The sequence below is a fragment of the Cololabis saira genome, chromosome 18, assembly GCF_033807715.1.
Source record: "Cololabis saira isolate AMF1-May2022 chromosome 18, fColSai1.1, whole genome shotgun sequence".
Classification (NCBI taxonomy): domain Eukaryota; kingdom Metazoa; phylum Chordata; class Actinopteri; order Beloniformes; family Belonidae; genus Cololabis; species Cololabis saira.
In genome coordinates this window covers 21,086,949-21,208,844 of record NC_084604.1, presented here as the reverse complement: position 1 = coordinate 21,208,844, position 121,896 = coordinate 21,086,949, and the positions used below count along the sequence as shown (strand labels likewise).

Sequence of the window (121,896 nt, the reverse complement as noted above, 5' to 3'; positions counted from 1 at the left end):
ATGTGACCATGTGGCATGTTTAAAGGCTGCTATCATTTAAATCGTCATACATTTCCTTACACTTTTGTAATCTAAAATGAATTTCGCTCAATCCAGCGCTTCGCAACATATGTCAATAACACTCTCAGAGCAGCAGCCGATGACTCAGGTTTCGATTCAGCCTCGGTAGTCTTCAGATTCTGGCTGTCATGGGGCAAAGGTTGATTTAGCTTTCTGTAAAATGCTTGTGTTTTGTATTATTTGGTGTTGCTTCAATAACATAACAGTTGCTCTAGAAATATTCAGTGAACTGGAGAAGTACAGTTTGATTTTTTTTTGGTACTGGCTGAAAAACATTTTTAAACATTGAATCATAACTTTTAAACTGTTCAAGAAGCATCTGTTCACTTATTTGATTACAATAGGCTTTTAACATTTGAAATGGAAAAATAAAAATAAAAAGAAGAATTAGGCTACAGTAAAAAGAAAAAAAAAATCTGATAAATGTGTTTGTGTGCCCCAGTTTGCACAACAAGCAATAAAAGTTAGTGATTGACATTTATCTGATTATAAACTGCTGGGGTTTCTTAATTTATAATATAAAGGTACAAAAACATGTTATTTCTTTTGTTCTCAATTAAGATTACTGTGATGTAATTTTATATTCTTTGCTTTTGAGCACAAAACATTTCAAATCCCGCAAATAAAAAAGAAGGAGTCATTAGACACAATTGCTGACCACCCCCACCCAGAGCTGACAATCTTTAAACCTTTGGACTGCCACAAGGGCTGCTCTTTGGAACCAGGACAACATATCTACAAGTCTCAGAAATTACCTACAGTAAAACTGTTGGTCTATAAAAGCCTTGAGACACAAGCTTATAGATTAGTCTTCAGAGAAAGAGGGAGACTCTCCTAGACTTGCCAGAGCTCAGCCCATCATGTCGGGTGCCAAGCTCTGCCTGTTGCTGCTTCTGGGCACGTACACGCAAGCCCGTAAGTACCATGCTATTTATTTTGAAGATGAATTAATTTTAGAGAATCTTTTTGTATTTTCGAAGAAAATTTCTTAGAGGAAATGTGGATGTCTTAGCGTGGAAAAATATGTGCCATTTGTGTCAGGATTAATTGATGTGGAAGTTTCATTCCTAAATAATGTTAGGACAAAATAAACACCAATAATGCCTTAAAATTATAGCAAATGTTACATCATTGTATTATTTACATGATACTTCAATTTCATATTGAAAAGAAGATTATGTTTCTTTAACAAAAAAAAAAAAATGTCATCTTCACAGAGCAAGATGTGGGAAGTGTTGAGGAGCAATCTCCGGTTTGCTCTTGTGAGTCTTTATTTCTTTTTTAATCTTCATCTGTCATTGCTTTGGACATTTAACATGATGTGGTTCAACTGGTTTAACAGAATTAGGGAAACTGCAGTATTTCTTGATGCAATTTCAAATATCTGAAAGCATGGTATAGATGATTGTTTATCATGATGTTTTTCAGCAAAGTGCTATATTTCCCTGTATGAAGATCAGGTTTAACCTGATGTAAAATTGTATACCCAAACTTCAGAATATCTACCTTAATGCATGTTAATATAATACTTTTTTTTTATCTTGTCATATTTAGTTTGTATGGGCAATGATTTTTAACTTAGGGATTTTTCCTTTTGTTATTATAATATTAAAATTACTGCCTAAACCAGAACATCCTCAACAGTCAGGAAAAGGTCCCTTTTCACTGTGATATGAATAATTTCAGTTGTATAAACAATTCAGAGTACTTGACTGCAAATTTTGGCTCAGAATTTGAATGATTTAAAAAAAAAAAACATGGCTTCAAAACAGGTTGATTAAAAAATGTTGTGTATTTTTAATGTATACATTAATATCCAAATGAAAATTATAATTTTGTAAGTGATGATTTGAATTCTTTTAGTGGCCAAAAGATATAGAAACTTCCGACAGTACGTGTACAACTACGAAGCCGAGACCTTCAACAGTGTAAACGGAGCTACAAATGTTAAGAGTGGCCCCAAGATCTCCTGCACAGTAAGTCTCATCGCCATCGATAAAAGAGAGCAATCATGATTATAGATATAAAACAGACGTGCCAACAAATGTGTTTAATGTGCTGCACAGGTTGAGGTTGATGTACCCCACACATGTAGCTTCGTCATCCGCACAACAGAGTGCTCCCTGAATGAGCTCACCGATCTGAGTGATGACGGGAAACTTGTGTATCGTCCTGCTGCGGGAGCTGAAGCTTTCAAAGCTGCAATGGCCAAGTAAGCCATCACGTTATCATCCCAGGAAATATTTGTTACTGTCCCTGCTGCTCGGAGAACTGGGCTCAGTAACTGAGAGATCATAAAGAGGAGATGTCTACATGCGAGGTTGTAAGTTATTATTTGTACATCTCGACAGGAACCCTTTGAAGGTTTCAGTAGTGGATGAAGAGATGGGTGTCAAACTCTACCCTGAGGAAGATGAGCCCGCCAATATCCTGAACATCAAGAGGGGGATTGTCTCTGCTCTCATGGTACCTGAAATAGATGAGATGAAGATCAAACAAATGGTAACTACTTTTCTTATTTCACTTGTTTTTTTTGTTTTTTTTTTATACCAGTTTAAAGGTACCATCTAGTTTACAACATTTGGAGTTGGATTCTGTTTGTGACGCTGTCATGTACAAATAAACTGGTTACACAATGAGCAGATAAGCTGTCCTAATCACATGTGCCAAAATCCACTTCTGAAGCATCGTGTTCTCACCGTGACAATCTTCAGGTGCCGGTCAAAGTTCTAGATAACTTTATCTCGCTAGTGGCATCACCTGCTCCCATAATGAAATCCAATCCTTTCCTGCTCATTGATTATCTGATATGTGGTGATAACGAAGGACAGAAGACACGTTCACAGCTCCAACACTTCTAGCTTTGTTTTTGAGATGTTCCAAATATCTTGAGTATTGATGAAGCCTCTCTTCACTTTCAGGAAACCATGCTTGGATGGTGCCCCAGTGACATCACAGTCAATTCCATGGAGGACATTGCCACTGATGTGACCATCAACAGGGATCTGTCCAAATGTGACATGTTTGCCGCTCGCAGTGAATACACCAGTCCTCTGGCCCTCATCTCTGGGATGGTGAGAGCTCCATCATTACAAACTCTAAACATCATCCCTCATTTCTCATTTCAAGACAACAAAAGTTAATTAAAGTCAGAGAGTACACACACTTACTTTAGTCATGCCATATGCAATAACTAACATTTTCTTGACATAAGAACGAAAACAAGCTATCAATCTTGTCAAATATACCCAAACTCTTCTCACCACCTCACAAAAACACACATTGTGTCGTGGTCTTTCTACTTGCAGACCTACCCACTTTCCAAGATGATCAGCAGCACTCAGACCTGTAACTACCAGTTTGACAACCAAAAGCAGCACGTGACCAGCGGATCCTGCACAGAGAAACACATCTACCTGCCCTTCTCCTACAAGTAGGTTTTGAAAGAATTCAACAACTTTTCATTTCATTTTTATTTATTCCGATCATGGAAATATGCAAACAAAAGAAAGAAACAAGTAAAATGACAACACAATCAAAAGCATATTCCATAACCAGAAAGGAGCAGGAAGAAGAAAATCTTAATATACCTGCCCCTCCCTCAAAACAAATTGAACAATAATAACAGATGGTCTGCTAAATTACTTAGTTAATATCACAAGGAAAGAAAAACAAAAAAATCAAAGATAGATTGTCTGTTTCCATATGCATATAATATACATTTTGACTATTTCATCCATACATTTGCTATTTTTTTCTCTTTAAATTTCTTTTTAAACTGAAATATGTTTATACAGCCCTTTAAATCATAATATAATGAATTCCATAATAATAATAATAATCCTGAATTCCAACAATTGAAACGCTCATCTGCTTTAAAGTTGTTCGGGCAAATAAATGTTTAAAATTAAATTTTCTACGACTATCTTCATTATTTGAACTAAAAATAAACATGTATTGTAAGTTTTCTGGTAATGCTTTACATTTAGCTGTGTACATGATTGTGAGTGTCTGTAACTTGACTAAATCATCGAGTTTCAGTAATCTTGATTCAAAAAATAATCTTTTGGTGTTCTCTGTAATGCGTATTTTGTGGCACGTTTAAGGGTATCTTTCTCTTAAACACGCCTTTGAAACTATTTTTCCTTTCTGTATTTTTAGATACTTTCTGTGCAAATAATTTCTGTGACAGATATTAACACTTGTTATAACATCCTTTTGCAAACAGGGATGAGTATGGAATTTCTACAGTGGTGAAACAGACTGTGACTCTGAGAGAAACTACCAAGATCAATGACAGAATCTTTGACTTCGGTGAGTCCTTCAATGTTTAGAATACGAGATGAAAACTCTTCATGGTGTGTCAAACATCCAGAGCCTCCTATAACTATTGTTTGTGCTATAATTCCTTACAGATGAGGCAAACAGGAGGTACCTGGGCATGGATGTCGTTGAAGACAAGTCCATAGTGCAGAGCAAAGATGCTGTTATTACCGCAATGCAGAAGCTGAACACTCTGTCCCAGACGACCGAGCGTGAGGAGCGTGCCGGGATCTTCCACAAACTTGTCTCTGAGCTTCGGGGCCTGAAAGCTGACTTGCTGACCTCCATTACTGAAGAGATGACAGACATCTCCACCTCTCTGACATGGCAAGCTCTGGCTCAGTGTGGCACCCCAGAATGCACCAGTGCCATGCTAAGCATGCTCAGGACCTTCCAGGCTGATGCTCTTGAGGTTGATGCCGTTGTATATGCTCTGGGGCTGCTGCATAAACCCTCCCCCCTGATGGTGAAAGATTTGTTGTCAATGGCTCAGTACAAGCAGAGCAAACCCATCATGTATGCCTTGAGTCATGTAACCAGGAGGTAAGAGAAGACAATCTCAGGAAAAGTAATCCTCAACACTGCTTCTGCTGTAAACTGGTTGCTTATCACTAATGTTTACATTTGTCTGTAGACTGTACATCTCTGAAGGACTCAGCACCCCAGAGATCACTGCTGTCTCCGAGTTTATGGCTTCCATTCTGGGTGCAGACTGTTCCGGGGATAAAGAGCTGACCTTCCTGGCTTTACGTGTAGGTTATTGGTTCTCGGATGAAATATTTATTTAACTGCTTCCATTTCTATGAAATTCCTGATTTTTCTGTGCTACTCTATCCAGGTTGTTGGTAACATGGGAGATGCAATGGAGGATGCTAACCCTGCTATTAAGACCACCCTGCTGAAGTGCATGAGACAGCCACTAACCACTTTGTCCGTGCAGCTGGCTGCCATCCAGGCTTTTAGGCGCATGTCTGTGACTGATGAGGTAGAGCAAGTAAACACTTCCCTGGTTTTCCATTCGTGTAACGTTTCCAATCATATGGTAACAAATTGTGACTATGGAAATAAAATTGCTGTTGTTATTCTGTCCAGGTCCGCTCCAACCTCCAGAAGGTCAGCCAGTACCCCAAGGGTGCTGTGCAGAAGCGTCTGGCAGCTTATCTGATTCTCATGAAGGACCCCCAGGACAGTGACATGGACATGCTGAAGAAGCTGCTCACGCAGGAGCAAAACACACAGATTAAGGCTTTTGTGTCCTCCCATATCTACAACATCATCTCCTCAACTAATTCAGAGACTGCAAGGTGAGAATATCAATTATCTTACTAAAGTATTGTGCTGATTTCAGGAACCACCTATTTGCATAAGTGTAATTGTTCTACTTTTACCTCAGCCTCCGTGAGAGGATAATGGCTGCCCTGCAGGACACTGACGTTGCCACCCATAGTGACTACACAACAAAGTCTCGCAACTACAAGCTAGATGTGGAATATGGGAGAATGCAAGGCAATGTCATTTTTGATCCCAGCAACCAGTTGCCAAGGGAAGTCTTGCTGGAAACTACTCTGGAAGCTTTTGGCTACAGCATGGATATCTGGGAGGTTTGTGTGACACAATAAGTTTGTTTCGTTGAACTCAGTTTGGCCGTTCATATCCGCGTAACCCTGATAATAAGATACATTTGCACTTTTTTATTTATTTCTATTTGTTGTATCATTTTCCTGTAGGTTGGAATGGAGGGAAAGGGTCTTGAGCCAACCATCGAGGCTTTGTTTGGACAGAATGGTTTCTTCCCTGACACTGTGTCCAAGGCTCTGTACTGGGCTGAAGACAAAATGCCACCAAAGGTCAGAGAGGTTCTGAAGAAATGGATGGCTCCCCTTAAATCAGAAGGCCAGAAGGTATGTCAATATTTATGTTAAGCACAGCCTGTATTACTTCATGATTTCCACTGCGTGCACCATAATAACAAAATGTTAATTTGGTGTAAGGTCCCTGAAAATCTTGTCAGAGAGATTGCTCGCAACTTCAACAAGCTGGTCAGTGATCTGCAGAGTCAAGAGACCCCAGAGGCGATGGCTTACCTGAGAATCATGGGAGCTGAGCTTGGCTACATCAAGGGCAACGAATTGAAGTCCATTGCTGAAAATGCAATAATGTATGGAGAGATTTTGATGAAGATAATTCCTACCGAGGTATGGTTCCATTTTCCCTTTCTTCATGGCTGTCAATGTATTTACTTTTATTTATATAAATATATATATGCAACAACTATTATAATGTTGTTTCTCTCTATCAGACCATAAGTAATCTGATGTCGCGCACCGACAACGAGATGTTTGCCCACTACATCTTCATGGACAACAAATTCACCATGCCGACCTCATCTGGCTTGCCTCTGACGTTTGCTCTGTCTGGTACATTTGCTCCCGGGGCAAAAGGAGGCCTTAACAGGGCTCCAAGCATGGTAACTTTGCACATCTTTGTGCTCAAAAAATCTAACCTCTGTGATGGTTTTAAATATGTGGAAGTGGAAGTTTCTTTAATTTTTGCAATCTCTAAACTTTTGTGTGATCTGTTATTATTTACAGAAGGAGCTGGTGTTCAGTCCTTCTGTCGGTGTTGAGTTCATAACTCAGATGGGAATCCACATGCCAGACTTCACTGTCTCCAGCATTGAAATGCATACCAACTTGTATCATGAGAGCGCTCTCAATGCCAAGATCACCATGGAGCAGAACCAAATCAAGCTCTCCATCCCTGCTCCAACAGGAACCACTAGATTTTTCAGAATCAGGTAACAAAAATCAGGAATCATAAGCAGATTTTATGTTTCTTTATTTAACATAACTCAATCTCAGTGAAAAGTAAATTTTATTGTTTAATAGTGAGTGTTATTATGATGTCTAGAGCCTGATTGCATTGTATGAGTTCTTGTATGCAGGATGTTCTGATATCAGAGGATAAAATAAAACTGATTTTGTTGTTATTTTTCTTTTTCTTTTTATCAAAATAGCAATAAAGTCTTTATTATGGGTGGTGGTGGACTGGCCGCTATGATCCCAGCCCTTGAAGGCGAAACAAACTGCAATCCTCTGTTCTCTGGAGTCAAATACTGCCTTAAAAAACTTCAGGGTAGACCACGTGACCAGACTGCTGCTCCTTATTTCCCCCTGAATGGAGAAACAAAGTAGGTTGTACGTCGAAGAGTCCATGCTCTTCATCTGTAGTTATACAACTAGACTGTGGAGTACTATTTAAATTTAATATGAACACTCATGAAATACTTTGTCTCTGTAGGTTTGCTATTGACATCAAGCCTACTGAAGAAGTGTCCGAGTACACAGCCACACTTGCCTACGATCTCCTCAGTGAAGGAAGTGATCAGAAAGTTGATTCCTTGAAGATTTCCCTGAGAGCTGAGGGTATGAGTAACATATTTGGGGGAATAACATTCATTTTAACTTGGTAAAGTTATATCGATCATAAATATAAATAAATAAATCTTATTTTATTTTTAATTTCTGCTTTCAGGTGCTCAGGCCTCAGAAGCTACAGCCACCATGAAATACAATAGAAACATGAATGTCTTCACCACTCAAGTCCAGATACCCGACTTTGATGTTGAGATGGGTGCTAAAATTGGCATGGCGGAAAACACTGCAACAGGAAAATCCATCATCTTTGAGCTCTCCAACAAGAACGTGCCCCAGCTCTCTCTGATTGGCCGTGCCAAGTCAGTAAACCTATTCAAACACTAATAAAAATGTATCGTACTTAAAGCTAGACACTGTAATTCCACTATTGTCAGCAACAGTTTTTTGAACATGCAGGAAATTATTTGTTACAGGCTTCAGGCCATGACTGATGGCATGCTGGAAGTTCAGCTTTTGGTTCCCGCCCTCAAAACCGATGCCACTGTCAGCACTACTTTTAGCAAAGCAGAGGGAATCACCATGCAGATCAAAAGTGATGTCAGTCTTCCGGAGATCTCCTCTATTCAGGCAGTCACTTTCAAATATGGTATGTTTGTTAAAATGCCACACCAATTACCATCAAAGACTGACAATCTCACACTTTAGCATAATATTAATATGTAAAACCTTTTCCCAATCTTAGGCAAAGAGCAAGCTGAGGTTCATCTGATGTCCAACATGAACGCTGATACTAAGATTCCAGTGCAGTACACTGAAGATCTCCAGGGATGGCTCAGGCGGGTTGCAGAAGATGTCATGGACCAGCAGGTCATTAAAACAGATATGAAAGTACGACACATCCTTAACAAAGGAATTGAGGTAAATAATATAATTAGAGCAAATATGTTTACAGACACAGGCTCGGTTCTTCTTCAGTTCACATCATGAGATTATTTTTTCATTATTAGGCCAGCATCAACTGGATTGACAAGATCTCAACTGATGTTCCTCAAATTCAAAATCTGAGAGAGAGCATTGCAAGAATGGAAATGCCAACAGTACCTGAAAACCTGTTCATGAATCTGTGAGTACATCTAAATAAGCACATACAAAAATGATCAACTTTATGCTTAATACATCATAAACTGGATATTATGTGTGCATTTGTAAGTCTAACATATGTTCTGTTTTCATCATTTTTCCAGTGAAAGCACATTCACATACCAGTTCAACCAAAACCACCTTACAGTGAGTGTTCCTCTGCCTCTTGGAGGAAAATCATCTGAGGAGCTAAGGATACCTGCTGTTGTCACCTCCCCACAAATTTCCTTGCCTCAGTTGGGCTTTGAGCTTGCCCCACGCGAGATCCCAATCCCAGCTTTTACCATCCCCTCTGAATATGATGTCACTCTGCCCCTGATGGGAATGATGGAAGTGTCTGCCAAGGTCAACAGCAACTATTATCTCTGGGAGGGAAAGATTATTGCCGGCAACAACACTGCAGAGTCTCCTAACTACGTGGCAAAGATCCAAATCACAGCTGACAGTCCAATCAAACTTCTCTCCTTCTCAGCTGATGGTAATTCAGTTCAAGTTCAAGTCTGCAATATTTACACACTTGTTATTTAAGATTGCATTAACATAATAAAAGTTCAAGCTAACTTCCATTTCAATTTTTTTTCTGTTTGACAGGAGCCACCAAAATCACTGACACCGCAGAGAAAACTATTGAAGTAACACTGGATGGATCCCTGAAACACATGCTCATGAATACAGGTTTTACTGTGCTGGAAAGCTTTGCTGTCACAGATAATTTGCTGACAACAGGTCGGTACCACATGTATGCTAATGCACCTGTGGGTCTAGAAACATCCATGACCATTACCACCCAGGGCTCCCTGGACTCCAACAAGCTCATTGGAGACATTAACTCAGATGGAACTGTAACTATTGGTCCCATGGTCGCCACCACCACCTACCTCCACAAGTTCTCAGTTGAGCCGGCCAAGAAAGAAGCAAAAATGGAGAGTGCACTGAGTGTGATCTCTGACATGCTCCGACTTTCAAACAAGATTAAGACATCATATGAAAATCAGGAATATCTATTTGAGTTTGACACCAACATGGACAGTGAGCCCATCAAACACTCCACCAAAACAAATCTTGGCTACAAGGATGTGAAGCTCACCATCCAGTCTGTTTCTACGACCAAAGCTGATAAGAAGATGCTTCGTAGCCATATAGAGTTGTCTGCCTCTCAAGAACAAGCCAGCCTTAGGATAGAAAACCAAGCTGATGATACACAGAACCGTGCCTACTCTTTGCTTACTGGAGCCATGAACCCATCTGGCTTGGAAATCAATGCTGATGCCTCCATAAACATCTTCTCAAGCCTTGCTTCCCACAAAGCAACCTTGGCACTGAACACAAATGGCCTCACCACCAGTTGTACAACGACAGCCCAGCACAGCCCGGTGACATTCGAGAATATTTTCCACGGTGGAGTCGAGAGGTCTGGTGCCACCTTGTCTCTTACAACAAAGGGAGCGATTCAAGACAAAAAAGCGGAACTCAATGTTGAGGGAAAGCTGGCAAGCACAGAGGTCTATCTCAACAGCATGTTTAAGGGAAATGTCTTTGACCTCAACACCAGAAACAGAGTTAACCTCAGACTGAATGAAGATGGCTTGATCATCTCTAACAACTTGGTTGGATCTTTCAGTGAAATGAGGACCGAAAATACCAATTCACTGTCTCTTACTCTAAAATCATTTACCCTCCACACCAAGACAGACAACTTCCTTGACGCGAGCAACTCTTACATGCATGACATCACAGTCAACGCGGAACGTCTCACTGCCTCAGTTGTTGTGAAAAATGACCTGAAAGTGTTGGCAGTTAACTTTGTGAATGATGCTCTGTTCAAGATAGAACCCTACAACATGGAGCTGGCTGGAACCCTGATGGGAACCTTCTCAGAGGAAGAGCTCAAGCACACTTATGAAATCAAGTTTGTTGACATGATCTTGTCTGCAAAGTGCAACGCCAATGGAAAACTGCTGGGATCCCACTTGACACGTGCCTCTGACCTAGAGGTTGCTGGACTCTCTGTGAAGTTCAACGATGCGGTAACCTTTAACTCACCATCCCTTCGTCTGGACAACACTATCAAATTTTCTGCAGAACCCTTCAATCTGAACATTGATGCCATTTTCAATTCCAATGGTGGAGTGTATCTGTATGGCAGGCAGAGTGGTGAACTATACAGCAAATTCCTCCTGAAAGCTGAACCCACATTGTTTACACAGTCATTTGAGTACAGAGGTTCAACCAGCCATGAAATGGAAGGCAGACCAACCATCAAAACCAACATGGACAACAAGTTCAACAGCATGCTGAGCCTCCAAGAGCAAAGTGTCACACTAAAGATGATATCCACAGTAAATGACCACACTTTTGACCAAGATGTGAGTGCCTATAACAATGCACAGAAGATGGGTATTGAAATGAGAGGGGCAGTCTCAACTCCTCTCCTCGGTGAGACCAGCCAAGATTACGCCATCTCTGGATTTGTGAAATATGATAAAAACAGTGAGAGCCAATACATCCAGATCCCGTTCATTGAGCATCTCCCTGCAGTCATTGAAAATGTGAAGACCACAATGATCAACCTGATGGACCAGGGAATCGAGATGATGACAGACATCAACACCAGGTATCAGATCAGTACAACATTCCAAAGCAAAGTTGCAGAACTGAAAGAGGTCATTGACAATTTTGACTACAATCTTTTTGTCCAAGACCTGAGAAGATTCATCGGCTATGTGGAGAATTTCATTGCCGACCTGACAGCCAGGTTCCCATCTGACAAAGTCATTAATGTGCTGAAATCTATCAAAGAAAATGTCCAGGCCACAATTAAGACATATAACATTCCAAACAGGTTCAGGGCAGTTTATACCAAAGTAGAAGAGTTTCTCTCCAACTATGAAATTGAAAAAATGATTGGAGCCTTCATGGATGAGGTTGTTAAAATGATGAAGCAGTATCAGGTCAGAGAGAAGATTCAGCATGTGTTTGACACTCTTCAGTCAATCGACATCCAGCCTCTGCTGACAAAAATGATGGTCCCTATTCAAGACCTTGTGAATGAGCTGTATGCCTTCGACTTCAAACAGCTGATCGATGACATGAGCAACTATGTCATGAGAATGATCCAGAACATCAGATCTTTTGATTACGAGACCTTCGCTTTGGCGCTAAAAGAAAACGTGGCAGAGATGACTAAGATCCCATGCTTTGGAAAAGTTTACGGTGAGTTCAAAGTTACCTCACCTCATTACAGACTCACGACCACTGCTGACCTGGAGAACACCACAACTACATCAGTCACACCAGAGTTCAAAATTAACCTAAATTCACAGGCTGAGTCTACTTTGAAAATCCTTGACTTCACCCTGGATGCCACTGCACATTTTGCTATTCCTGAGATGAGCCATTTGTCCATCTTTGAGAGCATCAAGGCTGATCAGTCATCTTTTACACTTGACCACGAAGCGAGAATGAATCTTTATGGGCTAACAGCTCAAGCTTCTGCTGAAACTACTGCAAAAGCCAAAACAGAGCTTTACACTGCAGAGTTTGTCAATAGTGCCTCCTTTGGCTTGGAAAATGGGATTTCTGGCAAAATGAAGACTGACTACAAACATGACCTCAACATGCCAGCCCTGAAACTTATCAGTGAAGCAGTAATAAGTCAAAAGACTTTCTTCGGACTTGAAGATGCCACCATCCGTTTGACCTTTAACAACATGGCCAATGACAAATATACAATTCGGGACTTTAAAGATGAGGCAACCCACAAGAGTCACATGGAAGTGGTCATGGATCTCCACACAACCAAAATTACCTTCACTGGTGAAACAGGCAGCAACCACCTAAAGATGAATCAAAATGTCATCGCTGATATTTGCATTTTCCGCCATGTCATTATTGAGGCCAAGGCTGAGACTGAAACACCGTTCATGAAGAGTAGTGTTGCAGAGTTCAAGTTTCACGCTAAAGCTGAGGATATGAAAATTGATTTCACTGCCTCTCATAATGCAGAGCTGGCTGGTCCAATTGAAGGAACTCTCTCAAGCTCTGCTCTCACCCTGATCACACCTTCAGAGCTCACCTTTGATACAAAGAATAAGGGAAATGCCAAAGTTCGTCTTCCCTTCAGGCTGAGAGGAAAAATAGATCTCCAGAATGATGTCGCCTTTACCCTGAACTCTGACGTGCAACAAACAAGCTGGACAGGTCTGGCGAGATTCAATCAGTACAAATACTCCCATTACTTCTCCATGGACAATGGTGATCAAGAAATAATTATAGATTCCCAAATCAAGGGAGAAGCAGATCTAGATGTGCTGAAGGAACGTATCACCATTCCTGCAATAACTCTGCCATTTGTTGGTATGAAAACACCTAGAGTGGAAGACTACTCACTGTGGGAAGACACTGGCCTTAGCTACCTCCTGATCACAACTCAGCAGACATTTGACATGAACTCCAAGCTGAAGTACATTAAGAACGCTGATATCATCGCCATTGAAATTGATGTGGAGCCATTGATTGATGCCATTAATACCAACATGAAAGCACTGCACAACACAGCACTCATCGGCAAAGATAAGGCTGCTGTCATCCTTGCTTCGTCTTATGGCAGAGCAAAGGCACAGTATGAGAAATACAGCAGTGAGTTACCTAAGACTGTCACAGTCCCTGCCTATAGAGTTCCAGTGATGAATGTTGAAATGTCATCATTTACTATTCCCCTCCCTGATGCCACTCTTATCACAATGCCTGCCTTGGATGTTCCAGATGTGCTCAACCAGCTGACAATTCCAAAAATCACTCTCCCCAAATTCCAGAGCATCAAGATTCCAGCAATGGGTGATTTGATTTATGAGTTTCAAGTGAAAACTGCAGTAATCCTGCTAAAAACTGATGCTAGCATGCTCAACAAAGATGGCCTCAAGATCAAACTCGATGCCTCCTCAACCTCTGAGTTTAGAATTCTGAATGGAGAAATTAAGGGCCACACCAATGTGAATACAGTCGGTGGATTGGAAATGGTCTCTGCCCTATCTGTCATACATTCCGTGCTTGAGGGAAACCATGAGAGCACCATCACCTTAAGCTCTCAAAAGGTTGATGCCTTCGCAGCCAATTCAGCAAAGGTCAATCTACCTTCTCAGTCTATGGAAATCTACCAAGTGATTTCTAGAAATCCCACGGAAGGCTTTCTCATCTCCATGTCCACTCCATCTACGGGACTGATGGGTCTTCAAATTCAAACCAAGTCTCCAGCACAAGTGAGAGCAAGAGTCTATGGTCGTTACCCGGTAAGAGATTATTTTATTGCTAATTTGCTTTCCAACAACAGCTGATTTTGATTTTGATCTAAATTGTGTATTTACATTTCCTAATTCATATTTTTACTTGATGTTTTCAACAGACTGAACCAACAACAGACACTGATATCCTTGGTCTCCGGATGTCTGTGATTGACTCTGAAAAGCTGAACATTCAGACGACCTGGAATATGGAGATGCCATATGAGATGCTGCTGGGGCTGAAGAAACAAGTGCCTACAGCCACGAAGATTGTGTCTTATTCTGCCCGGCAGGCATCCAGAAACATCGGCAAGGTTCTTACAGTCCTTAGAGATGCATTTCTAAAGGCTAGTAAGCAGGGTGAAGTGGTATTTAACAGGGCTGTTGAAAACCTAGCTGCATTAAATCGTCCTGATGTTTTAGCAGCTGTCACAGACAAGACCAGTTTGATTCTGAATGAGTACAAAAGGAAAGTTCAACATGTTCTTGATGCTGTTGTTAAATTCCTGAGAGAGACCAAATTCCAGGTTCCTGGCTATGAAGAGAAACTATCTGGCCTGGAGATCTACCAGAAATGTAGTGCTTTTGTTGCTGATGTGTCTGAAGAGGCTGTTCAAAAGTTGCCAGAGTATTTTGCCTCCGTCTTTGCAAATGTCTTTGATCGCTTGCAAGACCTTAAGTTCAGACTTCCTGGATCTGACCGCATTGTGACTAGCAAAGAATTTCTTAATGATTTGTCGGTAGCTTTGAGGAAAATCCAGGAACAGGTGATCCTGACTGTGAGGAAACTCGGAGACATTCAGCTAGAAGATATCTTTATGAAATTCTCAGCACTCATGCAGTTTACAGTTGAACAATGTGAGAAGGTCCTTGAAATTGTAAAATCTCAGAACATAGAAAGGCTCTCCACCTTTGTGATTGATGCCTACAATGATGCCAAGAACTCTCGCGTCCTGGCCAGTGTTGTAGAGCAGTGTCTAGAGGTCCACAGAATTGTTATGGAATATCTCACAGTTGTGGCCAACAAAATCTACAGTATTGCAGATGAAATGTCAACTGAACAGCTTAAAGCTGACATCCAGTCCCGGATTGATTCATCTGTAAAAAGCATTAACACCTTCCAAAACAATGTCATTAGAACACTCCAGGAGAAAAGCAAGGATGTTGAACCATACGTGAGGGTTGGAGACAGGCAGATAGATGTTGAAATTCCATTACCAAGTGTTGACAGATTCATGTAAGTGACCATGACTGCCAAAGATACAGCATAAAAAGTGTTTAAAGTGAATATCTCTCTTTTTTCGACCAACAACACTATAATGCTACAGTAATGCATCTCATTCTTTTTGTCTCTGGGTTAGCATTAGTCCACCTAATTTCATCTACTCTTTCACAGTAGACCAACAATTGTTCTGATCTGGTTGTTTTTTCTTTGTGCCCTGACTGTTATTTAAAACATATGTGGATATCAATAAATACACTTTGTACCGCATACAGGATTTGTCTTCCTCTTTTCTGTCAGCAGAAATGCTACAGTATGATTGATGCACTTTTGTGGTTTCATTATAAAACTCAAAGCAATTCAAAAAACGTCCCTTTTAAAACGTACTCAGCACAATCCACAGTGTACACCCATCACATGCTCCACCAGTCATTTGTGTTCTCAAGTCTAAATTTAGATGAGACAAAAATAGTGTCTGTGACACTCATACTTTCTTATCATAAAGAAGGAAAAAGCATGGGCCGCTGGGGGTTGTGAACAATTGTAAAAGATAGTGATGTAATGTTACATGACAAAAATACCATTACAATTTAAAATCCTGTATACTAAATTTGGCATATGGAGACGTCAGAAAGTTGACTGTCAGAGTTTAAACACTAATCCCTCTATCACACTATACAGTGTTGAGATTTAATTTTTAATACACCCATGCATCCCCTGTTTATACCCACTTAAGCCTGTACAGGGTCAAGGGGATCTTTAATACAATGAAATATAAATGTTACCATTATGTTGTAAAGATTAAATTCATATTTTTGTAGTGAAATTAACAAATTGTAAAGGAAGATATTAGCCTTAAAACCAACCTAGCTCTATTACTGCATAGTAAGGCGTGTACATTTTGGTGTACAAAAAGATGTGAATGTAAGCAATTTTGAATGAGACTGGGATATGTGTTTAGAGCAAAATAACAAGCAGAGCTACGTCACAATAAATAACTACAGTATTTTGATACTCTGACGGGACTCAGAAATGCTGTTACACTAAAGTGATATGGTGAATCGGGTCCCTGCAGAGAAAATACATCATTTTGTCTTTGCTAGTGTGCATAAGGTCTATGAAAAAGGATTGTTGATAGGCACCTCCTCCCAGTCATGGCTACCTTGTTTTAAGTCTGAACTATTCAATAATTGTCTGCAGATGCAAAAGGAGAAGAGTCCTGCATGACCTCTGCTTCAACAACACTGCATCAGTATATAGATATTTAGGACAAAAAAAGAAAGAAAAGTGCTAAACCAGAGGCCATGAGATCTCCTTCTTTTGCATCTGTTGACAGTTGTACGTACTTATAGGTAGATGAGACCAGAATGAGATACCTGTACAAACAGTAATTTCATGTACACTTACAAAGGTAAAAATACTTTATTTTTTCTGTAGGAATCACCTACAATATATCAGCTCCTGATGAAGTATAAATCTCCACTAAATGTCTTTTGCATGTAAGGAAAATCAGTCAAAGAAATGGAAAAGTGGTGAAATGGTTTTTATTAACTTCTCCAGAACAGCACCACTTCTTCCCTTACAGTTTCCTTTGTTCCTTGCAACATTTCCACTGTTACAAAGTACCGTTCTACCACAAAAAGACTCTTACAAACAGAAACATTTGGCACAAATGTTTGTTTTTCCTCTCCGTGTTTTAGTTTAAAAAAAAAAAAAAAGAAGATGATGAAAACTGCACCAGCTGATCCATCCAACAACACTGTAAATCAGAGGCACATGAGGGGGGTACGGGTGGGAAAATTAACCAGTCCGGCACAATGCATTCCTGTCCCCAAAGTCAGTGAAAAGCCCGGCAACAGAAAGCAGAGGGGGAATGTGACTTTTACACCATCGTAACTCTGGGTGGATTTATAAAACATGCACTGTTTTAAATTTTCTTCACTGTGGTTCATTGCATAAGAGAAAAACAAAATGGTTTTTGTATCAAGGTACCATTAACAACAAACAAAAAGAACAGTAAATCCACTGGGCTTTTACCCTGGATCACCAGTGTAGCAACAACGTCTGTAATTGATGTTCATAGCTGTCATCTGAACAAGCACTCCCACCACCACGCAAGAGGACAGTTACACAACTGTGTGTAGCCGTGGACGAGCTGGGCTTATTTCACAACTATTAAACATTAATTCAAATACATTAATTTCTGTCCCAATAAGATACATTCACTGTCGTAATGGAAGACAAGATTTATATTAAGAGGATATTTTACTAATCCTAAATTAAGTTAACAACCTTCTAGAGCTTCAGAAATATTTATTTCTTCACAATTAGTTTGGAAACACCTTTTGGTTAAATTTGTTCAACTATTTTTTTTAGAAATAATCAAACCCAAAGTGAAGTGTTAAGTTGCCATCTGATGGCTCAAACCCCAAACCTGCGTTTCATTACACTTTCTTTTGAAAACTCACTTCACTGGTCAAAGCACTCCCAAGCCACACCATCTTCCTTTTAAAGACGTCACCAGCATTAACTGTAAAGGAAGTTGTAACCAAGTAGAAAATATCAAGTAGATCCTCCAAGTCACCGCAGTCTCAGAAGCAGCTGGACAAACGTACTGTATACCTCGAAAAGATTTGGCTCAAAACCACCATAGTGTTAGCCCTTTTTGTGACTGGGAAATAGGAAATCTGGGATGTCTCATGATGACTTGGAAAAAAAAAACGCAACTAGATATTTATTATCATGACTTTGTGGGATCAAATACTTTCAGGACATAGCTCAGAAAGCAGACTTGAGGGACTGTAAACTTAAGTTACTAATAGGCCTACTGTCGAGTCAAAGTGGTACAAAATGTCACCGGAAACTGTACAGAACACCAAAAATATTGACTTTTGTGAACTATGTAAGTGTCCATTATGTTGTGCATCATCACAAACTTAACACATGCGTGGTATAACACAAAATGGTGCAATTTTTTTTCCTGCTTTGCTCATTATTTCAAAGTAAAACCTTTAAATAAAAAAAAAGGTGGTGGCCTGTCAAAACACCTTTTAAGCAACAACAATGAGCAACTTAAATCTCGGCTTGAACGCAGGCCTTTGGTAAGCACATGTCCGTACAAGAAGTGGGATAAAGACAAGCTGTGGTTTGTTCTTTTTACCCCTCCAACAGTCAGACTGGGATCATGTGATCCACAAAGAGCATGCATTTTCACACAAAAGCACACTGATATCAGAGGGTATTTGGCTGTGCTCGAGTCGGGAGCGATCCGCTTGCAGCCATTGGTTTTGGTTCAGCCCAAGAATGTCTGATTTCAAAAAGAAAGAGCCCGAAAAACCAGCACGGTCACGGTCCCTGCACATGTCCAGACACAGACACCCCGGCGGAAGGAAACGTCTTTCCTGTGCGTCACAGTCACAGACACAGACATGCTGCGTTCCATTTACCTCGGAAGTCGGAAGTCGGAACTGGGAATGACGCCACAGCCGAGTTATCAGCGTTCCAGTTGCAAAGTAGGTAAACAAGTTTGTAGTTCGCATATACCACATGAAAAATGTAAATTACACTATAGCAGCATATATATGCCGAACAATACTTGTATACGACTGATTTAGTGTGACCAAAACTAGAATGAAGTGCTACGAATTTGTACAGAGCTCTCTTCTACTGTTTACAACCGGGGCAGCCATCTTGGAATGGTAACTCGGGGGTGGTGAAGACTCTCCCACTTCCCCAGTGGGAAATCCCACTTCGAGGGGCGTTCCAGTTGAAAATTCCGACTGGGAACTGGGAAATCCCCACTTCCGAGGACAAATGGAACGCGGCAACAGTCCTCCGGGACCAAAAAAGGTGGAAGAATCACATCAAAACACAGCACTTGAGGCAGCCCCCCGAAGATGTGGTTCGTTTCTGCAGAGCTGCCCGCGTTGCAGTCTCGAAAACCTCCCAGATCCCCTCCTTGGTTTTGGCTGAGCACTCCAGGTAGTCGTATGCGCCGATGCGCGCCGCCATGGCGCGGCCGTCCTCCGCCCGCACCGGCTCCAGCTTCAGCCGGGACAGCTCGCTCTTCACATGCTCGTCGTTGCGCAGGTCCTTCTTATTGGCCACTAATATGATGGGCACGTTGGGGCAGAAGTGCTTGACCTCGGGCACCCACTTTTCGGGGATGTTTTCCAGCGAGTCCGGGCTGTCCACGGAGAAGCACATGAGGATGACGTCCGTGTCCGGGTAGGAGAGCGGGCGCAGCCGGTCGTAGTCCTCCTGCCCGGCCGTGTCCCACAGAGCCAGCTGCACTTGCTTGTTTTCCACTTCTATGTCCGCCACGTACGTCTCGAACACAGTCGGGACGTACACCTCGGGAAACTCGTCTTTGCTGAATACGATGAGGAGGCAGGTTTTCCCACATGCGCCGTCGCCCACCACCACCAGCTTCTTCCTAATGTCAGCCATCCTCGGCTCCCGATGGCTCCCTATCAATCCCGGTCGATCCTCGCAGCCTCCAAAAAAAAACACAGACGTGGCTCGTTTGCTGCCCTCCCTTGCTGCTTTATAACTCTTTCTCACACAGGCACAGCCCTCTCCCGCAGGAAGCTCCCGGCCCTAAACTTCACAACCTTTACCAGTAACAACGGCGATCTCTTTATAAAGCGCAGGGTGGTTTCCTAAATATAGCAATCCAATCGGAAATAGGGAGGTGATCTCACTGTGTATGGAGGGAGAGTTGATTGGATCGCCTCGGTTTTTCCTCCAGAAGAGGTGGGTCCAGTGACTGAGCGGAACCTTCCGGCTTCAGGATCGCCCAAAAAAATAAAATCATGGTGCATGGTCGGTGTGTCACACTCAAGCTTGAATTATGGTTCTGTGTTAAATCCAGGGGCGAAAATCCCGGGGGGGGGACAGGGGGGACAAGTCCCCCCCCATTAGTAAAGCTGTCCCCCCCTAGAATAATTTGAGACAGAATTAATAATGTTGGAACAATGCAGTAGTATTTAGTAGTGATGCACCAAAATGAAAATTTGTGGCCGAAACCGAAATCGAAAATAATAATAAACAGTAAAATCTCATTACACTTAAAACAAGAGTCATCACCAGAAAAATAACTTGTTATTTGACAATTTTCACCTGTTTCAAGTAAATTTTCACTTGAAATAAGTAGAAAAATCTGCCAGTGCGACAAGATTTATCTTATAAGCAAAACAATCTTGTTCCACTGGCAGATTTTTCTACTTATTTTAAGTGAAAATCTACTTGAAACAGGTGAAAATTGTTGTTTTTTTTCCAGTGATGAGTCTTGTTTTAAGTGTAATGAGATTTTTTTAACTAAAAATGAGACATTTTAACTAGAAATAAGACAAATATTCTTGTTAAGATTTTGGGTTTTTGGTGTATTATGTCAGATGTGCAGTATTATTGCCACCTTCCACCTAATACCATTGTTTTGTATTACTCTAAGAAAGGTCTTCTGCCTGTTTGCGAGATAGAGTTGAAAATGTCAAAATGCTGTATTAAAGGAAGGCTAAAACTTTTATTCCTTGTCCCCCACTGGATTTATTCTCTAAAATTTTACTGTTTATTGTCCCCCCCAACTATGAAATGGGATTTTCGCCCCTGGTTAAATCGACGGCGTAGCCTACGGCGTAGGGCACGCGGCCTTACGCTGTAAGGTTGCGTTGGTGTAACGCGGAACCATAAATCAGCGTTCAGATTTGGTGTTATTCACAATTAAAATGGTTCCTGAATCCTGTCTGACTTCATCTTCTCCTATCCAGCACACAAAAAGGAATTTTAGTCTTTAGGGATACAATTTCATATGTTACTGAGCTGGCTGTAGACGTGAATAAGCCACAATTAACTAAACATAATATAACTACCGTAATTAATAGGAAATTGCAACCTCTATGACTTGCAATTAGGGTTGCCAACTCCTTTAAAAATAAATAAGGGACACCTCATCGGCAGGGCCGAACCCAGTTGCCTTCACCCTTCTTGGCGTGGTGAATTTTATTTTTTGCCCCTTTTTTGTGAGTGAAACGATTTTTTAACTATTTCACTCGAACCTGAATTCAATTAGATGCATATTTTTGAATGCCATGAACACATGGAAAACAAATTATTATCCAGCAATTCACTTTAATACAAAATAACAAAATGAAGTGAATAAAATAAGTATCTTTCTTAAACAGAAACCTGTCCTGCTTAACTTAAAATTGTATAAATTAATATAAAACAATAGAAAGCAAGCAGAACATCCATTCTGTAATAGTGCACATTTTTAGTGCAATAACAAAAGTGCAAACAGAAAGTTTGTAGAAAACTTGTAAACATATTTGTGCCTCAAAGGCCATGACTGTAAGCTACAGTTGTAGTAAAACAGAAAAAAATAACTTATGAACTCAACAGCTCAATGCCATTTTTCATTGGCATTTTATGACTATTTTTTGACTCTCACAGTAATACGGGACAAAGTGCGTCCCTTTTCAGCTCCATACGGGACGTGTTCTTTAGTTTATAAATACAGGACGATTCCGTTTTTCAAGGGACGGTTGGCAACCCTATTTGCAATATATAAATACATATTTAAATATCTGGTGTTAATGTCGTTCTACTTTGCTGTGAACATGAACCCTGCATAAAAAAAAAAACAAAAACAAACTACTCTTTGACTGTTACAGTCATGTTACAGTCAAAAGTTAGTCTTAAATGATAACCCCAGGTTATTAGCCCATTTAATTTTGCAGGTGAAAAGTCAGAGGATGAACCTTTTCAAAAGGTCAGTTACGCTGGTCCTGCTGCTAGTTTGTGTTAGCAACATTAGTTCAAAACAATGCTGTGCATGGTATTAAGCACATTCAGACAGCGTAGCAACCAGACACTGTAAATATTACTGGATAAATCATCCGTAAAGTCATCCATAGGTTTTCTGAAGAGCAGCTCTCAGGTCACTTTTTGCTTGTGGGGCCGTGATCTAAATGGGCCAAACAAGCAATTCCGGGAAGCCAACTGGAACATGCCCACCTTACGTAAATCGAACATAGTTGTGGCTACTAGCTCCTTCAGTCAATCCACGCTGGATCAGAGCTCCCAATGAACGTTTGTAGCAGAATATCACATTTCAGGTGTCATTTCAGTTGCAAAATCAGAAATGACTGCTCTGTTTAGCCAGCGCTACAAACTGCTGATTGCTTTGCTAAGCTTCGTAGCATGATGTTGACTGATGAGGAAGTGATGATGGCTAGCCATCTACATGCCATATTATAGATAAATAAGATAAGATAAGATAGTCCTTTATTACTCCCTCAATGGGGAAACTCACTAGTTAGCAGCAGTACACTTACCGGTAACACACACACGCACACACACACACGCATGCAGGGAAGGGGGTAAAACAGGTAAAAAGGTAAAAGATATATATAATAACAAAATATGGACAATATATACATTGCGGTGGAAATGTTATGCTTTTTACCTTTACCTTATGCTGTCTTTAAGCTCCCTTGCAAATTTCTAACCACACTAAATAATATTTTAAGCCTGATCTGTGAGGAAGATCAGGTTAGCAGGTTAACCAGAGCGGGATCTAGAGGTGACTGTATTGTCCCATTCAGAAAAAGTGCTTTTGGGCAGTCAGAGTTTTCATACCGAGCATCTCATACATGAAACACAGTACCAAATGTCATATGAGACACACCCACCCTTACCTCCTTTTATTAAACACTTAAGAACATGGCTTCTAGAGAATCAAGTCTGCACTCATATTACATCTTAGTGTATTTTATTGTATGTTTGATCTTATATCTTAGTGTATTTCATTGTGTTTTCTTCTATTGTGTATTTATTAGTGTATTTTACTGCTGTGTGTCATAATGTCTTGGACTGTATGTAATGTATGTGTGTCTGGAACCTTCTTTTACATCAACCTGCCCCAGGGACTAAAGATGCAAATTAGCCACTGGCTATAATCTAGCACAGTGGTTCTCAAATGGGGGTACGCGTACCCCTGCGGGTACGTGAAGGCACTACAGGGGGTACGTGAGATTTTAAAATATACATATATTTAAAAAGTAACATCCATGCAAAAATTCTTTAAAAATAAATATTTCATAAATAATTGAGGAAAATATAAGTCTAAATTCATAAAATGAATTCTATCTTCAGGAGTAGGCTATTCAACTTATTATCCTAAAACTTAGTATCCCCCACACCAGGATGGTTCCACCTAACCTGTCAAATGCCACCTGGCTTCACCTGTCAATCACTTGGACCAATGATGGAGTCGTGGTTGAAGCATAGCAGCAATATTTTTATGTTTAATAAATCAGTTACTGATGGCACAGTGCTCTGTTGTAGGTCTTTTTTTTACAACCAAAAGTGCTTTGCGCTGGTTAGGGGGTACTTGGCTGAAAAAATATTTCACAGGGGGTACATCATGGACAATGTCTCCCACCCCCCCTTCATGAGACTGTCAGAGCCCTGGAGAGATCCATCAGTGACCGGCTTCGTCACCCACGATGCACCACCGAGAGGCATCGCAGGTCCTTCCTCCCCGCTGCCATCAGACTGTATAACCAGGCCTGCTCTCAGTAGCCAGTGGACAATAAGATGTGTAATAATATAACATGTGCAATAATATAAGATGTGCAATATCTGTCAATCTGCCAGTCTACCTCACAACACTCCACCTGCTTTTCTGCACTGTTTCTTAACTGTATATACTGTTCATATCCTGTGGTTATACATATTTTTATATGTATCTTTTTGTATTTTTTTTTATATATTTTTTATTTCTGACTTTTCAGTCTTTTTACCCCTCCCCTACATGTGTGTGCTAAGTGTACTGCTGACAACAAAATAAGTTTCCCCACTGAGGGAGAAAATAAAGGATATCTTATCTTATCTTTGTTATCTTATCACTGAAAAAAAGTTGAGGACCACTGATCTAGCATATTTACATCCAAATGTTATTAATATGTACTGTCCCTGGTTCTTTTCCTTTAAAAATAAAATACAAATACAAAAAAAATCCAGATAAACCCCTACAGGAGCATTTACATCGGCGAGGCCACACGGATGTGTACGTAGTTCCCGCTGGCTGCAGGGAGGGGGCACCATCGCAGGAAAACTCCCAGCTCTGCCCAGCCAGCCTCGCTAAATCACCGTTTCTCCAAGGAAACAAAACATATAGAAGAGGATTGACGGCGTGCGGCGAGCACAGACCCTCTCTCGACACGACAAGGCGTGAGTATCCCCCTCTCTTTCTGCCCGCAGCAGAACTACCTGTGCGATGAAGCGGCTGCTCGTGTGTCGGTGTGAATATTTCCCCTTTTGTTCGGCTCAGGCCGCTGTGTGTGCAGCATGAGGGGGGCCATGTTGTTCAGTGCTGCTGCTGCTGCTCCACATCTAACCTCACCATTAGCTCACACCTTCGTTGTCATGGTTTCCTCCGCTTGTTGCTCACAATAAGTGTCGCAATCCACAGTTAAAAAGCAGCTGCGTCCAGTCTGATTCATAGGGCACGGAGCTCACCGTGAAACAACACTGGATTCGTTACTGTAACTTTGGTTTCCAGTGTGATGAAGCAATAACAAACACAGAGAGGGCCCGCCGTCGACGCAGAGGCTACGCCGTATGTTACGGCGTAGGGTACGCGGCGACGCGCAACGTACGCCGTAACCTCTGCGTTGGTGTAACGCGGAACCATAAATCAGCCTTTAGCCGGCTAGCCGCGCAGGCATGCTGAGCCTCGGTGAGTAATGTTAACTTCGGGTTTATGATGCTGCCCTTAACTTAATATGCGTGTTAAAAAGCAACATCAGTCCCCTGCGTCACTAACACCGGGATCCTTGACAATGTAGGACAAGTATTCTCGCTGAAAACCAGACAATGCTAGACTTAGCTCGCTGCTAGCTCGCTGCAGGTTTTTGCACTTTGATTTGTTACAACGGCCAGCGGGGGAAATGGTGTTTAACGTTATAATTGACTGCGTGTTTTTGTCATATTTTAACATTTTAGTATTGGTGATTGAAATGGACATGGTTTCAAGGGCGAAGTCGTGTGTTTTTTGCAGCCTTTGTTGAAGCGAAATGAACGGTAATTCTAGCTGATTAGCATGTTGCTAACGTTACATATAATCATGTACAGTCAACATCTGTAACTAATGCTTGTTTTGTTAGATAATATATTAAGACTTCTTCATGTAATTCCAGTATTATGTTGTAGAAAATGCAGTCTAAATAAATGGGGTGTGTAGTTGGCCGGACGGATTCATGTTTTGGCGATGGCAAATTGCTCTCCCTTAAGTTTTTATTTTATTTTTTTTATTTTAATATACGTGAGTCTTTTAAGTTGCTTGCTTCAAAAGTTGGCTTCTCGAAAGGCCCGCTCAGGCTCTTTTTTTCTTCCTCCTCTTTATTTTTTTTAAACGATGGTCACATGTTGTAAATTGCATTTTCATTAAGAAAGAGGCGACGACACAGTAACCGTCTTGTTTCTACACTGAATGCTATACAGCTCATGAAATGGCCAAAATCATATCAGATAAACGAAGATATAACTAATTTCTTTGAGTTCAGAACAAGACAAAAATGTTTTACTTTTTGATAAGATTACATACATATGTCAACATATTGCCACAGTATTTTAATCTCTAAACTTTGCAGGTCTGTTCACCTGCATAATTACAGGTAATATTTTAATTATTTATTTTCATACATTTTATGTCAATACTTAATACAAATTGTCAGTAGTGGCACCTTTTAACTGTCCCCAATTTTCCTATAGATTTTAAATATGCATTGTTCCTCCTGTTTGTCTAAGAATAAAGATATCCAGATAACAATGCAGCGATGTTTGGTTTTGCAATCAAATTCATGATGTTAATACCAGAAGATGCAAATCAAAATAGTCAGTCAAATTTTAGAGATAAAGCTCCTCAGGATGAAAATACCATGTCAGAAGAAGGTGGTGCAAACATTGCAGGAAGATGTAAATAGCCATGAGTGTGACTTTTCAATATGGTTTGTTTAGGCTTTCCCGTGGAATGAGCGTTCCATGCAGCATCCTAGGTATGAATGACGTGGCCTGGCAGGAGACAAGAGGCGGGATGCTGCATGCAAATGGTGCTCCAGAGTCTGGGGGTGTCCGAGTTCATGCTGGAGTGCCCCTAGCCACAGTTGTGGGGGGTGGGCCGGTTCCCGGAGGACCACATTTACAGGGCATGGACAGGAGTTCTAACCCCACACCGGGTACGCCACAGCCTCCACTTAGTGGAAGATCTCAGGATGATGCCACAGTTGGGTACTTCTTTCAGAGACAGCCTGGAGAGCAACTTGTAGGTTGCACACCCAGTAAGCATCGCTGGCCTACTGGAGATGCCAATCATGTTGATCAGGTAAGAGCACTTTACATGGGTACAAATTACTGCAATGACCTTCAGTTTAGTACAGCTTGCATGAGAGATTAGTGTTTTGGCTTTAAATTGCATGCTATTTCTTGCAATTACTCCTTTATGTTTAAACATGACTTAATGGTTTGAATTACCAGACTGAGGTCGGTCTTTGTTCTTTTTTTTCTTTTTTCTTTTTTTTTTTTTTTTTTTTTTACAATTTTAGAGTAGCTGTTGGTCAGCAGGTAGGTGTCTTTGGAAAAATACTGAATCCCCATATTACTCATCAGTGTTTTTTATCCTAAGGGGAAGAACATACTATACACATATATAATGAAACGGCTGTATGTTTATGTGTGTGAATGAAAAGACATTGTGAAATAAGTCCTTGATGACACAAATATCAGATTTCTGGCTTCATCTGCATATATTTATTCAAAGTATGTAAGTTCTTGGGTTAAAATTGGGCGTCCTATTCATTCCAAGGGCACAAATCGATGAGAGGAGGGGTTTGGTCATTGTGTCAGCACAGCAGGGGTCGGGGCCTCACCATGATAGCTGAACTCAGAGTTGTAATATCCTGTCTAATAGTATTTTACAAGCTGCTGTGCTTTTATTTTGGCCTTGCATAAGCCCTCCAACATATGGATTTCTTTTTAAGACGAGACTACTAGGATTAGATTTTATCTTATTTGCCGGTGGCCGTAAATTCCATATAACCCTCACAGCCTGTAAATTCTTGACAAAAACACTTCAAACTGTTTGGTATAGCTAAAATTTGGGTCAACAGTACCGCAGTTCTAAAACACTAAGCTAAATAATAATTTAATGATGTGCTCTGACTTGGTATGTTTGATTCGATTTAAAGTTGTTTTGATCATGTGGCTCACATGAACACGTGTGAATGCCATACCAGCAAACAAACTTCTGCTTTGGTCTTTACCAAAATTACTGAAATACAAGTGTGAGTGTATCTTAAGTCTTGTATGTTCAGATTTCCTTTCATATGACAAGCATACAGTCTTGAGTAGAGACAACATTTTTATAAGACTATAATTTCTTTGATAATTGTAAAGACTGGTTCATTAACCTTTTTCTCTTTAACATTTTGCTATATCGCATTTGTGTCCTAGGTAGGAGCTGTTGATGGAATGAATTATGACTTTCAAGCTCTTGCGCTGGAGTCAAGGGGAATGGGAGAGGTAAGGCATCTTAATCCTTACATATTTCATGTAGGTATGTGTCAAATATTTGTATTCCTGCTTATATTGTAAAGCATAGTATACCGTAATTCCTCTTCACCCACTAGCTAAAGAGGAATTTCACAATTTTTAGTTTATTGGATTTGTTGTTCACATTTGTCTTCACAAATAACTTAATTGGTTGTGAGTTATTTTTTAATGTCGTCCTCAAAGACAATCCATGTTATCTGCTGACACTGCATTTGACATCTTGAGCTTAGTTGTTGCAAAGCTACAGAGACAACTCAATCTTTTGTTGGCAGTCTTTGCAGATTCTCAGTCACATCTTTCTTCACCTCCGCTAAACATGTTCATTCATTTATAGTTCAACATTAGGATTTCCCTTTATGGATCAATAAAGTATTATAATGCTCAATAATTCATTTCAGACATCAGCTATGCCAAATATTCATAATCTATGTTCACTTGCTCAGTGAATTATTGAAATTTGTATAACCATTAAAGTCTTGTGAACAAACGGCAAACAACTTGAAACTAGCTATAAAATAAGCATTGGGATGATGCACAGGGAAGAGCTAAAACATCACATCTCTGGAAGACTGTTCTTCCCATCAACAAGTTATAAACAGCATGCTGTGATAAACGGCATGTTCTGATCTGTGTACTTTTATTAGAAGCTTATTTGCGTGTACAAAAGCAATCTATGTTGTTAACTTATGATAAAGACAAATGTTTTTCTCACGGTGAACGATGAGACCCTAGTGTAGTGCTAAAAACAAGTGTATGTACTCACATTTGAGCAGTACATGGTATTTTTGTGAATATGGTGATTTTTGGGATCTGAATTGATTTCTAAGTCCACTTATTGAAATTTTATCTTCACTGTATTAAAATAACTAATAAAAAAAAAAAGCAAGAATGTAGTGGCTCCCTGTCACTTAAAAACAAAACTGCAACGTTTAACTTTTAGTTTAAAGGTGGCATTTCACAAGCTGACATCATTTCTGAAGGTCTTATTGAACTTTTATGCAACATACTTTAGTTGCAGTAACAAAGATACCCTACGACAGGTCCCATGGTTTTTAGCCATGGTTGCTAGTGTTGCGCTTCTATGTAAACATAAATTTGGACACAAATTGCACCTAAATTGTTGAGGTCATCCAACACCAAACCTGAGAGCTCGTACTACTACACACACCAAACTAAGCTCACACAAACATACACCAATCTGTTAGATAAATACCTGAGTGGTGGTTTTATTCAATTGCTATCATTTTCCTCACCTGCAGTCTGCCACAAACGGTTGCTTTTTGTCCCTCTTTTAGGCCCCATCCTCTCGCAATTCAGGTGTTGAACTGACCCCAGGCTTTTCTTTTAATATGCTGAATTATTGTAATACAATAATTATACACAAGACAAAAAAAAAGCATCACGTTTTGACTTCCCACTTTTGAAGTGCAATGAATTCAGCATGAATCTAAATTATGGGTACTGATTTTATATAGATGAACATGGTAAGCCAGTCTACACCGAGCTGGTTCTGTGATGTAATGGTACTCATTGAAATGAATGACTCACTAAATTGTTACATATTTTCATATCTGGATGTGCCCAAACAGTGACACTATTGCGATATGCAAGTCTTTGAGTTGGTACACCAGACATACAAGTACATTTTGTGGTGTTTATTTTATTTATTTACTTACTTTAGTTTAAGTCTGTCTGAAGTAATTGTTTCTTTGCTACAAGTGTAAAATGTTGCTGTTATATGAGTTCTATGACTGTTCACTTAATTCTGTCTGAAATTGTGACTTGTGTTGTTGCGGAAACATTATTGGTGGAACTTGTGGCTCAGTTTTAGCCATTTATATACTCTTAGCTCCATTATGACTGGTTTATGTACAAATTCATGCAGTGGTGTTAAAGTTACTTACCGTAATGTATTTGTATGTATAGTCGTTTATAGTTGTTGTTGTTGTTCTTTTATAAAGCTATTGCCTGCTAAAAAGCTCTGGGATTCTGATGAGCTGGCGAAGGATGGAAGGAAAGGGATGCTTCTTGGAGAGGAGTGGAGGGGCAATGCATGGGGATCATCTCGTGAGTGGCTCCTTTTGTCTTTATATTCTTTTTCAAATTATTGGATTTAAAATGGTATTGCATATTTTGACCAAAGTTTACCAGAGTTGCCTTTTAGTGTTCCAGAGCTTTTGATGCACACAAATATTTAAACAATTTGATTGCATAGGGGAAAAAGAAGTTAATTGATGGGCATTTATATTCACGCTCTGGTTTGTATTTTAGTTATAAACAAACCCGCCTTTAACTAACTCAAATCACTGAAGCTTCTTTTCCAAATTCTCTTTTATTTAAAGTTCAACAAGGTATGCATTAAAGAAAATAAAGCAGCTGAATAGCTTCTCTGTTCATGAGTCTTCTAGGAGCAAATAATTGAGCATCCAGGAGATGGCATGCCAAAAAGCCAACTGACACAAGACAGTGAACTGAAATGTTGACTTCAGTGTCCCTATAGAATTACTTTAAACTAAGAGCACAAATTGCTTTGGTTTAGTCAAAGCCCAATCATTATGTGAAAAGAAACTATTTAGAACAGAGACTTTCACTTCAGATAAATAACATGGCTCTTCTGAAGTAGCTCTGCATACGACAAAATGTAGCACCTTTGCTGCCACAGGAGGTTTAGTTGTTTATAAAATCAATGGGTTTGCTTAGCTTATCCTACCAGCTCTGTCAATGTTGAATGGAGTTCTTCCATGAATGCACAGAAGATGACAGTTTTGTGGTTTGAGGTCAAAAGCCTTTATTTGATCTGAAAACTGGATTTTCCTATGGTTCAGTATTTGATCAAGACTTTTCATTCAGATCATTCAGTGTCTCAGCCAATCATGGTACAGCGGCGGCCAGGCCAGGGTTTCCATGGAAACGGTGATGCCAATTCTGTACTTTCCCCTCGCTCAGAAGGTGGAGGCTTGGGGGTCAGCATGGTGGAATATGTCCTAAGCTCCTCTCCTGGTGACAAGATGGAAAGTCGTTACAGGAACGGTGGCTTTGTAAGTCAGCAGTCTATATACTTTGTAACTGCGAGAGCAGATGTCACTTTTCCTTTTTAATTTCAGTTTTTTTTATTTTATTTCTCAACCTTAATAACTTTGACTCTTTTTATGACTACAGGGTGGAGGCGATGTTGACCAAGATGGGAGAGAGAAAGGTGACCCACAAGAGAAGGTGTCACCTTTTGAAGAAGACAAAAGCCCAGAGATGAAGGTTGGAGAAGACTGTGATCCTGCTAAGGCCAATGGAAGAGTTCTCTTGAATGGCATGGATAGAGACTGCAAAGACTTCAAGTAGGTTTTCAGTATCCTAATATAAACAAATGGAACCGGTAATGCAAATGATTGGATGGCTTGATTCATAATCCATATTCTGTTCCAGTACGAAATGGAAATGCACTACCGCTTGTTTTGCTAAACAAATGAGGAAGATGAAATCAGATATTTGGTTTTTGGCAAAGGGAATCCAGCCTCATATGTGCGAGTCAAATGCATACAAAACAATAAGTCCATATGCCCATGTAATGTGCGACCGATTGTAACACTTCACACTAAAAAAAAAAAGCCACAAATCGTTTTCCAACAATTATTCAGTTACAGGCTACATTAACACACATGCAGGTTCATTTTAAAACATTAAACTTTTCTTAATGGTTGTACTTGGTGTCCACACTAATCCTGTGAGTTTGACCTTTCTAAAGGAGGAGAGTTTCTTTGATCTGCCCTGTTTCATTCAGTCTCAGAAACAGTGACATAAGTTGAAATATTCACTGTCTGATTTGCTCCTCTGAGTAAGCTTTGATGCTTCCCTGATTCACCAGGCCTATTGCATACAATGATGATTGTTTATGGTGGTGTAATGTGGATGGAAATAATTTCTGACTGAGTTGAAATTGCTCTAGTGTGGAGGTAGCATCCCTATTTCAGTAATCTGATGGTGTTAAGTCTGTTAAAATCTGCCAGCTATTTTCTAAACGTATTAACATTTTCACTAAAGCCTTGCTAATAAGTTGATTTTACATGCGTGAACAAAAACAGTAGTGTGTAGGGACAAATATGTTGTAGCTTTTCATCTAACCAGGTCATCATTTCCATTTCTTAGACACTGAACAGAATGTGCAACATTTAGAAAAGTTATTCTGCTGAACCCATGTAGAGACTCGAAGGCTGATTGTGAGTGATATGGGTCCCTCTACTTACTACTTCATTTACAATAACAACTATGTCACACCCCGATACCCTGTAACGCCGCTTTCTTTAAGTAAACGCTTGGCCATTAACTGTACATCAAATATGAAGACTTTATGATTTTGTGTTTTATTGTGGATGGAGTTTAACAGAAAGAAGATAAAATTATTTTAATCATGCCATGTCACTACCTAATTTTGGTTTATAAAAAATAATTTAAGGGGACCTATTATGGCATCTAATACCTATTTTAAACAGGTCTTGAAAACAAGCTTTTGATTGTTTTTGCTAAATAAATTAGAAATTCAGCCTCTGAGCCATGTCTTTATCTTCCCAGTTTCTAACCTTCTCTATGTGGGATTCTGAGTGGGTGGGGAGGCTATGATAATGAGGCACTGTGCTGATTGGCTGCCTGAATGATGTGATACACCGCTACGAAAAAATGGTTGAAGCTCCGTGACGTCACGACAGGAGCAGAATCTGAACGGCTCATAGAAAGCCACATGACCCTGGTAGGCTCATCCGGGCGGCTGTACAGACACTGCAGAATTTGGTTGCTTTCCTCCTTCTCTGAGTTGGCAGGCTGAGGGAAGACCACTTTATATATGTTAAAGCAAGAAAAAACCTGTTTTTCATAATGGGTACCTTTTTTAAAGGAGTTAATATTTAAAAATGTTTCAAAAACAGGGGTTGATGATTAAAGTTTAGCACAAATCACAGCATAAAGACCGCTCCTAAACAACGTTTCTTTGCAGTCCAACCCCAGGAAGCCGTCAGGCCTCCCCCACTGAGGCTGTGGAGAGGATGGGTCCCAGTCAAACAGGTCTGGAGATGATGGGACAGCACCACGCCCATGTCCTTCAACAACAGAACATTGCCCACACAAACAAAATGCCAGGTGACGAATTCCAGAACCAAGAAGCCCAGAATATGGGTGGTATGGAGCAACAGGCCAGTGTGGAGTCGTTACAGTTTGACTATGCTGGAAACCAGATCCAGGTGGACCCCTCAGGAACTCCAGTAGGATTGTTTGATTACAGCTCTCAGCAGCAGGTCTGTTTAAGCATAAAACATATTCATACGATCCAACTGTGTGTGTGTGTGTGTGTGCGCGCGCTCAACAGATTGTGATCTTTTATTTTGTTTTCTCAGTTGTTCCAGAGATCAAATCTGACTGTTCAACAGCTCACTGCAGCTCAGCAACAGCAATATGCCCTGGCTGCAGCTCAACAGCAGCATCTTGGTAAGAGAGACTTCTGGCCCCACTCAGTGTCTAGTATAGTCTATCATTTAATATAATTTTAATAGTTTAATACATAAATAAGCATTAAGCACATCACTCTTCTTTATGACCAGCTGGCCTTGCTCCTGCATTTGTGCCAAATCCTTACATCATTAATGCTGCCCCACCTGGAACTGATCCCTACACTGCCGCTGGGCTGGCAGCAGCAGCCACACTCGCAGGTGAGCAGTGCATCCATCCTTTTTGTTACTATCAATTTAAGATTTCATTGAAACGTGGCCCTTTTTTTTTTCACTTGATACTCGTGTGCCAGGTTCCTGTTTCATAAAAATGTTCTTCGTCATCGTATAATTGTACCTTTTTGTCCTCAGGCCCCACTGTCGTTCCACCACAGTACTATGGCGTTCCGTGGGGTGTGTACCCAGCCAATCTTTTCCAACAACAGGCCCAATCTAATGCCAATCACTCAGCTAATCAGCAAGCATCCAATCAGGGCCCAGGGCCAGGCCAGCCTCAGGTAGGAGTTGTCTTTGTATGCTAACCCTTAGTTTATCTGTTCAGTTACACTTAACAATGGTGTGTTGGGACGCTTTGAAGGGAGAAAGGTCAAGAAGGGGGGATTCAGAATTTCTTAATGTATAAAGTCAGATTCTGACTTTGATGTATTGCACACAAATATTTAAACAATTTGATTGCATAGGGTAAAAAGAAGTTAATTGATGGGCATTTATATTCACGCTAGGGCTGTGCGATTAATCGATTTTAAATCTAAATCGGATTTATTAATCAAGACGATGTTAAAGAAAGGAAAATTGGAAAATCGATTTTCCTTTTTTGCAGCTGGCTGCATTACAGACAGAGCTCGTCTAGTCATCTTTGTTTGGTCAAGAAAACTGTAAATGTTGTCACTTTACTAAACTCAAGGAGGATTTACAGTATCTTTCAATTGCACTTAATTCTCAATAGGGAAATTTGTTTGCTATTTTTCTTTAAAAATATAAAATATCTGAAACAATTTATTCCATTGTCTTTTGTATCTTTACCAAAAAAATCGAAAATCGGGTTTTCAGAGAAAAAAAATCTGGATTATATTTTTGTCCAAAATCGCACAGCCCTAATTCACGCTCTGGTTTGTATTTTGGTTATAAACACACCCGCCTTTAACTAACTCAAATCACTGAAGCTTCTTTTCCAAATTCTCTTTTATTTAAAGTTCAACAAGGTATGCATTAAAGAAAATAAAGCAGCTGAATAGCTTCTCTGTTCATGAGTCTTCTAGGAGCAAATAATTGAGCATCCAGGAGATGGCATGCCAAAAAGCCAACTGACACAAGACGGTGAACTGAAATGTTGACTTCAGTGTCCCTATAGAATGACTTTAAACTAAGAGCACAAATTGCTTTGGTTTAGTCAAAGCCCAATCATTATGTGAAAAGAAATTATGTAGAACAGAGACTTTCACTTCAGATACCCCTTGAAAAAGGTCAAGAAGGGGGGGATTCAGAATTTCTTAATGTATAAACTCAGATTCTGACTTTGATGTATTCACTAAATGTCCGGCAATCAAGAAGAAAAGGTAATAAAATCAGTATAATTGTTGCAGAACATAGATGTGTTAATGTGAGGGTATCCTTACCATTTTTTTCAAATGTTATTTCCAGGTGATGCGCACAGGAAACAACCAACGGCCTCTTACACCTGGGCAAGGCCAACAGAGTCAGCAGGAATCTTTAGCTGCCGCAAACCCTGCCCTGGCTTATGCAGGAATGTCTGGTTGGTTGATGACTTCACATACCATACAACTACCATACAACATTTTAATTAAAGACACTAACAATTAAATGCATATTTTTTCTTCCTTGAATTTACGCGGGCAAGATACAGGGATTGTTAACACATTTTAAATGATCATTTTACATGCAGGAAGTTGTGAAGTAACAAGGGCTCCTTTTGTGGCATCTGTGCAGGTTACCAGGTGTTGGCCCCTGCTGCCTATTATGACCAGACGGGAGCCCTGGTGATGGGTCCTGGTGCCCGTACTGGTCTAGGTGGACCCGTTCGTCTTGTCCAGACCCCCCTCCTCATTAACCCTGCCGCAGCACAGGCTGGTAAGATGTAATCAATTGCTTTATCTGTAATATAGTGAATGCTACAATTTGGTGCTAAATTAAATTCCAATGCTGCAAACTTAATTTCTCCTTCAGCAGCAGCTGTGTCTGCATCTGGCTCTGGTAATAACATGTCTGGCCCACCAGCCAACGGGTTGTACCGCTCCATGCCGCAACCCCAGCCTCAGCAACAGCAGCAGCAGGCTCCCCCACAAAACAGTGGCTTGCCGTCAAGCTCATTCTACGGATCCGGATCAGTCCCCAACACCTCCCAGAGCAGCTCCCTTTTCTCACACAACTCTGCCGCTCCACCCAGTTCCTCCCTGGGCTTCAGCAGCACGGGTGGCTCTCTTGGTGTGGGCCTGGGCTCTGCTCTTGGGGGCTTTGGCTCTTCAGGTCAGTAGTTGGACTACAAGATGCTTAAAGAATTTGCATTTAGCTCCAATTTACCATCAGCTTCGTTTGATTTCCCCCTATCCTCTTTCATCAGCCATATAATTCAACTTTCCTGTTTTAAGACTGACAAGAAGTCTCTCATCTCAAACTGGTTATTCTTTTTGTCCTCTTTGCAGTATCCAGCTCTACTAGTAGCAGTGTATCTCGCAGAGACTCTCTACTGGCAAGTTCTGACCTGTACAAACGAGGTGGTAGCAGTTTAACCCCCATTGGCCAGCCATTTTATAATAGCCTGGGTTATTCGTCTTCACCCAGCCCCATTGGGCTGACACCGGGCCACTCCCCACTCACCCCTCCACCTTCTCTGCCCTCTTCTCATGGATCATCCTCCAGCCTTCACATAGGTATTTACATACCTCCTCTTTCAATGAAAAATGAATATGAATCCAGCCGCACCATCATTGTGCTAAAAAGTTCACCACTCTTGTTGAAATTGCATCTTTAACCACAGTTAGGTTTGCTTAAGTTATGATGTCACACTCTTGGTTATGCAAAACGTGAGACATAAGTGTGCACTTTAAATGTTCCTTCATCTTTTATATTGAAAGGAAAGAAGCTTCTTTATTTCAAATATGTTCATTTTTGTCCCTGATAGCATGGTTATATAATGTTGCAATTACTTAACTACTGAAACAACTATTGACTATTGAAACAAAAGCTCGACCATGTTATCAGCTGAGAGAAAGTCATTGTGTGAACTAGGGAAATATCCTAATTTATAGAACAAATGATGCCTATATAAACTTAACAATATCCACCCCATAGCTTACTTTTTTTTTTGTTTGGTGTAGACCAAAAAGGGTGTGTACACAGTGTTGGATTGGCACTTACTATACTGTCCCATAAGCAAGACGTCTTATTGCGTATTGTGCTATATTCCAAATGGGAACAATGCTATGTCATAATTATCATCATGCAATTTTAGGCGGCCTGACAAATGGCAGCGGGCGTTACATTTCTGCCGCTCCTGGAGCTGAAGCAAAATACCGCAATACCGGCGGCACATCGAGTCTGTTCAATTCAAGCAGCCAGCTGTTCCCTCCCGCACGGCCTCGCTATAGTCGCTCTGATGTCATGCCTTCTGGACGCAGCCGTTTACTGGAGGACTTTAGAAACAACCGCTTCCCAAACCTCCAGCTCCGTGACCTGCCAGGACACATGGTGGAGTTCTCCCAGGACCAGCATGGATCCAGGTGACTGAAATATGCTTTCCGGTTTAATATGTAACCCTAATTTAGGTTTGTTAAATATATATATATATTTTTTTTTAAAATAACTTAATAACTATGTCCTTCCTTAAGAAAAAGAATCAGGCACATTTTTTAATCTTTTTATTATGTTATTCTTTCTAGATTTATTCAGCAGAAACTAGAGAGGGCCACTCCTGCTGAGAGGCAGATGGTGTTTGGAGAGATTCTGCAAGCAGCATATCAACTGATGACTGATGTATTTGGGAATTACGTCATTCAGAAGTTCTTTGAGGTTTGTACTTTTTGTTTCTGTCCTTTCTGTAATACTCAATATTAACCACAATGGAAATGTGTTCCCCTGGGGCTGTGTTTAATGTAATTTATATCATGTAGTTTGGAAGCGCCGACCAGAAGCTGGCTTTAGCGACACGCATTCGCGGACATGTCCTCCCCCTGGCTTTGCAGATGTACGGTTGCAGGGTCATTCAAAAAGCCTTGGAATCCATCTCTTCGGACCAGCAGGTAATTGTAAGTGAGCTTTAATTTTTATTTTAGTAGTTGCTGTTGTGTTTTAGCACCTTTTCATCTATCCAAAATGTTGAATATTTCCTATTTCAGTTTAAACATTAAGTGACGTCTCTTCCGTAGTGTGACATTGTACGCGAGTTGGACGGTCATGTGTTGAAGTGTGTGAAGGACCAGAATGGGAACCATGTGGTGCAGAAATGCATTGAGTGTGTCCAGCCTCAAGCCCTGCAGTTCATTATTGATGCCTTCCAGGGACAGGTAAAAACTGTTGTTAGTACAAAAACATTGTACATGGAGGCAGATGAGTCCAATTTATAGAAGCACATGCTCTTATTTTTGCTTATGTAAATATTGTTAAGAGATGAAGCACAAAAAGACAGCTGAGACTAGTTTAGAAAAAACATAACATATTTATTACAGCTATTATCATGTACTCAGATATTTGAAATTCCAATCAAATTCCAAACCATAATTTTCTTCTAATAAATCCTAATGTTGATTGAATATCAACATATACTGGAAAAAGTAACCCTCCATTTCAAAAGCATGTTAAATATTAATACTATTTGACACAAATATACATTTTACATGTTGTTAATCACAGATTTATTCATCCAAGTCAGGATACAAGGAAAAGATACTAAAATTATGCTATTTACAAAGTAAATGCTGGATAAACACTGTTTTGGTTGACTTAATGTGGGACTTGCTGTTGGTTTATCTAAATTTTACATTGTTATATTTTGCCAATCATGGATCAGCTTAAGCAGATAGAGAAAAGCTACATTAAACTTGCCCTACTCTGTTTTTGATAGTTTGTTTTTTGTTTTTGTTACTGGCTGAAAAGAAAAGTGGGATATTTGTGAAGTGGCATTTTTGTATTGATCATGTCTTGCTTTTGCCCTATTTTGTAGGTGTTTGTGCTTTCCACACACCCCTATGGCTGCAGAGTCATCCAGAGGATTTTGGAGCACTGCACTCAGGAACAAACTCTGCCGATCCTGGAAGAGCTGCATCAGCACTCTGAACAGCTGGGCCAGGTGAGCACATCTGTTTCCAGTATAACCCACTTCAAAACCCACAGCAGATGTAACCTTTGTGTTTGCTAGAGGCGACTGATCACTTTTCAGATGTGTCTTGTGTATCTGCATGCCCCCTTCATGTTTGAGCATTTCATATATTTTAGCCTCTCATTGTTACTGTGTAGTTATGGTCTGCTAAGTGTAAAGTGTAAGGATGAATGTAATTGTATTGTTAGCTGTCATTACATCTGACTTGTGATTATTTAAACATCCACCCTGCCCCCTCACTTATTTCATCTAGAAATATCAAGGCGTATCATTGGAGATGACACCCAAAACATATTATACAGTGTCCCGTGATGCACTGTTCAAGGTCAGAGCAATTTGCCTCTCTCTCGCGGATGTCCCCTTTCTCCCCATCTCTTTCCTCCCCTTTCATCTCTTCTGTACAAACTAATTTAACATTTAGCTGCCCAACTCCCAACTTCTACAGACCTCACCTAACGCCCTGAACCACCTTTTTCTTTCCTTTTCCCCTTCTTGCTTTATGCCACCCAGGATCCACAAGGCACACATGCTTATCTGCTGCCCAATCCTTCTTTTTGCCTACAGCATTTTCCGATCAATCTGTTTTTCTCTTTTCATTTGGGAAATATTATTAGAGCTTATTACTCATTCAGCCAAAGTGTCCATAAGCTTAATTTACTTGCAACCTCATTTAAAAGTCCCAAAAGCAGCACTGTAAAAGTTTTTTGGTCAAACAGATTGAAAGGAAATTAGTTTGAAGGCAAATACTTTCAAATTAAAGGTGGAGATTATTTATCTATGCAGCAAATTGCTAATATAAAAATATTGCTATTTGAGAGTGCTGTTATTTTGTCAGTTGGTCAGGTGAGTTTTTGTCTCCATCTTGTCACACTAAAATCACACCCGTAACTGTCTATCACCCATTTCTGAAGGGGCAAAGATGCTGCTGGTTTTGTTGTCTGGTCAGCAACACTCTGGACCAGCAGCATCTGTTTTGTCTGACCTTCCGCAGTGATGACGTGAGGGTATTTGCACTACTACAAATGGGGGGGTGTCACTCATCCGTCAGCTTGTCATTGTAGAGATGCATGATTATCTCTCATCATTTGAGAATCAAGGGTGAAAATTACTGCATGAATGTCAATGAAATTAGTGTCTCACTGATTCTTTGTGATTAATAATGTATTTAAACTGTATAACGTTTGCACTTTAACCTCCACTGTCTCTTGCAGGATCAGTATGGTAACTACGTCATCCAGCATGTTTTGGAGCACGGCAGACCAGAGGATAAGAGCAAGATTGTGGCAGAGGTTCGCGGAAAGGTCCTTGTTCTGAGCCAGCATAAGTTTGCAAGGTAGGTGCTGTTTATGTGCTGGGATAGAAGCTGGGTGTAATGGTTTTCAGAGAGGAAAACATGGAGATCATAAATGAAATGTGAACGAGCATTACCAGATTAATAATGTCTTGAAAGGGTTATGAAAATTGAGTGAGTAAAATAAAGAAATAATCCAATAATTCCTTTTTATATCTTTTATTAACCGAGATGATGATTAGAGTTAGTGGAATAAACTGCTTTGGGGTCTTTTGGTTCAAAGCTAAAATTAAAATAACATTGGTGGTTTAGTCATGTAACTGCTATTGATCTCATATTCCTGCAGGGTATGCTGTGTTTTTAATTTTTCACCTGGAGAAATGTAAGCAGCGATTAAACACATCTGTTCTGGGGGTAAAATAAGGCCAACATCCTGATTAAAAATGAGTGTCTTCTGAACTCCATCGGTTCTGGCCATAGCTGAGTGCCAAGCATCATTGCTGCAAGCCTGTGGTCCTCTTTCATACTCGATCTCTTGACTTGCAGCAGTGAATTTGAATGGAAACTGGTTACCTCATAACATGACACATGGATGGTGTTAATGTAGAGGTGGGCATATTTCCCGTTCCCCTTGTATGGTCTTGTTGATTATAATTGAATTAGTCAAAGGCCCACACATCAGAAAATGAAACTTGAGCACAGTTTATCAACTGCTTCTACCAAACAGTGAAAAATTAACTGTCAAATGAATGCTTACTTTCCTTCTTAAATTTGGACAGCATTATTTTGCCAAATCAAACTTGGCGGCTTTGTAAAAATATTCCTCCTCGATTTTGACTTTCCACATCAAGTGTGTTTATTTTCACAGTTTTCATTAGGTCCTTGAACATAACAGTGCTTTAGTCACTATAATCAAGACAAATGACAAAACATGATTTAAAAATCGCAAATCACATTTTGTCTTTTGTAACATTCCAAGTCCAATTTTGGCATCAGTGCTGACCTCACTGACCTGTCACTGTCTTCTGATATTTTTAGTACAGTCTGAAGCAGACAGCGTTCTGTTGTGACACCACCCCAACATTTATGCCAATAAATGCTTGGCAAAAGTCTGTGAGAGAGAAGGAGGGGGGAAAAAGGCAAATCAGAATATCAAAGTTACAAGTCACTTAACTGCATATTCTCTTATAGTGACGAGATGATGAGCTTTGTCGTGTTCATCAGGATCAGGACATTCAAAATGAAGCCAGATATCTCATTTGTCTACATTTAACATAATTTACATGGGCTGTTGGGAGTGGATGTGTTACAATAGGAAAAGCTTTTACTAGCAAGACCTGCAGGGCATACATGGGTGTAGTACATTTGAGTCACTGGCCAAACAAGATGAGTAACACCTGCTAGTGGGTTTTTGTTTGATTGATTTTATTGAGTTTGCATGATGAAGGCAAGTTAGTATCTACATGCGATGGGTAGATTTTGTTAGAAATAAAAGTTGCCAAGGAACCACTGTCTGCTACTACTAAAATAAAATCTGATGTTTACCTTTTGGATGTGCACCATTTCAGCACCTAATGTTGCCAGTTTTAGTTATTGTGCAATCTTAGGCTTTTTAGGAGTCTCCATACATGACATGTTCAGTGTTGCCACATCTTTATATCCACAACTAAGTGTGTTTATCACTCTTGTGAAGTTAAAGTAAAAAAAGAAAAGAGCAAAAAAATCAAATCAGTCTGTGAACTGGACTGTTGCACACAAATTATACAAATTCTGACATTGGTATATTAAGACGTATGCATAACAGCAGGGCCTCCATAACTATGGAATGCATCCTTCATACATTACAAGTAGGTCATTTTAATGTCACAGGTTCAACAGGTTCAACACTATCATGACATTACCTAAGTTTACCACAAGCACAAATCAGATGAAGACATTGAGTTGTGCTATGAGTCAGTGCAGCTTGAGTTTCTGTGTGAAGGAAGAATATGTATCGCAGTCTAAACCGAGCAATAATTATTGCTGAATTTTTTTATTTTTTTTTGTTCTGTCACCAGAAGAACAGTAACACACTAAGACCTCTATTTTCCCCGTATACTTTGGTTAAGCAGTGTTTTATCAAGCAAGTGTATTATTTGTAGTGTCAAAACATTTACATTGAACATTTAAACTGTATTTTGGCACCACCCGGTCATTTGATTGATTTGGATATGTTGATACGGTTTTTGTTCTGTCATGAATTTTTACTTCAGCGCGATGGTCACAACTATACCTTTTGACACGTGTGTTTTGAAGTCTTATACATTACAATTAGCAGTTGTTTTTATCCAAAACGGCCTACAGCAGAGGAATAAAGTCAAGCTACAGTAGGTTTCTAAATTAAACGATGTATTCTGTAACAGTAATCCAGTTTGGATTATATTATGATCTTATTTATGCCTCATGTTGTGAAATATAAACCAAAGTCAGTGTATTACAAAAACAGGATAAGAGGGTTCAAATTTCTCAAGAGCTCATTAGCTCAGCTGTAGATTTGTTAGTAACAGTAGTTTTATTTCCTCAGTAATGTCGTGGAGAAGTGTGTGATCCACTCCTCGCGTGCAGAGAGAGCTCTGCTGATAGACGAAGTGTGCTGCCAGAAAGACGGGCCCCACAGCGCCTTGTACACCATGATGAAGGACCAGTACGCCAACTATGTTGTCCAAAGAATGATTGACATGGCAGAACCTGCCCAGCGTAAAATCATCATGCACAAGGTGAGTCAACAATGAATTGCTCAAGTTCATATATTGCGCACTGACTCATTTTACAGACTATGCATCCGATAAAAGAGTGGGAAATTTGGACGGGGTGTAACAATTGATCTTAAACTGTTAATGCTCTATTCACTCACAGCAGGCTGAGGTTGTAATTTGTCTTCAAAGTTTCAATAACTTTTTGATAAGGGTTTGCCTGTGATTATTTACCAGTTTTTTTTTTATGCTTTAGCCGTCATCAGGAAATATTCACTAAGTAGACCCACAAATGGCTTCTCTTATGGTGTTCAAACAGGGCAAGTGGTTGCGTTGGTTCTACTTCAAGAAGCCTGTACACATGAAATATGAAAAGAGCTTGTTGAATAGTCGGCTGTATCAGCTTCAGAAAACCAGAATGATTTTTAATCTGCGTTTAGCTTTTGACAAGATAAACAGCAGAAATGGAGCCATTTAAGTATTATAATGAAAATGTTTGTGGATGGAGTTTTCTGTCCTAAATCCTTTTAGGTCCAGAGACTGTTCATTTACAAAGTCACTCATTATTTTAATTTTATATTGGGACTGAGTGATGTGGACAAAAAAATTATATCCCTGTATATTTTGGCTCAATCGTGATATACACTATATTGCCAAAAGTATTCACTCACCTGCCTTGACTGGCATATGAACTTAAGTGACATCCCTTTCCTAATCCATACGGTTCAATATGACATTGATACACCCTTTGCTGCTATGAATGAACAGCCTGCTGACCATCCAATGGGGGCCATGAACAGCTTTGCATATTCTGGGAAGGCTCTCCACAAGGTTTAGGAGTGTGTTTATGGGGATTTTTGACCTTCCAGAAGCGCATTTGTGAGGTCACACACTGATGTTGGATGAGACATCAAGGCTCTCAGTCACCGATCTAATTCATCCCAAAGGTGTTTTATCGGGTTGAGGTGCAGGCCAGTCAAGTTAATCAAACTTTACACTTGGCACAATGCAGTCAGACAAGTACCGTTCCCCTGGCAACCGCCAAACAGGGACTCCTCCATCAGATTACCAGAGTGAGAAGATTCGTCATTCCAGAGAAAGTGTCTCCACTGCTCTAGAGTCCAGTGGCAGCGTGCTTTACACCACTGCATCAATGCTTTGCATTAGTAATGTATGGCTTGGATGCAGCTGCTCGGCCATGGAAACCCATTCCATTAAGCTCTGCGCACTGTTCTTGAGCTAATCTGAAGGACACATGAAGTTTGGAGGTCTGTAGCCATTGACTCTGCAGAAAGTTGGCGACCTCTTCGCACTATGCGGCTCAGCATCCGCTGACCTCCCTCCATCAGTTTACGTGGCCTACTGTACCACCGCATGGCTGAGTTGCTGTCGTTCTCAAACACTTCCATGTTCTTATAATACAGCTGACAGTTGGCTGTGGAATATTTAAGCACCAGGAAATTTCACGGCTGGATTTGTTGTACAGGTGGCATCCTATCACAGTTCTACGCTGGAATTCACTGAGCTCCTCAGAGCAATCCATTCTTTCACAAATAGTTGTAAAAACAGTCTGCATGCTAAAGTGCTTGATTATTTGGATGCGTGAGCGAGTACTTTTGACAAGATAGTGTATCCTTTTATATTTCGGTATTGTCCTGCATGTCAAAAGCATTTACGATCTATGTGAATGCTTATCAGCAAAGATTTAGAAGCAATACATTTAGAACTTAGAGAAAACGTTTTACTTGTTTTAAGTAAATATGTTACCATGATGTAAATAAAAGACAAAATACATTACCATTTAACAATAGCTTAACAACTAACAAGTCCACAGCTGTGTATATTAATGCAATGAAAAAGAAGGGAAAATTGGAATGAAAATATGAATACAATTTAAAAAGTGGACATGTCAAACTGACGTACTTGCATAAATTTGTACTAAAAAGAACCCTTTAAAAGAGATTAAATTAAAAAAAAAAAAAAACAGGAATTGGGATGTTTCTGAACCCCTTCTTTCATCAATAATAATAATACCCAGAGGAGATCTGATGTTTAGATGATTCAAGCCTGATTTAGACTTCTGCATAGCAGCTTCACATGTAGGGCACGCACAATGCCCACACTGTCTATGGCACTTATCCTGTTAGACAGCAGTGTAGGTTCTTTTTCCACAGCACTGTAACTCCTACTGCCGAGTTTCCTCTTGTTTACTTCCTGTATGAAGCTCAGAGATAGCAACGGAGCAAATTAAGTATATTGTTTTTAATGCGAGTTGGAGCTGATAAATGTTGACCATCAGTTGTTTTTACAGACATTGTGGTAGGGCTACACAATTCTGGGAAAAAGGAGAATCACTTTTTTTCCCCCCTTTTTCTTCGTGCTTGGAATTATCCTAAATGAATGTGGAGGAAACACTGTATAAGTATAAATGTGAAAAAAGTAGTCTTTTGACATTCGTGTCTCCAATAACACCAGAAAAAGTGGCTAAATTTGTCACCAGAGATGTCTGAAAACATGCCAAATACAGCCTAAAAGTTGGCAAGGCTGCTGCAGTGCCGGACGCCAATGAACATAAAAGCCCTTTGTCAGAGGTTGAGTGAGAAGGCGATGACAATGCAGCCCTTTGGTGCATTGAGCGCTCGAGAAACTCAGAGGAAAACTTGTGTTTGATGCAGCTCATAAAATAAAATGCAGAAGAATCGTTGTCAATTGGAAATGAGATTGCATGATTTTGTGTATTTTTTAATTTATTTATTGTACAGCCCCCTTAAAAATTGCAGCAAGCTAGAAGTCGTTCTACCCAACTTGAAAATGAAGTGGCAGGCAATTGAAAATTTAATACAAATCCATGAATAATATGTAATCCTACAGAGTTAAAAAATATCAGTAAAAATGAATAAACTAACATGCCACCCAGCCTTACTTTATATGTTTATGATATCTTGTCCTTACCCCTTTTTAAAAAAGTAACTCTTCTTTATCATTTAGTTTTATTTTATTTTTAGTGTAATATATAGTTTTACATTTTACTCTAATGGCACATGGCGTACAAGAACACAGTTCTTCTGTGGACTTTCGTCGACATTACTACTTGAAACACAAGACTCGAAAGTCTCGGAAGGTGTTTTTTTTTCTCTCCCTCCTTCTCACAAATATGTGTTGACTTTGCAGCGCCATTAGAATAATCTTCTGTAACACAGGTTTGTTATCACACCAGTCTCACTTGGTTCACGCCTGCAGCCTGAACCCTCATCAGTCAGTTCTGTCTGAGCCGCAACCCCTTCTGCTCTCTCAGCCTCTTCTGACCTTAGTTTGGTTTTAAAAATGATCAGCTTTACACCTCATATTTCCCACATAACTACATGGTACTTTATATGGTTCTTAATGTATTGATTGTTGAAGTATTTATCAATTTGAAAGCACAACAAAAGACAAAATTGTATTGGTGGTAACATTTTTTTTCTAGGTTATTAATATGCAATTACTACGTTTACATGCAGTCAAAATTCGGGTTGGCTAATATTTCGGTTACTGAAACATTTGGAATATTCTGTTTACATGCGTGGGCAAACAGGGTTACCCCTGTATACACGGTAATTAATCATTTGGGATATCTCCATCAAAACAGCGACCGGCGGAGAATATCATGACGCAATTTACGTCATTTCCGCTTCTTCTTCCTGTATCCAAATTCAAAACAAATGCTGCTTCGCGCAACTTTTCGCTCGCCTTCTTGTAAATCTCGCTATCCCGGTACTTTCTACCGTCTACAAATGCCAAAATGTTCATATCTTTCATTACATTTATAAAATGATTAGTCTCCTGCTCACTCAAAGTGTGGCGTGCTCTTGCGTTTCGCCGTGTTAAGAACTTCCTGGACTCAAAAGACCAAGATTCCTTGCAAAAAGAGCATGCCCACAAAACAAATTCATGTTCCGTTTGATCGGGATATCCCGTTTGGCGTTTACATGACCAAATATTTAGGTTTTAAAAGGAGTAACCCAGGGGTCATATTCGGGTTTTTAAAAACCGTAATATGAGCAAATTCGGATTATTCAAAGGGGTTATTGGTGTTTACATGGCCGTGCAAAACCGGGTTATTGCTAATATTCGGGTTTTAAAAGGGTTATTGACTGCATGTAAACGCAGTCAATGTGTTTTATATTTTGCCTAAAAGTGAAAGGAGTGTGACTGTCTTGTTAATATCTCAACCTTTTCTCTGCTCCTCTTTCACAGATCAGGCCTCACATTGCCACTCTGCGAAAATACACGTACGGGAAGCACATTTTGGCCAAGCTAGAAAAGTACTACATGAAGAGCGGCTCTGAACTGGGTCCCATTGGCGGCCCCACAAACGGCCTTATGTAGTCACGCTGACATCCTGGATCCCCTGAAGAAGTGGACAAGTAGGAACCCCAAACCCCTTGTTTTGTGAGAGATGCTCCTTTAGCCATAAGGGAAAGCCTCTGTCATCACTGTTTTGTCGGGGGGAGGGAGGGGGTCCTTTTACCAAAAAAAAAAAAAAAATGACAAGTCAACTTCACCTAAGAACGCTGTGACAACTGACCCCTGCCACTCTGCCACCCTTGGGGCAGATCCCCAAAATGGCCCCCAAGGGATGCAGTGAGCAGGCTGTTGGTTTTGTTTTTTCCCCTGGGTAAAGCACAAGCTCATTGTCAATGATGTAACTGATGTATTTGACTGGTTTTCATATTATCTTGTACATTTAGTTTTTTACCTTGTACATTCTCTGTAGAGAAAAAAAAAACACAATTATTACACATTTGCTGAAATCCACAATTCTTACAATTAACACCAGCAAGTGACTTTATAGAGCTGAACTGAGTGATCCTTTTAAAACGCAGTTCCATTTGTTTTTCTAACCAGACGCGTGTCAGCTCTTCTAATTAAAGCTAGGCAATTGAATCTTACAATTGTATATTATCCCATGCAAAGTAGAAGTGTTTTCCATGCCAAAGCAGCTGATGGATTAGTTTTCAAATAGAATTACATCGTACAGATGGGTATGAAAACCCTCCTGCCCGCAGGCAAGTACTACTTTGTGCCACTTTCAGCCAGCGTTTTTTCCGCAAGCTTGGTTTCGGGGGATTGGTGCTTTCATCTAGGTTGGCGCTCCAGTTGCGGCTTTTTCTTGCCTCCTTTTCCAGACTTGGTTGGGTACTTGTGTTTACTCCAGCAGCTCTGTCTGCCTCATGTTTCGGTACTATCACAGACTGGCAAACCCGAGCTGCTCTATTCACTGAGCCCCATTTCTAGCCATTCTACTTTTCCTCATCCAAGTTATCACTCGAGGGGGTTTTGCAAGAATGAGAAAAAGGCTACCATTAACTTAACAGAAGCAGAGCATGTGTTTTGGTTGTACAGCGGGTGCGTAACCTGATTTAATCTTAATATAAAATGACCATAGTAGGGGGGGCTTTTTGTGGGGATAGTGGGGTGGGAGTGGGGTATGCGTTGGCATGCTGTGACAGGTTTTAAACCGTGGAATGATTTTCTTTTTTTTTTCTTTTTTTTTTTTCCCCTTCTTCTTCTTTAACATGTTTTGTGTAACATCTTATGTCTTGTAGTTTGAAATGAACACTGCCCTAAAAACAATATCTTTATGTACTGAATAATCACCTCTTGCGTAGAAGTAGTTTAGTAATGTATAGCATTTTTATGTACGAGTAAAAAGGTTTGGAGGGCTTGCAGCAATGATGGAACCCCCACCACCTGAAGGTCGGAGTCGTCCAAGAGATAAAAATGGTGAGGCAGCGTGTATCCCAGGGTTGTGACTGAGGAGATGAACTATAAGTAGAAGAAAGAGATACAGAAAGAACCCTTAGTGGTTCTGTTTTTTGTTGTTTTTTTCTTTTCCACATTTGATTTGGGTATGCAAGTCGAGCGGTGGAGGTTGGTGGGGCCATCAAAAGCTATACAATTCACGTCTAATGCTCGTAGTGATGGCTTATTCGCTTCTTATGGATTGTAGATTACATGTAGTATATGTGCAGTTAATAAGTGTAAAATTATTAGTTAAATTGAAAATATGTCTAGTCGTGGTGTTTGACAGGCCTTGCTCTAAATTTGTAGTGATGCTTTTATTTCGTCTGTACAGTTGTACATTTGTAAACGTTCATGCTGTAAATGGGATGTCTTTTACACTTTTTTGGGGATAAAAAGGCAAAATTGTGCATTTAGATGTGTGTATATTCATCACTCCTTTCCCCTTGAACATAATGTATACAGTTTTATTTGCTCAAGTGTTATTTTAAAGGAAAAAAAATCTTTACGGCTTCATGATCTGGCATGTTTTTTTTGTTTTTAATCTCTTATGGAAAGGCCAGCCTTTATTTGTACTGAAGCTGTAACATCCAATGTTGATAGTCTCTCTGATTTGTGACAATTTAAAAAGAAAAGAAAAACACTCTGTACTAAATCTGAGGCTGCATTTTGGTCCTCTCTGCTACCATGAAACTTCACACAATATGATGAATTATTTTTGTACAGAAGAGTGCTGTATTTTGAAACAGCTACTACCTTGTAAGCAAAAGCAATGTAAAATATTGTCAATTATATAAATATGAACATATGAGTTTTGTCACACTGTCAAAGTCATGTACATTTTCAGGTGGCCTTATGTACATTTCCAGATGTTAGATGAAGAAAACAAACTCATTTTTGGAAGCAGAATTGTGACTATGTATGATTAAACTGTTCTTCTAACATTTTATCTGCATGATGTTGTTTTTCTTTTTGTGTACCTGTGTAAAAAAACAACTCATTACTAGTGTTTCATTCTACCCTAACTTAGAAGAATGTCAGTTTAAGTTTTTGAATGAAGGAGGTCTATCCCCAATGAAGTACAGAGGATACTTGCGATGGCGAGAGCCGTAGAAGCCTCCATTTATGTTTTTACTGGATATAAAAGAAAAGTAAATCTGCATATATTGCAGGGTAAGTACATTTGGACTGTTGGTGCGTTTCATTTTTTCCCTGTTATCTTACGGTTTCAGTCTAAAGAGCTTTTATCAAAGGTAATTGTTTCTCAGAAAGCTGAATATTGATCGGATCATTTATAGGCATCAACAGAACTATATCAGAATTCTGGTTGGATATTCAAAAGAGTGAAAGTTTAGTTACATCTGTTGATGTCCTCTGTCAGATACTACTTCAACCTCGGTCCACACAGCTTTTTTTGAATGCCTTTGGAACACCCTATGAGGAGTTTTCTGATAAATTCAGATATTGTGCCTCGTCTTCATCATTTAATCAATTTTATGCAACCAACTAGAAATGTCATGCAGATCATGATGCTGCCAGCTTTGTGGTTGGGATAGTTTGAGGTGAACAAAACCTCATACTTAGTCTATATCAACCATACCTCTGCGTATTAAGTCCAAACAACTCGATCTTTACTTGAACTTGCAAAAGGAAAAAACATCTTACAGAAGGCTTTTTCCTCAGAATCTGTGTGTTTGGTTGTCATATTAAGCGCCTAGTTACATATCCTTCAGTTTTACTTGCTGCACATCACCTGTACCTTTTCCAATAAGCATACCTGTATCCAGTCACATAACTACTTAACTTCCTTCCAGTCAATGCCCTCCATTTATGTATTTATTTATTTTTCTCCAGACATTGTTAAAGTCAGAGTTTGCAGAAAAATGTGTCCTTTGATTAGATTTGACTTTCCGACAAGCCTCGGATGTCTGAGAAAGGGGGGTGTTTACTTTGAAACATGTACTTTTGAGTAAAAATGTGAAAGGAAAGGGGGCAGTCATTTAGCACTTGTCATTTTCAGGGACAAAAAAATAAAAAGGAACTCTCCGCCAAAACAATCCGAGCAGTTTGATGCTGACATCTCCCCTCAATTGGGTACGGCAGCCGCTACACCTTGACTTCAGGGGAAAATGTATGTTTTTTTTTAATATATATATATATATATATATATATATATATATATATATATATATATATATATATATATATGCACATTTATGGAATTACTTTGTATTGATTATTCTATTTAATACATATAAAATAACTACAAATTTATATAAGAACAACATGATCGATTTCACTAGGTATTATCTTTCCCAACACTAACTTACAAAAATGAAAAGGAAGCAGGCAACCCTGCAATTTTTTATTTTATTTTATTTTTTCAAAAAAAGAAGGCAAGTGATGGGTCCAATGTTGCCCCAGCAGCGGAGGGAGTCAGGCTATTAACGAGGCTTTTAGCCACTGATGGATTAATTATGCAAGTTCATCTTAAGGTAAGATATCAAATCACCCTACCCTCATATAAATCTGTTTAAGGGAAATATTTGACTTTTTTTACTCTCTTTCTCTCTTCTGCTCCCTCCCCCTCCTTTTTGCATTTGGACTTTAACTGTTTTAAGTTAAACTGGGATGTCCGCGTGATATTGTTGCACTGACATAGTGAATGAAGTAAACAGAATGAGTTAAATTGCGCTTGTCAGACACGCTTTTTCTGCTCTCTAGCCGCTTGCTGTCCGTGGGGCAGAAAACGGATGCGTAAAGGCGCATTGACTGAATTGATCAACACGTTAATATAGTGTTCATAGTTAGCAGGATGTGAGTGAGACTGCAATTGGAAAAAGTTCAAATTTTCTTGACCACAAAGATAAGCTACAACGCAGACTTCTGTGACTCGTAACCTTGCCATCCCTGTGACTGAATTGACGCCACTCAGGTGTTTCTATCATACGGAGATTGTGCCGGTGGGCGGGGCGAGTGCGCGGTCTGGACACGAGACTCAACCTTCAATCACTGAGCACAAGAACAAGAAACAAGAACACAGAGACGGCAGTTCAGCGGAAACATGTGGCTCACCTTTACAGCTTCACTGGTTTTAACTCTGGGATGTATTTGTCCTGTCACTGTGTCGGTAAGTCATGTTCAGTCACTGAAAAAGCGTTTAAAAACGAGGAGACGTCCCTCCGTCGTCTCGCCCTCACCTTTCTCACTTCCTCATGTTAAATATCACTTCATGTAAATATGTGTGTGTGAACGATGGAAAGGAATTTTATTTGTATTTGTCCTTTTTCGTAAGTTGTCTTACCTTTTTTCAGCTTTAGCTAAGACAAAACCCATGTAATTGCCACAATCTTGTTAAACAAATTGTTTTATTATAATTGCTTGTGAGTGGCCACTACATGTGTATTATTATGTGGCAGCTCGGAACTATTTGTGAGGAAATACAGATCCTGAAATACAAGTACTTCGGTCTTTAAAGGGGAAAGTTGTGTGCTTGACTTTTTTCATAATAGAATGCATTTAAATTAAATGTATTGTCTTTAATTACCTTACATACCAAAGAATGGTTAAATCTACAAATTGACAAAATATTTATTTTCCCTTTCCCAACTTCATGGCAGGTGGATTGATCAGCCTTACATCTTGGTATCATTGTGGGTTAGATCAAGTAAACGAAAAAGAAAATTACATCAGAAATTGGGGTATAATGGGGTACACTAAGGAGTAAGTGTTGGGAGAGAAATCTTAAATCTATATGCCTTGAAACAACGAAATTGCATAATGAACGTTTGAGTTTGTGATGAAGTGTAAGTAACTTGCTTGGGTAAATGGGATTTAAGAACAAAAAGGCCTAATGCAAAACTTCATCACCTAATTGGAAGAAAGCAAGGTGACGGTCGCTTAAAGAAAAGCTTTGATGGACTGCAGATCATTAGATGAAACTGATATTCTGCAAAAACAAATCTGTTTTGGGACAGCAGTTGATTTCAGAACTCTTTGTTTGGATTAGATGGTAGTGTTTACCTTAAAAGACAAGGAGTACAACGTAAACTCACTATTTAAAAGATAATGCATGTTGTCATGGTGTTGAAACTTTTCTTCAGGGACAACGTATCAACTCTAAGATGTGACCAGCAAACAGTCTTTATCTAAATAAAATAATGGTGGGAATTTACCAAAATATATATGGTCCATAAGGCTCCGTCCGATAAGACCGATCATCGAGCATATGAGAGAGGTAGAACCTTCATATGTGTGAATAAATAATAATCATATGTTCCAAAAGAACATCCTCCAATGATCTTAATTCCTTTTTCTTTTTGGCCTGAGCTGCATGTTTTCACAGTCGCTCAACTTATCAAAGACCTATAAAATGGATGTTTACTTACCAGTTGGGTGGAGATGGTTGGCATTTTTATAGTCTTTTATTGAAGATAACGGGCTGTACCATTATTGGTTTGTTGCTCAGAGTGCTTGTGTGGCTCTTTGTCTGCAGTGGGACTTTGTATCTTTTAGCATGAGCCACTTGATTATTGCTTCATATTCGCCCTTCACCTCGTGTATGTTTTTATGACTGACAGGAAAGCACTGTGACCTGTATCTTTAAATAAACGTATTTCTTTCTTTTTTTTTTCTTTTTTTACCCCATGAAATTAGCACCCTGCCCTTCCAGAGGACTTGGAGGGGTCAGGCTTTGACATGGATGGTTCTGGTTCAGGAGATGCGTCAGAAATTGGTAACTCTCAATGCCATGTACACAAATTATATTTATCAGTTGCTGCATGCAGTATGGTTTTGTTGTCAGAATGTTTTGAATATTCTCTCAATATATTTCTTTCTCTGTGCCAAACCACAGTCTCACTTAGTAAAACCAAAAACATCAAAGTTTTTGTTGCCAAGGCAGGAAACACAAGCAAGAATACTCTCAAAGTATGTCTATTTTTTCTTCATTGTATTGTCTCACACGCTCATCACATAAACCATAGATGGCAGAACAGAGAATCATGGGTTTTTTTTCTTCTTCTTTTTCTTTGATTTAGGGTTCTCCAAGTCGGACCTTTGACAGCACACACTCATCTACCAGTGATGCCAAATCTGACTTCATAATTTTCTCAAATAGCAAGAGTTTCATGGAGAGCGAAGAAGTCCTCGCAGGTACTTTGCCATATTTCTACGTGTATTTTGACTAAACTATAAGCTATGAAAATGTACCATAAATCAGTTAATTGTATTTATGTCAACAGGGATTATTGCTGGGGGAGTAACAGGGGCGATACTCGGAGCTACACTATCAGCTATACTGATCTATAAATGGAAGAAGAAAGATGAGGAAGAGCGTTTAAAAAAGGGTTCAAAGTTTAAAACCCCATTAAGGTTGGTTTTAAAAACTGATACCACTGGGACAATTTATTATCCAGAAAAGCAGCTGTGAATGTGTTTTTCTCTTCATATTCCTGAGGGAAAGGTTTTTTTTTTCTTTATTGAAGTTAAATGACATGTAACCTGCGCTGCTGTATATGAACCTATTTAACTGAAGTGTTTTTGATTGAAGCTAAGAGAAAGGTTTACAAGGTATTATTTAACCATGAAGATGTCCCAGATTTTGTTGTTACCATGCAGACATTTGTGTAGCATATGATTAATTAAGTTTGTTGTGTTTTTGTTTAACAAATAAAGGAAAATCTTGCTCATCCACTGAACTTACAAGTTTAGTCATTTCTGGCTGCATTGACCTACTTTCAGGACTCAAAGGGCTTAACAGGAAGAGCTTGATATACTTGTTTTCCTGAAACATCTTGACATCTTTTCACAGCGATGTTGGAAACAATGTTTACAGTGACAATAAAAGGATTCTATTCTATTCTTAGTGTGTAAATTGTGTAATGTATCCCAAAATGTTGCACTTTAACCACCTTATCCGGTTTAATGCAGTTTTGAAACTACATTAAGGTGTGTGTGTGTGTGTGTGTGTGTGTGTGTGTGTGTGTGTTAAAGAAAAGGTAAATTATCTTCATTTAAAGATCATTGTTTTGGTTTTCCTTCTGTGTGCAGACATTGGGACTGTGTACAACTTTTTTCACATACAGTTGTTTTGAACTTAATACGGGGTGTGTGTATTGTCAGATATTTCCTTTATAATTTGCCTCTATGCAAGCACAAGACTGCTAAAAAGTGATGTATTATGGTAATGATCACTTTGTCTTTGTTCGATGATTGTAGTCACTACCAACTCAAAACCTCAAGGGAAAAAATGCTTTGTGTGCGGCCACTTAGCTTTGAAAACAGATCATCTTGTGAGCTGCTCATATTTGCAGGATAATATGTCACAGAACCGGCTCAGTGCCTCCATGACGGTACCCGCACCTGTGATGATTGCACCATCAAATCATGTTGCATTCACTACTGCTTGGTTGAGGGTTTTTTTCCAGTTAAAAGACTTTTTTTTTTTTTTCTCGATCTGTTACCTTAAAAATGAAAAATAATGCAGTGGATCGATTGGGAAGTCCAAGGTTTGTTGAGCTGGTATAAGAACATCGCTTAACTGGTGAATAACCCGCTAAATCTTCATCTTACGTCAGCGTTCCTATTTGCTGTGTCTTAACTTGGGCCAATTCACCTCAGCCTGAAAAATCGATACTATGTTTTTAGTTATGAGTGTTTTTTAAAAACTGGTAAGATTCATCCATCACTTTCAATGACTGTCACAGGTCACAGTTTTAACGTTGTCAATATTAACCTACAATCAGTCACATTAAAACATGGTTTAACCTGTCCTGATTCCTTTCTAAATGTAACTCTCAGTGTCTGCTGTTTAAATGATTGTCCTGTAAGGATTTTTATGTGCTTGTATCACATGACTGGACTATAGCATCACTGCAAGAGTTCTCAACACATTTGTTCTTTACATTCAAATGTTTTGTCTTATTTTCTGTATCCATCTTATTCTTTTGTAAAACACACTGAACTGCCTCTGTCTGTGAAATCAGTTAGGCTATATATAATAAAATTGTCTTTACCTTACCTTTGACACGTGGCCCCAAGATTGGTTTAGTGATGATGATGCTGCTCTCAGTTTCTTCCCCCAAACTGTTGCTCTGATGAACTCTCATCACTCATAGAGTCTCAGAGTAATCAACCACTGAGCAGCAATAATAACCATAATCATATGCTGTAACAATGCACCTTTCAATAACCATGACTACCTCATACTGCTGCACCTTTCACTTTGAAATTGTCTATATGTTAATAAGAGCCATTTGTCTATTACTGTTTAACTATTTATATCTGGGTTCAGTGAGCGAGAAAAAAAAAACAAAAACAAATTCCCTGTCTGGCATGATCATACTTGGCTAATACAGCTTATTCTATTATATTCTATTCTCTAATGTGCTTAGCTGTAATAGTGGGCATTTGCAAGTAATTTGTTCTTCAGAAAGGGTGCTTATGTTTTTTAAATTGTTTTTTTTTTTTTCAGTTTCTGTATGCTCTTTGGTTCCAACCTTGTGCTTTTTAATGTTTTATTTATGTTATTACAGACTCAAAAGGTTCCATATAAAATACATAAAAATACATAAAAATTACAGGTCACACATTAAAATACATGCAAACATCTGTTCCAATGTTTCCATAGTCCAGATGTGTACCTTGTATCCAGTACTCAAGTTGAGGGGGGATGGCATCCCCCCTGAAATAAAAACGGTCAAAATCATCCCCCCTGTAAAACTGACATCCCCCCTTTCCATCCCTTATGTCATTTCATCGATGAATGTGGTTTTACTGCTATTTCAACATTTAGAGTCATCACCAGAAAAATAACTTATTTGACAATTTTCACCCGTTTCAAGTACATTTTCACTTTAAATAAGTAGAACAATCTGCCAGTGGGAGAAGATTTATCTTCATTACAAGCAAAAAAATCTTGTTCCACTGGCAGATTTTTCTACTTATTTTAATTGAAAATCTACTTGAAACAGGTGAAAATTGTTGTTTTTTCCAGTGATGAGTCTTGTTTTAAGTGTAATGAGATTTTTTTTTATTAAAATGAGACATTTTAACAAGAAATAAAACAAATATTCTTGTTAAGATTTTGAGTTTTTGCAGTGATCAATTTTACTTATCCTTTGAAGGACAGAGTCATATTGATAAGTTCAGAAAACTGTTTTTTATTGTTGTATTTTGATGTATTTCATGTAAGCCCAGTGGATATTTAAAGCTTACAGAAGGCTGTTTTTAACTGCTGCTATGTCATTCCTGCAGGTGTTTTGGTCAGTGCTATTATTTGTAATATATTATATTATTTGTAATCAGCACAAATTATCTGTCCCCATATGATAAAATCCACCATCCCCCCTGATTTTTTTTTACAACTCGACTACTGCTTGTATCACTCCATTTGATGTTAGTGAGTGCAGTTATTAGACAATTTTCTGACTCATGTTGTCGACACATACATTTAAACATAAAATTCCTCAGCAGAGCATGGATGGTGGGGACATAACAATTAACAAATAAAGTGCTTGCACTTGTCCATCTTGGAAGTTTAAGGAGGATCCTGAACACATCATTACAGGACTGTCTCAGACAATTAGAATATTGTGATAAAGTCCTTTATTTTCTGTGATGCAATTAAAAAAACTAAAATGTCATAAATTCTGGATTAATTACAAATCAACTGAAATATTGCAAGCCTTTTATTATTTTAATATTGCTGATTATCGCTTACAGTTTAAGATTAAGATTCCCAGAATATTCTAATTTTTTGAGTTAGGATATTTGAGTTTTCTTAAACTGTAACCCATGATCAGCAATATTAAAATAATAAAAGGCTTGCAATATTACAGTTGATTTTTAATGAATCCAGAATGTATGACATTTTTGCATTACAGAAAATAAAGGACTTTATCACAATATTCGAATTTTCTGAGACAGTCCTGTATATGCTACCTGCAACTTCTTGAGCTTGGCGATGGTATAATTACACCAAAGGTGAGCTGTGTAAAGAGGTGTACAATAGGAATATACAATACAATAAATATTTTTTATTATTTTAACTTTTTTTTTTTTTTTTTTTTACATTTTATTTGTTAATTACTCTTTAATCGTGTCTTGCTGCTTTTAATGTTGATGTAAAGCACTGTGAATTACCTTGTGTTGAAATGTGCTATATAAATAAACTTGCCTCGTGTGGCCCCGCCCCCTCGCGCCCGTCAGCGCGTTTGTTTTGATCCCCGGTGCGTGCCGGTCGTCGGGGCAGCGGTGGGCGGTGCGCTCCGGTCGTCTCGCTGGTTGTTGCTGCTCACAACAACACTCTCCGCTCGTCGAGCAGCTGTTCTTCCAGATGTTTCTGCCTACGCTCGTGGAGGACATGCATCACTTCAAGCCCAGCCGGGACAGACTCTACACGACCCGCTGCTGCGGGTGCTGCCATGTCCGGACGGGGACCATCATCCTGGGGACCTGGTACATGGTGCGTGAAATGGTTCTGGTCAGCGGTCAAACCGCTCCACTTGAGCCGCCGCCGGCGGACCCTTCACCCGCCTTATTTAGGTGCGAGGCTGCACCGTGGTGTCGATCAGACTGGGTTACTTGGCTGAGAGTAGATCTCTGGAAGTCGTCGTGTTGTCGTTTATTATCTAAGCTTTACGTTTTGACTGTTAAAATGGCGGTTCGTGGTGGATGTGATGCTAAGGTTAGCTGCTGCTAGCCGCTGGAACTGAAGCGTTTCCATCGTTACAAACAACACAACTCCATATTTCCGTCATACCTGTCAAGTTTTGGGTTTGAATATAAGGGGCATTTTTCTGCCGCTGTCCCACCAGTCCAACCGAGGACCGGTATCTTACATTTTAATACAGATTTACGAGAAATGTAAAATATCTACCTGTCAACCACTTGAGACTACAGCTATGTACCGCGGTTGAATTGGTTTGATATTGGATATTGGATATTATGAATTCAACACCCATAAAACTTGTGATACATAGGCTACCCCTGATTTTGGTCATATTGCTTGTGATGCGTTCATGGTCATCTAGACTATATATCGCAAGAGAGTAATTATTATAAAATCATATTATGGGCTGATTTAATTAGGTTTAATGATGATTTAATGAGGTTTAATCAATTCAACACCCATAAAACTTGTGATACATAACACCGATTGTTTTCAAACCACTTGTGATGTGTTCATGGTCATCTACTATATATAACAAGAGAGTAATTATTATAAAATCATACTATGGGCTGATTTAATGAGATTTAATGAATTCCACACCCATAAAACTTGTGATACATAACACCGATTGTTTATTATGGGTGTTGAATTCATTAAACCACATTAATCAGCCCATAGTATGATTTTTTTTTTTTTTTTTTTTTTTTTTTTTAATAATTACAGTCTTGCGATATATTGTCTGGATGACCATGAACACATCACAAGTGGTTTGAAAACAATCGGTGTTATGCATCACAAGTTTTATGGGTGTTGAATTCATTAAACCTCATTAAATCATCATTAAACCTCATTAAATCATCATTAAACCTCATTAAATCAGCCCATAATATGATTTTATAATAATTACTCTCTTGTGATATATAGTCTAGATGACCATGAACACATCACAAGCAATATGATCGAAATCAGTGGTATGTATCACAAGTTAAATGGATGTCTTTGAATGTCGAATATCCAATATCAAACCAATTCAACCGTGGTTAGAGACTACAGCTATGTGCTCAGAATCTGACACTGAAATGCTGTGGACATTCCTATGTATGTAATTCCTATAATAGAGCCTCACTGAAAACACAAAAGGGAATTAAAGCACATTTATTTATTTTTAATATTTTCATTTTATATACACATTGATTGTCTTCAAGGGAAACATTTACATTTTATTTTAGGGCTGGGTGATATGGGCCAAAAGTCATATCTCGATATTTTCTAGCTGAATGGCGATACTCGATATATATCAATATTTTTTCTGTGCCATAATTCCCCCAAAGCATTATAGCATAGCATCTCTGTTAGCTTCATTTTTTTCTGAGGCAAACCCTTAAAAAAACAGTCAGTTTTAATACAAAGCCTCGTGCCAAATGTCACACAGGTACCTTTTATTAACAGAGGTCTGCACAATATCAGAATGTATAAAACAAATGAAACAAAAATAAACTGCCTGCATATATAGAATAAAAAAACTTCTTGAATAAAATAAAACAAATACGGTGGTTTCCTGGCCAAAACGGGAGACTTGACAGGTGTGATTTCCGTTACAAAATATCAAAGTACACAAATATCTATAGGATGTCTGCACGCTATTTTTGTCTGTACGACATCTGAAGACAAGAATTGTTTCTCATTTTCATTAGTGAACATAATAATTAGACGCAGCGTCTGTAAGTAGGCCCATCACTGGCGCTGTGCAAAGTCGTTAATATAGGATTATTAATTGGGTCTTTTATAATGAATTAAATGAAAAGACCTGGCGATTTTATTTTGAATCGGTTTTAATGAACTCCACTGGTTTTCTAGCCCATAGCAGGTGTTTCAGCATTCATTCAGTATTGCGTTTGTAAACAACAGCCTCTTGTTCTAGGCTTTTCTCGACAATATATGTTTTATTAAACAGAAAAGCCATGTTGCACAATATGGACTCTGCCTTGCTTGGAAGTTCTGTTTGTTTTTTTGGGGTGCTTTTTGGCAAGGCAAGTTTATTTGTATAGCACAATTCAACACAAGGTAATTCAAAGTGCTTTACATCGACATTAAAAGCAGCAAGACACAGTTAAACAATAAATGACAAATAAAATGATAAAAGAAGTAAAATAATTAAGAGCACAAGTTGTTAAAAAGTAAGGGCAATAGAGTACAGCATGTAAGTATTTAATTTAAGAGTACGCTTCAGTAAACAGTAATGTATTTAGGCCTGATTTAAAGGAGCTGACAGTTGGAGCAGACCTCAGGTCTACAGGAAGTTTGTTCCACCGGTGAGGAGCAGAATAACTGAACGCTGCCTCACCTTGCTTGGTTCTGGTTCTTGGGAACCACAACAAACCAGATCCAGATGAACCTCAGGGGTCTGGGAGCTTCATAGGAACTAACAGATCAAGCATGTATTTTGGTCCAAGACCATTCAGGTCTTTGTAGACCAGCAGTAAGATTTTAAACTCTATCCTTTGACTAACTGGAAGCCAGTGTAGCGATTTCATGACCGGTGTAATGTGGTCCAGTTTCCTGGTGTTTGTAAGGACTCTGGTGGCAGGTTCTGGATCAGCTGCAGCTGCCTGATTGATTTCTTGTTATGGCTTGTAAAGATGCCATTGCAATAATCCAACCTACTGAAAATGAATGCATGGATTAGTTTTTCCATGTCTTGTTTAGACAGAATCCCCTTAATTCTAGCAATGTTTTTCAGGTGGTAATAGGCAGATTTTGGCATTAACATAACAGCTAGATTAGATGTCACTGACATGTACAGGTTTTGATATAAATAGAATAGAAAAAGCACCCCAAGATTAAAAAAACTACCTGAAACAGTGAAGAAAAAAGTTAGACATGGTTGTTCTTTCTCTGTCAATAGTTAACCATCATTTTTTGACGGTTTTCAATCTCCTCACTTGGTTCTTCATGTTGTCATTTTTTTTAGATATATTTTTCAATCTTATGCTTTGTGTTTTATGTCATTCATTTTGTAATTTAATTATTAATCAAGGAATTGTTTATTTTGTCTACTTTGAATTTCTTAAGTTTTTACCTCTTCATGGTCATTTTGTATCTCATGCTTCTGGTCATCTCCCAACTCTTCTCTGACATAATAGTTCTAGCTGTCTTTATGTTTCCTCCTATAATGTCTTAATTGTTTGAGTTCTTTTTAAATAATTTTCATTGTTTTACTTTTTCTCCATATTTTATTTCACTTCCAAAGAGAGAAAAAAATATATACTGTTGTACTGGCTATGTAATTACCTTTTAAAATGTTGACATCTACTGATTTAATTTCATTATTTCTTTATAATTATCTTTTTATATTGGACATGTATTTTCTCCAACACCATACTGTTGCCTGTCTCTTGGACGGTGGAGGGTTTTTGAATTTGTTTTTCTCCTCACAGCTTCATTTGCATACTGTGATAAAGTGACCTTGTCAGGAAAAAAACTGATGAATTAAACTTCTTAGTTTTCGTATATCCGTATCTGCAAGTTGAACGTTGTACAAAGCAGATATATAGTGACTCCTACATAGGCCTTGAAAGTTGGAAATACAATTTAACGTACTCCAGGAATGATTTAAACTGCAGTCAGTAGTTATGTCTTTATATATGACCCCCCCTCGTTTCTGAATACAGGTGGTCAATCTGTTGATGGGCATCCTGCTGACTGTGGCCGTGACCCACCCAGAGAACGTACCCACTATTGACTTGCAGTATGAGGTCATTGACCATTACTTTGCCTCTGACAGGATGTCTGGTAAGTGGGATAATCTGTTGATAAATCATTTTTACAATGAACACTTAACTGCACTGAACTCTGTTTAGTTGTTTGGGTATTTATAATCAAAAATAGCATGTATGGTTTAATTTCAGTGTCCTATGGTGATAAGAGCTTTACAGCTAGTTAGGAGGGAGCCGAACTCCCTCCTAACTGCAAATCAAAACCCATTAGGAAATAAAACACTGAACTGTTTAGTTATTGTCATAAAATGTAGTTGAGGGTTTGGTTTGGATGTTGTTTTGAATCTAAATCCTGCTCTTTTAAGGGTTTATGTTAAACCTGCGTAGGTGTTTGTGTCTGAGAGTGACTGGAAAGACTACTGTAGTGCGTTCTCTCTGGCTGGCGGTTGTTTAGTTGCTTTGCTTAGTGAAGGCATCTTTATTTATTTTATTTTATTTTTTAACTGTGACTCAGTGGGACAGAAGGGGAAATTACTGCTGAGTTGACCCTCCCATAGAGGATTTATGCCAGCACACATGACATGGCAGCAGAGGTTGTCCACAGTCTGTGGGAACAATGTTAACATTCACACTGCCTTGTTTGTCGTTACTCCTGAGCAGTGTTGCAGCTCCATTACCCAACAGTCATTTCATTCCCAAATCCAGACAGTGTTTAAATGTTACGTAACTGATGGAAAGAACATTTAAAAATGGTCCATGACATTTAATGTGGATTAAACTGTTGTTTGTCCATATAGATTCGGCACAAAGTAGGTCAGTTGATGAAAAACAAAACACCTTTTCTTGAAGAAATCATTTGTATCTGATGTGTTGTGGATCAGAAAGTCTAAGTAATTTGTTGATTAAAAAAATCTTCCTGTTAAAGGGGACCTATTATGAAAACAAGTTTTTTCTTGCTTTAACATATATAAAGTGGTCTCCCCTCGGCCTGCCAATTCTGCAGTGTCTGTGCAGCCGCCCGGATGAGCCGTCCAGTGTGATGTGGCTTCTACGAGCCGTTCAGATTCTGCGCCCGTCGTTACGTAACGACGGGAGAGATGTACATAGGTTGGCCTCCGATGCGTGAAACCACGCCCACAACTAAGTCCGCCGGCCGGAGCTTCCGCCATTTTTTGGTAGCGGTGTATCGCGTCATTCAGGCAGCCAATCAGCACAGAGCCTCATTATCATAGCCTCCCTGCCCACTCAGAATCCAACATAGAGAATGAGGTTAGAGAATGGGAAGATAAAGACATTCCTCAGAGGCTGAATTTCTAATTTATTTAGCAAAAACAATCAAAAGGTTGTTTTTAAGACATTCAAGGCCTGTTTAAAATAGGTATTAGATACCATAATAGGTCCCCTTTAAATTTACACAAGTGAAGAGAAAATTTCCTTTTGCACTTTCAAAATATGAAGATATCACAGAACTGTATTTTCTAGTAATTATGCTTTTTCTTCTTTCTTTTCCCGCTGGAGCTGCAAATGGTTTCCAAACTGTTCCATATTGATACGCACATTGTTATTCCTTAACTATTGAATAACAAAAGCATTTGTTTGGACTGCATTGCTGCAGTAGCTTCTCCAATGCAACAGGCAGAAGAGTTGAGAAACTGAGAGAGTAAGTGATGGAGAGAAAAGAGGATATGAAAGGCAGGCCATTTAATTATCCCAGGCTGAGTCTGATTGTATTTTTAACTGACCATGTGCAGCTGCGAGGGAGCAGCTTAATGCTCCCCAGAGCTGCCCTTTAAAACAGAGCGAGCTGGAAACAGAGAAGCCCTGGAGACCGTCTACTTAACAGTGCATCCAAATAACAGCTGTCTTTACGAGCGCGGGAAAATATCAGTTCATCCAGACTCATTACTCATTTGCACATTTTTTTATATATTTTTTTCTTCCTCCCTCATACAGAAAATGCCTGCGTTGGTTTTGCCATCTCTCTCCTGATGCTCACCATCAGTGCCATGATGGTGTATGGAGCCATTACTGTAAGTGTCTACTGTGGACATGGTACCTTTATTGGCAGCATGTGCTACAGTAAAGGAAATGTGTGTTTTTTTTATTATTAATGCAAAATATGTGATCCCAAAATAAACATGGATAAAATAAGCCAAGTTTCAAAAGCTGTGTAATAATAGAAACAGAGATGAAAGGTAAGACATAAGAAAGAAAAAACAAACAATAAAAGAACTTGTATCCTGCTTTTTTTTTTTTAAATGTATTTATTTTTTGCACGTTTAGCTGTTGGGAGAACTGTTGATGTAGTGGTACAGTTTCACACAACACAATGCTGTTCTCACTGCGTGTCGTCTTTACCTCACAGGCCTGCCTGATGGCATCAACACGGACAGGTTTGATAGTGTTTTGGTGTGGACATGCATTAGGCTGATAGTTGTTACGACTGTACAGAGACCAGACGTGCAGATGGCCTGAAAGAGTTGTGCTTTAGCTGTGCAAGAACATCCTTCCAGACATGTAGAAATGCTGCGATCATAGTAAAAATGTATATAGTTTCCAAATGCTTCAGGAGTGAAGTAGATTTTTGTCAAAGGCAGAGAATACTGTATTTTTGTTTAGAAGAAACATTCAGATTTCCTGATGAGTTACCCAATGAAAGGACCACCCTGATTATTTCAGTCCTTCTCTGTGTCCTTTATATACTAATGTAAAAATGTTAATTTGCATATTTCATGGTGTCAAACCTCATCTAAACATGAGAAAAATATTTAAGATCTCAAAGCCTAGAAAACCCTTTTGTTTTTGCCAAATTGTCTTCCCATAGTTCTATTTTTTGATGTTATTCGACACCACGTTGTTGAAATATTCATTGTGGTCCTTCCAAAATGAAAAATGATCATTTTTAGTTAGTCATTTTTCTCCCTTTGTCTCCACTCTCTTCAGCACCGTGACGGGTGGCTCATCCCGTTCTTCTGCTATCAGTTGTTTGACTTTGCTCTGAGCTGCCTGGTGGCCATCAGTTCTCTCACCTACCTACCCAGGATCAGGGACTACTTGGACCAGCTGGTCAGTCCCCAATGGCAAATATTTGATCCTCTCATCTCTACTTTGGAGCATAACTCCAAAAGCCTGTTATTGTTTTTGAACAAGAACTTATCACAGGGAGCAGGGTTTCCAGACAGCAACCAGATTTGAAGTGTTTTCTGATTGATCAAAGTCTTGGAGGTTTGCTGGTGGGCAGAGTTATCAGCTCCTCTTGCCTGTCAGACACATTTCAACCCAGGTTGCATAGACAATGCAGAGTTTTCAACAATTCATGTAAATATCTTCAACACTTCTTATATGAATGTTGAGATTCAAAATCTTTATCTTATGCCTACAATTGCAAAAAACATCTTACATATTTTGAGGACTGTAAGCAAGATATCTAAAAGCAGAATAAGGCCACTTTAACTGTCACCTCCATGATGTGCTCTGCAATATGAAATGTTTCCTGATTGGGTGGAAGCTTAGGTCGTGATGTGAAATACATTTATTTTACTGTTTCACTGACATTGGTGATTTTTTTTTTTTTTTTTTTTTTTTCCTCTCTCTTCTTAGCCGGATTTCCCGTACAAGGATAATCTCCTGTCTCTGAACTCCAGCTGCCTGCTGCTCTTCGTGTTGGTCTTCTTTGCCTTCCTCATCATCCTCAAGGTGAAATGATCAGCTATTCACAAAAAGGTTTTATACAGAGCTCACTCGGTTCATTAGTTCAGTTGGTTACTCATTGGTATTAAAGTCCTGATATTGTTTCTAAGAAGAGTTAGGAGCTGCTATAACTTTTTTTTACCTGGCCTACTGTAAATCTGCTCTTTTCTGTCTTCCAGGCTTACTTGATCAATTGTGTGTGGAACTGTTACAAGTACATCAACAACAGGAACATACCAGAGATTGCTGTGTACCCCGCCTTTGAGACCCCTCCTCAGGTATGCAAAACGATAAATATTTGAATAGACATTAAAGTCTAAGTAATCAAATAGGCCATCTAACTATTGGCTTGACACACAACAGTATTTTTTTTAAACTGGCATCTTTTTCTATGCAAACAGTCTCACATTTATGTGCAGGATCTGATCGTTTGAAGTCTGTAACACAGAATGCAAAGCATGTAATGCTTAAATGTGGCCAGCAGGTGGCACCCTGACTACATACTTAAATCTGACATTATGAAACCTCAAAGCATTTGTTTCTAATACTATTTGTTCCCAGAAGTGTCTAAAATACGTAAATGGATACATTTCTATCGTTGGGGACCATAGAATAGGCATTCAGAACTGAGAAGCTATTAAAAGTTTGAATTCTGCATATTTGTTTATTTGTCTTGACTAACGTTTCAAACTTCAAACTCAGAATCATCGCTTTGATTGATGGAGATTCTTCTCAGATTTTAACTAGTGGTTTTGCTTCTCTTTTCTAGTACATCCTGCCCACTTATGAGATGGCCATGAAGATGCCAGAGAAGGACCCTCCTCCCCCTTACATGCCAGCCTAAGCACCAGCCCCGCTACCAAAGCAACAGACATGCACACACCCGTCATATGCATTCCTGTACTACTTCACTGACCCTTTCTGAGCACCATTATGTCCTTATCCCCCATCTGACCCAACATGTCTGTGTCAGGCCTCTGATTATTTTTTTCTTTTTCCCTCCAACCTCTCCGTTGTACTAATTTAGTGTGTATAGAACATCCTGCAAATGCGAGAGAAAAACGATGGGAAACTTCAGTCTGTGTGCAAATGAATGAATGAATGGATGAATGTGGTGTTTAAAAAGTGACAGAAGGAACCCCGAACCCTCTTAGACTTTTTTATGTCTTAGTAAACGGGATATGTGAAAATAAAATTGCTTGAACTGCTTTCATAAATCCAGCATCCTATCAATAGATGAATATATGAAGTATTAATAAAAAAAGGCTATGACAATCCATTTGTTAGAGCTCTTATTGTTTGTGTTAGGATTTTTCCCTAATCGTTGAGACCAGGACTATTCCACCTCAGTCTTGAACCTCAGTCTGTAGCACTTTCTTGCCTGTTATTTATTTAGCTTTGCTGTGGTTTGGTTCGCCAGCAGCGCTCTGCTGCCCTGACTTTTGAGCAAAGCTAGTGAGTCATTTTCCAGCTGGAACGGAGGGAGAGCAGAGGGCACTGATGTGGGATCATTCTCTCTGCCCTTTTTTTCCTCTCCTGACATCGGCAGCAAACGGCTGGTCTAGTGAACATTAGTTGTTGCATGCTTATCAATCCCGCTCCTCCCATTTCTTTATTGGTAATATAATTTTATCCAAGTGGAAATATATTTGACTTCAATAAACATCTCAGAACAATTCTGATTTTGACTGTTTTTTTAATTTATTTTATTTTAGTAATCTGTGGCTGATTTCCTTCACATGAAGGAACCCGGGCTGGGATTTGCTTCAAATGTTATTCACTTCAGGTCAAGTTTTCATGTGAAGTTTCTGTTCGTACATTAATTTTTTCCCCCAATTAAACCGTCAACCCTGATGTTATAGGTTTTAAAGTCTATGATTAGAGTCTTTAGAGCATCAAAAGTAGACCATGCTTCCCTTCATGTGGATCAATCACACATGGGATCAATTCTGATTTTGAATAAAAACAGTCAATTCTTTATTTTTCAGTAAACTGGGTTTACAATTATAAACATCAGTTTTCCACACCCTAAGTTTTTTCTTAATCCAAGTTTGTTATCTGATTTTGTTAAATTCACCAGAGAAAATAGAAAAGTATTCTTTTACTCTTAAAGTTTTTTATGATTCTTACCGTTCAGCATGATCAGGCCTGGCCTGGCGCTGCTATCTGACCTCAGGGATACACGCACAATGTGTTTGAGTTATGGAGAGTTTTCTTTTTTTTGGGGGGGGGGGGGGGGCGGGATTGAGGAATCATTTATTCTACAATTTGAAACAACAAAAAATGAGGTAGATAGAAAAAAATATGAAATACCAGTTTCAGATTCTAATTGAGAAAAAATTACTACTTATTATCTGGCATACATTTTTTTTTTAAGTCCTTTCCCTGTAAGGTGAAGAACTCATGTAGATTTTTAATGACTGATGAAATGTAACCCTCCATAAAATGCATTTTACATGAGGCAGTTTTTTCTACTCCTCCTCCACATACTGGAGCTCACCGTGTCCTGCAGGTCATGCCCCACCTTTTGGGCGGAGGCTCCTCCGAATCCTCAGTCACAGACAGCAGACGGAGAGGTCAGACCACCGGGAGAGCCAGGCCGATATGAAGATGGAGCTGTGCAGCCTCCTGACCTGCGCTGTGCTGATGCTGGCTGATGCTGTTCAGGCCACGTACCACCTCAGGGCGGGGGACCCCCGGCTGGTGCCCGCACAAAGTTACGCTCAGACCAGACATAATGGTCAACCACCGCACAGGACCCTGTCTCCACAGAGTAAGTTCTCTTTAAACCCTGTCCCTTATGTGGAGTGTACTGCAACATATGCAGCAGAGAGGAGTTTCTACTTTACTTGAGTTTTTAATCATATTTTTTTTACTGCATTGCAGAGTGAAAATTATGCTTTTATTCATCTCAATTTTCATATTAATCTCTAGTTTTTTCAATAACTGCTTAAGTCCTGTGGTTGATGCTGTTTAAACACTTGTAACTGCAGTTGAGAAAAACTTTCACCAAATAAAAATTCTACTGAAAAATAAAACAAATATGGACAAAAACGTTCTATCTTGACCCTATACAGTTTATAACCAGCACAATAGTTAGATTAACTAACACACCATATATCCACTTGGGATTCATATGTGATATTAAGAGTTATTTTTTAATGTAATTGTGTGTATTTAATACAGTATACTTTTCCAACTCTGTCCCTCCACAAATTAAAAACAATACAAGTAAAGTTCCTACTGTGAAAATACTGCCTGAGCCAAGAAGCAAAAAACCAACAAATTGGCCAGTGACCAAAACTGAAACTACACATCATGTAGAAAAATAAACCGTAGTTCCTTTAATGGACTAATGTCATTGGTGCATTCAGGCACCGCTCACATGTTCATCAAGATAATCTTTTTCTTTTTTTATACTGAATATGGTCATTTTATGACCAATAACGTGTCATATTTAAGTAAAATAGCATAATACTAATGTGGCTTTCTGTTCTTTATATTTTGTATTTTTTCCGTTAAATGTAAATCAGTATATTTTCCTCTCAAATGCAGTAAAGGAAAACTATAAAATACTCCCACAATCCATTCATGTCCTGGCAACAGTTTTGATTTGTTTACATAAATGCATACATTGTGTTTCATGTAAGCTGTTGACTTTAGGCAACTGGAATTTCATTTTAAATCAATCATTTTAACACGATTTTACACCTTTCTCCAACACAACATGCATGAAGAGGTTTTCACAAGCACATTATAGTATAATTCCAGCTTGTTGAAAGCACCAACGTGGCTAAATAAACACTCACTCTTCAACTAATCTTTTGTCTATATGCTCCTGTGAGAAAATAAAAACTGATTATTGTATATTTCAATTAGCCTGGCCAGCTATCCTAATGTGTGCGTGTGCTTCATCTTTGATTCAAAGAATGAGTTAGGCTCCACTGGATTTAACTTTGACTCCAGGAGGGCAGCACCAACGGACACAGAAGAAGTTTTGCAGTAAAAACTTGTTGATCCAAGGTGTTATTAGCAATTCTGCAGCTTCTGTATATGTTGTGGCTTAAAGCCCATGCAAGTAACGTTGTGATTGGCTTGGTACATTATGTACTGGAGGAAATGTCTTTGAAAGGGAGGAGCGTCAGACCCATTTCATGACAGAAAATGTTTGTGAATTGGTATGGCTGGCCAGACTGTAATTCACTAGTGCTCACAACACAATGTTGAATCACAGACTTTGTTTGTCTTCTTTAAACTTACTAATTTTTTCTGTCACTTCTCCTTTCTGGTGGGCCTGTAGATCACAGAAGTGATTACACGTATAGAGGAGGGTATCACTACCGCTACCAGCCACCAAGGATCCCTCCGCCGATAGTGTACCGACCGCTATCTCCACCAGTGACTTACCATAGACCCCCGGTCCCCGTGCCACCCTACCACCACGGGTTCAGTGGGCCGGCGGCACCACACATGCATCACATATACAAAGGTCTCTCTCCGCCAGTTGTTCATCCCCATCACAATGTAAGAGTCCCTTTCCATTACAAATTCAAACCTCCATGCCCGACAAAGTCAGTCCCAACAACACCTACCGTACTGCACCCCCCTGTCGTGTATCCCACCTTACCTGAGCCAACAATGCCGCCGACTCTGGCAGCAACTCCGGTGGCACCAGTGTCAACCATCCTGACCACTGTGGAGACCCCTGCTCCTGTGACGCTACCGGTCAGTACCCAAAGCGGCTTCGCCACCAACACCAGTCCTGTGGAGACAGGTAGAATATTACTGTACCGGTCAGGTTTGCTTTCCAACCCAACCAATGCTCCTATATGCTTTCCAGGTCAGATCATTGTGTTTGGTTAATGACAGAAATGAAACAAGAGCCAGTTATTTGACATTAATGTGCAGTACCTTTCCTGCTTAGAGTAAGACAAGAGAAGGGCTGTCATTAACTATGTATGTGTGTATCACTATCAAACTGCTACGGAAATTAAACTGATCTCAAGTTTTATGAAAGCCGGTTGCAGCTGAAGCTAAATAACAGAGATGAGTTTGATATATGTGCATGTGATCAGACAGGGAGGGGTCCTAACTGTTTCCATTATGCATCCTTTCCATTAAGGAATACGAGATGAACTCTGAAATGACGCCCAGTATGCTGCCTAGTATACGGTATCATTTTAGTACAACCACAGCCAGCAGAGATGCACAACAGTTTCACTTTGTTCCTATGGAAACTTGTGTTTGCATCTCAAAGAATTTCTGACTGTTGTGACTGATTTACTGCATCATTAATGTGTGAAAGTTCAAACTACCGGCTCCTATGTTCCCGTCTGTTCAGTATTAAATGGACTTATTTGTGCCGTGGTTTGATTGATTACCAGAGACAGACTCTCAGTGCAGGAGCCGACCCCTGGACCTGGTCTTCATCATCGACAGCTCTCGGAGCGTGCGTCCTGCGGAGTTCGAGAAGGTCAAAATATTCCTGGCTGACATGGTGGACACCCTGGACATAGGCTCGGATGCCACCAGAGTGGCTGTGGTCAACTACGCCAGCACCGTCAAGATCGAGTTCCTGCTCAAAGACCACTTCAACAAGCTCAACTTGAAGAAAGCCCTCTCCCGCATCGAGCCCCTGGCTGCGGGAACAATGACCGGCCTCGCCATCAAGACTGCAGTGGACGAAGCTTTCACCGAGCAGTCTGGAGCTCGGCCTCGCTCCAGGAACATCTCCAAAGTGGCCATCATCGTGACAGATGGGAGACCTCAGGACCAGGTAGAAGAAGTGTCTGCTGCAGCTCGGGCCTCGGGCATCGAGATCTACGCTGTTGGGGTGGACCGTGCAGACATGGGCTCCCTGCGGCTGATGGCCAGCGTCCCTCTGGACGATCACGTGTTCTACGTGGAGACCTACGGCGTCATCGAAAAGCTCACCTCCAAGTTCAGGGAGACGCTATGTGGTAGGACAAAGAATGTCCCGCGAGACCTTTTCCCGCCATTAACCTTGGTTCTAGTTCCTACATTAGGACACCTACAGTCTACAGAGAGGGGATTGTTGGAGAATGTGGATAATTTAAACTGTTATTGGCGAACTGTAACCTCTGAAATGATGAGGGGAGCAGATGTTCTCAACCCCCACATGGGCTGCAGATGTCAACACTAGAACCAAAATAAGTAAAGTTTTGGGTCCATGCACTCCAAAACTTTCAGCTTCTCCTTTTAAAGGATACATTTATGAGGTGGATTACTTGTGATCCTGTTCATAATCAAAGCATCTTTATGCTTTGAAATGACATTGATTAATTCAAATGTACAGTAAAAAAAACCTCACTTCTTAAATTTGCCAAAGCCATCTAAATTTGAGCATGCTACATTTAAAACAACTATATGCACCTGAAATTAGTAAGAGGTATCCAAAAATCAGAAGCAATTTCCTAATTTTAATTTGCCAAGTTTGGATGACTGAGGTTCTGCTGTAAATTTGACAACTTGTATATTGGTGTTACTGCCTCGTGTTTGTCTTGTCTGCTCATTTCTGAAGTTGTGCGTGTGCGTGTGTTTGTGTGTGTGTGTGTGTGTGTGTGTGTGTGTGTGTGTGTGTGTGTGTGTGTGTTTGTGCTTTACGATTCTGTGACTTTACCTGTGTTGTCCAGCACAAAGCGATTAACCTTGGCTGAGATGTGGTGAAGGTGTTTGGATGGACTTGCATGGTCAAGTACAGTAAAGTTTATAAATGCAACCCCAACTCCCAAAAAACAGTTGTAACACGGTCTGAAGTGTAAATGGAAACAGTACGCAGTGGTTTGTGGATCTCATAAACCCATATTTTTATTCACGATAGAACATAGTAATAAACATGTTGAAAATGACCGTGATCCCATTTCTCAAAAAAGGTGGGACATGGACAACAAAAAGAACTGAAGGGAAGCGGCTGAAGGGACGTCGTGAAACCAGTTATATTGATTAAGAGTAGGTCATAGACATGAAAGAGTAGAATAGTGTTTTAGAGAGGCAGAGGTTGACCAGTTTGCCAAAGACTGCAATAAACTTTAAAAATTCAGAACAAAAGTTCCTCAGGATAAAATGGTGACAATGTCTCATCTTCTCTAGTGTATAAAAACATAAAAAGATTTGGAGTATCTGGAGGAATCTCTGTGCACCTTAGACAAAGCCTAAAATCAATGGGATGCCTGCGATCTTCAGGTCCTCAAGCTGCAGGGGATCAAGAACAGACGTGATTCTGTAATGAAATCACTGCAAACAGTTCCAGAAATCACTGTCTAAGAATTGTTCTTCTATCCACAAATGAAGCCAAATGTGAATGTGATCCGGAGACATTTCCCTTTTTTTCTGGGCCAACATTCCTTTGAAACAGATTTAAGGCCCAATAAAAAACTGAAATTTGAAATTTTCTTATTGAAATCACAAACACGTCATCTTTAAAGAGGAATGGAATCATTTGGATTGTTAGTATAAACAGATACTGTATGTTTCAATGCTCTATTCTAAATAAGATATGGGATTCAGAGATTTGCAAATCATTGCATTTTGATTTGATTTACATTTGACACAAATGTGACTTTTTTGGAATTGCGATTATATAATTATCAGATTCAAATTGATTATAAAATAACATCTGACAGTCAGACCCCATGTTAAACGTACATAAGGACATATTAGTACAATTTTGAAACTTGGGAGTCCAACTTTACCTATCACAAGCCACCTTCAGTACGTACTACGTTGTATTGTAGCCCACCATTAATCCCGGCTTATTCTAGGTGTGGACCCCTGTGCCATGGGACACGACTGCCAACACTTTTGCGTCAACAGCAACGCCTCCTATTACTGCACGTGCCGGAAAGATTATAGCTTGAACGCGGACGAGAAAACCTGTTCCCTGAAACGTAAGAGCATGCTGTTTGGATTCCTGCAGGTTTTGTCTGTGATACTAATACTACAAAAAAATATCAAGAAAATAATGCAGAACAAGGTTGGCTTCTGAGCACGGCTTCACGACATCACAAACAACCGCTGCATAGCTCTTTAATACTCTGTTGGACAATAAACAGGTCATTTTGTGGAATTTGTGTTGTGGCAAAATGTTAAATGAATATTTTATTTGTACATTTTTGCACTTTTTAGCCTGCTTATTCATTTTGAGCTTTGACTTACTCTTGCCTAGTTGGAAACAGTAGCTTGGGTGGTATACTGTGTGTTCTTTTCACTCTCGACATGAGCTGTTATGCTGATGTGAAATTTGCTCTCTCTTGGTGAAGAGGTGAAGGTGGAGGTGTTGGAGGATCCCTGTAAATGTGAGGCCAGACTGGCTTTCCAGAGGCAGACGCAGGCGACCATCCAGCAACTCGCAGCCAAACATATCCTTCCTGTATTTTCAGATGGGAGACAGTTTATTATAAACTGTCTCGGCAGCACGTGTGACTGACCCGGCTGGTGGTTATTCCTGCGTACTGTCATGATTACAGCACAACATTGATTTTTCTCATATCTTTTTCCTTGTTTCCAATTATCAAATGAGCTTCCTGAACTGATCAAACTAGCTGACATATCTGGGAGAATAGAGCATCTGGAGAGCCTGTTTGCTCGTGCTTGAAGCTTCACACAACGGTGAGTATTAACAGCTTCTTTCCCCCTCAGTGAATGGCAGTAAAATCTTCCCACCCACTGTGCACCATTTCACCTCCTGTTTATTTATTTTCTGCAGAGGCGGCTGACTTCCATGGACTACTGCATCATGCACATGTGCTCCCATAACTACTGTACACATTTCAGCCACAGAGTGAGCGGAGATACATAAACCAACTATTAAGTAAAAACATCTGTAATTAAACTATTATAATTAATTGAACATTGTTTGACGTACAAAAGCCAAGGATTTGGTTACTATTGCCTCCATTTTGTACAAAAGTGGACATGTGTATATAGGATGTCGTGTTACAGCGCATCCACCAGTAAATGTTTTTATATTATTTACTTTTTGCTTATCTTCTCTATAGTAACCTGTTAGAAGTTTGATATATTGCTTAAAGATCATAAATGTTCATCTTTTGCATATTTAACTATTATGAGACAACATGATCAGTAATGTCTATAAATGTAACAAGAAAAACCAACAACAATAAAATCAAATGACCGTTTTTTTTTTTTGTCTTTTTAATGTCTTAGTCTGATTTTAATTACGGAGATTAAAAAAATAAAATAAAGAGGAAATGGTGATCAAAGAATGCTTATTTTTTGCAACAACTGATACCGTTCTTACATGAGTGTAGCTGTAAAATAATGTATAAATGATTGTATAAAGAGAACTGGACAAACCCCTCTGTGACATCATGTATACATCTGTTAAGATTGGTTTTGAACAAGCACCAGTATTTCCACTTCCAGGTTGAATCCAAGCAGGAAGTAGAAAAAAATGCCATTTCTCAGCTGACCACTGGCTCCAAAAGCTGGTAAAATATCCAAAGCAGGAATAATAATTACAGACTGGTCCAAATTAACAGTTTTATTCTTCATAACTAGATTTCACATCTATGACAACTGTAAGGTGGATTAATTTTTTTGTACGGTATCATGTCGAATTATATAATGGGGTAAATGGGGTCTGCTACTCCACATTTCAGCTGGCAGCGATTGTTTCAGATCTTGTTTTATAATGATACTTGAACCGGTGGAGGCAGATGGCTGCCCTTCCTGAGTCCATTTCTGCCAGAAGGAGGATTTTTCCTTTCCATAGTCACCTGGAGCCTGCTCAGGATGGGGGATTGTATCAAAGAAACTGAACTGTTTTGTTGAAGTGCCTCAAGATAACATTTGATATTATTTGGCCACATATAAATAAAGCTGAACTGAATTGAATTAAATAACAATGATGATGTTTGTAGAGATTTGATAAGAATGGGCTTAAATTTTATTAATTAGCATCATAGGTATTTATATGCTAAGTAAGCAAAGCTGAAATGATAAACTGTGATTGACAGAAGGCTCCCAAGGCCCGTTTGTCCCATCCATTTGCAATATCACACTGCACAGTACGAGTGTAAAAAGGGTTCAAGATGGCAACTACCAGAGCTCCGTTTCGTATCACTACATGATATGTGCCTATTTGAATTAAGCACGTATCTTTTTCCATCCATCCATTTTCTATACCCGCTCAATCCTGTACAGGCTCACGGGGGTCTGCTGGAGCCTATCCTGCTGCAGAGGGCATTAATGAAGATTTACGGTGCTTGAAGTTACTTGAAAGAAATGTGTCTCAATGTCAGTACAGACGCAGAAATATGATAGTAGTGGTAAGAGTAGTTAATGTTAACAATGCACTACAGGTCAAAATATTCTGAAATCTGAAGTCAGTAGAAAAGGGTTTCTTGAGGATTAAATGTGAAGTTTTTCTCATCACTGAAACATTCATCTAACTGCTCTGGGTTTTAAGACAGTTATAAAGAAAAAAAAAAGAAAAAAAAACACAGTCAGGGGTCACCGTGCTTGGGAATGTGTTGGTCCATTTGCCTGAAAGAGCCCTGACAACAGAGCGTCTGTGTCTGCGGCGTCGGCGAGGCAGAGTCAACAGTCCAGCGTTTACCTCCGGTCTGGTTTGACATGTTCCCTCCTTCCTTTAACTGGACAGCTGTTTTATGCTTGTTTGTCGTTTCAGTTGAAGATTACCACACACACACACAGACAGTCAGAAAGGTGAGCCCAACATCCTTTCAGCGGGGGAAAGATAAATGGGACTCGCACTTCTCTGAGAAGTGGAAAAGACATACGGGGTATGGTACAATGCTTCCCTGTTCAGGAGGTCTAACAGAAGCTAGGATGAACTTGAAGCTGTTGCTTAGTTTTATGGACATAAGTTAGCATAACACCTTATAGAAAAAGTGTATTCTCCTTAAAAGTGAGTATGTTAAGCTCAGATATGACTTTAGGAATTTGGAGATTTCTTATTCTCATCTTTACGAAGGCAGTCACACACACACCAAAGCTTTTTCTTTTCTTTTTTTTAGTCCATAAACATTTGCCTTCACTTATGAACAGTCAAAACTTTGTTTTTTCCAGAAATCAATAATCTCCTTTACCCTCCATAACACCCTCACAAATCACGAAGAGCTCATATGGCAGAAGGCTGTTTATTTATTTCAGTTCAGCATTTATCATAATCATTCTTCCAGAGCTGATGGGTTTAAACTAGGACTGCTGGGGCTGAACATAATATCTCACAAGTGATTGCTAGATGTTCTCTATTAGAGACCACAGTCAGTATTGACCTGCAAAAAAGGCATCAGTTCCATCACAGGAACCCACTGGAACCCCCCCTGGTGTTTGATCATTCATCATCCTGACCTGACCTATGGGTTTCCTCCATCTTACAGCCCCCCTCCCACTTCCTCAAGTTTGCTGATAACAGGACTCAATATTGCTGATGCAAGTTAAAGCAGATGGGCATGCGGTCCAATCAACACACTGTAGCCTATTAAGAAGAACTGCAAACACTCACATGTCACAACCAAAGCAAGATCTGAAGTGACTACTCCTGGACCTGTAAAGAAGACTGTCGGAGTTCCAACCAGACTGTGGTAGATTGGTTGGAACTCCAGGAGCTGGCAGACCTCCCTCGTTGGCCGAAGGTCCGCTGGCTGACCCATGGCTGCAGCAAACGTGCTGCCTGCAACCTAGCCACGCTTCATCCAAAGACCCTTCTAGGCCGACCTAGAACCGCTCCGTTCGTACACTTAACTGCACAACAATCCGTATTATCTTTAGAATAAGAGTTATAATGTGTTGTTAGATTTTTATTCACAGCTCAGACGTCAAGTTCGTTGAAAGTAGCTAAACTCAAGGCTAACCATTTGATACTATCTGTAATTCAGCTGTCACTCAAAAAAAAAAGCACCTCTAATTATGGAGATTAGTCCAGTTGAAAGATGCAAGATACACCTTGAACAAATCACTTAGCCACCTAAGAACCATGTAAACACTCACAAGTTATTTAAAATCACCAGTCAAGCTGACTTCCATGTTGTTGAACTGCAGGGGGAAGCTACAGTACCCAGACAAAACCCATGCCAGCATGGGATATAAACACAACTCTCACAGGAAGTTCCTGGCTGAGATTTAAGATTCTGTAAGGTAACAGCTAAGCACCACACCACCATGCTGCGATGTATAAAGAACAACCTCAAAGAAAAAAAGAAAGATAGAAAAAGGCTTCAGCAAGGTCGGCACCTTTAACCCTCTTACTGACCATCAATGGAGTTCCTGTAAAACATGTGAACGCCACTGAATTCCTAGGGATGCACGTCAGAGAAAACCTCACCTGGAAGGTCAGCAATGCACCTCTAGCCAACAAAGCCCTTCCTCTGTGTAACGTTCCTATTTGAACACTCCCACTCACCTTATGGATGAATTAGCAGTCACAAATCTCCTTTCCAGCCACTGCACCCCTAAAACTTACTTATATTCATATTTATACGGTGCACTTGAGCCACTGAATACTTTATTACTTTGTTTTTAACTGATCTGTTTTGCTCTGGTACAATGATATTAAGCCGAATTTGACTTTGACTTTGAAATCCCTGCAAAAAACATGAAAACAAATATTGTGTGCGTGACCATGGAGGCCATTTGCAGCTCAGTCCTCTGACAACATGCTCTTAAAAGCCCCGGTAAAAATCATTCCCTGGATTTTAAGTCAACATTGACAGTATTTTGGATGAAATTCCTAGCAAAGAAAAAGAAAAAAAATCTTATCGTCTTAAAATACTGTATGATAGTGTGAAAATGTACACCCCTTCTCTAAAGGGGATTTTACCCAACAGTTTGTTGTCAAACTGAAAAATGATTTGTTGCACTGACACATCTGACTCCAGTGAAAGGTGAGCAGTGGTATAGTGATGTGGGTCTGTCGTTCAGGAGGACACCACCTCACCAAAAAGAAGTCTAAGATGGATGGATGTCTGTCCTAGTCCTGGATGCTTTGTGTTAATTCTCTCGGCAAACAGCAACATTTATGCTGCGAGACAGCTGAACTCTTGCTTCAAGTTGAAAAATAAACCTATTAAAATGACTTTTAAAAGTTTCAACTGTTTTCAATCGTGTCAAATAATATGAGATGAAATAAAAACATTTAATGCCTGACAAAAACAAAAGGGGATTTAATCTGCATTTGAGTTAAAAGATAAACGTCTGGGAGGTAAGTCATTGTATCATTTATTGCCATGTTTATTCCTTTACCTTTCGGGTGCAGAAGCCCATCAATTCATGTGAAGTTATGTCTCTGAAATGCTTTATTACATTTCATCTATGAAATTGATCTTGTGTGCTACTTTATTTTATTTAATTTTGCTCTCTCTCAAAAGCAGGCAGTAGTCTGCAGCCTTCCTCTCTCAGTTGTTCCCATCTCTGTTTGAACGGTGCCAACTTGTCTGCAGAGATAAATGAGCTGCTGAACGGAAGCTCACAGCTGCTGGGTGACCTCTTGTTCTGTAAGGTGTCATTTTTTCTCTGGGACTGCTCACTTACTAATTAGTTCTCAAGTTAAAGTGGAAGATTGTCTGAGAATTTCCCTCCAGTTTGTTTATGCAATAATAATCCTGTAAATGAAAAATGTTTTGTTATAATAAAATATGAATCAAGTCTGCCACCTGCTGTTAAAATTTGAAGTTTATATTTAAACAACACAGCCTTTATCAATTTATTACCAATATCTATCTGCTCAGGAGGCTGAGGGCTTTCGGTGTGCAGGAAACACTCCTGAAAACATTTTATGACACTGTGGTGGCATCAGCCATTTTTTATGGAGTGGTCTGCTGGGGCAGCAACATCACAGCTGCAGACAGAAGGAGGCTGGAGAAAACCATCAAAAGGGCCGGCTCTGTCGTGAGCTGCTCTCTGGACACAGTGCAGGTGGTGGGAGAGAGGAGGATGATGGCTAAGCTGTCATCCATGATGGAGAAGGACTCCCACCCCCTGAAGGACACCTTCAGAGCGCTGGAGAGCTCTTTCAGCGACAGGCTCCTTCACCCTAAATGTGTGAAGGAGCGCTACAGAAGGTCCTTCCTCCCTGCAGCTGTGAGACTACACAACCAGCACTGCTCACAGTAGACCACATACATAACAACCTGACAATAAATGTACATACTGGAAATAATGTGCAATATCACTCTCTGCAACGTGCAATTATGTAAATATCCATCTGTTATTTTTGTACTATCCCCCTTTGCTGCTGTGAACTGCAAATTTCCCTTCTGTAGGACTATTAAAGGATTATCTTATCTTATCTTATCTTATCTTATCTTATCTTATCTTATCTTATCTTATCTTATCTTGATGTGCAATTACCGTATGGATTTAAATCGCTGCATGATATTTTGTCACTGTTATAATACTTTGGGTCAGAAGGATAGAACACTCTTTCTTTCTTTCTTTCTTTCTTTCTTTCTTTCTTTCTTTCTTTCTTTCTTTCTTTCTTTCTTTCTTTCTTTCTTTCTTTCTTTCTTTCTTTCTTTCTTTCTTTCTTTCTTTCTTTCTTGAAGTGTACATCAGGACTTTATGTATCCCAAAGAAAACGTGGTAAAGATTCTCAGAATGCATTTTAAAATCAAACCATAATTTTCTTCTAAAATACTGGGCTTTATTCAAGAATATAAGTCACCTTTGTGAACTAATTCAGCCCCGAACTACCAGAGGAGGGCAGTAATACGCCTGGATGCGTCGAAACTGCCGGAAACACAAAAGAACAACAAGAAGAAGACGCATGGAAGAAGAAAATTCCCAAATAATTCTTGAAAATGCTCACACTGAATTCAACACGCTCAATTTCAAACAGGCAGAGGAGCTGTATACAAAGTTTATTTCTGCTTGTTTACAGTCAAGGTACTGTTTTGTCTTACTGTGTGTAGTAAAGGTTAAATCAAGTTAACGCTTGGCCACAGTGAGCTGGGTGTTACGTCAAATTCTGTCACCTGTCAAATGTTGTGATCCTTTCTTTTTTTTCCGCTAAACAGCTGCTAACGTTAGATTTTTTTTAGTCTCACTTTAGGACTCGCTTTTGAAATCCTAGTATTTAAACTGTAAAGTTTAGTAATGATGCTGTATATTCCCAGGGCATGTGAAGCTGGGCAGTTGGCCACTGCTTACAACAACCGCGGACAGATAAAGTACCTGCGGGTGGACTTCCATGAAGCCGTGCAGGACTACACCTCTGCAATACAGGCGGACACACGCTTCGAAATCCCTTTCTACAACAGAGGACTTATCCACTACAGATTAGGTAAAACCAAACCCTCAATTCGCAAATAATAAACGGTTAAACTGTGACTCTTATTGACAAAATGTTACAGAACTAAATAATCCACTTCGGCCCATGACTTTCAAATTAAATGTCTAATTTATTGCAATTTTTAAAAATGTTCCTGAGTCAAGTTGATTTATTTCCTGATTAAAAACGAATTAAATAAAAAGTATAGGCTACCTCATGCAGAGGTGGAAAAAGTACAAAAATATTGTACTTAAGTAAAAGTACCAATTTTCTGCTTGAAAATTACTTGAGTAAAAGTAAAAAGTACCCATTGAGAACATTACTTAAGTAAAAGTATAAAAGTACCTCAACTTAAATATAATAAAGTACCAAAAGTACATGGTGTAAAATGTACAAAAGTAAAAAGTACAAAGTACAAAGTACAAAATTCAAAGTACAAAATTATTTTCAAAAGGATTGCAAAGAAATTAAGAATCCAAGAATTTGCTTACAACTCTAAATAATGGTGATGTTATTCTGACCCCTTTAGCGTTTGTTTCCATTACCCCATTTTAATTTCTCCCTTTGCTCATCACTGCTGCTGTACCCCATTGGCCCCGCTGACAGTACACCCCCATCCTGTAGTATGCAGTGACAACATTAAGCAACCCCAGCTGATAAAAGATGAGACTTTTGAACTTTTAAATGCCAAAACCACCTTAGAAGGGGTGGAATCAAAGAATGGTGCGCATGGACACGCATCGGCTGCCGCTCAAGGCTGATTTATGGTACCGCGTTACACCACCTGCGTCGATTTAACGCGGAACCATAATTCAGGATTCAGTCCTCATCGGTAGGCTACTCGACGCGACGGCGGTTCCTCCGGCCTTCCGGCCCGCCTCTGCGGCGCAACTCTCCCGGGAGCTGCGGCTCCTTCTCGGTATATTCACGCGCACCCCTTCCCTCCCGTCCGCCTTATGGTTCCGCGTTAAATCGACGCACACGTTACGCCGTAGGCTACGGCGTAGTCTGCGTCGCCGCGTACCCTACGCCGTAGCTCTGCGCCGGTGTAACGCGGAACCATAAATCAGCCCCCGCTGTGCTGTTCTTTAATTTGTAGCGAGTAACGACGTGTCCAATTTTAAATATAGCGGATTAAAAGTACGATTTTTTCCTTGAAAATGTAACGAAGTAAAAGTAAAAGTACAGAAAAATGAAAGTATCAATAAAAGTACAAATTCTCAAAAATCTTACTTAAGTACAATAACGAAGTACTTGTACTTCGTTACTTTACACCACTGACCTCATGCATGAGTTGAGTTATCAAATCAAGAGACTACAGCTGCATCCATAAAAGCATAATAATGGTTGGTTATTTAATCTTTTATTTTTGCTTTAATTTATTATTTTAAGAATTCTGGTGAATGTTTTCACCCTTTTTGAGTTGTGATTATTGTAATCTTTTGTATGTCTTTGTGTGGACCCCAGGAAGAATAGTCTTCACATGGTGAAGACTAGGGGTGGGTATTGGGAAGGACCTCACGATACGATACGCATCACGATACTTGAGCCACGATACGATACAAATTGCGATATCCCGATTATGCGATATATCCCGATATATCGCGATATTCTACATAGTTCACCGAAAAATTTAAAAATGCATTACACATCTTAAAATCCAAGTTGTATATGTACATCAGATGATAGTGATAATGCATTGGACAGACTGAGTCAAAACAATGTAATTCAAACTTTCCATTTTAATTATGCAACATATTTGCATGAAAAAACACACTGAAACACAATGAAAAGTGCAGTGTGTGCATTATTCTTAGATACAAAATACTCAAAATAAAATGCAGTGTCTCACCCACACTGAAATTGAAATCACAAAAATACAGTACAGCTACTTGCCCCTAACTTAAAATGACAAAAATAAAATGCAGTGTCTCACCCACACTGAAATCACAAAATAAAGTGCAGCTAGGGGTGGGCAAAAATATTGATATCGTATCGGGAGACTATGTATCGCAATATATTGCCGTATCAATATTTTTGCCCACCCCTAGTGAAGACTAATGGGGATCCTTATTAAATAAACAAATAATAGATATTTCAGTGGTTCAAATAAATATAAATATTGGTTAGAATAGAAAAATAAATGTATGAATGAATGAATGAATTGATTAATGAATGAATTAATTAATGAGTTTTATTTTTGTGTCATGTCCAAAGATCCCTTACAGGATTATAAGACACCAGAAACAGAAAATCATCAATATACAATATCACACTCACTTAATTGCGAGCTACACAATGTACACCAGAAAAACAAAATAAATAAATAAAATAAAAAATCGTAATATTTCTTTCTCCCCAACAAAACCAGAAGATATTTTCACATATATGTTACTTTTCTTCGTTTATCCCACGCTTTCTCTGAATAGTCAGCAAGTGCAAATACTTTATAATCAAAAATCCATTTGAGCCTCTCAGCATCACTTACCCACATCAAATCCAAATTCTTACACCTATCAAATAATTTCTGACGCAACTCTTGGTACAGAGGACAATAAAATACAAAATGGAACTCATTTTCAATATCATTAATATCACAGTAAGGACAAATCTGCTCTTCTTCTGGGACCCCCCGATGACGTCCTGTCTCAAGTGTCTCAGTATAGTTATATACAGTATATGTTAGCTCCTTTTCCGGCCATAATTTTTAGGTGTGTTTTTAGTTTGCCTAGTATGTGCTTTTGCATGATCACACTAGATGGAGCTGTGTCCTTTCAAACAACACACATAACTTTGTAATCATGACTTAGAAAGAGAGCTAGTCTTTTAATAACTCTAGTAGTATTTTAACTACTTGGCTTTAAACTTATAATAATGATAATATTAATTATAAAACATCTTTATTTCTAAAACACTTTTCATACATGAAAATGTAGCACAAAGTGCTTTATATATTTAAAAATAATACAAGTTTAAAAAAAACAAAAACATTTTGGGCTAATTTTAGTATCACTGTTGTTCAATTGAGGTCTAAGGTTTAACTTCATGTTAAACTTCTGAGTGACGTCCCATGACGTCTTTAAGGTTTAGAATTGAAGACCAACAGAAAAATGCATATTTATATTGCATTAGGCCTTTGTATTCTGGTGGGGGTAGAAAACTTGCGTTGGGTGTCTTATATTGCTATTAGATTTAATAACTGCAGTGACCTTTCCTGGTTTACTGTTTCGAGGTCCAGATCAGTGTGCAATTGATTGTGGAGTGCGTTTGGCACATCGACTTTATTGTGCATCTGTGGTGTTTAAATTCTTGAGGCAATGGACTTTTGTCTCTGGGAGCCTGCTGTTAAATTGATCCGTCCGATGTCTTTGTGTATATTTTTTTGTAAAGAAAAAAAAAAAGTAGCTTGTCGGCAACTTTTTGCTTCTCAAGCCCTCTCCAGCAATAATTCTCAAGGTCTCTTCCCAAGATCAATACGTTTGTCAGTGCATTAATCTGCACCTGTACCTATCCAGCAGCTCTTACAACTGCAGTCATAAATTAGGGATGACCACTTGGTAGATTGTCTGATGTTATTGGCATGGGCATGATATTGTGTGTTGCTTTTGAGCTTTTGTTTTTTTTTGTGACTGACTCTTGTCTCTATGTTAAATTCCAACATCATGCATAGATTTTAGTCAGGCATTGAGGCTATTAGGAAGTCATCTCATGTCTTGTCGGGTTTTGTAATTTAGATTGGCCGTAAAGTATTATTTCAGGTAAATAAGTATGTTCAAAGCGCAGTCCAGATGCGCTTGATTAGATGGTTGAGATGAAATGATCACAACCTTGCCTTTTCGAACATAATGACAGGATTTGATAGATGAAATTAACTTGTTTGCCTATTGGAGTGAATGAATATTACTAACTATTAATCCATGAATTTTTTTTCTTCATAAAACACGTATTGACGTGGCTGTCCTGACTGTGTAGGATTCATGTTTACATGTAGTCTATTTCCAGTGTCCAGCAGGATTAAATGTGGATTAGCTAAACCTGTTTTGACACTCCAATCACATTCAACTAGGACAGCCGATTTAGCTCCAGGTTAAATTCCAGATGTTTTCGTTTTAACGGTACCATTTTAAACCAGGTCTAACCAGGTCTATCTCTATTATGGTGTTTATGTTATTTTGCAGGTTTTTTTCAAGATGCCAAGAGTGATTTCCAGCAAGCACTGAAGCTCAATCCAGATTTTGAAGATGCCAAAGTGAGCCTGCAACAGACACTTCTGGACCAGCAGCAGAAGATCAACAGGGGATACTGAGGACCTCAAACATCTATGCGTGTTGAAAATAGCTAGGGTACTCAGGACCTCAGTGCTACCGGGGTTCCTTTAACAGTTTTGTGTTTAGTATATGAAGGAAAGCCTCTTTTCCATTTGGGGTTATAAACACATGGGATGTAGCTGTGGACCTCAAAATGGATTCTGACTTGGAATATTTTAAATCCATCATGATAATGCTTTAAAAGATCAATGAATCATGCAGACATGAATAATTCACTTCTGTCCTAAAGCTGTGGCTAGTGTCTTTCATTTTTCTACCTCAAAATTCATGTTGATATCTGATTTTTCACACTTTTGATTTTGTGATTGAGTTTTTGTTTTGCACTGGCTCATATGTTGGGTTCAATTTGTTCTTCTAGTAGGCTATGTCTACAAAGTTACTAATATCAGATATTTTAAATGTTGCAGGGGTTGTTGTTTTTATAACACGAAACTTAAAAAAAATAAAAAAAATATTCCCACTTGCTTTTTCTTTACCTGCTTTGTTTTGTTCAGTATCTGAATACTTGATGGAAGGTTGTTATAATAATTGACCCCAGAACGATAGCCAGTAGAGCTTCATATTTTAACTGTCATTAATTCAGTGTACAATGATTATTTAAAATATGCTTCTTTAAGTTATTAATTAGTGCTCAAGTTAAAGTGGGTGAAAATGTCTTTTAAATCCAATTAATCTACAGGTACTCCATAAAGTCTCAAAAACAAGCAGCGACAACAGGTGGCTGCAGTGACGTCCAGGCAAAGGATCTCCAGGGAGGAACCTCAGAAGATGCTGATGTCCATAGGCTCCAAACCTCTGGCAGACTTTCATCTACATATTGAAAATTATTTACAATTATGCCAGTGTCTAAATAATTTGGAGCCTCTTAAAAATGGTGGTACTTTGCTTAAAATAGCTATAATTCTTAAAAGATAAATGTGGTATTTGTTGTGAAAACTCTTAACTTAAAGCTGATATACTTTAATCACATCTTGATTTTTGTTTCATATCCATTTGGGTGGTGTATGAAGATAATATCATTGTCCAAATATCTATGGACCTAAATCTATTCCTCTTTCCTTTTAATCATTGACTTTGAGCTCTGTTTTTGGAGCCTCTCCAGAAACTTTTAAGTTTAGTGTGTAAAAGCTGCAGTATATGACATCAGTTCATGCAATTGTGGCAATTTTCCTTCCTTCCTTTCCTTTCTCGAAATAAACTTAAAGCTGAAAATGATGTTGTACGTTGCTCTCAGGTTACACAGTTTATATATCAGCCAAGGGCCAAATAGGAAAAGATTCCCATTTTAAACCAGGTCTATATTCTACACAGTACTTTATATTGTGTTTATTAATAATCCAAATACTCATATGGCACTTGTCATTTACAAATATGCACTATACAGCACAATGTACATTTTATCTATAAACAAACATCTGGTGCTGTGTGTGGTTTCACCCTCTTTGTTTAAGAAGGTTTAGAAGTAGGTAGAATCAAACTATTAATCTTCTGTTTGTTGCCTCTGCTGATGACCAGTTATTCAAGTTCATCACTGTGTTTCACATTCATCCAGGCTGAAATTATTATGACCTTCAGTATGATCAATTCGTCCAATCAGAGCAGCTTATAGCTGTTTGCAACTCCTTATTCTCACATGTCACTGACATAATTCAGAATAAAAGTTTAATTCTGGTAACTGTTTCTTCTGAGTAAACCAGGACAGGCCTGTAAATGAGATAGTAGTCACACAAACCAAATTGGGCTGTTTTTCACACACAACAGAAAGCAACCAGTCATCACAGACGCTCAACTGCAACTCATGGTTTTTATTAATCAGGTGATTTATGTTCATTTTCTGTACTCACTCAAAATCCTTTAAGCACTGTGAAAACATGTAATGGCCTCATAAATGAAAGGGCATCAATGTCTCTGAGTGGAGAAAGTACTCTAATCGCTGCTGATGTAGAAGCTATAACAAGCAGCCTGATATGCTACTGCGCCATATCAATAACTTTGGACGGCAGTCAGTGTCTGGAAACAAATTGTAATCAGAAGTTGACATTCAGCAATGATGAGGAATCTCTCAGCTGTCGAGGGAGAACTCTCAGTGGGTGAGATCAATACTCAAAGTCAGCTCAATGTAGTTTTAAAGAAAGCAATATGGTAATATATAATCCTTTAATTGTGCGTTAATATTGAAATATACATTTAAAAGATTAAATCATACACCACCTACAGGTCAACATGTGTGTTGATCTCTGTGGAGTTCTCCATCATTCTCACAGAGTAACATAATTAACAAAAGGTGAATCAGGCATGATTGCTGATTAGCTTCACCTGTGCATCTATGGTTCACAGGCACATAAAAACACCCGGTGCCCTCTCAAACATCACGATCAGCTCATCTCCTCTAGAGCTGTTTGGGTTTTTTTGGGCTTGCTGAACGGTTCAAAGCTAGGCTCTTGTGGTGGTGGTGGTGGTGGTGGTGGTGGTGGTGGTGGTGGTGGTGGTGGTGGTGGTTGAGTTCTCATACTTTTGTTTAGCTGCTTCTACACCGCAACATGCGGAAGCCTGGGAAAATGTAAGTACTCCTTGTTTTTTTTTTTTTTTTGCTACATTTCTGTCTTAGTTTCTAAATTAACATCTTTTTTCTTTAGTTTGCTATGGAACCTCTTGGCTGCAGCCTTTGTTTTGGGCCAGGCATGGAAAAATGTGAAGCTTGGTTTGCACTCAAGTAAGGCCACTGGGAAAAACTGGACATTTAACATAGGAACTCCCTATCATGACCAAGTTTTGTCTCCAACAGATGGTGGATTAAGGTCAGACTGTGCTGGCAACCTCATGAGGCTGTCACTGGATGAGGTTCTTGCTGTAGGAAACCAGATTGAAGTAGAAGCAATCAGTGAGTTTATTTAACAAAAAAATAAATCTGGTTCAGACCAAATTTCCATTATTGGGAAAATTAACCTGTCATATATTTACAGATGGCACTCAACATATTCTGGTGACACCCACTCTTGCTGCTCAGTGTGGATACAGCATGGAGTCTGACCCCTGGGGGAATACCAGAATCTATATGTCTCTGTTGGGCTGCTACATGGATAACAAGGTTAGCTGATATGACTACTGCAGCTTCATACTAAATGTCTTCAGACTCTGCTCCATTAGACTTGTTTCACCCCCATGTCTGCTGTGAGTTACAGATTTTAGAAAACTGAAATCCTGCTCTTAACTTGTAGGATGACACAACATTCAGTGCTGGTTTGAGACTCCACATGTACAAGAATAGTCCATCGGATGTGGTTAGCCATGATGTCGCCCAGACATGCAGCTACACTCGCTGGGCCCCCAAAGAGATCCTCTGTGATAGGAACTACATGGAAGTGGGTTGCCATGAATCATGACTCTGCTGACTGTTAAGGGTTGACTGCCAACCAATGGTGCTACTTTATGCCTTCTAGGTGTCTTACATGGCCAAGTATGACCAACAGGCTGAGGTCAAGGGACAAGATGACAACCAATTCAACACCATTCCTGATGTAAGTTGGTTTACATCATAACCGGCACCTTCTCGAGTTTAAATGGGGTATAAGCTGGCCTTGTCATTCACAGGAGTCAAGTGAGGCACATGAAATCTGGAAGATGACATTTTACACTCCTGAACCTGTGGTAATGGTGCTGAAAGAGGCTGAACAAGCTGGCTACAGTGCCAAGACGACGCCATCTCGTCTTGTTGTGCGTGGTCCCTATAATGGAGCGGAAACTTACTCTGAAGACGTAAGTAGTACTTACACCTCTCCAGTTGTGATATTGTGCCATTAGTAACAGCTTTAATGCGCTTAGGTCGCTGGGGTCCCCATGGAAGTCCTCAGGGTGAGCGTTTACCACAAAGACCAGCATGGGCTGAATGTTGTCGACTTGGCAGCAGCTTGCCCAACAGGTGAGTAAACAAAACATCCTTGTAACTGTAACGCACCCGTTACATAAGCAAGACTTTCTTCTCAACTCCCCTCTTTTTAAACCAGGTGGCGTCCTCTTCACTGATGAGCTCATCTCTTGGCACATACCGCGCCATGTGACACCTCTTACTGATGGCAGAGTTAAAATTATAGAACTGTACATGGGACTCAATGGGCAGAGGCTGGATAAGTCTCAGATGGCTGCACGAGGCTACTTGCTCTCCAACACAGACTTCCACATCATCGTGGAGATCCCAGTGGGCTCACCTGATGGTTATTACAAGGTGGGTTGGGGAGACTCTAAAGATGACAACCCCAGGGTCCACTTGGCTAAAATGTTTGCCCTTTGCAGAGTCATGCCCTGGACTACCACTACCAAATCACCTACACTATTGAACCCATGCTTGAAGTGCTGTGGAGGGCAGAGGAGGTGCATGATGAAACTAGATATAAAGTCCTGTTCCCAATTACGACCCCACCAATGCCACATCCTCCCACTACTGAAGATCGTAAGTACTACTAGCACAGATGGTTTTGGGGTTGGTGGATATAAACAACACCTCTCCTCTTCAGGTACAGTCCCAGAGGAACGGATCTTCAGTGTCCATGTGGGGTCATTCCTTCATGATGTGGTGCTGCAAAACATCACTTTTCCCAGTGGAGTTATTACAGTTGCTGAAAGTAATGCCAGAGGTTTTGCTGTCCAGGAACACATCTTGTCCAATGGAACAATTGTGTTCTCTCTGCAAGTGCCCTTTGATGCTGATGCTGTCCTGAAACATGTATGTAACACAACCTGGAAATGATAAACGCTCTTGCCCACCCTCCTAACATGGGTCTTGTTTTACAGAACCCCGAACCGCTTGTAACAAACTACTTCCTTCCTCTTGAGTTTGGCTTTGTTGTCCTGCCTGAAGGCACTCCTTTTGCTCACACAGTGGAGTTGCAGGCATCTCTGCAGGATGTTGGTGAGTTAACTGGCACTAAAAATGATCTTGACCCCTCCCCCCACTCATACTTAACTGGCTTGTCTTCTAGTGCTGCCTTCCTTTACTGGAACCTGTGACCAGGATCAGTTTTCCATCACTGTAAGATATGGTAACCAAGGCCACAACTTCCAGACCCTGGTCGGAACTAGTTTCTTGACACCTGAGCTGATGGAGGCCTACAACTTCCATGAGAATAGCACACACTTCAGCATTGACGTTCCATATACTGCCCCAGACACAGCATTTCAGGTAAGCACCACCTGTAACACCCCCTCCCACACTAGTAAGCTGCACTGCATGACTGACTTAATTCTCTTGCAGGCAATTACCACTGGCTCAGTGAGTGCTAGACTGGACATGCTGCTGTGGGACCCCAATAATGAATGGGTGCTTGGTGACCTTTACCTGGCCTGCAGCTTTCCCTTGCTGATGACTGGTAGGTTAAGGGAGTAATGGGCTTTTTTAAACTCCTGTAAGACGGGTCCCTGATGCATGTCTTCTCTACAGAGTGCCACCCCAATGGAACAATTACTGCCCTAGCTGTGAAAGTGGAATCTGTACCCAACCTCAACCCGAGTTGGCTGACACTGAGGGACACGACTTGCACACCAGTCTTCAGTGATGACCGCTTTGCTCACTTCACTTTCAGTGCTGACTCTTGTGGAACAACTAGAACAGTAAGTGTGCATGTCCTCTACAGGCAGCTCTTCCTCCCCAAACCATAATGCACCTTGTTTCTTTCCCCCAGTTCTTCGGCAACTACATGCTGTATGAGAATGAAATTAGCCTCCCATTTGATAATGAGAAAGGAGTAGCCCACACATCACCCGTTGATCCTGATTACAGGTAAGTGAACTCCTCACATAGCTTCAACACTGGATCTCAGCCAAAAGTTAAAAACTTCTTTCTGTAGGCAAACGGTGTCTTGCTACTATGTGGTCAATGACACTCAGACGATTGCCTTCAGTCCTAAACCAAGACGCTATGATCCTAGAGCTGAGATTGGCTCAGGAATGTTCATGGTGCAGATGAGACTGGCCAAGGGTAAACTCTGCTTCAATTCAGAAGTAACTGCATGCACAATGTAATGAAGCTAACTCAAACTCCTATCCTGCAGATTACTCGTATGACTACTTCTATGACATTGAAGATTACCCAGTAGAGAAATATCTGAGAGAACCTCTTTACTTCGAAGTGGAACTCGTCTCAAGTGACATCCACTTCGAGCTTATCTTGGAGAACTGTTGGGCTACTAACAAAGAAGACAGGACTTCTCTCCCAAGCTGGGACATAATTGTTGACAGGTAATGGCTGAGAGCTGGTTCAAGTACCCTGACCTGCAATGCTCAGGTTATGACTAACTCTCACTACTCTCTCTTAGTTGTGAGAACCCTGATGACATCTATACGACAGTCTTCCATCCTGTTGTGGTTGACGCTAGAGTCTCAATCCCTATTCACTACAAGCGTTTCTCTGTGAAGATGTTCACGTTCATCCAAGAAGAAAAGGTTCTGAAAGATGAGGTAAGGACTTGCAACAATGGCTCAATGGACAAAGTCATCCACGTTACTAAACCCTAATCTGTTGCCAGATTTATATCCATTGTGATGTGGTCATCTGTGACACAACCAGCCCTGCAGAGGATGTCTGCCAAGGCCAGTGTGCTCATCCCAGTATGAGGCACCAAGGTGCAAAACGGGGTAAGTCTAACTCCACTTAGAATAACTTTTAAGCTGTGCATGACATGGTAATATTCTGTTTCTCTTCTGCAGGACTAAGAAGTCCAGGCTCAACCTACCAAAAGATGTCTTCTGGTCCTGTTGTGTTTAACAAACTGTTCAAATAAATATTCTTAAATTCACTCCTTTTATACTTGTCTTTTCTCAACTACATCTTTTACAGTGTAGCAAAATGACATGTCTCATCGCTGCTTAATGCCAGTAAGTGGTTGCCTGCTTTCACTTTGCTCTGATTGCCAATCACAGCATGAGGGTCTTGCTATAAAGAGGAGCATGAAGCCCTCCCCCTCATGCAGGTATGATGGTGGTTAGAGCCATATAAATTGAGCATCAATTATCTTAGTTTTGCCTATCTATAGACGGCCGTGTGCGGAAACGGAGCGTGAAGCTCTCCTCTCCCTCAGGTGTCTACTGCTGTATTCTGCTTGGGATTCATGGTCAGTTCTAATGACTTCACTGAGCTGCTACAGCTAAATTAACCTGAGAAATGCTGGAGCTTGCTTTGTCCGTCTGACATCTGTTTGGCTTGAATTAACTGTTTTGCTGTGATCTTGATTGGGGATCTGCTTCACTGTATGCTCGCTTGCTGTGCTTGCCATTGAAACGGCATGCTTGGACTCTAATTTGACAGCAGACGGTTTTCTTTTTCACTTTTACTGTGGCCCTGGGTAAATCTTAACTATTTTCAGAGGCAAGGTTTTTTTTTTTTTTTTTTTTTTTTTTCTCCCTTCCCCCTAAGGGATGACGGCTTTAGTTCCAGATAATGAGGCTTCGGCCATGCCTGGTCCTGGTGCTGTCCCTTCCATTTCTGATGTGCCCCTTACTGCTCCTTCCACTGCTAGTGCCCCTGTAACAAAGACTGGTTTTTGTGCACCGGGATGGAAAATAACTTTAGGGGAAAAACGGGTTTAGGGTTAGCTGAATGGCTTGAGGAAGTACAAGCTTGTATGAAAGCGCACCACTTGTATGTATCTGAGGCATTTTTCCTGTTTGACCACCTTGAGGGAGAGCCCCATGAAGAGAACAAGTTTTGCTCTAGTGCAAAACAAGGGGGACCCATCTAAGGTCAGTTGTCTTGGCCTACTTCCCAACAGTCTAGCAGGCGGCCCAGTAACGCTCAGCCCTCGGAAAACTGAACTGCAGAGCCACAGTTAAGGGGGTGCAGTTACTGGTTCAGGGGGGATTTCTGGTGGTATGGGAGCTTCTAAGCTCATTCTCTTGTCCCATAAGAAGGTTGAGGGTATTGTTTGACGGTCATGAACCTTGTTCGAGTGACTCCAGTCTTGTCATTGGCTGCAGCTCAGAGCGGCCAATGTGTTAGCCATCCGCTAAATTGGCTACCTGGAGCTAGACGTCAAGCTCTGTGGTAAGTTAATGAGGTGGTCAAGGACCCACTCCCCCCTGGTGGTGTCTGCCAAAGTCCCTGGTGTCTTAAGGATGATGTCATATGCAGATGTTACCGAGAGCTCTTTGGGTAGTATGGTTTGGACTTGCCCTTGGTTTCTGGGGCCCCAGTCTATTACTACATTTACGTGCACTCAAAATTCGGGTTATTGCTAATATTCCAGTTACTGAAACATTCGGAATATTCCGTTTACATGCGTGAGCAAACAGGGTTATCCCTGTATACATGTTAATTAATCATTTGGGATATCTCGCTCAAACCAGCGACGCACGGAGAACATGACGCAATTACCGTCATTTCCGCTTCTTCCTGTATCCAAATTCAAAACAATAACGGCAGCACGGCGGATAATGGCCAGCCCAGTACAAGTCGTTTTGTTTCTTGGACCTGTAGTACGACTTTTTCAGCGTCTTACAGCGGTGCTTGATCTGGTCTGGCGTTCTTACAAATCCTGCTTTGCGCAACTTTTCGCTCACCTTTTTGTAAATCTCGCTATCGAGGTACTTTCAACCGTCTACAAATGCCAAAATGTTCATATTGTAGCTACCCTGATATGGGAGCGTTATGAAGTTGGGGAGATCAGCCTGAATGCCAGCCAGCATGAATGCACATGATGTCATGAAGGGTGCGTGCCGGTGGTGGGCAGAGGGAGGGGGGGCTGAGCCCCTAGTTTCTTCTTCAGGGGTCCTAATTGAAGTTGTTGTGGTATTAGCCCAGGAAGTGCGATTTCTGGTCTGCTTGTGCTCTTTATTTTTGGCTGTCACCCTTTTAAATACCTTCTTGCCAATAAACTTGCAAGTGGAAGCGACCAACCATCTCCGCCTGGTCTGTAAATCGTTACAATATCCTTCATTACATTTATGAAGTGATTAGTCTCCTCCTCACTCCAAAAGTGGTTTTTAAAAACCTGAATATGAGCAAATTCCGGTTATTCAAAGGGGTTATTGGTGTTTACATTGGCCATGCAAAACCGGGTTATTGCTAATATTCCGGTTTTAAAAGGGTTATTGACTGCATGTAAACGCAGTCTATGGTGCAGGCATTGCAAAGTTGCCATCAGGCCAATATTCAAGCCCCTCGAGATGCTTCAGGTAAGGTCAAGGTGCGCGGCAGGGAGACTTGTCGTATCCAAGGTGGCGTAATGAAGATCCTCGCTGCCACATGCTCATAGCAATACTCGGACAGCACTGTGTTTGAGTTATTGGATTCTGGTCTTCCTGATGGACTGATTGCCTGTCCAGCTCTGGTTCGTGTGGAAAGGGGCACTGCCTACATGCCAATCGTGAATGTAGGTTCCATCGATGTTACTTTATCCCTGAATAGTGGTAGGAACCTTGGGGAGGTTAAGGTGGTCAGCCTGTCCACTGGTGTCACTGAGGTGCCATTGGGTGTGGCCACAGTAGCATCCCAGTCTGCTTCTAGTTCGTTGCAGGATCAGGAATAGGCCATAGATCTTTCTTCTTTGCCTACTGGAGAGCAGAGTAAAACGATGTCCCTTCTAACAAAGTACGAACACGTCTTTTCTGGTCATGATGGGGACCTTGGCTGTACGAGCTTGATTGCCTAGAACATCCCTCTTCTGCAACGCTACAGGTGCCTTCCTCCGTCTGGTAAGGAAGTTGTGAAAGAGCATATTAACAAACAGCTCGAGGCAAAGGTGATCAGAGAGAGCAGCAGCCCCTATGCGTCCCATATTATGCTTCTCAAAAAGAAAGATGGCAGTCTCCGCATGTGCGCTGACTATAGGCAGTTGAACTATAAGACTAGGAAAGATGCCTTCCCTCTTCCTCTGATCGACACATTTCTTGATGCTTTGACAGGTGCCTGCTGGTTTTCCAATATGGACGTAACCAGTGGGTACAACCAGGTCCCAGTCGCCGAGTCAGATGGGCCCAAAACTGCATTCTGTACACCGTTTGGGCTTTTTGAATGGAATCACATGCCCTTTGGGACTCTGCAACGCTCCCACCACCTTCCAGAGATTGATACAACGGTGACCAACAGTGCCAATCCTTGCTCCTCTATCTTGACGAGATCGTGGCTATCTCCTCCATGGTTGAACATCTGGAAAGGTTGGAGGCGGTGCTGGGATGCTGCAACAGGAAGATGTGAAGGTAAAACTTGCCAAGTGTGCCTTCTTCCAGCAGGAGGTACGCTACTTAGGGCATGTGATTTCTGACAAGGGTGTTTCCACCGACTTGAGCAAGGTTGATCTGGCAGCCCCCAACTACCATCTCAGAGCTGCGCTCGTTTTCTTGGCTTTGCCAGTTACTATCATCAGTTTATTGAGGGTTTCACCAAGTTGGCTGGCCTTCTACGTATCTTGGTGGCTGCGTTGGGGGGGGGGCACAAAGTCAAAGAGGTCCAAATGTGTGGTTGCTGGGAACTGGAATGAAGAATGTCACAGGAACTTTGAAGCACTTCAGACCTATATTACCACTGCACCTGCTTTGGCTTTTGCAGACTTCTCCCTTCCTTTCATCTTGGAGGTGGATGCTTCCCATGGTGGCCTTGGAGCTGTACTGTCACAGGAGCAGGGTGGTAAGCAGAGGCCCATCGCCTATGCCAGCAGGGGTCTTAGGCCCATTGAGTGCACCGTTACCAATTACAGCTCCATGAAGTTGGAGTTCTTGGCACTGAGGTGGGCCATGGACGAAAAATGTGGAGGGTAAGTGTGCTGTCTACAGATAATAATCTGCTTAGCCACCTGTCATCTGCTAAAATTGGTGCCACCAAACAACGTTGGGCAGCCCAGCTGGCTTCTTTTGACTTTGAAGTTAAGTATCGCTCAGGAAAAAGCAATAAGAATGCAGATTCTTTATCCCGCCTGCATCCTACTGGAGCACAAGACATGGAAGCCTTACATAACTCCCCAAGTCCTTGCAGCAAGCCCTGCAGGTTTCATGGTCAGATATTGGCCAGGCATGTCCTCTGGCACATTGGTGTCAGACTTGAGAGGTGCCAGGTTGCCAATGACACCCAACCGGCTGCTCATAGCTTCATGGAGCATCTGCTGGCTTCTCGGCCTAATTAGATCCTGGCCATGGCTACATGCTGTTGGAAGCCACCCATAATGGGTTGGAAAATGTCCTTGAGATGACTGATGTCTTTAGTAAGTACACGTTGGCTGTGGCCACTCGTGACCGAGTCTCCATTGTGGCTCGAGTGTTGGTAACGGAATGGTTTTCAAAGTTCGGCGTTCCAGCTTGCATGCACTCTGACCAGGGCCGTAACATTGAGAGCTCTCTGATCCAGCAGCTGTGTGCCCTTTATTGCATTGAAAAATCTTGCATGACTCTGGCTGGCAATGGTCAGTGCGAAAACCCCCTTTTCCTTTACACCCTTGTATGCATGATATTTTTTTTACTGAGTTTTAATTAGTACAAACTGTCAAATAAAAATCATTATTGTAAATGGAACCATCTGTTGGTTTTTTGTGATCAAGTAATAGCTTCATGTAAGAATTAACCTTGTGTCACACTCTGACCTAGAGTGAGGGTAGTATGCTGGAAAACTGATTAGAAAAAGTGTTGTTTAACCCTAAAATATTGCAAAAAAAAGGCCGCAAAACAAAGTCTATTTGATGAAAAAGATTAAGTGATGTATTGCCCTTTAAATATTGTCCAGCGAGCAAACAAAAATGCAGCAGTCAGACAAAATATATTTACAAAATACTAATGAAACACCATTTGGTTTACACAGTACCACAGCTCTTCTCTGACTACCCAAGCAGTGTAAAATCCTCTCCATTTAAAGGCTAGACCCCTCCCACTGGACTATACCACCTTTATTTGGAATTAATTAATTAACCCCAACAGGTCATTTTATATATCCAAAATTATTACATCTATTTACACTTATTTCCCACACCTAAAGGTGGTCATCAGATCATTCACAGAAGAGCTCAACTCGGAACAACACCAAGGTCTGCACAACTCTCTTGATGACACAGGTACTTGTATCACGGTGTGTTGAAGCAGGGTATAGGGTTGCCACCCGTCCCGTAAAATACGGAATTGTCCTTTATTTGAGAAAAAGATGTTGCGTCCCGTATTGAACTAATACAGGACGTGATTTGTACCATATTTTCATTAACGCCCCATAGACACGTCTGTCACACACACATCAACACTAAATTTAACAATAATGAACAAAATAAAACACAGGAAACATTAAGGCCAGCAAAATCTTTGTGGCGGGACAAGAGGCCCTGCTGCGCTCTGGGCCCATATCTTCGCGCCTCTGTGCAGCGATGTTCTGCAACGTGAGTCAACCTGCTTCGTTGCCTATAACGATGCGAGTACCGCTGCTGAGAGCGCGGGAATATTATTATACATTATGTATAAGTTTGTAGCTAGCCAACTATGGCGCCGTCAAAAAAAAGAAAAAATATCACGGGCGACAGACAACATGATATAAAGGAATTTTTCTGCCAGACTCCGGAGCATCGGAAAATAGATGAAGGGAGAGCAACAGAGAAAAAAATGAGAGGTGCAGGTGAGATCGAGAAAGAGGGGCAGATTGCAGTGGAGAGGGGGGCTGCTCAATTACCTTCGTTAAATCGACGCAGAGCCTACGCCGTAGGGTACACCGTCGATTTAACGCAGAACCATAAATCGTCCTTTACTGTCGCTGACACCGGTCCGACTGGTGACCCAGTAAAAAACAACGCAGAACATATGACATCCCGAATAGCTTAATAACCATAAATACAGCCCTTGGTTGTACCACAATCCCCATGGTCCCCACAATCCCCAATTTCTAATTTGTTGTTTAGCTTACATTTTTGTCCTGATTGAGCTTCTTTTTTTGGTAAGCAATGATGATGAAAATAATGCAGACAATAGTCTTTCCACTAGAACCACTAAAGGTTCATTTTTTCCCCAGGCATTGTCAAATGCATGTAACTCTGTTCTAACAAAACGGGGGGAAAAAAATCTTCTACAATGTCTAAATTATTTATAACTGATATAATCTCAATAATCCCAATTATTGAGATTACTGTATTATATATATATATATATATATATATATATATATATATATATATATATATATATATATAAAATCTCAATTATAATATGTAATAAATATATTATTATAATATAATTATTAGATTTATATGTAATATATATATAAATATAATATATATAATATATTAATCTCAATATAATCTCAATTTGCAGTCTGCAAATAAATCCAAATAAAAAATAAATTTGAGAATATTTTATGAAATCAATAAACAATTCCATCATCAAAATTATAACAAATAAAGGTTTAATATATCTTGCTTTGCATGTAATAAGACTAGGTAATAAATTAGTTTCACCTTTTAAGTTGAATTTTTGAAATAAATTAACTTTTACACCATATTCTAGTTGAATTATTGAAATAAGTTAACTTTTACACCATATTCTAGTTGAATTATTGAATTAAATTAACTCTTACATCATATTCTTCACCTGTAGGCTATATTCTACATCTTGGCTGACATCTGTGGACATACATAGCATAGGAGGCTATTTCAGTTGCTAGTATGGTTGACTGTCTGTACAGTCATGCAAGTTCAATGCTATTAAAGCACTTTAAATTTTAAATCAAAGCATTTTGTTTTTTCATATAAAATAAACACATTTTTATGCAGTTTAGAAGTTTTGGGGCTTTTTCTTGGCTCCTGCGCTGCTGAAATCGGGGCGTCCCTTATTTGTATTTCTGAAAGGTGGCAACCCTAGCAGGGTAGCATCTAAAACATGCAGGACAGGGGCCCACAAGGACCAGGATTGAGAAACACTGGTGTAATGGATGATGGTGCGGTGTGCTGATGTGGTATATTACCAGTGGCAGGGGAAACTGCCACACCTTGGTTTGACAAAATACACCCTATTTCTCTACCTAAACATACTCGCTGCAACAACTGTGTGTCAGACATAATTCAGAATAAAAAAATCAGTTCTGGTACTTGTCTTGAGTAAACCAAGACAACGCTGTAAATGAGATAGTAGTCACCCAATCCCAATAGGACTGCTCTTCAAACATAACAGAAAGCAACCGCTCATCACAGATCATCTCCATATAGGCTATCAGGTGTTTTTTATCCACTCAAAATCTTTAAAACTCTGAGAAAACGTGTAATGGTCTCATAAATGAGACGGCATTAATTTCCCTGAACAAGGCACCCTAATAAATGCCAGTGCACATGCCAAAAGAAGCAACCTAATACATTCTACTGCATTCTAAACTTTGGCTGGCAGTGTCAGAAAGCTAATCAGAAGCTGACATTTATCAATGAGAAATCCATCAGCTGTCAAGAATCTTCTTTATTATTAATAAAAAAAAAAAAAATCTTCTATGGGTGACATCGAGATTCGGTCAGCTCAATGTAGATTACAGAAAGCAATCTGGAAGTGTATAATCCTTTAATTGTGCGTTAGTATTGAAATATACATTTAAAAGATTAAATCATACTCCACTGGTCCATGTGTGTTGATCCCTGTGGTGTTCATCATTCGCAGTGTAACATAATTGGCACAAGGTGACTCAAGCATGATTGCTGATTAGCTTCACCTGTGCATCTATGGTTCACAGGCACATAAAAACAGCCGGTGCCCTCTCAAACATCACGATCAGCTCATCTCCTCTAGAGCTGTTTGGTTTTTTGGGCTTGCGCAACAATTCAAAGCGAAGCTCTTGTTGGTGGTTGAGTTCTGATACTTTTACTGGGTCTACACCGCAACATGCGGAAGCCTGGGAAAATGTAAGTACTCCTGGGTTTTTTTTTTTTCTACATTTCTGTCTTAGTTTCTAAATTAACATATTTTTTCTTTAGTTTGCTATGGAACCTCTTGGCTGCAGCCTTTGTTTTGGGCCAGACATGGGCGAATGTGAAGCGTGGTTTGCAGTCAAGTAAGGCCACTGGGAAAAACTGGACATTTAACAAAGGAACTCCCTATCATGACCAAGTTTTGTCTCCAACAGATGGTGGATTAAGGTCAGACTGTGCTGGTAACCTCATGAGGCTGTCACTGGATGAGGCTCTTGCTGTAGGAAACCAGATTGAAGTAGAAGCAATCAGTGAGTTTATTTAACAAAAAAATAAATCTGGTTCAGACCAAATTTCCATTATTGGGAAAATTAACCTGTCATATATTTACAGATGGCACTCAACATATTCTGGTGACACCCACTCTTGCTGCTCAGTGTGGATACAGCATGGAGTCTGACCCCTGGGGGAATACCAGAATCTATATGTCTCTGTTGGGCTGCTACATGGATAACAAGGTTAGCTGATGTGGCTACCGCAGCTTCATACTAAATGTATTCAGACTCTGCTCCATTAGACTTGTTTCACCCTCATGTCTGCTGTGAGTTACAGATTTTAGAAAACTGAAATCCTGCTCTTAACTTGTAGGATGACACAACATTCAGTGCTGGTTTGAGAGTCCACATGTACAAGAATAGTCCATCGGATGTGGTTAGCCATGATGTCGCCCAGACATGCAGCTACACTCGCTGGGCCCCCAAAGAGATCCTCTGTGATAGGAACTACATGGAAGTGGGTTGCCATGAATCATGACTCTGCTGACTGTTAAGGGTTGACTGCCAACCAATGGTGCTACTTTATGCCCTCTAGGTGTCTTACATGGCCAAGTATGACCAACAGGCTGAGGTCAAGGGACAAGATGACAACCAATTCAACACCATTCCTGGTGTAAGTTGATTTACATCATAACCGGCACCTTCTCGAGTTTAAATGGGGTATAAGCTGGCCTTGTCATTCACAGGAGTCAAGTGAGGCACATGAAATCTGGAAGATGACATTTTACACTCCTGAACCTGTGGTAATGGTGCTGAAAGAGGCTGAACAAGCTGGCTACAGTGCCAAGACGACGCCATCTCGTCTTGTTGTGCGTAGTCCCTATAATGGAGCGGAAACTTACTCCGAAGACGTAAGTAGTACTTACACCTCTCCAGTTGTGATATTGTGCCATTAGTAACAGCTTTAATTGCGCTTAGGTTGCTGGGGTCCCCATGGAAGTTCTCAGGGTGAGCGTTTACCACAAAGACCAGCATGGGCTGAATGTTGTCGACTTGGCAGCAGCTTGCCCAACAGGTGAGTAAACAAAACATCCTTGTAACTGTAACGCACCCGTTACATAAGCAAGACTTTCTTAACTCCCCTTTTTTTTTAAACCAGGTGGCGTCCTCTTCACTGATGAGCTCATCTCCTGGCACATACCGCGTCGTGTGACACCTCTTACTGATGGCAGAGTTAAAATTATAGAACTGTACATGGGACTCAATGGGCAGAGGCTGGATAAGTCTCAGATGGCTGCACGAGGCTACTTGCTCTCCAACACAGACTTCCACATCATCGTGGAGATCCCAGTGGGCTCACCTGATGGTTATTACAAGGTGGGTTGGGGAGACTCTTAAGATGACAACCCCAGGGTACACTTGGCTAAAATGTTTGCACTTTGCAGAGTCATGCCCTGGACTACCACTACCAAATCACCTACACTATTGAACCCATGCTTGAAGTGCTGTGGAGGGCAGAGGAGGTGCATGATGAAACTAGATATAAAGTCCTGTTCCCAATTACGACCCCACCAATGCCACATCCTCCCACTACTGAAGATCGTAAGTACTACTAGCACAGATGGTTTTGGGGTTGGTGGATATAAACAACACCTCTCCTCTTCAGGTACAGTCCCAGAGGAACGGATCTTCAGTGTCCATGTGGGGTCATTCCTTCATGATGTGGTGCTGCAGAACATCACTTTTCCCAGTGGAGTTATTACAGTTGCTGAAAGTAATGCCAGAGGTTTTGCTGTCCAGGAACACATCTTGTCCAATGGAACAATTGTGTTCTCTCTGCAAGTGCCCTTTGATGCTGATGCTGTCCTGAAACATGTATGTAACAACACCTGGAAATGATAAATGCTCTTGCCCACCCTCCTAACATGGGTCTTGTTTTACAGAACCCTGAACTGCTTGTAACAAACTACTTCCTTCCTCTTGAGTTTGGCTTTGTTGTCCTGCCTGAAGGCACTCCTTTTGCTCACACAGTGGAGTTGCAGGCATCTCTGCAGGATGTTGGTGAGTTAACTGGCACTAAAAATGATCTTGACCCCCCCCCCCCCCCCAATACTTAACTGGCTTGTCTTCTAGTGCTGCCTTCATTTACTGGAACCTGTGACCAGGATCGGTTCTTCATCACTGTAAGATATGGTAACCAAGGCCACAACTTCCAGACCCTGGTCGGAACTAGTTTCTTGACACCTGAGCTGATGGAGGCCTACAACTTCCATGAGAATAGCACACACTTCAGCATTGAAGTGCCATACACTGCCCCAGACACAGCATTTCAGGTAAGTAACACCCCCTCCCACACTAGTAAGCTGCACTGCATGACTGACTTAATTCTCTTGCAGGCAATTACCACTGGCTCAGTGAGTGCTAGACTGGACATGCTGCTGTGGGACCCCAATAATGAATGGGTGCTTGGTGACCTTTACCTGGCCTGCAGCTTTCCCTTGCTGATGACTGGTAGGTTAAGGGAGTAATGGGCTTTTTAAACTCCTGTAAGACGGGTCCCTGATGCATGTCTTCTCTACAGAGTGCCACCCCAATGGAACAATTACTGCCCTAGCTGTGAAAGTGGAATCTGTACCCAACCTCAACCCGAGTTGGCTGACACTGAGGGACACGACTTGCACACCAGTCTTCAGTGATGACCGCTTTGCTCACTTCACTTTCAGTGCTGACTCTTGTGGAACAACTAGAACAGTAAGTGTGCATGTCCTCTACAGGCAGCTCTTCCTCCCCAAACCATAATGCACCTTGTTTCTTTCCCCCAGTTCTTTGGCAACTACATGCTGTATGAGAATGAAATTAGCCTCCCATTTGATAATGAGAAAGGAGTAGCCCACACATCACCCGTTGATCCTGATTACAGGTAAGTGAACTCCTCACATAGCTTCAACACTGGATCTCAGCCAACAGTTAATAAAAACTTCTTTCTGTAGGCAAACGGTGTCTTGCTACTATGTGGTCAATGACACTCAGACAATCGCCTTCAGTCCTAAACCAAGACGCTATGATCCTAGAGCTGAGATTGGCTCAGGAATGTTCATGGTGCAGATGAGGCTGGCCAAGGGTAAACTCTGCTTCAATTCAGAAGTAACTGCATGCACAATGTAATGAAGCTAACTCAAACTCCTATCCTGCAGATTACTCGTATGACTACTTCTATGACATTGAAGATTACCCAGTAGAGAAATATCTGAGAGAACCTCTTTACTTCGAAGTGGAACTCGTCTCAAGTGACATCCACTTCGAGCTTATCTTGGAGAACTGTTGGGCTACTAACAAAGAAGACAGGACTTCTCTCCCAAGCTGGGACATAATTGTTGACAGGTAATGGCTGAGAGCTGGTTCAAGTACCCTGACCTGCAATGCTCAGGTTATGACTAACTCTCACTACTCTCTCTTAGTTGTGAGAACCCTGATGACATCTATACGACAGTCTTCCATCCTGTTGTGGTTGACGCTAGAGTCTCAATCCCTATTCACTACAAGCGTTTCTCTGTGAAGATGTTCACGTTCATCCAAGAAGAAAAGGTTCTGAAAGATGAGGTAAGGACTTGCAACAATGGCTCAATGGACAAAGTCATCCACGTTACTAAACCCTAATCTGTTGCCAGATTTATATCCATTGTGATGTGGTCATCTGTGACACAACCAGCCCTGCAGAGGATGTCTGCCAAGGCCAGTGTGCTCATCCCAGTATGAGGCACCAAGGTGCAAAACGGGGTAAGTCTAACTCCACTTAGAATAACTTTTAAGCTGTGCATGACATGGTAACATTCTGTTTCTCTTCTGCAGGACTAAGAAGTCCAGGCTCAACCTACCAAAAGATGTCTTCTGGTCCTGTTGTGTTTAACAAACTGTTCAAATAAATATTCTTAAATGCATTCCATTTATACTTGTTTTTCTCAACTGCACCTTGCATTTTGTACACATGTAGGCTACTCCTAGAATAAATATCAACTTGAACTAAAGCAAACAAATTCAGCACAGCAGCCTTTGCTTCTAGACTTGTTTGCCAATGTTAAGGCGAAGCTTTATTTTTTTTAATCCACTTTAATGGGAATTATTGAAGGGGAATGCATTTATAATTGCAGACAATAAGCAAGACCCTCGGGAGGGATTCTAAAGGCATGCATAGGCACTTTCGTATACATCACTGAGGTGTACAACAAAATAAAGGAAGTCATTCAGTATGCTAACATTTTCAGAAATGGGTTTAAAGGATTGAGGATTTTTTTTTTCCCCCCCTTGATACACCTGCATCATTTTTAACTAAACATGCATTTTAGACTAGGACAAGCTGGTAACTTCCTGAATAATTGCCCAATTTATGTACAACACAAGCAAAGTCTTCTCTTAAAGTAGGATCTGTTAAAAGTAGTTAAAGGGCCACTTCAGTAATGAATAAATTTGACCATGTTGAAGATGGCTTTATGAATACTTTCCAAAATCAGTTTCCTAGGAAACCCTTAAACAGATCTTCATCTTTCAATCAATTGATACATTTGACACAATTGGCATTCAGTTCCAATTAAGACAATTGAATGCAGACTACTAAATATACGATCTTTTAAGCTCCAGGGGCCTCATTTATAAAGCTTGCATGCGCACAAAACAGGGCTTGAAAGATGCGCACGCCACCTTCTACGCAAAGGTTGGGAGTTAAAAAAAAAACTGAATGGGAAAATGTGCGTGTCTTTACGCGAACTTTGATCCTAGTGCACGAACATTTTGAAGATATGGGGAACTGGCGCCAGATTCATGTCATACTTTTAATGTCATCACATATCAGACTTATAATATAATAGCGCTGATCGTGTCCCTGTGTTTGAAGCACAGCGTCAGTCAGGACACAGCCACTTCCAGGTGCGCCATGCGCTTGGGACGCTCTGGTGCCGCTGGTGCTGCAGCCGCGGTGCCAGAACATGCCGTGCCGGGAACCTCCTCGTCACCCACTGCTTCCAACTGGAGAGTGACTGAGGACAAAACAAATAAGTGCCAGGCAACTCTCCGCTTGGCCTCCACCTTCAGATCGCACCACTTCTTTTTTTATTTCTGCCATAGATCTGTCCGTGGCACTCACGGTGTTTATAGCGCAGAAACAACGTGCTGCCACTCACTCGCTTTCTTTTTGTTAGTGATGCCACTACTGTGACCACCAAATAATGTTTTCCTCATCCACAACATCTCGATCTCGGTCTCTGTGAAATTTAGTGGCACGGTGGCTCGACACGTCTCATTCATCCTGACGCACAGCAGAAACAGACTCGGGCAGGCGCTGCGCATGCTCAGCAGGCTCATTCATATGCAAACACAGTCATGAAGTACTTTGCATTGACCATACATGGTACAAAGTGGGCATGTAGAGGGCGGGATATGAGGCGAATTCACGTGCGCAACCTTCTAGGTGGACTGTGATTTATAAAGCAAACATTGCGTGCAGATGTGCGCACGCCATTTTCGGCTTTTGAGTGCACCTACACTTTTAGTATGAATCCTACGCATTCTTTTATAAATGAGGCCCCAGATCTCTATTAATGATCTAATTACCGAGACCCGGAGTGATATTTTCTGTTTATCAGAAACGTGGGGACAGGAAGAGGACTAAGGTAGTTTAAATGAATTGACGCTACCTAGTTATAATACGTTAGAAAGCCTCACGCTTAGTCTAAAACTCTCAAGGTGGAAATCAGAGATGCCAGTTTTGTTAGTAGTAGTGTACCAGTCCCCTGCTGGTGCTTATCTAGAGTTTCTGTCTGAGTTTTCGGATTTCTTATCTGGTTTATTGTTAAGTACAGTCATCCATCACACTGGGTGACTTTAACATTCATATGGGTGTTGAGAGCCATAGCCTTAAGTTAACTTTTATTTCTCCTTTAGAATTGTTGGGCATCTTGCAAAAAATAAATAATGTCACGCACTGCTTAACTCATAGCCTTGATCTCGTCCTCGTCTATGATATAGAACCTGATAATCGGTCAGTGTTGCCTGTAAACTCCCTCCTATCCGACCACTATTTATTAACATTTGAATTTAACATTGTCGACATTAAAGCTCATAATAAAAGGTATTACTTTGGCAGATGTTTATCAGATAAAGCTATTGCTGAATTTAAGGAGGCCATCACTTCTCATCTTCCTACAGTAGAACATAGTGAAACGATTGAGGGCTATGACCTACATTCTACCTCCGCAGATATTGATTTCTTCCTCAGTAACACTGCTTATTTGCTGCACTCACCTTTTGATGCAGTTGCTCCTTTGAGACTGAGGGTACTTTAACCATAGGAGCTTTTATATATATATATATATATATATATATATATATATATACATATATATATATATATATATATATATATATATATATATATATGGCCAGAGGGGGGCAGTGTATAGCCCAGGACTGCTCCATGTTGAGGGTAGCCCACATTAACTACCCAAGGGAACACGGGGAGAACACGGGGAGAACATGCAAACTCCAAGTCATGGGGGAACTGAACACGCACTCACACACATCCCCGGCAAGAATTAAACCCAGGACCTTCTAGCTGTGAGACGGCTGCACTACCAGCTGCACCACCATGCCCCCCCTTGATGAGATTTTTTCAGTACAGGTGAGGGTCTGCTATGGTTTCCCTCAGGGTTCAGTGCCAGGAATAATCGTTTTCAGTTTATTCATGCAGCCCTTGGAAATTATTATCCAGAACCACAGCATAAATTGTCATTGCTATGCTGATGATACGCAGCTTTATTTGTCTATGAAGCCAAATGAATCAGAACCGTTGGCCAAACTTCAGGCATGTCTTAAGAACATCAAGGACATTTTTTGCTTCTAAATTCCGATAAAACCAAGGTTATTATCCGCCCATCTCTCACCCAGCACAACACCCAGGTCTTGGTTCATGCACTTGTCACCTCACGCATTGACTACTGCAACTCCATCCTCCCTGGCCTCCCCAACAAACTTCTCCACCGTCTCCAAATCATCCAAAACTCTGCTGCCAGAATCACCACCCGTACAAAACGCACTGACCACATCACCCCCATCCTCATACAGCTCCACTGGCTACCTGTCCACCACCGCATCCAATATAAAGTTCTTCTCCTCACATTTAAAGCTCTCCATAACCTGGTCCCTCAATACCTATACCTAGCAGAAGCAGCAGCAGCAGAAGCAGCAGCAGCAGAAGCAGCAGCAGCAGAAGCAGCAGCAGCAGAAGCAGCAGCAGCAGAAGCAGCAGCAGCAGAAGCAGCAGCAGCAGAAGCAGCAGCAGCAGAAGCAGCAGCAGCAGAAGCAGCAGCAGCTGGGAGTACCTAACTAGAAGCTGCCCAGCAGCAGTAGCAGCAGCCTCACCAGTCCCAGCAGCAGAACCACCAGAAGACAGTGGGGCTCGCCTTTAGCCCGTGATCTGTCCTACAAACTGTTTGTTGGGAAGAAACTGGAATACCTAGCAGCAGCTAGCCTCCACCAGCCCTGCAGCAGCTAGCAGCACCGGGCCCAGGGAACCAGCAGCAGGAGCCGACAACACACCGGGCCCAGGCCCCTAATCAGCAGCAGCTGCAGCAAACCACCAGCCCAGCTCAGCCCAGCTCTGTGGTGAGTCTACCTCCCTCTGCACAGATGGGCACCTCAGGGAAAGATGCAAAAAAAACCTCCAAAGCGATGGAGGCTGAACCAGAGCATCTCACATTAGACTTGGTGAGAAAATTAATAAACCAGGGACTAGCGCAACAAAAGGCTGAACATGCCAAGCAGCTGGAAAAACAACTTGCCCAGCAAAAAGCACACTATGAGGATCTGCTAAATAACCAGGCTGGTACGTTCACCAAGCTTGTGAGGGCAATGATGGACTCCACCAACGAGCGATTTGACTCTGCTGTAAAAATGACGCATGAGCTCAAAACCAGCCTCCACTTTACCCAAAACGAAGTAGATGAACTGAAGAAGACCACCTCTAAGCTCGCTACTGACAGTGAGCTGTTTGAGAAAAACCAGAAAATAGTGTGTGACAGCCTCAAGATCCTAGATAGAACAACAGACTACCTGGAAAACCAGTCCAGAAGGAACAACCTGGTCTTTGATGGTATCGATGAGATGCCAAAGGAGACCTGGGCCACCACAGAGGAAAAGGTTTCCAATGTGATCTCAAACTGCCTGAACCTGGACACCAAAGCCATGGCCATTGAGAGAGCACACCGTGTAGGCAAGCCAGATACAAACAGCAGAAAACCAAGACCGATCGTGGTAAAGTTCCTAAATTATAAAGACAGAGCCAACATTCTTGAAAATGCAAAAAAACTAAAAAACACTGGTATCTATATAAATGAGGATTTCTCTGCCCAAGTGAGAGAGAAAAGGAAGGCACTTCTGCCCCAGATGTGGGCAGCCAGAGAGAAGGGTGACATTGCCTACCTAAGGTATGATCAACTGATCATCCACCCCCCAAGAAGAAAGAATGTTCTAAACAGCCCCTCAGCTATCTCAACCCTGAAGTAACTCATGACCCCACCATTAGGTGGTGAGACCACCTGTCATTTTATATTTTTTACTATTTAGTTTTTATTACCATATTAATTTCATTTTCTGTTAACAATGAAGGTAACAAACATCTGTCCTAATTGTATCAAACCTGTGAAAGCGCAAAGCATCACTTGTGGATTATGTAGAAACAAGTTTCACCTAAAGTGTTCACCTGCCTCAAAGTTAAATTCCAAGTTATGGGAATCTTGGACCTGTCATTTATGTGCAAGAGACCTTCCATTTTATGAAGTTGATGATGATGACCCTGTTTTCTTGTCCAATAGCAATATAAATAATCATGGTACAAATTTCGAAAATATGATTTTCAACCCTTTCGAACTAAACAATCAGGTGTCCAATACAGGACTATATGGAGTAGACCCGGATATAAACTCAAACTCACAAATGAAGGAGCCCTGCACATATTATACTGAGAAACAACTTGAGGAACTTACTGAATCTTTACCGCATGAAAAACAAATGTTTACAACCCTCCACCTAAATATACGCAGCCTCAATGCTAACCATGAGACCCTCTCATTGTTTTTATCATTCCTAAAGCACAATTTCTCAATCATTGCTTTAACAGAGACATGGGCTACTGAAGACACAAAAGGTCTATATGAGCTCCCGCTCTACAACTCTGTCCATTTGACCAGAAAAATGAGAGCTGGTGGTGGGATAGTAATGTATATTCGAAAGGATTATGATTATATAAATAGAGCGGACCTGTCACTGAGCTCTGGCGGTGTTGAATCTTACTTTTTGGAAATTATATTGCCAAATGGAGGGAGGAAAATTGTTGTCGGCTGTGTCTACAGACCACCCGACACAGACATAGATAACTTTAATGAGAGCCTGACGACTACTCTAGATCAAATAAATAAAGAGGGTAAGATGTGCTACATTCTTGGAGATTATAATATTAATCTCTTTAAGAATGAAGTACATCCTCCTACTCAGAATTTCCTAAACACCTTATATGTCAACTACTTTTATCCAGTGATTCACAAACCAACCAGGGTGACTGACAAGTCTGCCACTTTAATAGACAACATCCTAACAAATGAAGTGAACAAAGTGATCCGTGCAGGTATTGTTTGTACAGATATCTCTGACCATTTCCCCATTTTCCAATTTACCCTCCTTGATGAACAAAGCAAACAGGATGAGGACAAAATGACTTACCGGAAATACAATCCAAAGAATATGGCAAAATTCAAAACTCAACTTGAAACTATATCATGGGAGACTGTCTACATGCAAACTGATGCAAACAGAGCATATCAGGTCTTTATCCAGTCCTTTAATTCCGTTTTCCATAAATGTTTTCCATTAATTACTGCCAAGAACAGTGAAAGGCAGGAATCTTGCAAACCATGGTTTACCCCTGGATTGCAAAAATCCTCCAGGAAGAAAAACAAACTGTATAAAATGTTTATTTCTGATCCCACATCGGAGAATCAAACAAAATACAAACGATACAGAAATAAATTCAACCATCTCCTCCGAGCGGTCAAGAAGAAACATTACAGTGATAAATTCAAGGCCTCTGCAAACAATATCAAGGAAACATGGTCAGTCATTAACCAGCTACTCTGTCGAAAGAAAGCCAGAGCCAAGTTCCCACATCACTTCTATGATGGAGGGAAAACCATCACCGATTCTCACGAAATAGCCTGTAAGTTCAACCATTTTTTTGTTAATGTTGGTCCCTCCCTCAGTAAAAAAATAGCAAAAAGAGATGGAAGTCCACTGGACTACATTGATGGGTCTTACCCTGTTTTTGATCATTTTGACTGCCCTGATTCTCAGGAAGTACTAGACATCATAGGAAAATTGAAGCCAACTGCAGCAGGACATGATGAGATCCGAACAACACTCATAAAAGAGGTAAAAACAACAATCATTGATCCACTAACTTATATATGCTCCATCTCACTGGCAACTGGTAATGTACCAAATGACCTTAAAATAGCCAAAGTCGTCCCCATCTTTAAATCTGAGGATCCAATTTATTTTACAAACTATCGTCCAATATCAATATTACCATCGTTTTCAAAGATTCTAGAAAAACTTGTATACAAAAGAATGCTTCAACATATAAACAATAACAACATACTCTACAATCACCAATATGGCTTCCGTAACAAACACTCTGCCTATATGGCTTTACTTGACCTCACTGACAAAATATCCACTGCATTGGAAAATAAGGAATTTGCACTGGGAATTTTCCTAGATCTTTCCAAGGCTTTCGATACTGTAAATTACACTGTACTACTGTCAAAGCTGAAAAGATATGGTTTTCAAGGCACCGTCTTTGATTGGTTACAAAACTACATTACCGATAGACAGCAATATGTCACTGTTAAGAACACTGAATCCTCCAGAGCAACATTATCTTGTGGAGTGGCACAAGGATCAATACTTGGGCCCTTGTTATTCCTAATTTATATTAATGATTTACCTGCAGTATCACGTACCATGTTTTCCATTCTGTACGCTGACGACACAAATGTCATTCTTTCACATAAAAACTTCAAAACCCTCGTTAATGAAGCCAATCAAGGTCTTATTTTATTGAGCAAGTGGTTCCAACTTAATAAATTATCGTTAAATATTAAAAAAACTAAGTTCATAATATTTGCAGGAAAGAAGAAATACAACCCTGGGGAAGCTAGGATCTCCATTGAGGGTAATGAAATCAGTAAAGTTGCTTCCACACCATTCCTGGGAGTAATGGTTGACGAGAAGTATTGCTGGAAAGAACACATTGACATGATAACAAAAAAGGTTGCGAAATCAGTGGGCATCATCAAGAAAATTAGTAGACTTCTAAGTAGAGCCTGCTTAAAAACCTTATATTACAGTTTAATATATCCATATCTAACCTATTGTAATATTGTGTGGGCTAGTACCTATCCTTCCTACCTCCAAAAACTACATGTACTACAAAAAAGGTTTGTCAGATTGGCAACAAAATCTGCCCCATTGGATCCCTCTGCACCTCTATTCGCAACCCTCAATATACTAACCATTTTCAATATAAACATCCTTCAAACTTGTATTTTCATCTATAAAACAAAATACCAGAATTCTGAACTACCTGAACATTTCCAGCAATACTTCCAGTCTAACTCTAGTTTTCATTCATACCAGACTAGACAATCCAACCAGCTGCATGTCCCACTATATAGTACCACCAGGGGTCAGTTCTCCTTAAAATACAAAGGTGTCTCCCTATGGAATGCCCATTCCCATCTAATGACCAACTCATCCTCTCTGTCCACCTACAAAAGAAGTGTAATTAATAAATTAATTACCCAAGTAAGAAACTAAAGGAAGATACCATTGATATGATGATTATGCCTTACCTGTGTTGCTTTGCCAATCTTTTGTCTCGTTCTCTCTGTTTTAGTATTCACTTTTATTGTATTAGTATTTTAACATTCTGCAGTTATTTTTATTTACTCTGCTTGTTGATTTTTTTTTTTCTTGTTTGTCTTCTTTTGCTGTTTATTTTGTTTTTGTTTCTGTTCTAGTTTTACTTTCTAATAATAAACAAGTCATGTAATGTCCTGTAAACGGCGAGGACCTTGCATAAGCCCCCCTAGGGTTTCTGTCCTCACGTGCACAACCACTACCTGTTATCTTTCCTCTGGAAATGAATTATCATGTCATGTTCATGTATACATTCATGTTGTGCAAATTAAACTAAAAAAAAAAAAAAAAAAAAAAAAAGTTACATTCTGCTGCTTTAAAACTACCTGTCAGACCTTCTCCACCCGTACACCCCCACCCGTACTCTACGCTCCTCCTCAGCTGCTCTCCTGTCTGTACCCACATTTAAACTGGCCACTATGGGTGGCAGAGCCTTCAGCTGCTCTGCACCCAGACTCTGGAACTCTCTCCCCCCCTGCATCCGTCAGATTGACTCCATTGGACAATTCAAATCCCATCTCAAGACCCATCTGTTCAGACATGCATATCCAGTCTAAATTTTTTGTATTCTATTTTATTTCTTGTTGTATTTTATTTGTATTTTCTATGTTTTTTGTAAGGTGTCCTTGGGTGCTCAGAAAGGCGCCAACAAATAAAATCTATTATTATTATTATTATTATTATTTTTGGTCCCAAACACTTTAGGAAGGGATAGGATGGTGTTTCTATGGCCTACAGTACTACTGTGCGAAATGTTGTCTTATTTTTATCAGGATTTGTTGTTTAAACATCATATTAATCAGGTTTGTAAGACAGCATTTTTCCATCTACGCAATATCACAAAGATTAGGAGCATCCTCTCCCAGAGTGATGCTGAAAACTTGTTCACACGTTTGTATCTTCTCGACTAGATTACTGTAATGTATTATTAGCAGGATGTCCAAGTTATTCACTGAATAGGCTCCAGCTGATCCAAAATGCAGCAGCGCGACTGCTGACAGGGATCAACAAGAGAGAGAACGTCTCTCCTGTGTTAGCCTGCCTCCATTGGCTGGGGGTAAAACTTAGAATCCAATTCAAAATTGTCTTACTTGCCTATAAAGCCCAAAACGGCCATCTCCACAATATTTGCAGGACTTGATAGTGCCTTATTTTCCTAATAGAGCTCTCTGCTCTCAGAATGCAAGTTTACTCGTAGTTCCTAGAGTATCCAAATGTAGATTTGGATGGCAGGTCTTCTGCTATCAGGCACCGTTACTATGGAACCAACTTCCAGTTTAGGTTAAGGAGGCTGACACCACCTCCACCTTAAAAACCTAACTTAAAACGTTTCTGTTTAGTAAAGCCTATAGTTAGTGTAAACTCTAGTGTGTTTATGGCAAGTAGTCATAGCTGCATCTACAGGACAAGACTAGAGCAGCTTGTCTTAAACATACACACACTGGCCACTTTATTAGGTACACCTTGCTAGTTGGACCCCCTTTTATCTTCAGAACTGCCTTAATCCTTCGTGGCATAGATTCAACAAGGTACTGAAAACATTCCTCAGAGAGTTTGGTCCCTATTGACATGGTAACATCACGCAGTTGTTGCAGATTTGTCCCAAAGGTGCTCTATTGGATTGAGATCTGGTGACAGTGGAGACCATTTGAGTAGTGAACTCATTCTCATTTTCAAGAAACTCGTCTAAGAGGATTCGCGCTCTATGACATGGCCCGTTATCTTGCTGGAAGTAGCCATCAGGGGTCTGGAAAATGCGTGGGCGGGACTACTGGGCCTATCATAGGGCAACTGGGCCTCTTATGCGTCAGCCTACTGACCGGCCCACCGGGTGGATAATTAATATTAATACTGTATATGTTATCTTTTGTACCTTGACAATACATCCGTTCCTCTCCTCTCTCCATTCTTCATCTTCTCTTTCATGTCTCCCCTTTCCTGCTCTACCCAGCTGGCCTCCGGAAGGAGGGCCCCCCCTTATGATCCTGGTCCTGCTCAAGGTTTCTTCCCTCCTAAAGGGGAGTTTTCCTTGCCACTGTTTGGCTTAATGTTTTTCTCCCAGTAGGGGAGTTTTCACCTGCCATTGTTTATGTAACAATTGATCAGAGTCATGTTCTGAGACTCTGGAACGTGCCTAGAGATAGCGTGTATTGTAATAGATGTTATATAAATAAAATTCTATTGCATCATTGGTGCTGTTGATCTACAGGGTGCAGATGAAAATTGGGCTACTGTTGGTTGAAGGAGAGGAGGAAGGCATGTCTCTAGAGGAAAAAGAAAAGCAAGAAACTAGGGCTGAGAGAACTTTGAACTTAGCAACTATGACAGGAAAAGTTAGAGATAATTGACATGATACAGAGGAGGAAGGTATATACTCTGTGTTCAGGAGATCAGGCGGTAAGGTAGCAAGGCTAGAAGCTTAGGAACATGGTTCAAGCTATTTTATGGTATGGTTTAGATGGGAAGAGAAATTGAGTTAAAGTTACCTTGAAGGAGAAGCTTGTTACAAATGTTTCAGCAGTGAAAAGAGTGTCAGAGTGATGGGTCTGAAGCTAGGAACAGAAGGATTGATATTCAATGTTAGTGTTTATGCTTCACATGTGGAATGTGGTTGATGAGGAGACATTGTGAAATGAGGTCGATGAAGTGATCGAGAGCATCTAAGAGATGAAAGAGTGATGATTTATGCAGATTTCAGTGGTGATGTTGGAGAAGACAACAGAGGTGATGAGGAAGTGATGGGCAGGTTATGTATGCAGGATAGCAATGTAGGACATATGGTGGTAGACTTCACAAAATCGATAGAAATGGAAGAAAGAATAATTTCTTCTAGAAAAGACAGGAACATAGGATGACTTAAAACAATTGAGGTAGGAGCACTAAAGGGGATTACATTTTATACATGTGGCGAGGCGTAGTGCAGAGGGGGAAGTTGTCCAACAACGCCACCTGGGGAATTGCACCCCAGGAAATAAACTCGACTCGGTCTACTATGAGGTCACACAGATTCGTTACACTAAGTTAAAAGAGTACATGAGACGGACTTCCAAAGATATATAAATTACTTTTATTTAACAATAGTTTAAAATGAACATGTTCTTTTCAACCCGAGTGTCTGCTAAAACCAGTAGTTTAAGGGGAAAATAAACAAAAAAAGGGGAGCAGGGCCAAACTCAGGGAGGCGGACAGATTAAAGAAACTTAAAACACACAACACTACAAACCAAACCACCACGTGCCACAGCAACTTAAGGGATGTGAGATGGGGACCACCACCAGGGAGTCTGCCACGCACTACCCAGCTCCTGTCCAGGGGGAAAAAGAAACAAAATTAGGGGAAGTGACACTCAAGGGTTGGATTATACAAATATTTAAAATGGCCTATTCTAAAACACTCTCACAACATTCACACCCACATGCAGACCAACATAAAGAATACAAATTAATTGTTTTCAGGTAAACAGAAATACTTAAATAGTAACTCAGCTATGGGTGGCAACCCATAGCTAAATAACAAAATCAGACATGTAACCAAAAACTAAACATAACCAGATGTGACTCAAAAAAAGAAAATAAATAAACAAAGAAAAATGCTCTAAACAGCTGGCCCAAGGAGGAACCAGAAAGCAAATGAATAATTAGCCAAAAATAAACAAAAAGAAATAAACCAACAAACAAAGACAGACAACAATTGCGGTGGGGCTTCCGTCTGATGCTGCATGGAGAGCCGCAACCAGAATTAAAACAATGGCGAGGAAGTCAGAGTGAAAACGGAGTGAAAACGAAGCGGCTGCACCAAGGCTGGAGGCCGCGGAGGTTTGACTTGGATGGCTGTGATGGTCAGCAATAAGCTGTGCAGTGGATCCTAGGAGCGCAGGAGGAGAGAAAACTTCTGCAGATTCCACAGCGATAAAGAGAGCTTTAACACTCTAGATCCAGTCCCAGTCTGCAAAACAGCAGAGAGAGGGGACACCACACCTCCTCCAGCTGCAACCCAACTGACACGGCCAACACTTGTGAACGACCACACACTAATCATGCCAAGACCAAGCTAACAGAGCGCGCCAAACTGGAGCAAGCCGACACAGGTCCTTTCCAGGTCAATGCCAGAGAGAGGATGCGACCTGCAGGAGCGCAGTACTTAACAGGTGATGCCGATAACAATCAAGCACAGGTGATGCCGATTGAGTGGGAGGGGGTGGGGCAGAGCAACACCCGACCTGCCACATTCCACCCCCGCTTTCTGCGTCATCGCCCCGACGACGGACTACACCAAACTAGGACCAAGGCCTAAACAGAACAGACTGCGAATTTACCACTGGCTGTGAAGGTTCAGGCACTGCGTTACCCCTAGTGCCAACAGACTGGGGAAGGCGATGAACATTGGGGTGTTGACCTGCGGTGGAACGGCCGGTTCGACGCAAGACTGACTGAGGAGGACTGGACTGACCAGTAGAGGGAAGGGACACAGAGCGAAGATGTTCTGGTTCTGCAGTGGAGCCAGGATTAGGCTCAATACTTGATGTCATCACAGCTGGCCCTGTATGACAGGGATGGGCTGGCGCCTCGGTGGCAGAGGGTGAAACAGTGTCCTGGACCAAAAACCATAGTTCACCACCTTCAGGTGAACCTGGGGAGGCTGCAGGCGCTGCCAAAGCTGGTGGAAGCGGCACCCTAGGAAGATGGGTACCAGACACGACCAGGGGCTTCAGCATGTCTCGGTGCACCTGCCGAGCCCTATGCAACTCTTCCACAGGGGCAATGGTGTAAACTGCCCCATCTCTGGGTGGGGCTTTCAGCACCTGGTAGGGGACGGAGCTCCATTTGTCATGAAGTTTGTGTCGACCCCTAACACCAAGATCTCGGAGGTAGACATGCTGGCCCACCTGCAAAGGAGCCTCTCGAACATGCTGGTCGTGTCGCTTTTTTCGTCGACCTGCAGCCGCCAACAGCCTACCACGAGCATTCTCAAATGCAACCTTGAGCCTCGCCTGATGTTCGGTCATCCAGTCCTGTACTTCCCCTGGCTCAGCATCCTGAACTCGGCCCAAAAGGAAGTCCACAGGGAGCCTAGGTTCCCGACCGAACATCAAAAAGAAAGACTCTCCTGTACTTTGATGTGGCGTAGTGTTATAACAAAACAATACTTGTGGGAGACAAGAAACCCAATCCCGCTTCCGGGAGACTGGTAGAGTCCGCAAGAGGTCATGGAGAGTTCTGTTAAAACGTTCACACTGCCCGTTGCCGGCCGGATGGTAAGGAGTGGTTCGTGATTTATTGACCTCGTACAAGCGACACAGTTGTTGGATCAGGGAACTCTCAAAGTTCCGACCCTGATCGGAATGAATGCGATTTGGCACACCAAACCGAAAAAACCATTCGGTCAGCAGGACTCGAGCCACAGTCGCTGCCTGCTGATCTCGTGTTGGAATTGCCACTGTGTATTTACTGAACACATCGGTCATTACCAAGACATTTTCCAACCCGTTCCGTGAAGGTTCCAACAACGTGAAGTCGATGGCGACAATCTCGTTCGGCCGAGACGCCAGAACGTGGCCCATAAAACTATGGGGCACTGACCCTGAATCCTTAGCGACTTGGCAACGCTCACATGTCTGGACCCACTGTTTGATGTCAGCGGACATCCCCGGCCAGTAACAGCGTTGCCGCACCAATTCCGTGGTACGCTCAATACCCTGATGGCCATGGTCTTGGTGCAACTGGGTAAGGATCTCCTTTTTAAGGACAGCAGGTAAAACAAGCTGGAAGCATTCTTCACCTCCGTCCAAACAGAAGGTCCGGCGGTACAGCACGCCCTCCCGTTCAACCAAGCGGTCCCACTGTTTTAGGAGCGTCAAAGCAGAAACGGGAAGTTGTTTCCTTTCTTAGAAAGTAGGCTTAGCCCGCCTCTTCCAAAAGGGCAGAACGTGATCACACAAAAGAGGATCCACCTCTTGCAAAGAACAAAGGTCCGCTGGAGAATGACTCCGGAAGACAGACACCATCGCCTGGGCAGCAGGTACCACTGGGGCGGAGACTGCAGCTGGCTGAGAGAATGATGGAACTGAAGTGCCCGGTAAGACATGTTCAGCCAAGCTAGACCCCGATAAATACTGGCGGGAGAGCGCATCAGCATTCCTGTTGATGCGTCCGGAGCGATACCTGATTTCAAAATCAAAGACAGCCAGTTGGGAGGCCCACCTCTGCTCTGTGGCTCCCAACTTAGCTGAATTGAGGTAGCTCAACGGATTGTTGTCTGTGAAAACCACACATTTGTGCCCCAACAAATACTCCCGGAACTTTTCTCCCATTGCCCATTTAAGTGCAAGGAACTCCAGCTTGATCGAACTGTAATTTTCCATGTTGCGTTCTGTGGGTCGAAGCCCTCTACTTGCGTAAGCAACCGGTCGAATACCATCATCAGTCTCCTGTGAAAGGACGGCACCAAGGCCACTGTAACTTGCATCAGTTTCCAAAATGAATGGACGTGAAAAATCGGCATAAGCCAATACTGGGGCTGAAACCAACTTTGCCTTTAAGGCTTCAAAACTTTGCTCGCACTGGGGTGTCCATGCAGAGCTCAGATCCTGCCCAGATCCTCGCTTTGACTTGGTACCTGCGAGTTTTGCCACCAACTGATGCAAAGGGCCCGCCAGCTTAGCGAACCCCTCCACAAACCGCCTGTAATAGCTAGCGAACCCCAAGAACGAGCGCAGCTCTGACACATGGCGGGCCGCTGCCATTTTGCCACAGCCTCAATCTTGGCAGGGTCTGTGGAAACTCCTTGATTGGAGATCATATGCCCCAGGTAGCAAACCTCTTTTTGAAAAAAGGCACATTTCTCAAGTTTCACCTTCAAACCCTCTCTCTGCAGCCGACTGAGGACCACTTCCAGTCGCTGCAAGTGTTGTGAAACAGAAGAAGAAAAGACAACAATATCATCTAAGTACAAGAGCAGGGACTGGCACTGTTGATCTCCAAACATCCTCTGCATGAGCCTTTGAAAGGTGCTTGGCGCATTGCACAAGCCAAATGGCATCCTGTTCCATTCAAAGAGCCCGAAAGGTGTACAAAAGGCGGTCTTCGGCTTGTCTTGCTCAGCAACAGGGACCTGATTATAGCCACTCGCCAAGTCAAGAGTGGTAAACCAGCAAGCTCCGGCAAGTGAATCAAGGCTCTCCTCAATGCGAGGTAGAGGGAATGCGTCCTTCCGTGTTTTTCTATTAAGTAGGCGGTAGTCAACGCACATGCGGAGACTACGATCCTTTTTACGGACAAGGACAATGGGAGAAGCAAAGGGGCTGTTGCTTTCCCGAATCACTTTGGCTTCGAGCAACTGATCAATGTGAGCCTTCACCTCCTCATACTCCGAGGGGGGGATTCTTCGGTACCGCTGTCTCACTGGAGCCTCGTCAAGCAAGGGGATTTCGTGCGAAATGAGGTTAGTACAACCCAAGTCGCCTTCATGGTTCGAGAAAACTGACTGATACCTCTGCAACAAAGCATGTACACCCATCTGTTCTTGTTCTGTCAAAGCAGACAGGTCCATGGCTTGGACGCCGCCCGGTGCCACACCAGAAGCTGCTTGCGATGAGATTGAAGCTGTAGTGGGCTTCACCTCTGTCACACCAGCAGGTAAGCTGACAACCTGGGCCCTACTCAAGGAACCAAGACCAGTGCGTGGGTAAAGGAGGACATCAGTCGTTCCCACATTGACCACTGGGACATAAGCTGTACCACGAATGACTTGGACAAGGCAAGGAGACAACAATAACCCTGCAGGTAGGCGGGACTCTGTTGGTTCAAACAGCACAGCCTGACCAGCCAGCTGTTCTGGACAAGTGGCGGCCACAAGCTTCATTACCCCACCAGGTATGCGTACCGCCCATCTACCGCGGACCCTGGCGAAACCCTTGGTTCCTCTGGGGTTCTGTGGTGGCCTGATGGCACCGTTGTAAAGCTTCAAGGACAGGCACTGGAGCTTGAACCACTGAAGGAGCATCGAAAAGAGCAGGACCGTAGACCTCAAAGAGTTCCCGATAACATCGACGGATGATGTTGCTCCCCAAAATCCCAGGGGCAGCAGATGCAGCACCGGGAGGGTCTTTTACCACTAAGACCCCACAACCAGGGACCACCTTCCCACACAAAGTGACATCCAGCTCTAAATAGCCAATGTAAGGAATACAAAGACCGTTGGCTGCTCGCAGCTGCAGCCAATTACAAGACTGAAGGCGCTCTTGGCCCCATGGTGCAAAATGTTCAACAAAGAAACTTTCAGGAATCGTGGACACCATGGACCCGCTGTCCAACAAGCACGAGACAGTGGTCCCACCCATCAGAACATCGATATGTGGGCAGTGTGCCATTATTCGACCGATGAGGTCTTGTTGCGAGCCTCCAACCTCCCCATCTGAGCTTTGGCTCCTCAGCTCAGCGGGCTTCAGTTTTCCGACTGGGGTGCAAAGCGCGAAGACCCAGCCACAGTAAGAGACCGACCAGTGGCAGAACCAGTACGGGGATGAGGGGGGACCCGCTCCCCATCACAATCACTGGCATAATGACCTGGCTGTTGACACCTTCGGCAGATCACAGGACCGTTGCGAGGAGGCCGTGCTGGAAAGGGACGAGCCTGAAACGAAGCCATGGTCCGAGTCAACTGGTCAAGCTGTTCCTGCTGACGCTTCAAGAGCATCTTCACTTCACTCAACTCTGAATCATGGGGTGAGACAAGTGGGGCGGGGCAAGAGCTACCCTGGACCCCATACTGAAGACCATAGGCCGAAGGAAGAGAGTGGCTACGTTCCCTAGCACCCCTTGGAGACCCTTCCCTCTCCCATCTAATGGCCTCTCCACGTGTCTCAAGCAAAGAAGCAGTGGGATGGCGGCGAACGTACTGCTTCAATTCCCTGTGAAGGGCACCATCTAGCACATGCTCTATAAACTGGTCGCGAAGAAAAATTTCAGCATTTGGCAAGTCATCTGGTGCAGAATGTTTGACACGCTCCATCAGGGCCATCAGAGCCAGGGAGAACTCCAACAGCGTCTCCCCTTCCTGCTGCTTTCGAGAGAAGAAAGATTGCTGCAGTGTTACATACGACTGAACACAGCCAAAAAGCTCAGTCAAGATAGCTAAAACCTTGTCTGGGTCTTCCCTCTCCACACGGGGGCGATATTTGATCTCCTCTCTGGCTTCCCCTTCTAGATGGTCAAAAATGAAAAAGGCCCGATCACGAACAGAGAAGTGGCGTGCCCGTGTACATGCCTGTACTTCTTCCTTCCACTCAACTATGCCTATACCCGTTCTGCCGTTAAACATGGGACACCTGCGATCTCTAGGTATAACAACCAACCGTTCAGTGGCCGTGGCGCTAGTACTTGCAGCTGGAGGAGCACCTGAAGTGACAGAAGCGGGATCCGTTCTGCTGGAACTGGCCTGAGAAGCATC

The 121,896-nt window shown here is 40.8% G+C and overlaps 6 protein-coding genes and 1 long non-coding RNA gene across 12 annotated transcripts; all 7 read left to right on the top strand.

Annotated features, from left to right (window-relative positions):
• Positions 1-859: 859 nt before the first annotated feature.
• LOC133464797 (apolipoprotein B-100-like) lies at positions 860-48,301 on the top strand. The gene is given in 51 exon segments (XM_061746984.1): positions 860-975; positions 1,278-1,322; positions 1,924-2,036; positions 2,127-2,272; positions 2,412-2,562; positions 2,982-3,134; positions 3,369-3,493; positions 4,289-4,374; positions 4,476-4,926; positions 5,018-5,135; positions 5,222-5,368; positions 5,476-5,687; positions 5,777-5,984; positions 6,111-6,284; positions 6,375-6,578; positions 6,683-6,850; positions 6,975-7,180; positions 7,400-7,573; positions 7,684-7,808; positions 7,918-8,119; positions 8,234-8,406; positions 8,503-8,678; positions 8,768-8,883; positions 9,005-9,378; positions 9,492-14,188; positions 14,302-15,417; positions 19,170-20,037; positions 20,040-20,094; positions 24,480-24,635; positions 26,424-26,787; positions 27,915-27,983; positions 29,975-30,080; positions 30,864-31,051; positions 31,173-31,345; positions 32,995-33,292; positions 33,392-33,482; positions 33,596-33,703; positions 33,854-33,999; positions 35,144-35,255; positions 35,450-35,590; positions 35,687-35,986; positions 36,163-36,390; positions 36,972-37,239; positions 37,399-37,528; positions 37,630-37,764; positions 37,885-38,022; positions 38,679-38,804; positions 39,088-39,159; positions 40,046-40,167; positions 42,689-42,881; positions 47,094-48,301. Coding segments are annotated over 51 exon segments (14,634 nt in total). The 5' UTR covers positions 860-920; the 3' UTR covers positions 47,226-48,301.
• Positions 48,302-51,614: 3,313 nt separating this feature from the next.
• On the top strand, positions 51,615-54,340 carry LOC133418615 (uncharacterized). Of its 2 annotated transcripts, XR_009770472.1 has the most exons (4): positions 51,615-51,771; positions 53,298-53,376; positions 53,681-53,795; positions 53,885-54,340. It is a non-coding gene; the product is annotated as an uncharacterized LOC133418615 (long non-coding RNA). The 2 variants fall into 2 exon arrangements; XR_009770473.1 differs by lacking the exons at positions 51,615-51,771; positions 53,298-53,376 and adding an exon at positions 53,526-53,570.
• Positions 54,341-57,871: 3,531 nt separating this feature from the next.
• On the top strand, positions 57,872-67,396 carry laptm4a (lysosomal protein transmembrane 4 alpha). The gene is made up of 7 exons (XM_061707403.1): positions 57,872-58,107; positions 61,986-62,106; positions 63,984-64,060; positions 64,974-65,096; positions 65,631-65,726; positions 65,900-65,998; positions 66,490-67,396. Exons 1-7 carry the CDS (start codon positions 57,979-57,981, stop codon positions 66,562-66,564), a joined length of 720 nt encoding a protein of 239 aa, XP_061563387.1. The 5' UTR covers positions 57,872-57,978; the 3' UTR covers positions 66,565-67,396.
• Positions 67,397-68,315: 919 nt separating this feature from the next.
• On the top strand, positions 68,316-74,869 carry matn3a (matrilin 3a). 5 transcript variants are annotated; one of them, XM_061746916.1, is made up of 7 exons: positions 68,316-68,493; positions 70,021-70,494; positions 71,105-71,680; positions 73,502-73,627; positions 74,000-74,098; positions 74,279-74,348; positions 74,446-74,869. In XM_061746916.1, exons 1-6 carry the CDS (start codon positions 68,325-68,327, stop codon positions 74,332-74,334), a joined length of 1,500 nt encoding a protein of 499 aa, XP_061602900.1. In that variant the 5' UTR covers positions 68,316-68,324; the 3' UTR covers positions 74,335-74,348; positions 74,446-74,869. The 5 variants fall into 5 exon arrangements, with proteins under 5 accessions (XP_061602900.1, XP_061602902.1, XP_061602903.1 ...); XM_061746918.1 differs by lacking the exon at positions 70,021-70,494; XM_061746919.1 differs by lacking the exon at positions 71,105-71,680.
• A 5,600-nt stretch (positions 74,870-80,469) lies between these two features.
• ttc32 (tetratricopeptide repeat domain 32) lies at positions 80,470-86,480 on the top strand. The gene is made up of 3 exons (XM_061746697.1): positions 80,470-80,609; positions 80,840-81,006; positions 85,173-86,480. Exons 1-3 carry the CDS (start codon positions 80,491-80,493, stop codon positions 85,298-85,300), a joined length of 414 nt encoding a protein of 137 aa, XP_061602681.1. The 5' UTR covers positions 80,470-80,490; the 3' UTR covers positions 85,301-86,480.
• Positions 86,481-87,862: 1,382 nt separating this feature from the next.
• Positions 87,863-96,427, top strand: LOC133464796 (uncharacterized). Its single transcript, XM_061746983.1, has 22 exons — positions 87,863-87,882; positions 87,959-88,035; positions 88,108-88,203; positions 88,286-88,410; positions 88,541-88,684; positions 88,763-88,840; positions 88,914-89,078; positions 89,145-89,241; positions 89,327-89,544; positions 89,613-89,769; positions 89,834-90,042; positions 90,111-90,228; positions 90,299-90,498; positions 90,571-90,685; positions 90,757-90,926; positions 90,998-91,095; positions 91,163-91,293; positions 91,367-91,553; positions 91,631-91,772; positions 91,841-91,949; positions 92,022-92,073; positions 96,067-96,427. The coding sequence occupies exons 1-22, from the start codon at positions 87,863-87,865 to the stop codon at positions 96,425-96,427; spliced, it is 3,069 nt and encodes a 1,022-aa protein (XP_061602967.1).
• A 3,700-nt stretch (positions 96,428-100,127) lies between these two features.
• LOC133464882 (uncharacterized) lies at positions 100,128-104,365 on the top strand. The gene is made up of 21 exons (XM_061747072.1): positions 100,128-100,147; positions 100,220-100,296; positions 100,369-100,464; positions 100,547-100,671; positions 100,802-100,945; positions 101,024-101,101; positions 101,175-101,339; positions 101,407-101,503; positions 101,588-101,805; positions 101,874-102,030; positions 102,095-102,303; positions 102,372-102,489; positions 102,562-102,761; positions 102,825-102,939; positions 103,010-103,179; positions 103,251-103,348; positions 103,419-103,549; positions 103,623-103,809; positions 103,887-104,028; positions 104,097-104,205; positions 104,278-104,365. Exons 1-21 carry the CDS (start codon positions 100,128-100,130, stop codon positions 104,349-104,351), a joined length of 2,730 nt encoding a protein of 909 aa, XP_061603056.1. The 3' UTR covers positions 104,352-104,365.
• The last annotated feature ends 17,531 nt before the right edge of the window (positions 104,366-121,896 follow it).

Excerpts from the sequence above, each read along its gene's own strand:
- laptm4a (XM_061707403.1), top strand. The coding sequence starts at position 57,979 with ATGTTTCTGCCTACGCTCGTGGAGGACATGCATCACTTCAAGCCCAGC. Across the intron at positions 62,107-63,983 it reads TGCCTCTGACAGGATGTCTG|AAAATGCCTGCGTTGGTTTT; the intron begins GTAAGTGGGATA and ends TCCCTCATACAG. Across the intron at positions 65,727-65,899 it reads CCTTCCTCATCATCCTCAAG|GCTTACTTGATCAATTGTGT; the intron begins GTGAAATGATCA and ends TCTGTCTTCCAG.
- matn3a (XM_061746916.1), top strand. The coding sequence starts at position 68,325 with ATGAAGATGGAGCTGTGCAGCCTCCTGACCTGCGCTGTGCTGATGCTG. Across the intron at positions 68,494-70,020 it reads CAGGACCCTGTCTCCACAGA|ATCACAGAAGTGATTACACG; the intron begins GTAAGTTCTCTT and ends GTGGGCCTGTAG. Across the intron at positions 71,681-73,501 it reads GTTCAGGGAGACGCTATGTG|GTGTGGACCCCTGTGCCATG; the intron begins GTAGGACAAAGA and ends GGCTTATTCTAG.
- ttc32 (XM_061746697.1), top strand. The coding sequence starts at position 80,491 with ATGGAAGAAGAAAATTCCCAAATAATTCTTGAAAATGCTCACACTGAA. Across the intron at positions 80,610-80,839 it reads TCTGCTTGTTTACAGTCAAG|GGCATGTGAAGCTGGGCAGT; the intron begins GTACTGTTTTGT and ends GTATATTCCCAG. Across the intron at positions 81,007-85,172 it reads ACTTATCCACTACAGATTAG|GTTTTTTTCAAGATGCCAAG; the intron begins GTAAAACCAAAC and ends GTTATTTTGCAG.
- LOC133464796 (XM_061746983.1), top strand. The coding sequence starts at position 87,863 with ATGCGGAAGCCTGGGAAAAT. Across the intron at positions 88,411-88,540 it reads GCTGCTACATGGATAACAAG|GATGACACAACATTCAGTGC; the intron begins GTTAGCTGATAT and ends CTTAACTTGTAG. Across the intron at positions 90,927-90,997 it reads CTTGTGGAACAACTAGAACA|TTCTTCGGCAACTACATGCT; the intron begins GTAAGTGTGCAT and ends TCTTTCCCCCAG.
- LOC133464882 (XM_061747072.1), top strand. The coding sequence starts at position 100,128 with ATGCGGAAGCCTGGGAAAAT. Across the intron at positions 100,946-101,023 it reads GTGATAGGAACTACATGGAA|GTGTCTTACATGGCCAAGTA; the intron begins GTGGGTTGCCAT and ends TATGCCCTCTAG. Across the intron at positions 104,206-104,277 it reads GCACCAAGGTGCAAAACGGG|GACTAAGAAGTCCAGGCTCA; the intron begins GTAAGTCTAACT and ends TCTCTTCTGCAG.